General features: G+C 46.5%; 3 protein-coding genes and 1 pseudogene across 5 annotated transcripts; 1 reads left to right on the top strand and 3 right to left on the bottom strand.

Annotated features, from left to right (window-relative positions):
• Nucleotides 1-922: 922 nt before the first annotated feature.
• Nucleotides 923-65,329, bottom strand: CCNJL (cyclin J like). Of its 3 annotated transcripts, none has more exons than XM_012461065.2 (6): nucleotides 65,223-65,329; nucleotides 31,361-31,574; nucleotides 27,301-27,423; nucleotides 7,043-7,345; nucleotides 4,503-4,662; nucleotides 923-3,075 (listed from the first exon to the last, which is right to left on the bottom strand). In XM_012461065.2, the coding sequence occupies exons 1-6, from the start codon at nucleotides 65,286-65,288 to the stop codon at nucleotides 2,655-2,657; spliced, it is 1,287 nt and encodes a 428-aa protein (XP_012316488.2). In that variant the 5' UTR covers nucleotides 65,289-65,329; the 3' UTR covers nucleotides 923-2,654. The 3 variants fall into 3 exon arrangements, with proteins under 3 accessions (XP_012316488.2, XP_064232571.1, XP_012316484.2); XM_064376501.1 differs by lacking the exon at nucleotides 27,301-27,423 and adding an exon at nucleotides 37,459-37,578 and having other exon boundaries at nucleotides 65,223-65,311; XM_012461061.2 differs by lacking the exon at nucleotides 27,301-27,423.
• Nucleotides 65,330-68,601: 3,272 nt separating this feature from the next.
• LOC105723192 (developmentally-regulated GTP-binding protein 1-like) lies at nucleotides 68,602-69,949 on the bottom strand. Its single transcript, XM_012461066.2, has one exon. It carries the CDS (start codon nucleotides 69,912-69,914, stop codon nucleotides 68,811-68,813), a length of 1,104 nt encoding a protein of 367 aa, XP_012316489.2. The 5' UTR covers nucleotides 69,915-69,949; the 3' UTR covers nucleotides 68,602-68,810.
• Nucleotides 69,950-82,065: 12,116 nt separating this feature from the next.
• LOC110568575 (small nuclear ribonucleoprotein E-like) lies at nucleotides 82,066-82,305 on the top strand (annotated as a pseudogene).
• Nucleotides 82,306-101,210: 18,905 nt separating this feature from the next.
• C1QTNF2 (C1q and TNF related 2) lies at nucleotides 101,211-125,606 on the bottom strand. The gene is made up of 3 exons (XM_012461067.2): nucleotides 125,492-125,606; nucleotides 108,489-108,741; nucleotides 101,211-103,226 (listed from the first exon to the last, which is right to left on the bottom strand). Exons 2-3 carry the CDS (start codon nucleotides 108,730-108,732, stop codon nucleotides 102,613-102,615), a joined length of 858 nt encoding a protein of 285 aa, XP_012316490.2. The 5' UTR covers nucleotides 108,733-108,741; nucleotides 125,492-125,606; the 3' UTR covers nucleotides 101,211-102,612.
• Nucleotides 125,607-137,003: the final 11,397 nt, after the last annotated feature.

Consider the following 137,003-nt stretch of genomic DNA (forward strand, 5'->3'; position numbering starts at 1 on the left):
CCTCATGATTTAGTTTTTTTAAAAAAGTCTTAGTACATAAAATAATAGTGCATCTTACAAAAGGTTGATCTTATGCTTGAAGAAATATAATAATTATCTCTTTTTTGGGGGGTACTGGTCTTGATGTATATTATGTTATTTAATCCTCTTGAGAACCCTATGAGGAAAGGTCTGTTATCACCCCCATTTTAACAAGTGAGAAGACCAAGGCTGAGAGAGAGGTTGGGCCAACTGCCTTCTAACATCTGGTAAGTGATGCGATCATTAACTTTATATGGCAGCTTGGCTAGGCTGTGGTGCCCATTATCTGGTCAAGTACTAGTCTAGATGTTGCTGTGAAGGTATTTTTTAGATGTGATTAACATTTACAATCAGTTGACTTTAACAAGAGCCTCCATGCTGTGGATGGGCCCCATCCAATCGGTAAAAGGTCGTTAAGAGCAAAGATTGAGGTTACCTGGAGAATTTGCCTCAAGACTGTAACGCAGACATCACGCCTGGGTGCCCAGCCTGCAGGCCTGCCCTACAGATTTTTGAACTCTACTGCAACATCAACTTTTACTTGAATTTCCAGCCTGCTGGCATGCCCTGCAAATTTTAGACATGTCAGCCTCCACGACCATGTAAGCCAATTCCTTAAAATAAATCTCTCTCCACGTATATCCTATTGGTTTATTTCTTTGGAAAAACCCAGAGATGGTGGTGGAGCTGGGGTGTCAAAAGCCTTACACGCCCCCACCTCTGCTGGCCTCAATGTGCCCAGGGAGGTCCTGCTCCCACTCACAGGGCAGGGCTCAGCTCCCACTGACCCAGTCTTGCTGCTCCCCACAACATTCCATCCTCTATCATGGGGAGATGCCCACCAGGGCTGATTTGAGAGAGGGAAGGAGGGGATGGCTAGGACAAGAGGCGAGAGACCAAGAGCAGGTGACGTGTTTATTGTGAGATGCCTTTTCCTGGGGGCCGTCTTGGCTGTGAGGGAACCCTCACGATTCCTGAGCCCCAGAACAGACAGATACAAGAACCTGAATCCAAACTGGTTGCACATAAATAGAGGGGAGGTTGGCAAAGGAAAAAAAGAAAAACAACAAACGAACGTGCAGTCTCCTATGCTAGTGTGACACGGTGGCAGAGTCTTATCCACACTCCGTCTCTTCTCTTTACTATTTCCACGCTGAGATTTTCATCTGCTCTGGAAAGATTCACCACCTTCGGGTCTGACTCAGCAGCATGCAGCTGCCTTCCTGGCGGCCCCCGCCACAGTCTCCAGGACTGGCAAGAGGCTAAGAAAACCAAGACAGGTTTTCCTCAAACAAACAAACAAACAAAAATTGCTTCCATGGTCCTTTGCATCTCCCATTTCTGATGGGTGAACGATGTGTTCCCCGACTCCAAATCAAACAAAAGAACATGCTGAGCACAAGCTGCAAGTCAAATAAAAACATATTGCACATGGTTACAGGAGTCTTCCTGAGAGCCCTCTCGCTGTAGATCCCTAAATACTGGCTTTTGATCCAGCCAGCCGCTTGCCTATCAGTGGTGGTATCATATGCCCATGTACATCCCACTCCCCAAATCCAGATGACACTAAGCAAATTTTCCACATCGCCATCCTTTGCTGTCAGCCATACTCAAAGTCGAGACTGGGTTTTACCTCGTGCACTGTAAGAATGTGGTGGAGAGAGGTGGGGATTCTTTAAATCTTTGTCTTCCTTTCAACAAGCTTCTCCCTCCCTGGGTAGTTATTAAAGTTCTAGAGGTGAACATAGCCTCCAAGACGTGGAATATTCTGGAACCGAGAGCTGGGAAAGTGGTTCTCTCCGACCATATGCTTTCGAAAAAGAAGCTTTGTTGTTACCTGCGGGGCCATCAGAAGTTGGGTTCGAACTTGGGTTGGAACTTAACAGCCCTCATGTGGGACAGGCAGTGTGGCAATTACATTTGTTTTTTTCTCCAAGGAATTTTCAAGTATTACCAAATCCCTGATACAGTGTGTAAACAAGACAAATCTTACGGAACAGAATGCGAGACCACTTCGGGAAGCAGCAGCACGTGAAATATCTAAAAAGGCTGAAAATGGTTTTAGGTTTGAAAACAAAGGCAAGACAGTCACCCACTGTGCCTTGGAAGGCGAACGCTCAGGCATAAACACAAACTCAGGCCCCTCTGCATGGAGCCAGGGAAAGAAAAGCACCCCATCCGGCATCTTCCGGGGGTCCTGAGAACATGTCAGGCTGCCCCTTCTTTTTCAGTGGTGTAGCTGCCACCAGCAAAGAGTAGAGAAGTCTTCAATGCTAAAAACTGGACATGCTTGAGATCAGTGGTCTGTGTCCAGTTCCCAGCCTCCTGGCCTCTTACCAAGTCTTTCTCGATTCATTGGGCCCCTGCTTGGGAGGACAGCCACCAGGCCATCCTTTTGTACCCCAGCCACATGTGGCAGACGTTTCTCAGAGGAATGTTCTCGGGTGAGGTATGTTACTGAATGTTTTGCTCTGGGTCAGTTTTACTTAAAAGGAGCACAGACCCTCCACGTTCAAAGGCAATGAGGCTCTTCGGGGATGGCCTCTGCTGCCTCACTTGCCTGAGCTCTCCTGTTTGGTGTCCTCTTCCTCTGCCCAGGTCTCCAAGGCTTCCTCGTGAGGAACAGAGGTGGCCTACCTGTCAAAGCAGCCAGTGGGGAACATGTGGCTCCCACTGAAGTAGCTGCTTCCGTAGGTGGCGGTGAGGCAGTGCCTGGGCTCAGCTGCAATGGCCATCTGCATGCTAAGGGATGCAGGGACGGGCATGGGACACATATCCAGGGGCTGGAGGGTAGGGTATGGGGTATGGAGGGATGAGCCTGTGCTCCCCGAGAGCAGGCTTCCTGAATGGTGAGTCTGCAGAGAGTCCCGATAGGCCAAGCATAGGTCCTGCACGGGGGTCTGGAACTGTGCCAGGGTGGTTGCTGGCTGGCCAAGGGCTGGGTAGGCTGGTGGCTGGAACAGCACTTGGGTGGGGGTGGGGGGTGTGCCGGGCACCAACGCCAAGGCCTGGCTCTTGACCGCTACGGCATCCTTGAGGACGCTGTCATACGCTCTGAAACAAGAAAACCTGGGTGAGAACTGGAGGCCACAAGCTGCCAGATGCTTGTGTGCGCCTCTACCTGCCTTGCTAAGTGGGACTGGAAGAGATGCCTTTGCTGTGTCCACCAGGCCTCACCTGGCTGTGCTCGCCGTGTGTGGCATGGCTCCAGCTGTTCACCAACTTGATTCAGGCCTTGGCTCTCAGCTTGGATATGCTTCCTACAGAAAACTTCTTCTGGTCCCTCCAGACTAGGCTGGCTGTCCCTGCAGCCCCACACTGCCCCATCTCCACAGTCCACAACCCAGAGGGTAACCTGCTCCAGCAGGTAACTTCTAGTCACCTGGCTGCTGGGAGGATTGTACCTGCTTGTGCTCACCAATGCATTCCTTGCCCCTGGCACTGGAGTGTTCCTGGGGCCCAAATGAGCCCGATCTCTGCCTTCCAGGCAATTCTGGGCCAGTTCCATGTCCCCAGCAGGGTCACTCCTTAGCTAGCTGACACAAACCAAGTTGACCCCTGGAGCCTAGGATTTTTCATCTGAAAAGGGGGCAAGAACAGAGATTTTTGCCATCTCAAAACAGCCTCCCATATAGCTTTTTGGGAAAACAAAACAATTAGCAGCTTCTATGTAAGGCACGTGCCGACACTCAGATCAGGCTTTGGGGACCTTCTCATAAACACAAATTTTAAAACAAGGCCTGGGGAGCAGGACTGACTTTTCAGAGGAATGAGATACAGGCAGCTGCCAGCAAAGCTTCCCACATTGGGGAAGGTTCTCTTCAGGGGTAAGGGCTTCTGCTTTGCCCACACAGCCCACCAGTCAGTTAGGCCAACACCCAGGATATGCGGTGCCTAGCAGGTGGAGGAGGAACTGGACTGTGTGTGGCTACTGGGAACAGCTCCCGGTAGTAACTATGGGGCATGTTTGCCTTCAACGTCAGTTTCGGGGTGTTGGGCCCCTGATGCCTTTAAGTATCTTCCCTGACACACTGAACATTGCCTCCCCAAGATTCCCAAGGACGCTTGCAGAGGCTGTGGCACTTATGTGAAGTCACTCAGAGCTCAGCTGCCTAAGAGGTAAGCTTTGTGACCACGTCTGAGAAAAGTAGCTTATAATAAAAGTCCCTCAATGTGATTACCTGTAAGATTACACTGGGACTTAGATCAAATAGCCCAGACATTTAAAGGTGCAAACAGCCCTCTTCTTCCTTGCTGCCTGACTTTAAAAATGCAAACCCGAAGCTATCCAAAATAGGAAGAACTGGTTCTGAAACCCCACTTCTTTCAGGAGTCACCATGGCCCACTTTCCCTGAGACCTCGTAGCTGGAAGAACCACCACAAGCTCCAGACTCAGGAAACTGCCCGTGGCCTGAGGCAGGCCTCAAGGCAAGAGGAACCTCACTATTTCAGAAACACAGGATTCAGGGGAGAAACTTACACCAGCAGGATTTCAATACACGTGCTGAGGTGTTCCAGGGAGTAGCTCGAGATCCTCTGCAGGTCTCTGGTCCAGTAGGGAGAAAGCTGCAGGCAAATCCTGGAGGCCCCAACACAGGCTGCAGCGACCACAGAAGGCTGGAATTTGTAGAATATGTGATCTGAAAGAAAGCCACGGAGGGAGTGAGCATCCAAAGCCTCCCCTTGCAATCCCAGGCCCACCCTGAGAATGGTGGATAAATGAATCATTTGCAAGGCTGTTAATCGCTGCCCTACAAATAGGATGGAAAATTAGAAACTGTGAAGTTCCATCTTTGAATCTTAACCTTGGCTCTCAATCTGGGATTTCTTTTTTGTTGTGACAGGGTCTCTCACTCTGTCGCCCAGGCTGGAGTGCAGTGGTGCAATCGTGGCTCACTGCAGTCTCAACTTCCCAGGACCAAGAGATCCTACTACTTCGGCCTCTCGAATAGCTGGGACTACAGGCGTGCACAACCAAACCTGGCCAATTTTTGTACTTTTTTTGAAAGATAGAGTTTCAGCATGTAGCCCAGGCTGGTCTTGAAGTCCTGAGATCAAGCAATCCTCCCGCCTCAGCCTCCCAAAGTGCTGGGATTATAGGTGTGAGCCACCATGCTCAGACCAGTCTGGGATTTCTGATAGCAGCCTAGAATAGTGTTTTCAAAATACTGTCCATGGCTCCCAGGGGGCAGCAAGGAGCTCGCTGATCTTCTACAAACAGAACTGCAAGACATTTGGCCTTTCTTTGGTTATGTGAGTGAATGACATACTATTTCAAAGGCTTCCGTTTTGGGGCATGACTAGAGGAAGCTATTTATTAGTTGTAACAATGTCTGGCCCACAGTACTCAGTGAAAATTTACTGAATGAATGGCTGTAAGAGTTTGATATTTCTAACTAAAACTGGCACTTAGGTTGACTGAGGAATCTTAATGTCCAACTAAGATATCTGGCCACACGGCAAAGCTGGTATTTTTATGTGCAAAGGCAAACAGTTGAAATTTCTGCAGTTTTCCTGAATGCCACTGGGTTTTCAGTTTATTACTATGTTGTCTTAAATTGTTCATGATTTTCACTGGGCGTGGTGGCTGACGCCTGTGAGCACTTTGGGAGGTCAAGGTGGGCAGAACATGAGGTCAGGAGTTTGAGGCCAGCCCCGCCAACATGGCGAAACCCCATCTCTACTAAGATACAAAAAATTAGCCAGGCATTGTGGCATGCGCCTGTAATCTTAGCTACTTCGGAGGCTGAGGCAGAAGAATCACTTGAACCCGGGAGGCAGAGGTTGCAGTGAGCCAAGATCGTGCTATTGCACTCCAGCCTGGGTGATAGGGCAAGACTCCATCTTAAAAAAAAAAAAAAAAGAACCATGATCCCAAGCATTAACTGAGCATTTACTGCATGCCAGGTATCTTGCTTCAGTGATTTGCATACATTATCTCATTTGAACCTCACAGCAACCCCACACCAACATCACCTCTATTAATCAGATTTTACAAAAGAGGAAGCTGATGCTATAACTTACCCAAGGTCATTGCTAGGATTAAAAAAAATTTTTTTTTTGAGACGGGATCTCACCGTGTTGCTCAGGCTGGTCTCAAACTCCTGGGATTAAGGCGAGAGCTACCATGCCCTACTCATTGGTAGGATTTGAAGCTGCAGAGTCTGACCAATCATTGATCTTGATACTCATGCCCAAACATTTTAGTTTGTGGTAGGTTATGGGATGGTTGTTATGAGTAGTATTTTTTTTTTTTTTTGAAACAGAGCGTTGCTCTGACGCCAGGCTGGAGTGCAGTGGTACAATCTTGGCTCACTGCAATCTCAGCGTCCCTGGTTCAAGCGATTCCCCTGCCTCAGCCTCCCGAGTAGTTGGGACTACAGGCACGCACCATCACGCCCAGCTAGTTTTTTGTATTTTAGTAGAGACAGGGTTTCACCATGTTGGCCAAGATGGTCTCAATCTCCTGACCTCATGATCCGCCCACCTTGGCCTCCCAAAGTGTTGGGATTATAGGCGTGAGCCACACGTCCAGCCATATCAGCAGTATTTTTGACCCAGTTAACATCTAGATTTTAAAACACTTGGAAGAGTGAGTTTCAAGTAAGAATCTTCAAACAGGGTAACTTTTATTGCTAAAGCAGATGGAAACCTAATTCCCTCTCCCCATACTATCTGTATGATGGCAGCTGTTTGAGAATAACCGACCTGCAAATCTGTGCTATTTAAATCATTTGCAATGTTCTAGGTTACTATAATTACCAGGTGATCTGTAAGTTTCTAGGTTTCTGGCTGCCTGTATATAAGCAGCTATTTCTCTTTTATATATTACTGGTAACACACTGGGCAAAATTTTGCCCTTTCTTTGCTTATTCCCTGCAAAGTAAGACTGATCTGGGTGCACAGGCCCCAGTGAGAAGGCCTGATCTGGGTGGACATGCCTTTGAGAGCCACCTGACCCTGACCCCTCGGTGGGTGGGGAGGGGGTAGGAGGTCCTGCTATTGGGCCCCAGCCGTCACCTTGCAGGGTGACCTCTAGGAAGTAATGGGCATACTCCTTGAGGCACTCTTTGGTCTTGCGGGGGCAGGTGGTGGGCCAGGTGTGGCAGTGGTGGTCCTTCTGGCTGACGGAGGCCAAGAGGTAGTAGTCCAGGAAGTGGGCAGGTGTGGGCAGGCAAAGGTTCCAGCTGAAGGCCTCCAGGAGCAGCAGCTCTGTGCTCAGCAGCTCCTTCTTGGTGAGGGTGAAGTTCTGGCTGCTCAGGATCCTTGTGCTGTTTATCTGCTCCAACTTGGGGACGTGGTCTTCCCGATCCTCAAACTTACCTGTGGGGAAGCAGAGGTTACTGGAAGACATTTACCTGCATCCAGGAAGCTAACAGCCCACCTTACAGTGCCTGGACAGTGCTGGCAGAGAAGAGAGAAAGCAGACAGACTGGACTGCGGAGGGATAAGAGCACCCATTCCAGATCTGTCAGACCTAGGCTTGAATCTCCAAGCCATCACTTCCCACTGTGGGATCATGACTAGGTGTCTCAACCTCTCTGTGACTCAGCTTCCTCACCTGTAAGAAGGAACCTATACTTCATAAGGCTTTTGTTAAGATTCAGTGGGAAAATGCACACCAAATGCTCAAACCAACCGCTGGAACAGAGAAGGCAGGAGATAGTGGTCAGGAGCAGCAGCCAGGGGCTGGGGAATATAGTGCCCTCCCTACTCTCCATCCGGCCCTCACTAATCCAACCTCCTGACTAGAGTTAGCATGACTGCGCAAACCTGGCTCTGTCCCTCCACATGTAGAAAAAGCCCTTCTACGGCTTCCCACTATCCTTGGTATTGAGTTCAAACTGTGTAAATGGGGTCTTAGTTTGGGTTTCCTCTGATTTCCAGGGCTTGGAAGGTAAGCCCAGGGAAGATCGGTAGGTGAGGGAAGAGAACAGGAAAGGGAAGAAAACCCAAAAGGACACATAAGCCAGTCAGCACCGTGGACAATCAGAGCTTAATCCTACTGAGGATTTCTGAGAAATAGTCTAAGACAGGCCTCAGGTTATCCCACCCAGGGGTCAAAGAACAGAGACATTTGCATAGCAACCCCTGTAGTCATCAGTGTGGATGCTCCCAGGGGACAAAGGGAGCTCATTGTGCACTGAGAGTCGAGAGTCAGGGGCTGGTGGGGGCATGACAGCTTCCACCGTGTGAGGTGCTGCAGAGTGTGGGCCTCTCCGGCCTCAATGCTCCTCACTCTTGGGCCCAGCATGGTGGCTTAGGTCTGTAATCCCAGCACTTTGGGAGGCTGAGGTGGGCGGATCACACAAGGTCAAGAGATAGAGACCATCCTGGCCAACATAGTAAAACCCTGTCTCTATTAAAAATACAAAAAATTAGCTGGGCATGGTGGCACACGCCTGTAGTCCCAGCTACTTGGGAGGCTGAGGCAGGAGAATCACTTGAACCCGGGAGACGGAGGTTGCAGTGAGCCAAGATCATGCCACTGCACTCCAGCCTGGCAACAGAGCAAGACTCCGTCTCAAAAAAAAAAAAAGTTACTCACTCTGGGGAAACCATCTCACAGGTGGCGGTGGACCCCATCCCTGGCAGTTCTTGCCTATAAGCCTTTATTTACGCAGCAACCCCTGCCCCTGCCTGGAGCACACTTCCTCATCCCCTCCTCACTCAGCCAACCCTGACATGTCCTTCACCTCGAGTCCCCACCTCTCAGAAGCCATCCTCCATACCAGCCTCCTGTACTGTACGACTCCCACATCAGGTGATGAGGCCTTCAAGGGCCTGGCCTCAGTCTGATCACCTGTGACCCCACACCAGCCTCATAGGGTGTGGAGCTGCCACTGAGTAAATGCCAAAAGAGGCAGTGAGGCGGCCCAAACCCCAAAGCACACATCGGTGCTCATGAAGGGAAGGGCAAATAACACATGCACACACCTGCTCCCAGCTACAAGTGCCTCTGACCCAGTCCCCATCAGCCTCTCATGCTGCTTAGGGGAGATAAGGAAGTAACCACCACAGCCTGCTCCACAGTAGATACAACACATTCCTGAGGATGGCTCAAAAGACGTCACTGCAGAATCAATCTCCGCGTCTCAGCAGGCCAGGGTCGTTCCCTTCGCCACAAGATTTTTGGCAGCCCACTCAGTGGGTAATGATGACCTGACACAAAGCTCTGGTCTTTGATGTGGAGGAGTGGAGTGAGTGGAAATGTGCAAGACAGTGAAGGGCAGACATACCACGAGCCTCGCACCATGCGCCATGCAGCAAGCCCACATGCCATCCCGTTCCTGAGCCTAGTGGCTCAGCCTACAATGGCGTTGTCTCCGAAGTACACACCTTGTCTTGAACACAAGGCAGACCAATGAGAGGTCAGAGCTGCCAAAACAGGAAGAGCCTCCTGCATGGCTGGAAATCCCAGGGTTGAGGCTCTGGCCGACTGGCTCGGTTGGCTTCTGCAGCCCCCCGGCACAGCACTCCCTCTCCAAGCCCAGAATCCAGCCACGTGGCACTCTGACCCTTCCTCAGGCTGGGAGTGCTCGCCCCCTCATCCCCGCTACTTATCTGTGTCCTCCAGAGCTCAGTTTAGAGACCCCCGGACATCAAAGGGACTTCCCACTCTCAGATTACTTGCTTAACATCAGGTATTAATATTAATGGCTGGCATCTGACTCTAAGCCTCGTAAAAATAGGAACCGAGAATGATGGTTTCCAGGTTCATCCATGTCCCTACAAAGGACGCGAACTCCTCGTTTTTAATGGCTGCATAATATTCCATGGTGTATATGTGCCACATTTTTCCTGTCCAGTCTATCATCGATGGCATTTGGGTTGGTTCCAGGTCTTTGCTATTGTAAACTGTGCTGCAATGAACATTCGTGTGCATGTGTTCTTATAGTAGAACGATTCATCATTCTCAGCAAACTGACACAAGAACACAAAACCAAACACCACATGTTCTCACTCATAGGAGGGTGTTGAACAAGGAGAACACATGGACACAGGGAGGGGAGCACTATACACGGGGGTCTGTTGGGGGGGAGTGGGGGGGACAGCAGGGGGTGGGGAGTTGGGGAGGGATAGCATGGGGAGAAATGCCAGCTATGGGTGAGGGGGAGGGAGGCAGCAAATCACACTGCCATGAATGCACCTATGCAACAACCTTGCATGTTTTTCACATGTACCCCAAAACCTAAAATGCAATAAAAAAAAAAAAAAAAAAGGAACCGAGTCCGACCCATTTGCTGCTGTGCCGCCAGTTCCCAACACATGCTTGGCACATAAGTGGTGCCCAATAAATATTTGTTAAAATGAATGAACAGTCCTCTCAGGAAAGAGAAATTTTAGGCCGTTTGAATTTTTGTCTGACGACCTTGTATTCCTCAGTTTTTTTCTCCAATGATCATGTATTCTTTGAACAGTTTTAAAAAGGAAAAATATTTATTTATTTTTTATTTTTTGCAAAGTTGCCCTGGTTTCCATGAATCTTGTGCTGAGCCAGGCTTGGTCGCATGCACTCAATAGATACGAGCTCTTTCCCACCAAGAGCAGGAGGTGGTGAGGTAAGGGTACGCTGTATTGGGGTGGCACTAAGACCCTTCGCACGGCACTGCTGCCAGCCAGCAATCTCTTACAACTGGCAGATGTGCTCAATCAGATTAGTTTTCTCCTTCCCTCCCTGCTTTTCAAACCTTTCAGAGCTCTGCTACCAGGCCCAAGAGGATTATCCTCCATTGGAAGGCGCCGAGGATTACTGCGGAATCTGACTTCACCTGCTCCCTCTGCCTCCTGGGGACCCACCACACACCAGGCCAGAGCCAGGCAGAGCTGGGTCTGAATACTCAGGAGTTTGCTCTGGACCTAAGAGCACTAAACTCCACAGGCTGTTTGTTTGTGATGTAGGACCATGTCCTACGTGAAGATAAAATGGTGCTGCAGAATGGAAAGTGCTTCATACGCCCCCAGCACACACGCACTGGCTCCTCACAGGAACCTTCTAGGTAGGTTCTTTTTTTTTCTTCTTTTCTAATTTATTTTTTATTTTATTTTATTATTATTTTTAAAGACAGGGTTTCAAAGACAGGGTTTCACTATGTTGGTGAGGCTGGTCTTGAACTCCCGACCTCAGGTGATCCGCCCACCTTGGCCTCCAAAGTGTTTGGATTACAGGCGTGAGCCACCGCGCCCAGCCCTAGGTAGGTTCTTTACAGTCCTCAGAGGTTCAGAGAAAAAGCTGATGGGAGAACTCAGCTTCTACACCCAGAAGCTGACTTCAGAGCCCCTGCTTTAATTGCTGGCCAGGCCAAGCCCAGCTTAGCGACTGTTCTCCAGCACAATACCTTTCGCAGCCAGAAAAGATTTTATGAGTTTCCTGATGCTGCACGTGCCTGGCAGACATGTCTTCCCCTCCTCCCAGGACTGTCAGTGGGGCTGACCCCTGACCCCCAGTGCTGCCAACACCAAGCACCGTTACTCAGCTACTTCCTTCTTATTGACAAACTGCACAGGCAACAGATGCCTAGAAGACTTCGGGCGGGTCCCCTGGGAGAGGCTGGGAACAGAAGTCTGAGTCTTTTTTCCAAGCCAGACAATAGCCACAGATTCTCCGACTCCTTTGATGCATTTTTGATTTTGGAAATTTTCAAATCCAGAGAAAAGATGAAAGAGAACGATGAACACATATGACCCTTCACCAGATTCTGCCCGTGCTGACCCGGATCCGTGTGTGCTCTGGCTGGGTGTATTCTGCCTATAAATACTGGTTTTGTTGGATCATTTCTAGCGAAGTAGCAGACGTGACATGCTACCCCGGAACACTTCAGCATCCGTTCCTCAGGTCATTTTCCTACAAATCGTAATGCTATTTGCATTTCTAAGACATCAACATTAATGCAATGACATTTTCTTTTTATTTTATTTTACTTTTTTTTTTTAAGCCCTGGAAAATTAAAGCAATTGCAATGACATTTTCTAATACTCAGGCCACATCTGATTTTCTCCAGGCGTCCTAAAAATGCCTTTTTAACCTTTGCTTTGTGTTTTTGGATGCAGGATACAAACCAGGTTTACATACAAAGTCTATTACTGCTGAGGTCCCCGTGTTTTGTTTGTTTTTCATGACACTGATTGGGAGAATCTAGGCCAGTTGTCTTGTAAAATCCTTCACATTCTGGATCCGCCTGATTGTTTCCTTGCAATTAGATGCAGGTCAAATAATACAGGCAAGAAACTACAGAGGCTGTTCTGTCCTTCTCACCCACTGGACCACAGCAGGAGTCCTTGGCAACTTCACTGTGTCCCAGCCTACGTTAGATCACTTGATTGAGGTGGTGACACGAGGCGGCTCCAGTTCAAGGTACCAGCCTCCCTGTAAGATTAACAAGTAATCTGTGAGGGGGCACTTGGTGAATATCCTATTTCTCAACAACCTTTAGCTCAATGGCTTTGCATCCATGGATGATCCTTTCCTGAATAAACTATTATAATGGGGGTTGAAAAGGAAGTTTTAAAAATCCTATCATTCCATCTACATTTTTCTTTTTTAATGTTCATATTGTCCTAAATTGGAATAGCAGGAGCCCTATCAACCTCCTTTTTTTTTTTTATTTTTTAAATTTTTTTCTTTTTCTTTCTTTTTTTTAAAGACAGGGTTTCACCATGTTGGCCAGGCTGGTCTTGAACGCCTGACCTCAGGTGATCCGCCTGCCTGGGCCTCCCAAAGTGCTGAGATTACAGGCGTGACCCACCATGCCCAGCGTTTTTTTTTTTTTTTTTTTGAGACAGGGTCTCTCTCCTGTGGCACAGGCTGGAGTGCAGTGGCTCAATCTCGGCTCACAGCATCTTCAACTTCCTGGCCTCAGGTGACTTTCCTACCTCAGCCTCCTGAGTAACCAGGAATATAGGTGCACACCACCATGCCTGGCTAGTTTCTGTATTTTTATTAGAGCCCAGGCTGGTTGAACTACTGGGCTCAGGTGATCTGCCGGCCTCGGCCTCCCAAAGTGTTGGGATTATAGGTGTTAGCTACTGCACCTGGCCACTATCAACATACTTCTAAGATTAAAAAAACATTCTAGGCTGGGCATGGTGGCTCACACCTGTAATCTCAGCACTTTGGGAGGCCAAGGTGGGTGGATCACGAAGTCAGGAGTTCGAGACCAGCTTGACCAACATGGTGAAACCCCATCTCTACTAAAAATACAAAAATTAGCCAAGCGTGGTGGTGCATGCCTGTAATCCCAACTACTCAGGAGGCTGAGGCAGGAGAATTGCTTGAACCCAGGAGACGGAGGTTGCAGTGAGCTGAGATTGCGCCACTGGACTCCAGCCTGGCCACAGAGTGAGACTGTCTCAAAACAACAACAACAAAACACTCGAAACCTACTGAAGCATTTCCTCTGGCTCTCAGAGGCCAGGCAGACGCACATGTATCTTTAGTGTTGGTGGTGACGGTGGCGCCTGTAAGTGATGCCTCTTATGTGCCCTTTATGCACCTGGCTGACTGATACCGAATACCACTTCCTGACGCTGGTGCACAGAGCTCCTAGGCAATTTGTGGTAGGTTAGGATGACCATGTGTCCATCCATGTGGCCTACACGGTTAACCACAGATGAGGCCATGGTGGCAAGATGCTGTGGATCCAGCTTACAGACTGGCTTTTTTTTTTTTTGAATTAGAAATAATTCGTGGTAAAGAACACATAATATAAAATTTACCATTTTTCACTGCACAGTTAAGTGGCATTATATGGACATTCACATTGATGGGCAGCCATTACCATCATCCATCTCCAGAACTCTTTTCATTTTTTTTTTTTTTGAGGCAAAGTTTCATTCTTGTTGCCCAGGCTGGAGTGCAATGGTGCGATCTTGGCTCACCGCAACCTCTACCTCCCAGGTTCAAGAGATTCTCCTGCCTCAGCCTCCCAAGTAACTGGGACTACAGGCATGCACCACCACTCCTGGCTTTTTGTATTTTTACTACAGATGGAGTTTCACTGTGTTGGTCAAGTTGGTCTTGAACTCCCAACCTCAGGTGATCTGCCTGCCTTGGCCTCCCAGAGTGCTGGGATTACAGACATGAGCCACTGTGCCAGCCTCCGGACCTCTTTTCATCTCACCGATACTCTGTCCCATTAAACAGTAATTCCCAGTCCTCCCCTCTCCCGAGTCCTTGGCAACCACCATTCTACTTTCTTTCTCTATGAAGGTGACCACTCTGAAGACTGGCTTATCTTCTACCTACTGTCCTGGCAATCAAGCCTCAAGGTAGACCAAACAGAATTCCTGACTTTTCCGAATTAGGGCCAAGAAAAGCAGTATTTTTAATTGCTTAAAAAGCCATTTTATTTTAGACAATTTTTTTTTTTTTGGGGGACGGAGTCTCGCTCTGTCACCAGGCTGGAGTGCAGTGGTGCAATCTCAGCTCACTGGACTTCTGCCTCCCGGGTTCACGTGATTTTCCTGCCTCAGCCTCCTGAGTAGCTGGGACTACAGGAACGCACCACCACGCCCAGCTAATTTTTGTATTTTTTAGTAGAGACAGGTTTTCAGCATGTTGGCCAGGATGGTATCGATCTTATGATCTGCCCACGTCGGCCTCTCAAAGTGCTGGGATTACAGGCATGAGCCACCGTGCCTGGCCTATTTTAGAAAATTTTAAATACACACAAAAAAGAGAGAAATCTTATTATAATGAGTTCCCTTGAATGTTATTATCCAGTTCCAACAATCATCAACATTTACACTGACTTTAAAAAAAAACCAATAACCTAAACAAAAAGGGAACGAGATTCTGTAAAAATTCAACATTGCCTCATTCCTGTTGCTCAGGCCTGAGCGCGGCCTACCCCCAACTAGACACGCTATGTTCTGCACAGTGCCCCACGAATTCCCCCAAAAGTCCTTTATGCCTGGGAAGATGCCCACTGATGGACCCATTCAGGGCTACCTGCTGCCCATTCAGGTGCTAAAGCCAGGCTCAGAGGCCAAAGTTTCCTGGCTAAAGACAAACAGGTTTTAAGCCGGCTACTTTTCTTCCCTAAAGAAATGCAATGCAGGCTGGGTGCGGAGGCTCACGTCTTCAATCCAGCAATTTGGGAGGCCGAGGTGGGCGGATCATGAGATCAGGAGTTCGAGACCAGCCTGTCCAATACAGTGAAACCCTGTTTCTACTAAAAACTACGAAAATTAGCCAGGCGTGGTGGTGAGTACCTGTAGTCCCAGCTACTTGGGAGGCTGAGGCAGAAGAACTGCTTGAACCCAGGAGGTGGAGGTTGCAGTGAGCCGAGATTGCATCACTGCACTCCAGCCTGGGTGACAGAGTGAGACTCCATCTTAAAAAACAAACAAAAAAAGAAATGCAATGCCCCAGTCTGGCCAGCATGGTGAAACCTGTCTCTACTAAATACAAAAATTAGCTGGGCATGGTGGTACGTGCCTGTAATCCCAGCTACTCAGGAGGCTGAGTTAGAATTACTTGAACCCCAGAGGCAGAGGCTGCAGTGAGTCGAGATCACACCACTGCACTCCAGCCTGGGCGACAGAGCGAAACTCCGTCTTGGGGAAAAAAAAGAAAAAAAAGAAATGCAATGCCTTTAAAAACAGGCAAAGCTACTTTTCCCCAAGAATGGCCACTCTCCTATTTAAAAATCTCTTCTTCATTTTATCTAAGAATGAGAACCAGAATTTTACCGGAAGTTGAGACCCCGTGGCTATCCCATTCCGCTCCAGCAGCAGCCGGCTTACCCTGCAGGTGCTGATGATAAAGGAAAGATGGGGCTGGTGGGTCAGAGGGATCAAGAGCTGCCCAATGCTGTCCAGGCCTTCCCTTGTCCCAGGTGGGGCCTGACATGTATCTTCCCAGGCACACGTGGGTAGTGCTAGGCTGTCAGGTGGCAGGGAGAGAAGAGGCAAGAGAAAGCTCAGGCTGAAAGGGCTTTTCCCCAGCTTTGCAACCTTTGCTGGCAAGGCAGGTCAGTGTCCCAGGGGTGGAAGCCCAGGCAGGGCCAGGCTCAATAGAGACCTTTCTGATGCTAATGCTTTTTTTGCTCAGATTCGTCCTTCCTGGAGCAGGGAAACGTTGCCCTAGAAAAGGCAGAATTCCTACCAGCTTTATTTATGGCCTTGGAGCCAGTGTGACCAGAGATAGCCAGGATTCTGGGGGAGGTCCCCACCAGAAACAGGCAGGAATGTCCTGGGGCAAGGGCAGGGTAGGGGGCTCAAGTGCCAGTTTCCCTGGTATCATTTGTGTGATCTTGGGCAGTCACCTGGAAACCCACACCTCACAGGGCAGTAGGGAAGGTGCAAGGGGCGTCCCAGGTAACGTGACAGGTACGTGGGAGGCTCTCTATAAATGGTAGCAGCTGCTGTATTATTTATTGAACATGGTAATCTTTGCACTCCAGACACGGGATCTTCTCAAGCCCTGTTAGCTAGAAATATTTTCTTAAAGGTTCTGAAACAGGGGCAGAAACAAGTCCAACAAAAGGCTTCCTTGCCCCTACCCGACTCCATAGCCCAGTATGTGCTGGATGCATGGAGTGGACTAGAGTCGTTGCAGCTTCCTTTTTCCAGGACTGTGACCTTGAACTCTGACCTCCTGCTGGTGATTTCAAGGCTTACAGTCAGGGAGGAAGAAAGGGAGTGAGTGTTGCTCCCAAGGCCTTTCCCAGATGTCCCCCTCCCCCAGGGTAAGACTTTTCCCAGGTAACCCAGCTGGTTAGCAAGAGGCAGAGAATCCACACGCCAGGATGTGAGCTCTGGGAGGCCGGGGAGCTTCAGCATCCGGTTCTCTGCTGCATCCCAGGCCCAACGCACAGCAGGCTTCAAATGTGCTGGCAGCCCCTGGACCACACCTCGATTTACTGCTACTGCAGGGTGGGGTGGGCTGGGTGTGGGTCCATGAACTGTGCTTGCTGTGCCCTTGACAGATGCTCTCTCAGTTAATTCTGGCAACAATCCTGGGAGGTTGGGGGCGTTTCCCACATGGAAACAGAAGCTCAGAAAGGTTGAGTTGCCCCAATCTCCCAACTGATAAGGGACAAAGCAACATTTAAAGGTCTGTCTGTCTGCTCCATGAGGATAGGGACCAAATCTGTCTTGTAAAATGTCACAGATCCTGTTCACCTAGCACAGCCTTTAGCATAAAGTTACTAACAAACAGCTTTTATGTTTTTTAAAAAATGAATGAATAAATGATTCCAAAGTCCCAAGCTTTCTACACCATAAGCAGGAAATCTTACATTCAGTCACAAGCCCTCTGCAATGCTACAAGCTCCATAATGAGTGTATCTATCTGGGTAGAGGAACAATGCTACAAGCTCCATAATGAGTGTATCTATCTGGGTAGAGGAACTCCTTTGGATGTGGGTGTCAAACTAGTTTCAGCTTCACCCCATGTAGTCACCCTGTTCTTTTAAAATTTTTTACTTGTAGGCCGGGCGCGGTGGCTCAAGCCTGTAATCCCAGCACTTTGGGAGGCCGAGGCGGGTGGATCACGAGGTCAAGAGATCGAGACCATCCTGGTCAACATGGTGAAACCCCGTCTCTACTAAAAATACAAAAAATTAGCTGGGCATAGTGGTGCGTGCCTGTAATCCCAGCTACTCAGGAGGCTGAGGCAGGAGAATTGCCTGAACCCAGGAGGCGGAGGTTGCGGTGAGCCGAGATCGCGCCATTGCACTCCAGCCTGGGTAACAAGAGCGAAACTCTGTCTCGGAAAAAAAAAAAAAAAAAATTTTTTTACTTGTCGAAGAGATGGAGTCTCACCATGTTGCCCAGGCTGGTCTCAATCTCCTGAGTTCAAGTGATCCTCCTGCTTCGGCCTCCCAAAGTTTTCGTATTACAGGTATGCACCACCATGCTTGGCCCTTCCACGAATCCTCCTGACTTCAGTCTCCCCTTTGCTTATGCTACTTAGCAATTTAATTCCAGAGCCTTTTCTCTAAAGAGCTATATGATCAACAGGACTTAGTTTTTTCTTCCAACGACAGCCTATAAGTTAAAGGAGCAGCTCTCTGTCAGGAAACTTTTTGTACTGGAAGTGTTCCCCTGCCTGACTTAAAAAAAAAACAACAAAAAAACCCTCTTTGACTTCTTGCAGTTATTGAAGGCAAGAAAGGTGCTTCCTACTCTTTGCAAAAAAAGGCACTATTCGTACGTCCAGCAGCTAAGTGTCTTTCCGAGGAACCAGGGGAGATAGAATTTGAGCAATGGATGGAGAGGCTGTGGAACTACTCTGAGGATGCCATGCTCTGGCAAGCTGTTTTTACTGTGTAAGGTAGTGCAGGGGCAGGTTACACACTCTGATGATGACTGTCCTGGATTCTACAGAGTGGCAGCCACTTACTAGCCATGTGGTCTAGGGTAAGTCACAACTTCTTGGACCTCTGCTTCCTCATCTGTGAAATGGGAGTAAGAGAAGTAGATAGAATTGTGGTGAGGGTGACATGATGGCTTAGTGTGCTTGGAAGAGTCCCCTTTAGGCCAGGCACTGTGGCTCACACCTATAATCCCAGCACTTTGGGAGGCCGAGGCGGGCGGATCATGAGGTCAAGAGATCAAGACTATCCTGGCCAACATAGTGAAACTCCGTCTCTAATAAAATACAAAAATTAGCTGGGCATGGTGGCACATGCCTGTAGTCCCAGCTACTTGGGAGGCTGAGGAAGGAGAATTGCTTGAACCCGGGAGACAGAGGTTGCAGTGAGCAGAGACTGCACCACTACACTACAGTCTGATGCCTGGTGACAGAGCGAGACTGTTTAAAAAAAATAGTGTTTTTTTTTTTTTTTTTATTTAGAGACGGAGTCTCGCTCTGTCGTCAGGCTGGAGTACAGTGGCTCGATCCCAGCTCACTGCAACCTCCGTCTCCCGGGTTCAAGCAATTCCCCTGCCTCAGCCTCCTGAGTAGCTGGGACTACAGGTGCCCACCACCACGCCCGGCTAATTTTTAAATTTTGGTAGAGACGGGGTTTCACCATGACGAGGATGGTCTCGATCTCCTAACCTCATGATCTGCCCACCTCAGCCTCCCAAAGTGCTGGGATTACAGGCGTGAGCCACTGTGCCTGGCCAGAACAGTGCCCTTTATAAACCTGTGCTCAATTCGGACCCAGCCCTGTAGTGACAGTCACAGATACAATGAGAGTTTGGTTTCTGGATGCAATTTGATGTGGGGGAGAAAGAAAGCCAGGGACAAAGCAAGAAAATCCTTCATCTGTAAGAGGGTGCTTCAGTGGTCTTCAAGGAAGGGAGAAAGCTGTGAGGATCACAGGGGTTAGAGGCCAGGTAGCCTCCCCTTCCCACTCTGCTCTTACGGACCTGCTGTAGCTACGTCCAAGGTCTCTGGTCTCTCTCTGATCCTGTGGTTAGGAAATGTCCTGGAGAAACAAGCCTCCAATGCTAGCCATTCCTGGGCTTCCGAGGTCTGCTCGGTGGACCTGGTGTGAAGGTGGGCCTGGGTATCCTGCCTGGCTGAGCTCCCTTTCATGCTCAGGAAATAAAGAAAAAGCTCTCTTCCTCTTTTTCCTCTCTCAAAATCACTGCTGATCTGTTCATGGCTGCGTCTCCAGTCTCTGGCACAGAATAGGCCTTGATACATAATGAATGAATGGATGGAAGGATGGATGTATGAAAGAATGAAAGCAAGCCTGTTTCTGACAGGCTAAATCAATTCCTGGGCCCAATTTTTAAAACACAGACCAGAGGTGAGGTTGTGGGTGGTTGTTTTCCTTAGAAAGAAATTGTGAAAATGCCTCTCGGGTCAGAGGTGGCATTCGGCCAGCTGGGTCACCCACAGGCTTCCCTTCTTGCTGGGAGGACTTCCCTGTGTCAGGATGGAGAAACTGCTGTGATGACATCACACTGTGGCCTCAGGCAATCCCTGGGTCCTTTGTGCTCCACTTTACACTGGACCCAAATAAGTATCACTGACTGAAAGCAGGGCCTGTGGGGCAGGGGCCATTTGTCACGAGTATAGCTGGCATCTGTGGCATCAGGGTCCCACAAGTGCTTGTGTCCTCGTACGGAGGATAGGAGTTATCTCCTGTCACGAAGTTTGGTGTCACTGCTTTAAAGAAAGCTCACTCCTAACTAACCAGGGGCTGCCTCTGGCCCAGGTCTGATGGGGCTGCTGCGCTGAATGTGTGGGCACTGGGGACTCTGATCCTTTGTTCCAACCTCTGCAGAGAGCAGGGAGAAGGAAGAGGAGAGGCCACCTTGGGTAACTTGAGGTTCAGAGGGGAGATGCTTCCAGACACAAGAGCTGGTCCTGAGGGCTGATGTTTTCATCCAGATCAGCACAAATGCTGCTCTGCTGGCTCCGGAGGCAGTGGGCCTAGGAGTCTCCCAGCAATCTCTCCGTTTTCTGACCCAAGCCTTCCTGGCACAGCCAAGGAAGGACGTGGTCTGGCTGTACAACTAGGGCCATAGCCACATCCCTAGCCACATCCTAGCTATGTACTTTTAGGCAAGTGTCCTAACTTATTGGGCCTCAGATTCTTCCTCTGATACTTGGGGAAAATACAACTACAGTCTACCCTGTAGAATTGTTTTCAGGATTAAATGAGTAAATCTGTGTTAAAAACTCAGAACACTGTGTGACATATAAACACTCAATAGGCCAAGCACAGTGGCTCATGCCTGTAATCCCAGTATTTTGGGAGGCCCAGGCGGGTGAACTGCTTGAGTGCACAAGTTAGAGACCAGCCTGGGCAAGATGGCAAAACCCTGTCTCTACAAAAAAAAAACAAAAGGCTGGGCACAGTGGCTCACGCCTGTAAACCCAGCACTTTGGGAGGCTGAGGCAGGTGAATCACTTGAAGCCAGGAGTTCAAGACCAGCTTGACCAATATGATGAAACCCTATCTCTACTAAAAATACAAAAATTAGCTGGGTGTGGTAGTGCACATCTGTAATCCCAGCTACTCAGGAGGATTGTTTGAACCTGGAGAAACGTTTGAACTCGGGAGGCAGAGGTTGCTGTGAGCCGAGATTGCACCACTGCACTCCAGCCTGGGCAACAGAGTGAGACTCCATCAGGGCCTGGTGGTGTGTGTGCACCTGTGGTCCCAGATACTCAGAGGCTGAGGTGAAGGATCACCTGAGCCCAGGGAGGGTGAGGCTTTAGTAAGCTGTGACCATGCTACTGTATTCTAGCCTGAGTGACAGAGTGAGATCCTGTCTCAAGAAGATAAATACATAAAAATAAATAAACGCTCAATAAACGTTAGCTATCCCATCACCACTGAGGCTAGGATTTACCCTCCACTCCCAGGTTCCGATTATAAAAAAAAAGAAAAGTAGTGAGATTACAAGTGATTTTTATTTTGTTCTTTTTATTTTTTTTCCCAACTTCTGGTTTTCTGCAGGAACAAATATTACTCTCCTGCTGATAAAAAACATTTTAAACTCTTCAGAAGGTAAGACCCTGCTGCTGGAAATCTAGAAGCTAGAGCTAGCAGAATAACTGCCAGAGAAGGTTCCAGAACATAGCTCTGTTCCAGTCCAAGAATATCTCCACATGAACCTGGTTTACAAGTGCCCACAAGTCAGGAGGCGTCAGACTTTCCTAGAAAAGTCCCAGAAACCCCACTGTGTCAGTGACAAAGAAGAGACTTTTCCTGTCTAGACACCACAATGCTTGTAATTAAAATTAAGATTTAGGAGGTCGGGGAAGACAACATACATTTCTTGAAGACAATTTCAAAAATCCAGGCAAATGGTCCACACATAAAAATAATCTCTAATCTGAGCATCAAGGGATAGAACAGGCTGACATATCTCCTTTGAGTCTGAAACTGATTTCAAAACCAACCAAAGCTGCCCTGCAGTGCTGGCTATCACAACTGACAATACTGATAGGTGAGTGCCTGGGTGGTAAGGGGTGGGCTGCCGTGATCAGGGGCTTCTGAACACTGCATGTTCAATTAACTCATGCAGCTTGAAACCCAAACCCCACTCCCAGAAAACAAAATAAAATAAAATAAAATGGCTTTTATTTTATTGGGCAGAGCCCAGAAACTTAGGCTCTGGACAAACAGGTCTGGGTGTTAGACTTGCTAAGGCAAATTGAACAATTTTAGAGTTTCCGGCCCAGCCAGCTGTCTGACAGGCAGTTTACACAAAATCCCTCCTCTGAAATAGCTCTAAGCCTGCCAGTCTGCAGAGATGGGAACAGGAAATGGAAAATCACCATGTCCTCCGCTCACTGTGCTGTGACATTCGAGCCCCGTGCCTGGATTTGCTCAGCACGGCCCTCACTAATGTGACGGACCACCCTTTCTAGTTGCCCCGTGCCGCATGGCCACCACCCAAACAGCACTGATTAGAGATGCACCATTGACGTCACAGCACTCTTTTGGAAGAAAGATAGCCAACAGTCACTTTAACTGCACACATCAAATGTAAGACCTATTCTGATTCCTGAAATTTTCAAACACTGAAAGGCTCAAGCACTTCCAATGCTCTCCGCGACAGGGAGGAAATGGAGTTTCCTCCTGGCCACTCTTGCATGAGATGCAGGGAGCTATTAAATTATCTCCTGCAAGGGGGCTGCCACGTTTCCTTGCAGATTTAGGTTTAATTCTATCAATAAATCTCATGCTTTGTCAGAAATACAGCCCTGAAAAAGACCACCTGGAAATACTGTCCCATTTGCAGCCATTGCCTACAATTAGAGCCGTGGAGGCATCTCAAGCATTCCCAGCTTTGGGGAGAGCTGATGTGCTTAACTTCTCCAGGCAGGAAGCAGCGTATTCATTCATCCTTGTCGACCAGAAAAGATTAAGACTACTTTCAAGTTTCTGAAATCTCTAATGGGGAGACCCCATCCCATCCCCTACCTAGTTGTCAAAGAAGTTGCTTTTCAGAAGCAACAGCTGCCAAATAATCAAAGCAGGTGTAAGTGGGGGATGGAGAACGCAGTGGGAGTGATGCTGGTTTACTGGTAGGAAGATAGGCCTCTCCTAGAATCTCCTAAAGCACCAATGCAAGTACCTGGCAGGCAATAGCTTTTAGTGGTAGCTGCCCAAGCACTAAAAGCAATCGGTCTGGGAAGGATTCATTGTGCTTCCTGGACAGGGCAAGGCAGAAACGCAGGGCAAAGGCACTTGTGGCTGGGAGCATAGAAGGGAAGCCCCAAGTGGACACGGGTGAGGGGCCGGGATGCAGAAGAGACACTACTTGTTCTTTATGTTTATTGATTAGGTAGAGAATAAGTCAAATAGATGTTTTTCTGGAAGGCAGCTGTGCTCACTACCATACCACCAATGCTAACAGTTCCAAAGGCTCCCAAAAATAAAGTTAAATTTAGGGAAAAACGGATCTCATCAGCTGTTGGTTGAGTTAAAACTTCCGTAAGGCAATTCGGCACTACTTACCAAATCTTCAGCGCACCTATCCTTTGACCAAAACAATTCTACCTCTGGGAATTTATCTTACAGACTCACGTAAGCGTGCAAAGATATAGGGAAAAAGCCAGTCATTGTCATATTCTTCTGCCTGAAAAAATGACTTTTTTCTTTTTTTTTTTAATAGGACCTTTCTAAGTAAAAAATGTTTTGCTAGCAGCGAAAAAAAACAGATGGCAACCTAAATGTCCAAAAATAAAGAAATAATTACATAAATGGCAGTGTTTATAAAACGGAGGACTTTGCAGTCAATAAAAAGAGTGAAGTAAATCCACAGGAGCTGATAGAAAAGAGGTTCCCTAACATACTATGAAGAAAGCACCTTTCGTAGCAACGCACCTGTGTAAATATATCTGGCCAATTCTCGCTATTCATGTCAGTTTTGCTTTATAAAGCCATTGTGAACATTGAATTAGTGAATACTGAACCACTGCTCCTAGGGGAAGGTACCAGGTTAGGTTCCTGCAAGCCTCTGATCACAACATTTCACCGATTGATCAGCATATAACCTTGTGTTGTGTATTTGTTTAATACATTAATTAACTAATACTGAACTCCTGGTCAACAGTATTATAACTTCTGCCTGAACAAAGCTTCTCTAACACAGACATTTTTTCTGTAAGGCACATCACAGCCTTCTTCACCTTGGGAGCTCTAGACGGCACTTCAGCCCTGTTCTCAGAGACTTGTTTACACCAAAATCACCAACAAAAAGCACAAAAATATGAAAAATGTGGCACTAAGTCCACCAAAAAGACACTTGTTTACAGCATGATTGCTGCAGGAAGAAGGCAGAGAGCTTTTTGCTGGGTCTCAACTCGGAATATGAGTATGGGTCAACCCATATGGGACACACAGCTGTGTGTGTGTTCGTGAAGCACCGCAAAAGTGCTGCCACTGGTTCCGGGTTTACAAAAGTGTTTTTTTTTAGACAGTCTCGCTCTGTCACCCAGGCTGGAGTGCAGTGGCGCGATCTCGGCTCACTGCAACCTCTGCCTCCCAGGTTCAAGTAATTCTCCTGCCTTGGCCTACTGAGTAGCTGGCACTACAGGCACACGCCACCACACCCGGCTAATTTTTTGTATTTTTAGTAGAGACGGGTTTCCCCATGTTGGCAAGGCTGGTCTTGAACCCCTGACCTCAGGTGATCCCAAACACCTGCCTCGGCCTCCCAAAGTGCTAGGATCACAGGCATGAGCCGCTGTGCCCGGCCTGCAAAAGAGTTTATGCGAGTAGGCAAATTCACAAGAACAAAATCCGTGAATAATGAGGATCAACTGTGTGTCTGTATATGCACAGAATAATTCCAGAAAAATACACCAGATCAAATTCGGAAGAAGACACAAGAAACTGTGTGTTACCTCTGGAGAGTGGGATGGGAAAAGGATGTCTATTTTATTCTTTGGATCTCACTTTGCAAGTGAGTATAATATTTGTAATTTTAAAAATCTATAGTAAGGGCCAGGCTCAGTGGCTCATGCCTGTAATCCCTGCACTTTGGGAGACCGAGGTGGGCAGATCACATGAGGTCAGACATTTGAGACCAGCCTGGCCAACATAGTGAAACCCCATCTCTACTAAAAATACAAAAAATGAGCCAGGCATGGTGGCACTCATCTGTAATCCCAGCTACTTGGGAGGCTGAAGCATGAGAATCACTTGAACCCAGGAGGTGGAGGTTGCAGTGAACCGAGATCGCACCACTGCACTCTAGCCTCGGTGACAGAGTGAGAACTTGTCTCAAAAAAAAAAAAAAAATCTATAGTAAAGGGATGGGCCTTTACATAGGTAAGCTCAGCACGGCATGATACACTCAGAGCTAAGGAACCCTGCTCTGCAGGAGGACCAGGACCAGAGGGGGGGTTTTCCCCTCCCCTGAAAGAAAGGCCCTGCGACCACCTCCTGCCAGACACTTTTCACTTCTTTCTCCTAGGGAAGAGGATGGGGTCAGCACTACGGTCAGCACAGGATGAGGCCCCACCTACAGAAACCAGAAGTCATAACTTTAAGAGTCAGATCTATCAGCCTCACCATCCACTGCTTTTCACAGATGACAGGCAATTGGCCAGGGGCAGGAGGGGCTGAGAGGACAGAGGAAAACCACTCAGCAGTGAGAAATCTTGTTTTCTCAGGGACAGGCTCAGGGCCCGGAAGTGACAGTGAAAGAAAACAGAAGTTTGCAAAGAAGAAGTACAATGGAATTGCAATTAGATAGGGAAGAAAAAGGAAGAATGGAAAAGGAAGAAAGAGAGGGAATCTGGCAATTTTGTTCACTGGGTAGTGTATAGAGGTGGATTCTATGATTCATTTTCCCCCACAAATGAAAATAAGTTTATTTTCCCAATTGTGAAAACACATCTAGGTTTGGAAGGATTTGTGCCGTTTTCTGTTTTTTGAGACAGAGTCTTGCCCTGTCACCCAGGCTGGAGTGCAGTGGTGCAATCTTGGCTCACTGCAACCTCTGCCTCTCGGGTTCACAAGCAATTCTTCCACCTCAGCCTCCTGAGTAGCTGGGATGACAAGTGTGTGCCACTGCACCTGGCTAATTTTCAGAATTTTTAGTAGAGATGGGGTTTCACTATGTTGGCCAGGCTGGTCTCGAACTCTGATCTCAAGTGATCCACCCGCCTCGGCCTCCCAAAGTGCTGGGATTATAAGCATGAGCCACCGCACCCAGCCCAGGTCTGGAAGGATTCACACAAAACTGTGGGAGTGGGACTGTGAGCAAAGAGAAGAAACCAACTTTTCATGCTAGGTACTTCTGTACCTTTCAGTTTTTTTGTGTTTGTTTGTTTTGAGATAGGGTCTGGCTCTGTTGCCCAGGCTGGAGTGCAATGTCAAGATCTCAGCTCACTTCAGCCTCTACCCTCCGGGCTCAAGAGTTCCTCCCACCTCAGCCTCCCAAGTAGCTGGGACTACAGGCACGTGCTACCAGGCCTGGCTAAATTCTTTCAAGTTTTGAAAAGTAAAAATGTATCTCACACTTCTAGTACAAAATAATAAGGTCTTACAGTTAAGGCCTAGCTACCCTAGCAAAAGGTCACCTCTTGCCCTCCTGGCTTTCTCCCCCACCCTCCCTCCCTCCTCAGGCTGGTCCACGTCCTGGGGCCAAAGACTCAACACTGCAGTCATCTGGCAGCAACCACCATGCAAAAGCAAAACTCCAAGGTGTCTCAAAAAGTCCAACACAAAATTACCACATGACCCATAATCCAACCCCTAGGCATATACCCAAAAGAATTAGAAACCAGTGTTCAAGGCCAGGCTCGGTGGCTCACACCTGTAATCCCAGCACTTTGGGAGGCCAAGGCGAGGAGATCACAAGGTCAGGAGTTTGAGACCAGCCTGGCCAAGATGGTGAAACCCTGTCTCTACTAAAAATATAAAAATTAGCCAGGTGTGGTGGCAGGTGCCTGTAATCTCACCTATTCGGGAGGCTGAGGCAGGAGAATCACTTGAACCTGGGAGACAGAGGTTGCAGTGAGCTGAGATCACACCACTACCCTCTAGCCTGGGCAACAGAACAAGGCTCCATCTCAAAAAAAGAAAAAAGAAACCAACGCTCAAATAAAACTGGTACCTGAATGTTTACTGCAGCACTGTTCACAATACTAAAAGGCAAAAATAACCTAAACATCCATCAACAGATGACAGGATAAACACACTCTGGGATATACAATGGAATATTATTCAGTCATAAAAAGAAATGAAGGCTAGGTGCAGTGACTCACACCTGTAATTCCAGCACTTTGCAGGGCCAAGTCGGGTGGATCACCTGAGGTCAGGAGTTCGAGGCTAACCTGGCCAACATGGTGAAACCCCATCTCTACTAAGGATACAAAATTAGCTGGGCATAGTGGCGCATACCTGTAATCTCAGCTACTTGGGAGGCTGAAGCAGGAGAATTGCTTGAACCCGGGAGGCAGAGGTTGCAGTGAGCAGAGATCATGCCATTGCACTGTAGCCTCGGTGATAAGAGTGAAACTCCATCTAGGCCAGGCGCAGTGGCTCACGCCTGTAATTCCAGCACTTTGAGAGGCCAAGGTGGGCAGATTAAGAGGTCAGGAGATAGAAACCATCCTGGCCTAGGTGAAACGTTGTCTCTATTAAAAAAAAAAAAAAAAAAAGAGCAAAACTCCATCTCAAAGAAAAAAAAAAGGAAGAAAAAGAAATGAAGTACTGATAATGTGCTGCAACATGGATGAGGCTTCAAAATTTTGTATGAAGCGAACGATGCTAGACACAAATGGTCACATATTGTATGATCCCTTTTATATAAAAGAGCCAGAATAGACACATCCATACAGACAGTAAGCAGATTCACGGCTGCCAGAGCTGAGGGTAGGAAGAAAAGGGAAGTGACTGCTTAATGGGTACAAAGGTTCCTTTTAAGGTGATAAAAATGTCCTGCAAGTAGATAGAGTGTGCAGGTACTAAATACCAGTCGACTGTATACTTTAAAATGGTTAAAATATTGAATTTTATGTTGTGGCATGAATTTTATCTCTTTTTTTATCCTTTTGTGAGATAGGGCTTTCCTCTGTCACCCAGGCTGGAGTGCAGTGGCATGAGTGATTTCGGCTCACTGCAACCTCCACTTCCTGGGCTCAAGCAGTTCTCCAGCCTCAGCCTCCCATGTAGCTGGGACTACAGGCACAAGCCACCAACACCCAGCTAATTTTTGTATTTTTTTTTTTTAGTAGAGACGGGGTTTCTCCATATTGGCCAGGCTGGTCTCAAACTCCTGGCCTCAAGGATCTGTCCACCTCAGCCTCCCAAAGTGCTGGGATTACAGACGTGAGACACTGCATCTGGTTGTATTTTATCTCAATTAAAAAAAACCACACAACCCCATACTAGAAGTTGGGTGAGTTACGTGGCCTCTCTGAACCTATAAAAGGGGCAGTGACTGCAAAGGCTGGTTGTGAGGATCCATGTGATGTGTATAAAGTGCCTGGCATGGGGTCCAGCATGTAGAAAGAGAACAGCAAGGAAGGAAGCCACAGTTGCTGCGATGCTGATGATCCGGGGACATTGCCAAGGCCAACTCACCTGGAAGTCGTGGGGTTTCCATGTTGTCAGATTATTCTTTTAATTAAACAATAGGAACAACAAAAAGACATTGCGGGAGGGGTGCTGTATATATGAAAGATTAAAGAAGAAGGTGGCTCAACTACGTTTACAGCAGAGTGATCTCTATACTGTATTTATAGTACAGTTCTATCCTGTGTTAAGGTGGTAGACGCAAACAATGAACTCTGAGGGAGAGAAGGTGTCTTTGCCAAGAGTCCGCTGTGGAATGACGGAAAGCTCTCGCTTGTTCTGCCTCCTCCTGCGGCCTGCAGACATGGGCTCTTCGCTGAGCCCTGTTTTATGGAGCGGAAAGGGCTGTGGGTAGATGAGAAGATCCCATCCCTGCTTCCTATCTTTTTTTTTTTGAGACAAAGTTTTGCTCTTGTCGCCCAGTCTGGAGTGCAGTGGCACCATCTCAGCACACTGCAGCCTCTGCCTCCTGGGTTCAAGCAATTCTCCTGCCTCCGCCTCCCAAGTACCTGGGATTACAGCACCCACCACCAGGCCCGGTTAATTTTTGTATTTTTATAGAGATGGGGTTTCATCATCTTGGCCAGGCTGATCTTGAACTCCTACCTCAGGTGATCCACCTGCCTCCACCTCCCAAAGTGTTGGGATAACAAGCATGAGCCACAGTGCCTATCTGAAAGCAGATTTAAAAACCTAAGATTGACAAGTCGGGGGGAGGCAAGGACCCCAGCTCTTCTTATCTCAGAATAATTTGGTGACAAATTAGCAGATCTCCAAACTTCCTGAGGCAAGGTGACCCCCCTCACTGTGGCCCACAATGGCCTGGGGAGAGGGGAGGAGGGAAGAATAGGATTTCAGGCTGTCATGGAAACTTTTCTTCCCTCTGGTCTCTGGAGCATATGGCAGGTGTCCTGAAAAATCCGTTCCTGCTGCCCTGGGGCTGTGCTGCCCTCAGACATGTGGGTGGGGGCGTCTGCCTCTCAGTCTGAAATGCCCCCTTTGCGCAGCAGCACAAAGGAGTCTCCAGTGTGTGCCTCACGTCCCAGCTCCCCAGACAGACAATCGGGGAGGGCTTCCAAGGCCCCATGGAAATATAAGTCCCCTGCCCCCAGCAGCCCTCGATGCAGCCCACAGGTCATAGACAGCAGCAGCAGCCAAAGGCCATGGTATGGATTTCTTCTGTGCTGCTTGAAATACAAGGCCCAGCATGCCTTCCACTGATGGAGATGTCTCCCAAGCCCCACAGATGAAAGGGAGCTGCATGTTGATTTGGGATGCTGAGACAGACTGGACACCCGGCAAGACTGGCTCCCATGTGTAACAAGGGAATCCAGTCAGCCCAAGGTAGAGAAAAATCACCAAATGTGGGTCTGTGAGCCCAAAGCAGCCACTGGGATCACAAACATGCGGGTAGAAGGTGCCAGCGTGGAAAATGAGATGGAATTCTGAAAACTCTAAATCTGTGCTTCTGGAACTGGGTGACTGTGCCCACGGGGTTTATGGGAGCCTGCCAAAAGCAGACAACGCCACAGAAGAAAGTGGGTGCCACAGTCCTGCAGCACCAAGCAGGATGAAGGATGGCAGGGTTGGGAGGGGAAATGCATAATGAAATAGGACAGAAACAGGTCTCAGAGGTGGATGTAAAATCTGACTGTCAAGAATACAATACCATGTCAAAGAAATGTTCTAATTGAACCTGGCCACTTTGGGCCTGAGGCCTCTGGGGCAATCCATTCCTCTGCATTAAGGGAAACCTAGAGAAGTGTAGAGGCCTGGCTCTCAAGAAACCCTTAGCTCCATTAGTTTCATTGATTCCACAAATTGTTTTTGAGGTCTTATTATGTGCCAAGCTCATTTCCATCCCTGTAACTTGCTATCCATGGGGGGCGGTGGTTGTTAATTCAAAGCACACCACACTGAGGGTGTGTATACTCGGGAGACCTCACCTGCTGAGGGCAGTGAGGGAAGGTTTTCACAGGGATGTAGAGCCCGAGTGATGTTTAACCAGAACCAGGTGGGCAGCAGGAGGGAGCGAGAAGTGATTCAGGTAGAGGAAACAGCAGGTGCAAGGCTCTATGACAAGAGGGGGCCTGGCCAGTGTGGCTGGAACCCAGGAAGTGATGAGGAGAAAGGCACAGGTCAAAGAGGCAGGAACTCGAGGGTTGGTGTTTATCCTAAGACTGCCGGTAAACCATGGGGTGATGTTAAGTGGCAGGGTGGCATGGCAGAACTATGTTTTAAGATCATCCAAGTAGCAGTGAATTAATACAGTAATCCCTATCAAGGCAGACAGACAGATGGTCAAAGCTATGCTGTGTTTTAAGTGAGGCCTCTTTGGAAGGTGCAAACCCCAAGAGGGCTGTGCCCAGGCCTGGTGACCACACAATAGGTCCTGCTTAGGTCCAAATCAAGCTGTCACATTTCAAAACACCTCTAAGAACAGTGGTTGCTAGGGTTCCCCTCCCAGTCCATTCAGATCACCCATACTGAAAGCAGGAGACAGGAGGTTAAGGGCACAGACTCTGGCATCACACAGTTCTGGGCTCAAATCTTGTCTGCCATATACTATCTCGGCAGCCCCAAACCAGCTTCTTCACCTCTCTGTGCCTCTGTAAAGTGAGGTATACTAAGAGTATCTGTCTCCTAGGGCCACTGTGTGGATTAATTGAGACAAGCTGCTAACATCCTTATTACTTGGTCTGGTACATTACAGATGCTAAAAAAATGTTGCATCTAAAAATGCTGATGCTAAAAAGTGTTTGGTGAAGGATAAACACAGAAGATGTGCAAAGGTTGTTGAGATGTAAAGTGATTTGGAATCAGCCAGGCGCACTGACGTGAGGAGACCGCACAAGTGCGGAGGAAGATATAGGGTTTCGCTTACTTGCAAGTAGGAGGCAGGAGATGGCCACGGTGTAGAGCTGCTTGGAGGTGGTGACATTGTAGCGATCCATGAAGTGGTCCAGCAGGTAGACGGCCAGGTGCCGGGCTGCAGGGCAGAGCTGGCAGTGGCTGCTCAGTAGGGTCAGGATGTCCACGAAGAACCGGCGGCTCTTCAGGAGTGGGGAGTGGGCTCGGAAGGAGGGCAGCTTCAGTTCCTGGAGGACAGGCGGAGCGGAAGGGTGACGGTCAGGGCTGCCTCCCCAGAGTCTCGGTGGTTCCAGGAAATGGGACCTCAAGGCCTGCCTGCTGACTGAATGGGAGGCAATGATTCCCTCCATACCCTGATTAGTGTTCCTGCTAGTCCCAGGATGGCAGCCCCTCCTGGGCTATCTCCCATCTGCTTTCACTAAGCTCAGGCCCAAAAAATATCAGGGGCTTAGAGGATGAGAGAGGAAGCCAGTCATTCCTTTCCAGGGGAAAGGTTTGCTATTTGAGATACACAAGACCATAAAGGAATAAAGGCCTTGAGGTCAGAGGTCTAAGTCCAAATGCTCCCCTGTGTCCACCCAGGGTCTGATCTGAAGTAACACTTCGAAATTCTGGTTCCACTACACAGCCAACTTGTGTGACCCTGCTCACCTGCCATCACCTTTGTTTCCTCCTCAATAGCTGAAAACTATGTTTAAAATGTATGCAAATGCCTACCACACCTGTGACCACTCAGGGTCCACATCTAATTCTTTCTGAGAGCAGGATTACGAGGGATGGGTTTTTGAAAAAAATTAACCTAAAAATGTTGTTGAAATAATAGTACAAGGAACTCCCAAACACCCTTTACCTCAATTCCCTAATTTTTGACATTTGTCTTCTTTCTTTCTACATGCATATGCATTTCTTTCTAATAGTAAGTTCAGACATCATGATACTCCCCACGCCCCCGGGAGGCGGCTAGATGAGTTTTACTTCTACTTTGCAATTTATATACTGCCACATTACCTTAATTGATTTGCTGAACTCAAGAAAAACTAATAAAAGAAATATCAAACCAACAAAGATTTTTACAACATAAAAATGATCTTATATGCAGTATCTATCGTATTTACCATTAATCAAAGTAGATTAGACACTATTTGGGTTTTTTTTAGATTTTTTTTTTTTTTTTAGAGAGGGGTCTCCCCGTTACCCAGGCTGGAGTGCGGCGGTGCAATCGGAGCTCACAGAAGCCTTGAACTTCTGGGCTCAAGCAATCCTCCCACCTTGGCTTTCCAAGTAGCTAGTCTTACTGGCGTGCATCATAGCACCCAGCTAGTTGTTTTTGTATTTTTTTGTAGAGTCAGGGGTCTCATCGTGTTGCCTGGGCTGGTCTCGAACCCCTGGCCTCAAGCGATCCCTCCCACCTTGGCCTCCTAAAGGGCTGGGATTACAGGCCTGAGCCACCACTTCCAGCCTAGACATTACTTGTTTAGGAAATGTCTTTGTAACATTTTGCCAAAGAAGGAAACTAAAAAGAGTTAAAATTGAAGGAAAACAGGAAATAAGTTAACAGAAAAGGAATGTGAATACTCACTAATGGCAGGCTCACAGGGGGATGAGACTGAAACAAATTGGTGCCCTTCTTCTATACAACGCCTCCTGGGTTCAAGCAATTCTCTGCCTCAGCCTCTTGAGCAGCTGGGATTACAGGCATCCACCACCACACCTTGTTAATTTTTGTATTTTTAGTAGAGATGGGGTTTCACCATCTTGGCCAGGCTGGTCTTGAACTCCTGACCTCTTGATCCACCCACCTCGGTCTCCCAAAGTTCTGGGGTTACAGGCATGAGCCACTGCCCCTGGCCCTAATGCCTCTCTCTTAACCCTGGGCTTATTTAACCAGCAGCAGATCCAGGACTAGAAAGAGATATCCGCTCAATCATTCATTCCTTCAAGAGCTATTCATTCATTTATTCATTTCACTCAATAAGTACAGATACCTTCTCTACACTAGCCATTATTCTAGGCACTGGGGATACAATCTGGAATAAGTTAGATACAGACCTAAATATAAGACTTACAATTATAAAACTCTTTTTTTTTTCTGAGACGGAGTCTTGCTCTGTCACCCAAGCTGGAGTGCAATAGCATGATCTTGGCTCACTGCAACCTCCGCCTCCCGGGTTCAAGCAGTTCTCCTGCCTCAGGCTTACGAGTAGCTAGGACTACTGGCGCATGCCACAATGCCCAGCTAACTTTTGTATTTTTAGTGGAGACGGGGTTTCACCATGTTGCCCAAGATGGTTTCAATCTCTTGACCTTCTGATCTACCCGCCTTGGCCTCCCAAAGTGCTGAGATTACAGGTGTGAGCCACCACGCCTGCCTTCAATTATAAAACTCTTAGAAGAAAACAGGAGGACATCTTCATGACCTTAGATTAGGCAATGGTTTCTTAGATATGACACTAAAAGAAGAAGCAATCGAGGGAAAAATACATAAGTTGAATTTCAAAACTTAAAACATTTGCGATTCTAATTACACCATCTAGAAAATAAAAAGACAACCTGCAAAATGAAGGAAAATATTTGAAAATCATTATGTTAATAAAAGACTGTATCCAGAACATATAAAGAACTCTTATAGCTCAGCAATAAAAAGACAAACAATCCAATTTAAAAATGAGCAATGAACTGACCAACAAACATATGAAAAGTGTCCAACATTACTAATCATTAAGGAAATGCAAATTAAAACCTCGAAAAGATATTAACTCACACTCATTAGAATGGTTGTTGTAAAAAAAATCAATACAAAACTGAGCCGGGTGAGGTGGCTCACACATGTAATCCCAGCACTTTGGGAGGCTGAAGCGGGCAGATCACGAGGTCAGGAGATGGAGACCATCCTGGCCAACATGGTGAAACCCCATCTCTACTAAAAATACAAAAATTAGCCAGGTGTGGTGGCAGGTGCCTGTAGTCCCAGCTAATCAGGAGGCTGAGGCAGGAGAATCGCTTGAACCCAGGAGGTAGAGGTTGCAGTGAGCTGAGATTGTGCCACTGCACTCCAGCCTGGCGACAGAGCAAGCCTCCATCTCAAAAACAAAACAAAACAAAAACCAAAACTGAAAATATACAAGTGCTGGATAGGGCCAATTTGGGACCCTCATATACCACTGGTGGGAAAGTAAAATGGTGCAGACACTGTGGGAAACAGTGTGGCAACTCCTCAAAATTTTAGGGTTCTCACATGACCCAGCCAATCCAGTCTTTGGTATATACCTAAGAGAAATGAAAACATACGGCTGCACAAAAACTTGTATGTGAATACTCACATCAGCATTATTCATAACAGTTCTCAAGCAGAAACAACTCAAACGCTTATCAACTGATGAATGGATAAACAAAATGTAGTATATCCATACAACAGAATATTTTTTTTTAGATTTTTTTTTTTTTTTTTGAGACGGAGTTTCGCTCTTGTTACCCAGGCTGGAGTGCAATGGCGCGATCTCGGCTCACCGCAACCTCTGCCTCCTGGGTTCAGGCAATTCTCCTGCCTCAGCCTCCTGAGTAGCTGGGATTACAGGCACGCGCCACCATGCCCAGCTAATTTTTTGTATTAGTAGAGACGGGGTTTCACCATGTTGACCAGGATGGTCTCGATCTCTTGACCTCGTGATCCACCCGCCTCGGCCTCCCAAAGTGCTGGGATTACAGGCTTGAGCCACCGCACCCGGCCTAGATTTTTTTTTTTGAGATGGAATCTAGCTCTGTTGCCCAGGCTGGAGTGCAGTGGCACCATCTCGGTTCACTGTAACCTCCGCCTCCTGGGTTCAAGCAATTCCCCTGCCTCAGCCTCCCGAGTAGCTGGGATTATAGGTGCCCAGCACCACATCTGGCTAATTTTTGTATTTTTAGTAGAGATGGGGTTTCACTGTGTTGGCCAGACTGGTCTCGAACTCCTGACCTCATGATCCGCCTGCCTCGGCCTCCCAAAGTGTTGGGATTACAGGAGTGAGCCACCGCGCCCAGCCTCATACAACAGAATATTATACATGTTACAATAGGGATGAATCTTGAAAACATTATGTTAAGTGAAAAAAGCCGGTCATAAAAGGCCATGTATTACATAATTCCATTTATATGAAATGTCCAGAATAGGTAAATCCATACAAACAGAAAGCAGATGAGTGGTTGGCAGAGGTTAGGGGTAACAGTTAAAGAGAAGTAACTGCTAATAGGTATGGGGATTCTGTTTGGAGTTATAAAGCTGTTCTGTCTTTAGATAGCAGTGACGGTTGTACAGCTCTGTGAATACACAAACAACTAAACTGCACATTTTTATTAATTTGTGGGTGCATAGCAGGAGTATAGATCTGTGGGGTACATGAGACATTTTGATACAGGCATGTAATGTGAAATAATCACATCATGGAGAATGGGGTATCCATTCCCGCAAGCATTTATCATTTGTGTTACAAATAATCCAATTACACTCTTTTAGTTGTTTTGAAATGTACAATTAAGTTATTATTGATTATAGTCACCCTGTGTGTGATAAAATAATATGTCTTATTCATTCTTTCTATTTTTTTTTTTTTTGTTCCATTAACCATCCCCACCTCCTCGACAACCCCCACTACCTTTCCCAGCCTCTGGGAACCATCCTTCTACTCTCTATGTCCATGAGTTCAACTGTTTTGATTTTCAGATTCCACAAATAAGTGAGAACAAGCTGAGTTTGTCTTTCTATGCCTGGCTTATTTCACTTAACATAACGATCTCCAGTTCCATCCATGTTGCAAATGACAGGATCTCACTCTTTTTTATGGCTGAATAATACTCCACTGTGTATATGTACCACATTTTCTTTATCCATTCATCTGTTCACGGACACTTAGATTGCTTAATTGCATGTTAAAAAAGCTAAATTTTGGCTGGGTGCAGTGGCTCACATCTGTAATCCCAGCACTTTGGGAGGCTGAGGTGGGTGGATTGCTTGAGTTCAGGAGTTTGAGACTAGCCTGGACAACATGGCAAAACCCCATTTCTACAAAAAATTGAAAAATTAGCCTGGTGTGGTAGTGCATGCTTGTAGTCCCAGCTACTTGGGAGGCTGAGGTGCGAGGATCACTTGAGCTCAGGAGGCAGAGGTTGCAGTGACTTGAGATTGTGTCGCTGCACTCCAGTCTGGACGACAGAGCCAGACCCTGTCTAAAAAAAAAGGTGAATTTTATGATATATGAATTATTATATCTCAATAAAGCTGCTATAGAAAAAGTAAGACAGCCATATCACCCACAGTCATGGAGTCCACGGTCCAACAAGGGAGAGATGTGGTAATTCAGCAACAAGACAGTTGCAGAATTCCAAATTGTGATGTACGAACACTACAAAGGAAAGCCACAGATGCTCTGGGAGGCTCCACAGTCTCTGTAGGGAGGGAGGCCTGCCTCCTGCAAATGAGGCTTGAGCTGAGATTTCACACTGATTCCTTCTCCTCTGGCTTGATCCTCCGGAGAGCCCAGAGGTCAGGACTTAGCTATTTTCGCAGTCCTGGAGCTTTGCTCATGGAAGGTGCTCAAAGCTAATAAATTATTTCTTCTCCCTTATGTTTATATATGAAGAAATTCCATTTCAAAACATCCCCGAGTCCCTGAGCTTTATCTAACTAGCAAAGATCTGAATTAGAACACTTTCAAAGTATCCCTTTATTCAATTTTTTAAAAAATTGCTTGGGTTTACCAGAATTTTTTTTTTTTTTAAGTCATGGAGCTTGGCTGGGCATGGTGACTCACATCTGTAATCCCAGTACTTTGGGAAGCCGAGGCACGTGGATCACCTGAGGTCAGGAGTTCAAGACCAGCCTGGGCAACATGGTGAAACCCCCATATCTACTAAAAATATAAAAATTAGCTGGGCGTGATGGCATGCGTCTGTAATCTGAGCTATTCAGAAGGCTGAGGCAGGAGAATCACTTGAACCTGGTAGGTGGAGGTTGCAGTGAGCTAAGATTGCACCACTGCACTCCAGCTTGGATGACAGAGCACGACTCTGTCTCTAAATAAATAAATAAGTCATGGAGCTCTTTTAGCCCCAGCTTAACTTCTTTAAGGAAAAGACCTGATGTGCCTGTGTATTCTTCATCTTCATGGTTCGATGAATTTATGTGGCCACTGTAGAGTTCAAACTCCTTGAGGGCAGGTCTGGGTCTCCTTTACACATCACTGTTTCCTCAGCACCCTAGTGTGATGAAAGCAGGATTAGGTGCCCAGTAACTAACTGTTGAAGGAAAGAAGGGGTGGGAGGGAGGGAGAGGCAGTAAAGAAAGAAAGGAAAGAATTGCAGTGGTGGATACAGAAGGTCCTGGCCTACAGAGGGAAGTCATGACCAACTCTACAGAGAAGCAAGTCTGTGGGAACTTCAAAGAAGACTGAAGTTGAAGATTGAGCCAAGTTTTAAAATTTACCTGTTGAAGATGCAGGAAAGGTAAGAATCTCACTAGGAGAAACAGCAGCTGCAAAACCACGTAAGTGTCCTATCTGGGTAACAGCCAGCCAGGCAGGGTGTGCCTAGACACAGGCTGGAAATGTGAACAGGGGCCCGGTTTTTGTGCTCTGTTAAGAAAACTGCCTTGCCCTTCCCTGAGGGCAATACTAACTGAAGGGATTAGAGCAGGGCATTCACCCGATCTTAGCAGCCTTGCATAGAGATCTTTTGGACAGCTTCTTCCCAAGGTAAGGCTAAACGGTTGGTAGCGGCAGCCAGTGTGGGGCTCTGCAGCTTCCCTCAACAGTGCTCCCACCTTCCATCAGCCCTCACAAGCTTGCAGGCTACGTGGGTATTTCCTCTAAGCACAGGGCTCTAAGTTCAGGGTCATGACAAGAAGCAGCCACAGCCACAGATCCTTGATGTCTGGTAGGCTGCAGCTGCCGGAAATTAGCCTTAGCCAAGTGACCTTTGGCCAGGCCACGCTGCCTTCATCAGTGCAGTCCAAAGCCCCAAAACACAAGTCAGATAGGCAACGTCTTAACTTCCCTCCCCATTCAACTCGCCAAGCTCAAAGCCTTCTAGATTTTCCCTTGAGCCAAGCGAGAAGAGAGCTCAACGCAACATACAGAACGTCTTTCCTGTACATGTTCCTGGGAAAGGGTCCTTTACCTTGAACAGATTCTCAAAGAAAGACATTGGTGCATAAAAGAAAAAGTTATGGACCAGGTGCAGTGGCTCATGCCTGTAATTCCAGCACTGTGGGAGGCCAAGGCGGGCAGATCACTTGAGGCCAGGAGTTCAAGAGCAGCCTGGCCATCATGGCAAAACCCTGTCTCTACTAAAAATACAAAATTAGCTGGGTGTGGGGGTGCATACCTGTGGCATCAGTTACTTGGGAGGCTGAGGCATGAGAAGAGCTTGAACCCAGGAGGCAGAGATTGCAGTGGGCTGAAACTGTATCACTGCACTCCAGTCTGGGTGACAAGAGTCAGACGCAAAGAAAGAAAAAAAGAAAAGAGAGGAAAGGGAAAGGGAAGGAAAGGAAAGGAAAGAAAGAGAAAGAAAGTAAGTAGAGGAAGGAAGGAAGGAAGGCCGGTCACACTGTAATCCCAGCACTTTGGGAGGCTGAGATGGATGGATCACGAGGTCAGGAGTTCAAGACCAGCCTGGCTAAGATGGCGAAATCCCATCTCTATATGAAAAAAAAAGAAAGAAAAAAGAGAGAAAGAAGGGAAGGAAGGAAGGAAAAGTTATGGAAATTGGAATGTGCAGCAGTACATGTCAAGAAGGGGTTAGTAGGTACAGCATGCTGGAAGGGGCTAGTCTCAAGAGGACAGGATTTTGAAGCTAGAACGCCGGCTTCCTGGGATGCTCTCTCTCCCCAGTTCCTCAAATATTGATTTAAATGTCACTTCCTAAGAGGCCTTCTCCAACCTCTCTATCATTCCAAATCAGGTTCACCTTATTCTCTCTTTTAGTAATCTCCTGTTTGTGGCCAAAAATTTACTTGTTTATGTAGCTGGCACAGATGCAGGTGTTCAATAAATTTGTATTGAATAAAAAAGAATAAATACAGAGTCACTTCCTGTAACAACCACCTCACCTCCCGCCCCTGCACACTGGGGATTAGCTTGATACATACAGAGTGTGAAGTCAGGCGGTTCTGGGTTGGAATCTCAGTTCCACTCTTTATTAACCTTGGGCAAGTGAACTGACCCTCAGTGACCTTATCTGAGAAATGGGGGTCACACTGCTATAAATGTAGCATGTTTGGTGATAACAGCAGCTCAGCAAGCATAGTGGCCCTTCCCCTTCCCTCAAGCTGCGGAATCAAGTCTCAGGGTTGAGTTGATCTACCTCTGTCAAAGGCTTTTTGGGCTTTCAAAGACACCTGCTTCAAGAAACGTGCAATGAGGCTTTCTACCTTAGAGCTGAGGCGCCTCTGAGTGGAAGGACACCTGTCTATCAGTGTGTTCTCTGCAGAGCCCCCAAACTAAGTAGAAACAGCAGCTGTGAACCTCAGCTTGTTCCCCTCACTGGGGAAAGGGAGATTCTTTGGCATATAAATAACAACGTAGGGCTGGAGCATGCTTTTCCTGTGTCGTTTCAGAGTCCAGCTGATCACTTCGCTAACCCAATTAGGGGGTGCGGGGAAGGCATTCATAACAAGGGCTTTGCTCTAAGGGTCTGCATTCCTCCCCAGGCACTCTTGACCTAAGTCCACTCGCTCGCTTGCTTGCTCAAAGGCAGACTGCAGCAGCGCAGTGCAGGAAGCCAGCCCCTCTGCTGAGTGGCCTGGATTCCAGAAACAAAAGAGCAGCCCGCCCTAGGGCGGCTTCTAAAGCTGTCCTCAGATTAGGCTGGCACTTGGCAGACACTCAGCAATCAGGCAGACGCTGGGCGGACAGGAACTCAGCCAGGCAGGGTGACCTTCCTCTCGGCATGCCTGGCAGGGCCACAGGCAGCATGAGTGTGGGGAGCAGCAAGGCTGTGGGGAGGCTGGAGAAGAAGGGGGCTGAAGTGGGAGAGAAGGGAAGGGCAGAGGCTTCTTGATTACTCTCCCTTCCCAGATGTTGGTCCTTGATCACCTGAGTCAGGGAAGCCCATCTGCTGCAGGAGTATCTAGGGGTGAACAGGTGGAGGCGTGGACAGATGGCCATGGGGGAATTACGGGAACAAGAAATCCACCTTACAAAAACCCCTGCTTTTGTTATCACAGTTCTTCATTATTATCATTATTATTATTATTTGTAATATAATAGCTAGGGGCTAGAAAAAAACCTAGAAGATATACATCAATTTTTTTTTTTTTTTTGAGACGGAGTCTCGCTCTGTTGCCCAGGCTGGAGGGCAGTGTCACGATCACTGTAACCTCCACCTCCTCGGTTCAAGCAATTCTCCTGCCTTAGCCTCCTGGGTAGCAGGGATCACAGGTGTGCACCACCATGCCTGGCTAATTTTTGTATTTTTGGTACAGACAAGGTTTCACTATATTGGTCAGGCTGGTCTCAAACTCCTGACCTCAGGTGATCCACCCGCAATGGCCTCTCAAAGTGCTGGGATTACAGGTGTGAGCCACCGTGCCCAGCCTACATCAAAATACTAACAGTGGCTACGGAGGGGAGGTTGGGGTGGGCACTGAGATCTCGCATGATTTTCACAATCATGCTTTTCAACAGCCTGAATTTTTCAAAAATGTTCAATGCATAGCCATTTATTACTTCAGTTACTATGCTTTCAGTTTGGAAACAAACAAACAAAAAGACTAGATACCCACTGTATTAAGGCCCAGCTCAAAATTTATCCCCAAGGACTTCCTGGCCACCCCACATCATCCCTTCAACAAAATCAGCCCTGTCATAGTAACACCCCATGCCCTGTAAATATGTCACTTCATCTTCCTACAATGCAAAGCCCCTTCCAGAAGGAATTTTCCTTTTCACTAATTATACATTGTATGTTCACTGATGAATCTGAAGAAGTAGAAAAGAATAACCAACATCACTCATAATCCCTCACTTAGAGGGATTCAGAGAGAAGTACTATTAGGTTCTACCTGGATTCTTCAGAGGTTTCTCTCTGCAAATTCTCATAAAATGTCATCGCGTTCTACAACTGCTTCCCACTTCCCCCTCAGAGAGCATGGAAAACAATGTTTGCAATGGCTGCCTAGTTTTTCACAGTAAGGCTGAGCCACGATGTCATCAAAACTAGATTTTGAGCATGTGGCCTGTTTCTCTTCCTTCAGGTCCCTGTTCGGGCCGTTCCTCAGAGGCCATCCCTGACCTCCCTGCTACCCAGCAGCCACTGGACATTGAAGCATGTTTAGGAACCGTCCTCCCACCCCCTAGAGAAGGGGGTCTCCGTGAGGGAGGGAGCTACTTTTCTCTCCTGCTCTTGGTCGTACCCTCCGTCCCTGGCACACAGTAAGGGCTAACGAGTGGCTGCTGGCTGAGTGAACGGACGTCTGAATAAATGAAGTGTTTTGAGGAACCTTCCCTCTGCCTGTGACCCTCTACGCCCTCCCTTTCCCTCAGGGCTCCCTCACCTACCCTGGCTTCCTTCCCTAGGGTAACCCATGGTGGGGGTCACTGCCCCTCTCCAGTGGGAAATCCCCACTGTGACGTGTGAGCCAGCATTTCTGAGACCAGAGGAGCCATTCTGGGGGAAGGAGAGGTGGATGCCCCCCCACTTTTTTTTTTTTTTTTGAGACGGAGTTTCGCTCTTGTTACCCAGGCTGGAGTGCAATGGCGCGATCTCGGCTCACCGCAACCTCCGTCTACTGGGTTCAGGCAATTCTTCTGCCTCAGCCTCCTGAGTAGCTGGGATTACAGGCACGTGCCACCGTGCCCAGCTAATTTTGTTTGTATTTTTAGTAGAGACGGGGTTTCACCATGTTGACCAGGATGGTCTCGATCTCTTGACCTCGTGATCCACCCGCCTTGGCCTCCCAAAGTGCTGGGATTACAGGCATGAGCCACCGCGCCCGGCCCGGATGCCCCTTTAGAAACCACTCTCCTTGCTGCCCAAGAGTTTTGCCTTGGAGTTCTCAAGCAGAAAGAGGATTATCAGAGAGGGAACGTGCCCTGGGAAAGGCCAAGGACTCATGAATCACAGCCCACCTAAAACCCCAAACCAAGCTACACAGAGAGACAGAGAGGCAGCAGGGCTGCCTGGACAGGTCTGTGAAGATTCCAGGCATGTGCCTGGTCCTTGGCTACTCTTCCCAACCTGCCTCCCCAGGTGCTGACCTTGGCGGAGTGGCAAACACTTCCCATACCTGTGCTGGGCTTAGATGTGCCCAGGAGTGCAGGTGAGGCCAAGTGCAATGCAGTCACTCTAGACCCTGGGCCCACAGCCAGATGTGCAGGGCAGAGACTGCCCCCAAGAGACCCATACTGTCACCACTGCAGGAAAGGGGGGAGTGCGGGTGGAAAATTCAGCACGTGCTCTTCACACGCAGGCTCTGAAGGCATTTTGAGGCTAACCTCAGAGGGGTCAGAAGGTGACATGTACCGTGAAAGTTCCGCCAGGCACCTTGGTTTCTTACATTATGGGTGGAAGTCCTCAGTTTAACCTTTAGTGTCCTGCACTGTATTATTTTCTTCTAATTGCCTTGAGGTTTTACTTCTGATTATTAATCCACTCTTCCTTCAGATCTCAGCTTGAAAGTCACTTCTTCTTCTTCTTCTTTTTTTTTTTTGAGATGGAGTCTCACTCTGTCACCCAAGCTGGAGAGCAGTGGCACGATCTCAGCTCGCTGTAACCTCCACTTCCTGGGTTCAAGTGATCCTCCTGCCTCAGCCTCCTGAGTAGCTGGGATTACAGGCGCATGCCACCATACCTAGCTAATTTTTGTAATTTTTAGTAGAGATGGGGTTTCACCATGTTGGCCAGGCTGGTCTTGAACTCCCGAACTCAAGTGATCCGCCCACCTTGGCCTCCCAAGTGTTGGGATTACAGGCATGAGTCACCGCGCCCAGCCTAAAAGGTCACTTCTGAAAAAGATGTTTCAGGCTTACGCTTCTGTGAGATCCTCCCCAGGCACCTAGGACTTTTTATCTACTAATTCATTTGCTCTTACTGTCCTCCTGCCTGCTAGACTGTAACCACCATGAGGGCAGGGACTGGGCTTGTCTTGTTCAGCTCTGTGACCCCAATATCTGATACAAAAGGAAAACTTGAAAATTACCAAAACCTCCAAATTTCAGGAATGGCAAATACTTGAACAGGAGGGAAAACAAAATGATTTGTTCCTGATCTTAGGTTGTATAAAACTATTTAATCATAATGAGCAATTCCCAGTACTCATGAAGACCAGCGAGGAGGCACAAGAAACAGGGCAGGGGCCAGGTAAGATGACTCACACCAGTAATCCCAACACTGGGAGACTGAGACAGGAGGATCGCTTGATGAGAACAGCCTGGGCAACACAGAAACACCCCTTCAAAAGAAAGGAAGGAAGCAAGGAAGGAAGGAAGGAAGGAAGGAGGGAAGGAGGGAAGGAAGGAAGGAGGGAGGGAGGGAGGGAGGGAGGGAGGGAGGGAGGGAAGGAAGGAAGGAAGGAAACCGAAGGAGTTGGATTCCAGCAGAAGAAAGAGAAAGCTTTGTCCTTGCCTTAGGGTGACATGTGCCTCGGTCTACCCAAGAGCAACAGTGGGTTTCCATGGAGGAAACGGGTCAGTGTTTATGGAGAAATGGAAGCTTCAGAAATTATAAACTGTGCACCTAGCAGTCATTTTCAAAGGCAATGTTTCCCAGTGTGTGTTCTGTGACACACCAGTTCCAAGATATGCTCCCTGAAACAAGGGGTTCTGTGGGCCACAGTTTGGCGAAACATCGCATACTAAATTGCCCCTTCCTAAAAGGAAGCCTATATTAGCCCAGTAGAGGTCCTGAAACATTGGTTCAGCAAAAAACTAATATAACTTTGGGGAACTGTAGGTTGAATTTATCCACAGGACACTACTCCTGCCCTTCTCCCTGGCAGCGATGAGGGATGCAGAGTAACAACATCCCAGAAAGCTGACTCTGGGGAAACGTGCTTGAGGGTGCTGGCAGCGGGGCACTGGTATGGTGGTGAAAATTGAACTCCAGTGCATCTGCAAGGCAAGACTCGCAAAAACCCCTGGCGTGGTACCTAATAATTTGATGATTCTAAGCCTAGAGATTTACTGAAAAGCTTGCTGAGATTAAGGACCACAGCTTTCACCTGTGGAAATGCCCTGGTAAGAATGTCCACATGGCCATGGCATCAGGAGCCTAGGAAATGCTGACAAAAAGCACATGCCAGCTCACAGAAGCCCCAGGCAGCCAAGTGCTGGATGCCCTGCCTTGGGAGGTCCAGGGGCCCATCTCTTATATTTTATGTATATAATACAGTGACTTCTCAGGGGCGGGGAACCACCAGGTTGTCTAAGGAGGGGTGAACTGGCCCAGGTGGGAAATGGAACAGATCAAAACTCCCATGCTGATCAGCACTGGAATCGCACCTGTGAATAGCCACTGCACTCCAGCCTGGGCATCACAGTAAGACCCTGTATCTTTAAACAACAAAACAAAACAAAAACACTGAACCGCTTCCTCCTTGGAAATCCTCTGTTGCTACTTGGTAGACTGAGGCATGTACCATCCTAGGGCAAGGAAGGACACAGCCTTCTCTTTCCCCTAAAATTTAGCAACTCCAGCTTCTTATACCTCCCTGCAAGTCTTTGTGAGTATTTGGAATTGCTCATTATGATGAATAGTTTTATACAGCCTTATGAGATGTATAGATATAGTCTATATATAGATAGATATACATTAAAAATATGTAACTTGAGGCCAAGGATGGTGGCTCATGCCTGTAATCCCAGCACTTTGGGAGATTGAGGTGGGAGGATTACTTGAGGCCAGGAGTTCAAGACCAGCCTGGGCAACTTAGGGAGACCTCATCTCTATGAAAGATAAAAAATTAGCTGGGCATGGTGATGAGCACCTGTAGTTATAATTACTTGAGAAGTGGAGGTGAAAGGATCACTTAAGCCCAGAAGTTTGAGGCTGCAGTGAGCTATAATTATGCCCTTGCACTCCAGCCTGGGTGACAGAGCGAGACCCTGTCTCTAACATGTATATATATACATATAACTTGAAAATCTATATGTATATATATTCATAACTTAATATATATGTTTTTTCCATAATTTGGCAGACATTGCATTCCATGCATCTTGTCCTTTAATTCTCCAACAGACCCATAAAGATGGAAAGCTTCAAGAATTATAAACTATGCACCCAGCAGTCATTTCAAAGGCAATGTTTCTCAATATGTGTTCTGTGTCACACAATGTCAAAATATGCTTCCTAAAGAAGAGGGTTCTGAGATTACCAGCATCCCTATATCACAGACAAGGATGGCTCAGAGAGATTAAGTCACTTGCTTAAGATCACCCAGTTAGTAAATGGTGAATCTGAACCTGGGTCTTCTGACTCTGCTGTTCTCTAGACACTGTGCTCTCAAAACACTGTGTTTTAACCCTCCATGTGATCGTTTAGGTTTGTTTGTATTTTCCTTTCAAAATAATGTTTTAGGCCAGGCGGGGTGGCTCATGCCTGTAATCCCAGCACTCTGGGAGGCCGAGGTGGGTGGATCACCTGAGGTCAGGAGTTCAAGACCAGCCTGGCCAACATGGTGAAACCCAGTCTCTACTAAAAATACAAAAAAAATTAGCCGGGTGTGGTGGCACACGGCCTGTAATCCCAGCTACTCAGGAGGCTGAAATAAGAGAATTGCTTGAACCTGAGAGCCAGAGGTTGCAGTGAGCTGCACTCCAGCCTGGGCAACATAGCAAGATTCCATCTCAGAAATAATAATAATAATGTTTTATTTATCTGATCATAAAATACTTAATCACTATATGAATTTTAGAAAACACAGAGGAGCACAAAGAGAATTAAAGTCACCAGCAATTCCACCAGCAGGAAAATACTGGGTGTATGCACACATGTTGGCATACACCGGTCCAATCCTGTTTCTCTGTGCGCACACATGCCCACTTCTCTCTCTCTTATGGGACCATCTCCTCCCTTACAACTAGAACTAATGCAGGTGCTACATGCATTTGCTATGTCCCCACACCCACCCTCCTGAGGTGGGCCCAGCACTAGCCCAAGTACCCAGGAAACTGAGGCACAGAAGTATAACTGCCAATGCCACACTGCAGGTGAGTGGTGAATCCTGGGCTTGGGTATCAGAGGAGCTGGCCAGGGCTTGGGGGATAACACAACTTGGAAGGTGACAACCATTTCGTAAACAGCTCAAGGTACAGTAAAGCAGGGCTGACCTGCTCTCAAACACCAGCCACCAAGAAAAACCACTGTGCTCTCCTCTCATCTCCCTACCACGCTTATCCCCACTACTATCAACAACACAAGAGCCGGGGAATCCAGGCCCTGGGCTGAGACAGCAGCTAGAGGGGTCTTGTCTAAGAACAAAGAGCGCAGAGAGGTGAAGAAACACCATGTGTAACCAAGGTGACCAACAGGAAGTGGAGACTTGCAAATGTAAAGGGACAAAGGAAGAGGGAAGAAAGGCTGGTTCTTCAGAGGCCTCAGGATTACACAGCACGACCTGGGAGGCCCAGCAAGGCGGGAGGCTCATCCTCCTTCTTCTCTCTGCTCTGATTGCTTCATAAGGCCCAAGAAGGCATTTTCCGTAAAGCATCAACACCTCTGTGGGAACACTATTTCAACATTCTTGAGAGGGTGGCCTGCGGCACGTGAAGTCAACAATGCCTCAAATGTCCCTTCCTGCTGAAGTCCAGCCTGTGGCTTCCTTCCAGCAGAGTGAAAGGTAACCCCAGCACCACATCTGCAGCCGGCCCCTGTACTACTCCTGGGCAGATGGCAGGCAGGCCAGCTCCAAGCACACCTCCTCATTCCAGGAACCAGAGCCACTGCCCTTCCGGGCAAAGTCTGTACCAAGTCCAGCCACAGCTGCCAGGGCATCCACAGCGACCACACACATGCCTGCATGGCCCTCACTGCCCACCCGCATCCAACCCATGGCTCTGGGACCTCCAAACACCTCCACAGACAACATTCGTGGCCTTTTTTTTCACTCTGTCACCCAGGCTGGACTGCAGTGGTGCGATCTCAGGTTCAAGCGATTCTCCTGCCTCAGCCTCCCAAGTAGCTGGGACTATAGTGGTGTGTCACCACACCTGGCTAAATTTTGTATCTTTTTTTTTTTTTTTTAAAGATGGGGTTTCACCATCATGGCCAGGCTGGTCTTGAACTCCTGACCTCAGGTGATCCACCCACCTTGGCCTCCCAAAGTGCTAGGATTATAGGCGTGAGCCACCGCGCCCGGCCAATTTTGTATCTTTTTAGTAGAGATGGGATTTCACTATATTGTCCAGACTGGTCTCAAACTCCTAACCTCGTGATCCACTTGTCTCGGCCTCCTAAAGTGCTGGGATTACAGGCCTGAGCCACAGCACCTGGTTGGTATTTTCCATTTTTACTAAAAAAAAAAAAAAAAAATCCAAAATAAAAATGTATTGCGATGACATGCACAGAAATGGCCGCTTATGGCCTTTTTAAGACACTGCACTCCCCCACAACTGAATTCTTTACTTCTGCCGGCTTCCTACAGGACCGCATCCCCCATACCTTCTGGAGTGGAGGACTGGAATGCCCCTCATCCTCCCACGCCCTCTGTTATCCAGGGGAAGAGGTCCCAATGTGCCCTCCATGCTGGTTCTCTGTCACAGGTCCAAAAGTCCAATTCCTGGATCTCTCCGCTTTCCTCCTGGATCACTCCGTAGAGTGGCTCCAAAGCTCTTCCCTCCACACCTCCAGCTCCCGGCCCTGATTTCCAGATTCCTTTTGTGGATTCTCCTGGGAGCTTCAACCCTAATGAGAAGCCCAAAATGGGGCAGCAGTGACTGCACCACTATCCCCTTGCTGTGGCTCTACCTCCCTACTCATCTACAATCCAAGATTTCTCAAATGGGTTGTCAGTTGATCACATGCATCCGAATCCCTGGGGACCTATTTAAAGAGGGGGTTTCTCCCCTGTACTGGGATAAATAGTGTTTCCCCGACAGCTCCTGCCTACTCAAAACCTCAGAACGTAACCTTCTTGAAAATAGAGTCTTTACAGATGCAATCAAGTTAAAATGAGGTCATACTGGATTAGGATGGGCGCTAATCCAGTGTCCTATGTTCTTAAGGGAAGAGCAAACAGAGACAGAGACATACAGAGGGAAGACGAGATGAAGACAGACACGGAGGAGAAGGCCTTGTGAAGATGGAGGCAGAAATCGGAGTGATGCGGCTACAAGCCAAGGAAGAACACGGATGAAATGGCAGCTGCCGCCAAATGCTGGAAGAGCAGGGAAGGATCTTCTCCTAGAGCCTTCAGAGGGAGCGTGGCCTGCCAACACCCTGATGTCAGATTTCTGGTCTCCACAACTGTGAGAGAGCCCAAGTCTGTGACGCCTTGTCACGGCAGCCCTAGGAACCTAATACACCCTCTATTTCCTGTCTTACCGAATCAGAATTCCTGGGGATGGAGCTTTACGAGTTCTCCACTTGAGCCTGATGCTCAACTATAAGTTCTATGACACAATTTTTGTTCATCCCTTACGTGATGGCTAGCACAGTGTGTAGCACGCAGTTGGCTGCTAAAAACAGTATGTTAAATGCAGGAGTAAACATGCACAGATATTCAAGAACTATCAGTGCCTTGGTCAGTACATTTAACTCATCCTTTTTTTTTCTGAAGCAACTTTAATTATCAAACCAGGTAACACACACAAGGCATTTAATAGTCACTGGCACTCAGCAGGTGCCCAATGAACATCAATTCCCTCAATTTACTGGGCAGTGGGAGTTCTTCAACTGACAGCTTCCAGAAGCGGCCCTCCAAGAACAATGTTCACTATGAAAAATGCTGAACAAGCTCAGCTAAGGAAAGCTACTTTATTCCAACTAGCAAGAAACTTGAAACCTTCCACTCTCTGCTGGCTGGTCCTTTTGACCCTATTGTCTAAAACCTGACAAGCCTCCTCACTTCCTCCCCTAGTTCAGATGCCATCACTTTGGGGCAGCTGCAATACCTGTAATAACTAGTCTCTGAGGCCAGGGTGCACTTCCAGGGAGCTGGCACTCCCCTCCCCACATCCTTCTTATTGCTCTCCATGGGTTCTCAGGATAAGGTGCAAACATCTAGGGAGACCCACATCCTCAAAGCCAATGTTCCTGGAGCATCTCCCAGTCCTCCCCATAATTGACCAGGCCACGCCTCGCAGGCCACTGATGCATGACTCTGCTGAGCTTCCCTGGACCCCGCAGATAGATGAACATTACACTTTTCTCTGCCTGGCAAACTTCTACTCATCCTTCAAACTCAACTCAAACAGCACCTCCTCCTTGAAGCTTTTTAAGACTTCCCTGGGCAATTGGACCCATCTTTGGTACAGTGAGGGTGTGAGCTTTGGAGCCGGGTTGCCTGCTAGCTGTGTGGGCTTGAGGAAGGTATGTAACTCTCTAAACTTTGCGTGTCACATCTGTAAAATGGGGATAATTAGAGGACCTACCAGAAGGAGTTGCCTGAAGACTTAGCTAATGGAGGGAAGCTCAAGCTCTCAGCACAGATAAGCACCCATTAAAAGTGGACTATCACTACTAACATTAAATGGCTATAATGGCCATTAACATATGGCTGTAGGTGGTTTTATATAACTATATCTTCAGCTATGCTAAGGGCCCCAGGGCAGGTTTTGGGTCATGGTTTCTCCTGGCAGAGCCTCCCACAGGTCTTGCAGGTTACACATGGGGCTCACTAAATGATCGCTGGATACAGCTGCTGCTTCCTGGGCCCTGTGTGACAACCAAGCCAAGGAGATGGCCCCAGGAAATTAGTCAGAGTTCTACCTTCCCCACGGTTGAGGCCAGCAAAGCCCATCAGCGGCTGCTTGGCTTCTTCCTTCCTAACCAGAATGCTGAATCCCCTTCTCCTAAAACAACGCTCCGGGAGGTCCTGGATACCTGGGAAGATGTCCCTAGTGATCTGACAAAAATTCCCACAGAAGCCACTTCATAGCCAATTTTTTTTTTTTTTTTTTGAGACGGAGTTTCGCTCGTTACCCAGGTTGGAGTGCAATGGCGCGATCTCGGCTCACCGCAACCTCCGTCTCCTGGGTTCAGGCAATTCTCCTGCCTCAGCCTCCTGAGTAGCTGGGATTACAGGCACGCACCACCACGCCCAGCTAATTTTTTTTGTATCTTTAGTAGAGACAGGGTTTCACCATGTTGACCAGGATGGTCTCGATCTCTTGACCTCGTGATCCACCCGCCTTGGCCTCCCAAAGTGCTGGGATTACAGGCGTGAGCCACCGCGCCCGGCCATAGCCAATTTTAAAAGTAACCATGGCTGGGTGCAGTGGCTCACACCTGTAATCCCAACACTTTGGGAGGCCAAGGTGGGAGGATCTCTTGAACCTAAGAGACAGCCTGGGCAACATAATGAGATCTTGTCTCTGTTTAAAAAAAAAAAAAAACAAGACAGGAAAAATAAACCCTGAAGTATTAAGGGATAATGGGGCATTATTTCTGCAACTTAGTTGAGGAAAAGACAGACACATAGAGAAAAAGAATGCCAGGGCAAAGGTGTTTAAGTGTTCACAGAACTGCGTATTATGCTTGCAACTCTTCTCCAACTTTGAAATGATTTCAAAACCAAAAGTTAGCACAAAAGGAGAGGCCAAAGAGAAATTTCAAAGCTGAGTCAACGGCTTTGCTCCACTCAGCCCCACCTTCTCACCTAGTTTGGTGGTTGCCCAGGGTGTCAGCTCTGCTCGAGGGGAAGTCCATGTTACACCATCACCAACTTGGAGGGTGCATTGCAAATACCTGCTTCATGTGTGCCTTGTCGAAGGCTGGGGGGCAGGGGGATGACAACAGATCCGCAAAATATTAAGGCCTTAACTACCTTGCTTAAAAGGGGGACTCTGGTCAAATGCTTAACCCCTCAGATGCCATTTTTCTACCAGCATATGGTGGAGTTACTGGTGGCCACGCTACCCACCCCACAAGACTATGCTGAGGCCGACCGTGGTGGTGCACTGTAATCCCAGCTACTCAGAAGGCTGAGGCACAAGGATCGCTTGGATCCAGGAGGTGGAGGTTGCAGTCAGTGAGACTGCTCCACTGCACTCCAGCCTGGGCAACAGAGAGAGACTCTGTTTAAAAAAAAAAAAAAAAAAAAAAAAAACTGTTTCAACAGTGAAGTCCAGGAAGGCAATTTGTGGGCTGCACAGCACAGACTTTAGTCAGATAAGGTGTCAGTGATGGGCACATTCTGATGGAGGGACTCTTAGGCAACAGACACTCTGCTGAGAGATGGGGAGACCCAATGCCTGCTCCCCTGGGCCTACTCTCTGGAGAGGGAGCTAGCTCGGCATCAAATAATCACAGAAACAGGTGTATAATTACAAATTGTGCTAAGTGCTGAAGGAATCGCCAAGGGTGCTCTGAGAACATACAAAGGGTGAACCTGTCCTTGTCTGGGAGTCAGGGACAGCCTCTCTGAGGAAGTGGTGTTGAGTCTATGGCTAGAAAACAGGTATGTTAAAACATATTATAATCCCACAAGAGTAGGGAAGTGTATAAACCAATCTGCCAACAATGAATTCAAGTTAAAGGACAGCATGAGGCGGTAATAGGTCAAATCCAGAATAGAGGACATTTATAAGGACAAATATCAGGACTGTTTTCTCTGAAAATCAATGGTATGAAAAAAACATTTTCAGGCAAGGGAGGGGACCATTAGAGAATAAAAGACTTGAGAACATTTATGTATTTTATATTTATTTCCTTTTTGAGACAGAGTCTTGTTCTGTTGCCCAGGATAGAGTGCAGTGGCATGTACAATACTCACCGCAGCCCAGACCTCCATGCTCCAGCAATCCTCCCACCACAGCCTTCCAAGTACTTGGGATTACAGGTGTGTGCCACCATGCCTAGCTAATATTTAATTTTTTTGTAGAGACAGGGGCTTGCCATTTTGCTCAGGCTGGTCTCAAACTCTTCAGCTCAATGGATCCCCCTGCCTTGGCCTCCCAAAATGCCGGGATTATAGGAATGATCTGTCACGCCCAGCTTAAGAGAAATTTTTTAAAAATGTAATGCATGGACCTATCTGGATTATGATGTGAACAAACCAACTATAAAAAACATGTCTGAGACTACAGAGGAATGGACAACAGAAGATATTAATGAATTATTGGTAATTTTTTAGGTGTGAAAATGACATAGTTGTTAAAAAAAAAAAAGCCCTTATCAGGTAGTTGTATTTATGGGTAAAATGACACACTGTCTGGGGAACAGATGAAACAGGTGATGAAGTTGGGTGGAGGGTATGTGGGGACTCATTCTTCTGTTCCCTCCACATTTGCGTATTTATTAAAAATTTCCATAACAAAAAGGTAACGAAAAAACAATGGTTCACTCTAAGGAGTCAGAAGTGCTCTGAATTGCCTGGATTTTTTACAATAATCAGAAAAGTCCATTGCACACCATGGCTTTCCACCACATCACATCTAAAGACTACACCGTATTTTCATGCACGGATGGACTATCGTATGGCCAATTTCCTTCCGACATGCGTTGAAGTTCTTTCCAACTTTCCTTTGCAATAACTGAATCTATCCAATTCCTGATGCTTCTGTTCTGAATGACATCTTCTCCTTCCTCCTCGTGTCCCCTCATCCCTCCCAAATAAATCACTGGACGTCCACTTCCAGACTTAGCAGCTGGTGTCATGGCGTGGGTATTCTCATCACAAGAACGCCCAGGCCCTGGAACCATCTGCTCCAGGGACCTACAAGACATTCAGTGTCTCAGGATGATTCAAATTCTGCCTCTGAAGGATCCAGTTACCAGGGACAGCACACACTGCAATGTGGGGGCTAACAGGGAGCTGGAGGAGTTTTCCAGACAGGTCGTCTTAACAGCCCTCACCCAGCCCGATGTAGGTCTCAGGCCAGTTCCGTGCTGCAGATGGGACTTCGTGCAATCTAAAGGATTCAGAGTTCCCTTTCGCCTTGCCATCCTCTAGTAAAAACTTGTCCAACCCATGGGCCATGGGCCACATGCTGCCCAGGACAGCTTTGAATGTGGCCAACACAAATTCATCAACTTTCTTAAAATATTATGAGATGTTTTTGTGATTTTTTTTTTTTTTTCTCATCAGTTACTATTAGTGTTAGTGTAATCTAGGCAATTCTTCTTCCAGTGTGGCCCAGGAAAGCCAAAATATTGGATACCCCTGCTTTAGTCATTTTTCCACTTTGGGTTCTCACTCTTTTTATTTACTTATTTAGGTTTTCTTAAATTATTATACTTTAAGTTCTGGGGTACATGTGCAGAAAGTGCAGGTTTCTTACATAGGTATACACATGCCATGATGGTTTGATGCACCCATCAACTTGTCATCTACATTAGGTATTTCTCCTAATGCTATCCCTCCCCTAGCTCCCCGCCCGACAGGCCCTAATATGTGATGTTCCCCTCCGTGTTCACGTGTTCTCATTGTTCAACACCCATTTGTGAGTGAGAACATGCAGTGTTTGGTTTTCTGTTCTTGTGTTACTTTGCTGAGAATGATGGTTTCCAGCTTCATCCATGTCCCTGCAAAGGACATGAACTCATCATTTTTTATGGCTGCATAGTATTCCATGGTGTATATTTGCCACATTTTCTTTATCTAGTCTATCATTGATGGGCATTTGGGTTGGTTCTAAGTCTTTGCTATTGTGAACAGTGCCACAATAGGCATCCGTGTGCATGTGTCTTCATAGTAGAACGATTTATAATCCTATGGCTATATACCCAGTAATGGGATTGCTGGGTCAAATGGTATTTCTATTTCTGGATCCTTGAGGAATTACCACACTGTCTTCCACAATGGTTGAACTAATTTACACTCCCACCAACAGCGTAAAAGAGTTCCTATTTCTCCACATCATCTCCAGCATCTGTTGTTTCCTGACTTTTTAATGATCGCCATTCTAACTGGCGTGAGATGGTATCTCAATGTGGTTTTGATTTGCATTTTTCTAATGACCAGTGAAGATGAGCATTTTTTTCATATGTTTGAAGTCAGGTAGCGTGATGCCTCCAGCTTTGTTCTTTTTGCTTAGGATTGGCTTGGCTATGCAGGCTCTTTCTTGGTTACATATGAAATTTAAAGTAGTTTTTTCCAATTCTGTGAAGAAAGTCAATGGTAACTTGATAGGATAGCACTGAATCTATAAATTACTTTGGGCAGTATGGCCATTTTCACGATACTGATTCTTCCTAACCAAGAGCATGGAATGTTTCCCCACTTGTTTGTGTCCTCTCTTATTTCCTTGAGTAGTGGTTCGTAGTTCTCCTTGAAGAGGTCCTTTACGTTCCTTGTTAGTTGCATTCCTAGGTATTTTATTCTCTTTGTAGCAATTGTGAATGGGAGTTCACTCATGATTTGGCTCTCTGTTTGTCTGTTATAGGAATGCTTGTGATTTTTGCACATTGATTTTGTATCCTGAGACTTTGCTGAGGTTGCTTATCAGCTTAAGGAGATTTTGGGCTGAGATGATGGGGTTTTCTAAATATACAATCATGTCAGCTGCAATAGAGACAATTTGACTTTCTCCTTTCCTAACAGAATGCCCTTTATTTCTTTCTCTTGCATGACTGCCCTGGCCAGAACTTCCAATCCTATGTTGAATAGGAGTGGTGAGAGAGGCATCTCTGTCTTGTGCCGGTTTTCAAAGGGAATGCTTACTTTCAGTTTTTGCCCATTCAGTATGACATTGGCTGTGGGTTTCTCAGTTTGTCATAAATAGCTCTTATTATTTTGAGATATGTTTCATCAATACCTAGTTTATTGAGAGTTTTTAGCATGAAGGGCTGTTGAATTTTGTCCAAGTCCTTTCCGTTTTATTTATTTATTTATTTTGAGATGGAGTCTCACTCTGTTGTCTAGGCTAGAGTGCAATGGCACGATCTCGGCTCATTGCAACCTCTGCCTCTGGAGTTCAAGCGATTCTCCTGCCTCAGCCTCCTGAGTAGCTGGGATTACAGGCTCACGCCAGCACGCCCAGCTAATTTTTGTATTTTTATTAGAGACGGGGTTTCTCCATGTTGGTCAGGCTGGTTTCAAACTCCGGACCTCGTGATCCGTCCACCTCGGCCTCCCAAAGTGCTGAGATTACAGGTGTGAGCCACCACGCCCAGCCTGTCAAAGGCCTTTTCTACATCTATTGAGATAATCATATGTTTTCTGTCATTGGTTCTGTTTATGTGATGGATTACGTTTAGTGATTTGCTTACGTTGAACCAGCCTTGCATCCCAGGGATGAAGCTGACTTGATCGTGGTGAATAAGCTTTTTGATGTGCTGCTGGATTCACCCACTCTTTAAAAAAAAAAAAAAAAAAAAAAGAGATAGGGGTCTCATTCTGGCATGATCATAGCACACTGCAACCTCGAACTCCTGGTCCCAAGTGATCCTCCTACTTCAACTTCTCTAGTAGATGGGACTATAAGTGCATGCCACCATGTCTAGCTCCTGCTCCTTTTAAACACAGCCATTTAGAGACCATTTAAATCTATCCAAATTGTACTAATTTTTTTTAAGGGGAATATACAGGGTTAGCAGAGTTGCTGGGAAGCAGGCATTCTTTCATACCACCAGTGGAAGTATACTGGTGCAATCTTGTGGAAATTTATTACGTGGTGAGATGCAAGGTTCTTAAAATCATACCCTGTGAGCACAGCTTCCATTTTAGGAACTTATTCCTGAGCATACTTACAGATATAAATCAAGGATCACCACGGCAGTGCTATATAAAATCAAATGGTACACTAGAAAGAACCCGAAGAGGCATTCAGGGGGGAAATGGATGAACAAATTGTTATAGACATAAAATGGAATAGTAATCAGCAAGAAAAAGAAATAAACTTCTGATAGACACAATGACATGGATGAATCTCAAAAGCATTACATTACATAAAAAAAGGCAGGCAGAAAGGAGTACATATATAAACTCCATTTACATGAAACACTAGAAATGACCAATTAATTTACAAGGACAAAAAGCAGATCAGTGATTGCCTGAGGCTGGGGGCAGGATGGGACTGATGAGGAACTTTCTAGGTTGATGGCAATGTCCTATGCCTTTTTTTTTTTGAGACAGAGTCTCTCTCCGTCACCCAGGCTGGAGTGCAGTGGCACGATCTTGGCTCACTGCAGCCTCTGCCTCCCAGGTTCAAGTGATTCTCCTGCCTCAGCCTCCCAAGTAGCTGTGATCACAGGCATGCGCCACCATGCCCAGCTAATTTTTCTATTTTTAGTAGAGACACGGTTTCACCATGCTGGCCAGGCTGGTCTCAAACTCCTGACCTCAAGTGATCCTCCCGCCTCAGACTCCCACAGTGCTGGGATTACAGGCATGAGCCACTGCACCCAGCCAGTATTTTCTATTTTTACTTAAAAAGCAAAAAAAAATTTCAAAATAAAAATGGATTGCGATGACATGCACAGAAAAAAACACACATCAAAATGTCAACAGAGTTTGTTTCCGAGTGGTAGGATTGAGGGGAATTTCACTTTCTTTTGTTTGCTTGCATTCATTTTTGCTATTTCCTAAACAAATGCTGTGTGTGTGTGTGTGTGTGTGTATAATATCTCAAAAAAAAAAAAAAGAATAAGAGAAAGAGAACAGCAGTCACAGTGTCACCTCTTTCTGCCAGGTGCTCAGACACACTAAAGAATTGTTGGCTGCACTCCCTTTACCCGAGGGACTGTGTGATTTGGGAAGACAAAGAAGTCGTCAAGGGCAAGGGCACAGGGCCAACTCTAAGCCTTAAATGTCCTCCCCTCCCTTAGACAGCACAGGCTTCCCCAGCCAACCAGGGTGCCCAGCCAAGTCCCTTGCCCATCCCACAATCTGGAGGCCCCGGAGATTGATGGGGTACACCCGCATCCATTTTCTCCCTGGGATACCTGGGTGGCAGGTGGGGCAGGGATTGCTGTCCTCGTTTTGCAGAGGAAAGGAAGCCTTCGAAGGTAATTTGCTTCTGTCACAAGAAGGTGCCCTGAGACCAGGTCCTGACTGGGTATTGTGCACACTGAGCATTGTGGTATTCTAAGGCCTCAAGTGACAATGCCAAGTTCTGGTTCACTTTTGTCACCAGCTTCCTCCAGAATACGGGTGAAGCACTGCAGTCAGTCTCAAAGCTAGACACTATCTTTAATGGCAGCCCATCTTGTCCCCCAACCTCATTTGTGGTTTTCAATTCTTCACAATCCATCTTCCATCCTCTGTATACACACCTTCTAAGGCAGCCTGAATCACCTCTGCAGGTTCTTGAATCACCTCTCCTTATTCTATGAGCCCCCATACCTTCATCTCCCGGAAGGGGTCACGAGGGCAGACTGCTTAGGGTCTTACCTGAAGACCACAACCATAAGACAGTCCTATCATTAGAGAAGGAAAGAGCTTGTCAATGCCAGCGTTTGAGTTTGAAAGAATTGAATGACGCATTCCTGAAACTAAGACGGGCAGACACATCCCACCGCCAGAGTCTGGAACACTTTCTTATTGGTAGATCTGGGAGCATCTTGTGATTTGGGGAGAAATTCCCTTCGGGGGATGCAGAAACCCAAAAGGAGGGGAAGGGAATGGGACAACCAAGTGGAGGATGACCTACCCAAATCCTGGAGCTCTTTGTTGAGTATGGACCTTGGTCACTACTTTCTATAAGGAGATAGATGTTCAGCCCTGAAGTGGGGAAATTTGAGGAATTTAGGGGAAGGAGTGAGAAAAAAATACTGATGTTGAAAGAAAAAGGTGTGTAAGCTTTAGGGGTCACTAAAAAACGATGCAGTTTTGATGCAGGGGCTGAGGACGAAGCTAGAATGAAATTCTACCACTATCCAGTTGTCAGAGTTCAGCAAGAGAGGGGGGCCCTCAGGTGTCCTTTTCCCTGGCAAGTTAGGGACAGGCAATGGCAGACGCCAAATCACGTTGAGGGGAGAGGCACCACACACAGGTGAGGCCCAGGGATGGCCACCTGCCAGGACCAAATAAAGGCAATCTTCACCTAATCATCACCCCTTTCCAATGCCCAGAGCAAGACCCGTGCCCAGAGCAAAACCCTCGCCCATAGAGGCTAGCTTTTCAGGGTAGTTTAGCGAGAGCACATCCCTTGGAGACTACCAAAAAAACAAACTAAAACACGAGAGCCTATAGCGTCATGGATGACAGAACCTCGATTTTCTCCTGCTTTGTATTTCCATTTTTTGTTAAAATGAATATTTTAAAAATGAATTTATGTTTAAGCCTTGATACAATCCATGGTTTCATCTCAGACACTTACTGCTCTAAGCCTTGCAGTTTCTCATCTGTAAACTGGGGCTAATCCCAGCACTAGGGCCAAAGTGAGGAGTAAATGAGATAATATATGGGACATGCTGGCATACTGCCTGAAATCTAGAACATGCTCAATAAACAGTAGCTACTAACATTATCATCCCTAAACAAAATGTTTGCTGTTCATGTTTTGGAAGATCTTTGCATAGATTCAGTCGCAAATCAAACATCTTTTAGCTGTCCACTAGTTTAAGAAATGTGGCTGGCAGTGGTGGCTCATACCTGTAATCCAGCACTCTAAGAGGCTGAGGTGGGCAGATCACCTGAAGTCAGGAGTTCGAGGCCAGCCCGGCTAACATGGCAAAACCCCGTTTCTACTAAAAATACAAAAATTAGGTGGGTGTGGCAGGCGCCTGTAATCCTAGCTACTAGGGAGGCTGAGGCAGGGGAATCGCTTGAACCCGGGAGGTGGAGGTTGCACTGAGTCAAAATCATGCCACTGCTCTCCAGCCTGGGTGACAGAGCAAGATTCTGTCTCAAAAATAAATAAATAAACAAATGTGGTCTCACAGAGCTGATGAGTGTGCAATGAAGTAACCTTCAGGAAATGGGAAAAACGCATTAGGTGGCTGGTTGCTCTGCAAATTTCAAGTCTGCGCAGGATGAGCGAAGACCCCTAAGGTATCACATGACTCCCATCCTGGGAGAAGGTAAACACCCAGTGGAGGAGGAGGGGCCTCTAGCCCCCGACTCCCCGGGCCCAGGAAGCTAAAGCTACCAGGTCGTGTCAAGCAGAGCTTATCAACATGGCTTTGGGAGGGAGACTTTTTTTCCCCCAAGAACTCCAGAAATCCCTATATTCAGAAAGTCTTCTACATACTCCAGAAGCCTTGAGTGACCGTGGTGTGTGTCTTTGCTTACTAACATAACTACTTCCTTCTCACTGGAAAGTGAAGATTATGTGTAAAATGGGCATAAATCAAAAGGAGACAAGTGTGAGTTCTATCGACTTTGCTGCTCAGAAAATTCAGGAAGAAAAACGGGACCTCCTGTTAGAAGTCTGGGAGGAATTATCTAGATTTTTGTTATCTGGGCTCAACCTGCAGTTAGTTATTTTTCTAAGATCCTTAAGCTGTATTTTGGTCCAGGCCAGTAAATCTGCTCTTGTGAGTAATCGCTTTTCTTTCTTTCTTTTTTTTTTTTTTTTTTTGAGACAGAGTCTTGCTCTGTCACCCAGGTTTAGGCTGGAGTGCAGTGGCGCGATCTTGGCTCACTGAAACCTCTGCTTCCCAGGTTCAAGTGATTCTCCTGCCACAGCCTCCTGAGTAGCTGGGACTACAGGCGTGCGCCACCACACCCAGCTAATTTTTGCATTTTTAGTAAAGATGGGTTTTCACCATGTTGGCCCAGCTGGTCTCGAACTCCTGACCTCATGATCCACCCTCCTCGGCCTCCCATAGTGCTGGGATTATAGGCGTGAGTCACCGTGCCCGGCCTAGATAACTATTTTTCTAACTTCCTGCCCCATTTTATCTGACAGGAGAACATGCAGGTCTGTAGGAAGCTGGGACAGCATCCCCCAGCAACCAGATCCTGTGCTGGGCACCACAGCCAATGCTGTGGCCACACATGCAAAGACTGTCCCGGGCGGGCCAGGGGCATCTCCTGGCAGATGCCAAAGACATGATGAAGGATTCCCAGGAAGCATCCCTGCACAAGCATTCATTCAACATTTTCCAGAAGAGTCCATTTGGGGCTGTCTCACTCTTTTGTGCACTCACAATGCCTGTGCTGGCATCAGGTGAGGTGGGGACACCCCGAGGTCCCCCTCTGACTCAGACACTGGTCTGGGAATGCCAAGGTAACAAGGTACACCTCATACCTGCAAGGAGCTCACAGTCTAGTGGGTAGGACAAGTCACTACACAGGGTGACAAAGATGGTGAAAGAATCAAGGATGAGGTTGGGGTCAGGACACATGGCAAAGGAAAGGCCTGAGGGACAAGGAACGTGCCCTTCAAGCTGCGTACCATCCAATACCCTCATTCCGTCATGTATAACCAGAATTCACCAAAATCTATTAGTTCTTGGATTCAATACCTTATTAATTTTAAACTTAGGTGGATGCATCTTTCAAGAAAAAAACAAGTGGCCCCGAGTTTTAGTTTGGACAGATCTGGCACAGACTTGGTCACCAGAAAAACATCACTAACAGCCTCCTCACTGGTGATGTCAGCCTGGTGACAATCTGCTCCTCCTTTTGGTTCAGAGAAGACGGTCAAGGGGTACCCAGGTAGCAGGTAAGAAACCCCACATTCCTGTACTGCCTGGCACCCCCAACCCCAGCAGAAAGGTCAGAGGAGAGGAGCTGAAGGGAGCGGGTTCTAGGTGGGCTTCTGCAGACTCAACAGGGACAGGAAGGAGGATTCAAGGGGTAATTGAAGGGCTGAGCATGGGATAAAGGTGGCTACAGAAAGGAGAGGGAGAGATTTCTCCAGAGCAATTTGGGCAGGAGGAGGGTTCAACTCCCCACACTCACCCATCGGAATGCCAGGTTGGTTAGAGGGCCTTGCCAATGGGGTCTCACTCCTGGGTCTCAGCCCTCAACAGACACGTCATGTTTGGCAAACTCCTCTCTCTCCTAACTTCAATCCCATCACGGGACCAATGGTCCAATGGACTAACAGTGTCTATCTTACAAGGATTACCTATAACATCTGTGGACCCTCTGGAGGGTGGTCACAAACTCTAAGCCTTACTCTGAGCAGCACTTTGTGAACGGGCTATGAGTGTCTTGCAGCAACCCCAAGTGGAGAGGCACAATGCCTGCCAAGTACCCACCACGCATCTCACACTGTTCCTTTTTTTTTTTTTTTGAGATGGAATCTTGCTCTGTCACCAGGCTGGAGGGCAGTGGCACAATCTCAGCTCACTGCAACCTCCAACTCCCTGGTTCAAGCCATTCTCCTACCTTAGCCTCCAGAGTAGCTGGGATTACAGGTACACGCCACCATGCCCAACTAATCTTTACATTTTTAGTAGAGATGGGGTTTCACCATGTTAACCAGGATGGTCTTGATCTCCCAACCTCGTGATCCACCCGCGTCGGCCTCCCAAATTGCTGGGATTACAGATGTGAGTCACAGTGCCCAGCCTCACACTGTTCTTAAATTCTCTCACTTAATCCCAACATTGCCGTAAAACATTTCTCCCAGCCTACAGAACAGAAAAGCAAAGACTGACTTATTCATTCTCCTTGCCATTCCATACACATTGGGAGGCTGTGTTCAAGGCACTGAGACCCCAGCACAGAACAAGGCAGACACAGGCCTCTTCTCATGCAGCATGTATTAAGGGAGGCAAGCAACCATGTGGCAGTCTGAGAAACACAGAATCCAAATAGAGGAAACAGCCAGTGCAAAGGCCCTGAGACGTGAACAAGCTTGACTTATTCCAGGAACAGAAAAGAGGTCAGTGTGGCTCAAGAGCAATGGAATGGAGGGTGGAGGCCAGGAGGGGGTAGGAGACAAGGTCAGAGAGCAGACCAGAGTCAGACTGCACTGGGTATTCCAAGCAGTGGTAAGGACTGCGAATTTTATTGTAAGTGCAGTGGGATGACATTGGAGGTCTTTAAGCAGAAAATGATACAATCTAAATTCTGGCTATTCTGGGAAGAATGGACGGTAGGGGCCAGATTTAGAGAAGCTGAATGAGCAGCTCAGGGTTTCACTTCCATCATTAGCGTGCAGGCAATACCAAGACTTGTTTCCATGGTGTCAAGTTTTTGATATCCTGTAGTATGATGCTCGACTGGAATCTCATATCTGACAAAGTGGGGCTCCCACTGTCTCAGTGATCTCAGCTTCACCTCCTGTGTCGGTCAAGTGAGGATTACTGCTTGTGGTTCTATGGTAACAGTTACACGGCATATATGTAAACATGCTTTGTATTCACCTGGCAACATGCAACCAAGAGTGTCTACTGTGTGCCAGGCACTTGTAAAGTTGTTCTATAGTGTTAGAAACACATTATAAGAGTAGATACTTGATTTTTAAAAAAATTTACCCTGTCTGGGTAAAACAAAAGGACAGCCCTCATTCCTCAAGAAAGGCGAGGCTAGAATGGCTACTAAGTTCCCCTAGTCTTTGCTCTTCTTGCCAAACTCCATGAAGCCAAATTTTTGAAGAAGCATTTTCTTCTTTGAAGAGGGAGAGGAAACAAAGAAGAGCAATTAGCAGTATTTTGAGGAGATGGGACATTATAAGCAAAGGAACATGGGATTTGCCCTAATAAGGCCAGCTTTAAGTCAAGGTTGACCTCGGACATCAGTCCTTGGGTGAGCTTTCTATTTCTAACCTGCAAAACTGGGACATACTCATCTTGTCTTCCAGGTGGGCAGCCCAGTAGTAAACTCATATGACACTATGACATGGCTAAAGCAGTTAACGGAGAACTGCCTTTCCCGCTTCTTTGAGCAGCTGAAGGAACACTTAGGACATCCTCCCTTATATATAAAAGGTTGGACATTCTCAGGTAACTAAACAAATGGCATTTATTGCTCTCAGAAATCCTTCCTTCTAGAAAGGGGCAAACCAGGTCGAAGTCTTTCCTCCTAAGCTATGAGCAGAAATGACAACACTTGAGCCTACGATTAACAAGGAAGCCCAATTTCCACGTCAGTCCTCACTAACTCCATTCAGCCATTACCTCCAGAAAACGACCAGAACCATACTGCCTGGTCCACATCCCCCTACCACTTCCCTTCTATTTCAACTGAACCAACAAGACTTGTCCAGATGCCTAGATGTACTACACCTTGGTCACTCTGTTCTGGGAAGAGCAAGGGAACAGAGAAAAGCTTCTTGTCCAGATGCGTAGACTGTATTACAAGATTTCCTCTTGTCCAGATGCCTAGAATGTACTACACCTTGGCCACTCTGTTCTGGGAAGAAGACCAAGGGAACAGAGAAAAGCTACGGCCTTGCTGAGCAATGCAGGACGGAAACAGGTCAGCAGGTACAGAAAGAAAAGAAAACAGCATTAATCTGACTGGAAGACAGCTACTCAACGAGGAGAAAACACTAAGGAGCCGGTGACCTTTTGTTTAAACAGGGCTCCTCCAGACACTCGGTACAAATGCACTGACTGTGAAACCTGCGTAGGGACTCGACTACCGCACTAGGAAGACCTTTTCCTCGCTGTCTCGGGCTCAGTAGTGTCCCCCCAAATCTGAAATCTGTCAATCCGAAACTTCAGAATGTGACCTTACTTGGAAATGGAGTTTTTTCAGATGTAATTAAATTATGACGACATCACATTGGATTAGGGTGGGTTCTACTCCAATGATTGGGTATCCTTGTAAGAAGAGAAAACAGACAGTCACACAGATAGAACCATATGACAGTGGAGGCAGAGACTGGAATGATGTACCTACAAGCCAAGGAATGCAAAGGATGACCAAGCACCAAAAAACCTAAGAAGGAAGAAGCAAAGATCCTCCTCTAGAGCCTTTTGAGAGTCCTGGCCCTGCTAACACCTTGATCTGGGATCTTCAGCTTCCAGAGCGGAAATAAATTTCTGCTGTTTTAAGCCCTCCAGTTTGTGGTCCTTCGCAATGGCAGCCCTAGGAAACCAATCCACTCCCTACTTCACACCTGTTCCCCAAACCACCCCTTGCCAGGCTCAGCCGGAGGGCTGGAGGCGAGACACACAGGCCATGCCTCCAGCCCACCTGGACTCCTCCACCTTCCCAATGTCCCTCAGCTCTTCTCTCTTCGAGGGGAGGGGTGTGCAGGGATCACATTTCAGTTGCTGCCGCCCACCTTCTGCCACAGGAGGCAAACCCGCAGGGGAGTTTTTGTTTTCATCCCTCAGCCTCCCAGTTTTGTAGCCTCTTTCAATTACACTGGTGTTCCTTACATTTCATTCGGTCCCATTCCAGATATATACATAGATACATGTATTTGGCCATAACCATGTATTCCCTGTACTACCACTTATCTTTGTACAAAGATATATAAAAAGTCACTACTTTTACTCAAAATAAATTTGTTTTAAGAGAAACTGCTATATAATTATTACAATAAATGGAAAATCGCAAACGCAGAGCTTGTTAGATATATACACATTCTTAAATTACACATGAGAATAAATGCACAATATTTTTAAAAGACCCATTCATGTATGGTTTAAAATAACCTAGGGTGGCAATACTATAGGAAATACTGCCTTAGAGGTACAGTGGCCATCTCTGACTAGTTGGCTCAGAGTTCTGAGCTCCTAATCAGAAAAATCAACTTAAATCTCTCCAATCTCTCGTCTCTAATCCCCGCTCCCCAATTCCACCCAGACACTCGGGAGAAGGTAAAGGGTAGGAGGAAAGAAAGGCACCCGGGAGTTCTGAGTTCCCACGCGGGCGACCTGAGAACACGAAGTCGAGACTGAAGGAGACTACCCAATCCTGCGAGTGACAAGGGCAGGGAGGGACTGACCTTCTCGCGCAGGGTGCAGTGGACGTCCAAGGCGACGCGCCCTTCCCACCACGGCTCATCCATCATCGCGTACGCAGCGCCGCGATCCGAGGCTACCCGGCTCTCAGGGCGCACCCTGCGTGGACACGGGCAACTTCAGCGGCCGGAGCGTGACCCCGGCTTCGACCCCCGGTGTCCCTATCTTCACTCGCCCCTGGCCCCGTGCCCGGGTGGGCGCCCCCTCCTGCGCCGCTCTGAGGAGCGGGGTGCGGTGCCCCCTCCCCTCAGCTCGCCGGACACGGGCGATATGGAGCTGTGCAACAACTTGCAGAATTTTTATCTTCCCTTTTCCAAAAGTTGCAGAGAAAGTTGCCGACTCTGCTAGCTCGCTCAAGGCTGGGGCTCTGGCGGCGGCCACCGGCTCGCCGTCCCCAACTCCTCCCCCGCCGCCCAGCCTTTGTCCTGCTCCCACATCCTGCCCTCGAGCCGGGGCGAAACTCACGCATCCTCTCTGGCCGTGGGGGGCTGCGGGCGCCGGGCCCCTCCCAGGACCGACGCAGCTGTGCCTTCTGGTGCCTGCCGGCGGCTGGACCCTCGTTCGTGGAGCCCCGCACTCCCGACGGCCGCCTCCTCAGCCCGACTAGTCCCGGCCGCCGCCGCCGCGCCCCTGCGTGCGCTCGGGTCCCGCCGCGGCTCGCAGGCTCCCGGCCGCCGGGGGCCTCCCTCCCTCGCTGGGGGATTGGGGGCCGGGCCTCGCGCATGCGCTGCCGGCGCCCAGCGCCCCGCGGGGCGGGGGGCTGGGAATTGGAGCCTTTCTTTGCCAGCTCTGGCTCCGCTTCCTGCCCTCCCTCCTCCCTCGCATCGGCAGAAAGCTTCCCTCTCACCTTCGTTGAGACTAGCAGTGGCCTTCTGGGCACTCCACCAGCTTGCGCGGGAGCAAAGGGACCGCGGCGCCACCTGCGCGCACCATGCGTGAAACGCGCGGGCTGGACGCTCCCAGAAAGTTCTGCCTTCCGCGCGCACTGCTCTAGCCATCCTTACGTCGGTTCCACCTGTTTTTCTTTTCCTCTCTTTTTTCTGTTTTTTTTTTTTGTTGTTGTTGTTGTTGTTTGTTTGTTTGTTTTTCTCTCCTTTTAAACCTGTCCTGACATGAGGAGGTAGATTTCCAAACGGACAATTCTTGCGAAAGCTGCGGAAAAACCACGCTTGTTCATCCACGAGTCCCTAATTCTAAAGGAGCCTAAGTCGCTGATACTTGCTGTGCTCCTACCGAATACTTCTCCACGCCTCACATTGAAGGAAAACTAGTTTTTGTTTTTTTTGTTTTGGTTTTGGTTTGATTTGGTGTTTTTGCCGGGTCGTCCGGTAGATGGAAAACATTGTCGTTTTAATTCAGTTGATTGTTTTTGGAAGGTCATTCTTTTAAGTCAGCCCATCTGATGGCATAGTATTGGGCTGTCCTCTTGACGGATTGATTTTTGTGATAGTTTTAGAGATTCACAAATTTGGAATCAAATCCACCTACCAACTGGGTGATTTTTGTCACGTTCCTCAAACTTGGAGCTTGGAATCCGTCGTGTAAAATGGGAATAAAAGTTGCACGAACCTGCTGGAAATTAAATGAGATAATGCGTGTAAAAGGATAATCACTATACCAGGTATAAAGTGAACACTCAATAAATAACTGCTACTGAAGAGCCTTTAGTTTCTAAGTGCTTTCCTGCACATAAAGACCTATCTGGAGGCCGGGCGTGGTGGCTCACGCCTGTAATACAAGCACTTTGGAGGCCAAGGCGGGCGGATCACTTGAGGTCGGGAGTTCAAGACCAGCCTGACCAACATGGTGAAACCCCGTCTTTAAAAAAAATAATAATAATAATAAATAAAAAAAAAGACCTATCTGGGAAAAAAAAGTTAAATCAGCGTTGATAAGCTTCAACTGAACCTTGAAGAGCAGTTTTAATGTAAAGCAAAAACAAACAAACACAAAAACACTATTTGAAAAGTGTAAAATACCTAAAAAATAAACTGAATAAATGTGCAGGCTCTTAGTGAAGACATTACAAAGGTCGAAACATAATAAGGAAGGCTTGAAGGAATAGAAGCACAAAGACCAACTTAACCCAAATTGCTCTATTTAATAAAATTTTAATGGTTGTGGGTAGATTGGGGAAGGGGGCACTTAACATTTTTTTCTAACATTCAAACGGGAGAATATTTGTGAGAAAAGCTAAGAAATTTATCTTTTAATAGTGGGGGGGATGGCCAGGCTTGGTGGCTCACGCCTGTAATCCCAGCACCTTGGGAGGCCAAGGCGGGCAGATCACCTGAGGTCAGGAGTTTGAGATCAGTCTGGCTAACATGGTGAAACCCCATTTCTACTAAAAATAAAAAACATTAGTCGGGCATGGGGGCGCTTGCCTGTAATCCCAGCTACTTGGGAGGCTGAGGCAGGAGAATCTCTTGAACCTGGAGGTGTAGGTTGCAGTAAGCCGAGATCGCACCATTGCACTCCAGCTTGGGCAACAAGAGCAAAACTCCATCTCAAAAAGACAAAAACCAAAGCAAACCAAAACCAACACAGACGGGGGGGGGGGGGGATAGACCTAGGTTAGCAAATCTTCAGGCATATTGCAACACTGTAGTTCAAACTGTGTAGTGTTGACACGAGAATGGATGGATTAAGCATCAGTGGAATAACTGAAAGTCTAGGAACATTTAATATACTTAAAAATTCACTGTATGATGAAGGTGGCATTTCACTTTTGTGGGGAAAAGGACAAATGGCTAAATTATTTAATAAATTAGGTTGGGGAAATTAGTTTGAAAAAAAGTAAAACTAATGACTTGTTTAAATATCACCAAAATAAATATAAGAACTCAGAGAACTACAAACAAACAAATCACAAGAGAATTAGATGGAAACATACACGAATTACACAGTGGGGAAGGCCTAGGTGTTCAGGCATGCGGGGAAACCAAAGTCAAGGGTGAGTAGACATACTGGAATAAATATGCAAGATCTAGATACATCAAATATCATTACCAAAAAGGCAAATGACAAATTTGAGAAAATGTCTTTTAACAAATGTGATAAAAGGTTGATGTTACTGTCTAGACCTCTGATAAACCAATATACAAAACATTAACACCCTACATGCAGAAATGGGTGCAGGACATGAATAGGTATGCCATCAAAGAGGGAATATGGGTAGATGTTATTTTTAAAATGCTCATACTCCCCAGCACACAAAATTAAAAGCTTTTTTAAAAAAACAGTGGGATACTTTTTGTTAAAGATTTTTGGTAAATACACAGTATTTTTGGGAATATAAATTAATACCATCTTTCTGAAAGACAACATGAATCAAAACTTTTTTTTTTTTTTTTTTTTTGCATGTAGCTGACCAGCCTACCAGGTCTTTTATGTAGTTCAACATACAGAGTGACACCAAGGTAAGACAAATGAAGTTCCAGTTTGGGTGCCTCCATCTCCCTCCCCTGGATCCTGATCCAGTGACTGTCAAAGCCAGAAAGAACTGGGGTAGGGTGCTTGATCATGGGGAAGGCTGTTGTGGTTCACCCGGCAGATGGGAAAGGGGGAAGGTTTCACTTCTTCACAATTTGAATGACATCCTCATCCTCCAACGTATGGTCTTTACCCACTTTCTGAGGATTGTGTTTCACAGAGAGACCCCAGACCAGAGCATATTTAAATTCTTTGATAAGATTTTTGTGAATCTTCATGCAGAAATCCTCCACTGTGGTCCTGGAATAAGGAAGCACCACCGGGGATGTGTAATCTGGTAACTGGCCTTTGGGTTTGGTGTAAATTCTCACTAGTTTCAGATAGTCCCAGATCTTTTCCAATAGGTCATCAAAATTCCAACGGTGATGGGCAGAGATGGGTACACAGTGAGGCACCTTATAGATGATATCCAATTCCTCAATGGAGATTTGGTCAATCTTATTTAACACATAGATACAGGGGATATAAACTCTGTTTCCTTCCACCACATCAATGAGGTCATCAGCTGTAGCATCACTACGTAGAGTCACGTCAGCATTATGAATCTTGTATTCGGCCAGAATGCTTTTCACAGTTTCAGCATCCAGCTCACTCTGGGGGCAAGTGGCTGTGAGATTAATGCCTCCCTTGTCCTTCTTCTTAAAGCCAATGTTGGGGGGTTTGCTGTTCAAGCAAATGCCAAAGCCTTCCAGTTCATTTTCAATTATCTTCTTATGTCCCAAGGGTTTCAGGACATCCAAAACAATCAGGATCAAGTTACAGGTTCGGGCCACTGCAATGACTTGACGACCTCTACCTTTCCCATCCTTGGCACCTTCAATGATACCTGGGAGATCCAGGAACTGGATCTTGGCACCTTTGTATCTGATGACACCAGGCACGGTGGTCAGAGTAGTGAATTCATAGGCTGCTACCTCAGAATACACCCCTGCCAGGTTACTAAGCAGTGTTGACTTCCCCACAGATGGAAAACCAACAAATCCAATTCGAGCATCACCTGTCTTGGCCACATCAAAACCTTCTCCTGGACCTCCACCACCACCACCCTTTGGAGTAATGAGTTCTCGACGAAGCTTAGCAAGACGAGCCTTAAGCAGCCCTAGGTGGTGTGCTGTGGCCTTGTTCTTTTGAGTCCGAGCCATCTCAGCTTCTATCTCAGCGATCTTAGCTAAGGTGCCGCTCATCCTGCCGAGTCCCCTGTGGCCTCCACGCTGACCGCTTCTCGTCCGAATCAAAACATTTTAAACTGTGTTATTTGATCCAACTTTTCCACCTATAGAAATTTATTCTTTAAAAAAAAGCAGATTTATTTCAAAGGGGTTTTAATCAAAAATGCTTGTTCATTATGGTGAAACATTAGAACAGGGAGCTGGTTTAATAATTATTTGTCTCTTAAAACATTTTTAAAAGGAGGCATAGTGAATTGGAGAAAATGTTTATAATATGTTAAATAAAAAGAATAAACTGGGCTGGGCATGGTGGCTTACGCCTGTAATTTCAGGACATTGGGAGGCTGAGGCAGGAGAATTGCATGAGGCCAGGAGTTCAAGACCAGCTTGGGCAACATAGACCCCCCTACTCTACACACACACACACGCACACACACACACACACACCAGGTGTGGTGGTATATACCTGTAGTCTTAGCTGCTCTGAAAGTTAAAATCAAATCACTTGAGCACCAAAGGTCAAGGCAGCAGTGAGCCATGATTGTGCCACTGCACTCCAGCCTTGCCAACAGAGCGAGACTCTGTCTCTGAAAACAAAACAAGAGAAAGAATAAGCTATCTTTAAGAGGATAAAAAAGAAAAAAAAAAGATTACAGTATGATCCCAGTTAAACTATATTCATGCACACACACATATGCAAAAATATTAACTGTAGAATCAGAGTGGTAGGATTATGGTAAATTTTAATTCACCTTTTTTCCTAATATTTCTGTATTTTCTAAATTTTCTTCAAGAAATCTGCATTATTTCATAACAGAAAAAAAGAGTGAATGTTACTTTAAAGTAATTACCTGACATTTCAATATGTACTAGAGGGTTCTTCCATTCAACAACAATGCACAGCGTTGTTTTGTTTTGTTTTTCATAGCAGTATTATTTCTTTCTCAGTCTTTCTATGCTGGGTACATTGAAAGAAGATAGGACTTTATTATCCACTAGTTTGTTTTTTTTAAATTTTGTATTTCTTTCTTTTCTTTTATAGAGACGGGGTTTCACTATGTTGGCGAGACTGGTCTCGAACTCCTGACCTCATGATCCCGCCTCGGCCTCCCAAAGTGCTGGGATTACAGGCATGAGCCACTGTGCCCAGCCATCCACTAGTTTGTACTGCCGTTTTCCTAAACTTCAGCTATCAATTATCAGGAGTTTGGATAACTGAGAAGGGAAGCAGAAACTTTGGGCTTTTCTCCAGAGGCTATTTCAGTAGGATACTAAGCATACTTATTCCACACCCCTTTGTGTATAATTCTCCAGAGTCTCTCATTTTCTCAGTATTTCTGAAGAGTAAATATACATTGCACCAATAAACTGATGATTTTGTGGTGAGTCACTGTCCACAGGTGCTCTTAGCAGAGAAGGCTTCCCGTGCTGGGCAGCAGGAAGTATCAATGCAACTGGAATCACTTCTCCCATCCACCCCAACCAAGCCAAGAAGTATTCATTAAGTCATTCAAAAACTAAACTTTTATTAATTGCTTACCATGAGTCAGTTACCATCCCTCCACTCTCAACCTCTGAAGCTCACAGGTTGGGAACAACAGATTTAGAGCAAGTACATTCTACCTATCTTCAGCTTTCTTTTCTTTTTTTATTTTTGTTTTTGAGACGCAGTCTTGCGCTTGTTGCCCAGGCTGTAGTGCAGTGGCACAATCTCAGCTCACTGCAACCTCCACCTCCTGGGTCCAAGCGATTTTCCTGCCTCAGCTTCCTGAGTAGTTGGGATTACAGGTATGTGCCACCATTCTTGGTTAATGTTGTATTTTTAATGGAGACGGGGTTTCTCCATGTTGGTCAGGCTGGTCTCCAACTCCCAACCTCAGGTGATCCCCCTGCCTCCACCTCCCAAAGTGCTGGGATTACAGGTGTGAGCCACCGCACCCGGCCCTCCCTTCAGCTTTCATATGTATCCATGAAAAAAAATCTGCCCTTCCTTAGAGGACAAATCGGTGTAATATTTTCACTGTAATATTATCAACTGCTCAGTTTGCACTGAATTTTTGTTTTGCTTTTCATGTGATACAAACTCTCGAGCATAGCGAAATATACATGTTCTCCCCCTGGTTCCAGGCCTTGTTCTCCTCCTCCCGAGCGATAACCAGTCTGATGTTTCCTTTGGAAGTGATTTATGCATTCACCAACATAGACATTCATGCCTTTTTCTCCTTTTACATGACTGGTAGCATACTCTACACGTCCGCCTGTGCCTTACTGTTTTCTGTTTTGTTGTTTCATGACAGTGCCCAAAGAGCTGCATGGCATCCCGTTGTCCCATAGTATCATGATGTATGGACATTTGGCCTGGGAATGTCCGTACATTTCTAGCCTTTTGCTTCTACGTAACCACATTGCAGTGAATATTTACTTCCATGTAACCACACCGCAGTGAATATCCTGCAAAGGGTCAAGCATATAAATTCCTCAAATACTCGGCTGTTCAGGGGAAGTTGAGGCATATACTTTGAACAGTGTTTCCTCATGGTGTTAATGGTTTGCACTGCTCCATTCAGGACCAAAAGCATGAAGCCTGGCTCAGTTTATAGAGACAGACGGAAGACATCTGCCTTATTACCACTTTGATCTTTAACCAAAAACCATTCCAGTGCCTTTAAACGATTTTTTGTCGTGTGCTCTACTTAGTCAAGAGAACATTTGCTAAATCCTTTGTGATCCTTGACTACAAGTTCTTGAGATACGAGTTGGCAGATTAGGTCTGAGAACCAGGCAGGAAGAATAAAAAAGCAGTATTTTGCAAACAGAACTCAAACCTAGGACATTTATAAAGCTGGTCCACATTACTTTTTTAAATTTAAAAAAGTACAGAAGGAATAAGCGAAAAATAAATCTCCCTTTCACCCAGGGCAGCTCCATGCATATAGAAAATTTTATTGTTGAACCTATGATTTGTAAATGAAGTCTTTCAGGACAGTGGAGCATGCAGGGAGCAGAGGAGACACATGATAAGTGTCTGCTGTTCCGTTCGCTCTGTTTGCATGTGCTATTCCCCATGCCTCATGTGCACAGAATTCCAGTGGACCTGTGATACGTGGAGTTTGCTGAGATTCAAAGGGAGTAGAAGGTCAGTAGATCATGCGTACAAGTGGGCATGGGGTGGGGTGTGGGGAATACCTGAGAGGACATGTTTTCTATTTGAACTAGAACTTGCTTTGGAACACACAAAGAAGGTGTTAACAGTTTCTGCGGCTTCCATAACAAAGTACAACAATGGGATGGCTTGAAACAACAGAACTTTCTTCTCTCACAATTCTGGATACTAGAAGTTCCAAATCAGAGTGTCAGCAGGCCACAATCCTTCTGAAAACTCTAAGGAAAAATTCTTTTTTCCTCTTCCTGGTTTTTGGGGTTGGCCAGGGATTGCACCTGGAGTCAGTTGTTCTTCCTTGGCTTGTAGCTACAGCACTCCAAACTCTGCCTCTGTCTTCACATGGCCTTCTTTTCTGTCTTTTCACATAGTCACCTCCTCTTCCTCCTCCTCCTTCTTTCTTCTTCGACAGAGTCTCGCTGTATGGTCCAGGCTAGAGCTGGAGTGTAGTGGCGTGATCTCAGCTCACTGCAACTTCCACCTCCCGGGTTCAAGCAATTCTCCTGCCTCAGCCTCCCCAGGAGCTGGGATTACAGGTACACAACACCACACCGACTAATTTTTATATTTTTAGTAGACACAGGGTTTCACCATGTTGACCAGGCTGGTCTCGAACTTTTGACCTCAGGTGATCTGCCTTCCTAGGCCTCACAAAGTGCTGGGATTACAAGCGTGAGCCACCAGGCCCAACTATGTCTTCTTATAAGGACACTGGTCATATTGGACGAAGGGCCCACCATACTCCAATATGGCCTCATCTTAAATAATGACATCTGCAGTAAACCTATTTCCTTAAAAGGTCACATTCTGAAGTATTAAGGGTTAAGACTTCAACATATCTTTTGTGGAGGTACTCCATTCAACTCCTAACAGAAGGCAGTAGTATTCTAGGAACCATGAATGACCAGGGAACCCTATCATATGCTTTCTTAGGGGTGTTACTTCCCTGTGTTAGGCAACCATGTATTATGACATAGAAAGAAAGGGGAAAATGGGGCAACGCATAGTTCCTCCTCCTTCAGCTCTTTCTTACTTATTGGTATTATGCCTAAGGTAGAGAGTATTGATTGGATGTGCACGTATCAAGAGTGAAATAAAAATAGTTAATTTTGTGCAGTGTTTTCACCATTATTGAAAGAATGAAATACATATGCATGTTCGAGCAACAAAATACAAATCATATAATTTCAGTGATTTTGCCTGTAAGTTAAATGTTCTTATTTTTGCATTTAAAACTGGCATGGCAGACCGGGCTCCGTGGCGCACACCTGTAATCCCAGCATTTTGGGAGGCCGAGGCGGGTGGATCATGAGGTCAAGAGATCGAGACCATCCTGGTCAACATGGTGAAACCCCGTCTCTACTAAAAATACAAAAAAATTAGCCAGGCATGGTGGCAAGCACCTGTAATCTCAGCTACTCGGGAGGCTGAGGCAGGAGAATTGCCTGAACCTGGGAGGTGGAGGTTGCAGTGAGCCGAGATCGCGTCACTGTACCCCAGAGTGAGACTCTGTCTCAAAAAAAAAAAAAAGGCATTGCATAATATAAAGATAAATGATAAAAACTCATGCAAATACTTTAAATTTTGAACTTTACTGAAAGTGACACTAAATAGTATATTTTTAAAATATGTCAATAAAAAACGTTTAAAAAATAATTCACAGCAAGTTGAGAGAGGGCTCCATCAGCTGTCCACACACTATCCCACACTGCTCCCACCCTGTCCCACCTGACTGCCATCCCAGAAGAAATTCATTTATGTTTCCTTTCAAAGAGATTCTCTCTCTTGCTTTAAGAGATAGAGTCTTGCTCTGTCACCCAGGCTGGAGTGCAGTGGTATGATCATAGCTCACTGCAGCCTGGAACTCCTGGGCTCAAGGGATACTCCTGCCTCAGCCTCCTGAGCAGCTGAGACTATAGGCAAGGATCACCTCGCCCAGCCCATATTGTTTTGAACCGGAAGTCACCCATTCTCTCTGAGCAATCCTTGTGGCAAAGTTTTCCCCCTTGCTAGCAATATATTTTTGTTGATAAAAGTGAGAAAATTTACCATTTGTGGCATGCTTAGCCTATGCCAGGCACTGTGCCATATGCCCAAGCAATCACTGAGAGCAGGCTTGCCTACTTCCCAAATAATTATCCATTGCCTTTCTTCCTGTTCTCCCACACCTACGTCTATTTACCTCACACAGTTCAGGCTCCTTGAAGACAAGACCTGTTTCTTTTCCGTATTTGTATCCCCAACAGCTAGCCCAGTGCTTGCAGTAAAGGACATGGTCGATATAGGTTTACTGAAATAATAAATAATTTGTCAGGCAAGGTGACTCACCCCTGGAATCCCAGTTTGTTGGGAGGCTGAGGTGGGAGGATCACTTGAGTCCGGGCGCTTAAGATGAGCCTAGGCAACATAGTGAGACCCTGTTTCTACATTAAAAAAAAAAAATTTAGCCAAGTGGCTAAGGTGGGGAGGTTAAGGTGGGGAGGTCGCTGAGCCCAGGAGATCAAGGCTGCAGTGAGCCCTGATTGCACCACTGCACTCCAGCCTGAGCAACAGAGCAAGACTCTGTCTCAATAAACAAATAAACAAACACGCAAACAAACAATGGACACATGGTTAGTGGAATTAATGGGGGCCTATGGGAATCACCTGGCGCAGACTTCAAACTGGTCAGGAGTTACTGTCCTCATTTTTCAAATGGGATCTAGAGAGTGTGTGACTCTCTATGGGCCACTTGTGCTCTTTGAACCTCCTTATTCATTCTGGTAAAATGAGAAAACTACTCTTTCCTTAAAGGACCGTTGTATGACATGAAGAAGCATGAAGTATAAATTGTCCTCTAATATTATTTTGTCATCCATAATAACAGAACAGGCTAGAACCTTCTGATGACATTGCTCTTTGGAGGCTGAAGCAAGCTGTGTGAACCCATGGTGAGGCTTCAGTGAGTAGCCTTCCTTCCATGGGTCTCAGTTTCTCCTTCTGTGAAAGGAGGGGGTGGGATTCGATCCCAGAGGACGGAAACCCAGGGGGATAAGAGGGTCAGGAAAGCAACATGAACAAGAAGTCTTACAGCCCTCCTGGTCTAACTTCCCCCGCTCCCCAACCTTTGGAAGAAACTCAGAGGGAAATATTCCTCTTTGTGTGGAAAAAACACCCTGCGTTTGACAGTCAATATCCACACCAGCCACAGTGCCAGGAAGCAGTGCGGAGCAGTGAGGACTGCAGTCGGCCAGTGGGCCAGTGGGCCAGTGGGCACGTGCTGCACCCCCTCAGATTGTTATAGCTTGGGAATTAGTGCCCACCATTGCCAGACTGTTTGACTTCAAAAGAAAGAGGAAATTGAGATATCTCCTGATTTTAAAATACTGGCTTTTCTTTTAACACCGTGTGGGCCACACACCGCCCTGGCTTGGGAACCCTGGAGTAGGTGTGTGATAGGAGCCCACCAGCCTGACGGGGATTCTGCAGGGAACAATGGGATAAGAGCTCCGCAGACTCCAGGAGGAGGAAATAAAAGGCACCATTAACTTCAAAGGCCCTGAGCCTGCCAGCCCCCCTCCTCCAACAGACAATAAACAGGAAGGAGACTGAGACTGGACAGGGAAAGGTGACCAGACAAGCCTGCCGGGGGGACTCTCACGCCTAGAAGTTCCTCACTCCCAGCATCAGGGCGCTGCTTTCCTGGGGCCACCTGGATGCCACAAAGCCACCTTCTCCGAGGAGCTGCCATAGCTTCCAGGGCTGCAAAGACCCAAAGTCAAAGAACCAAGGATCATGGTGCCAGCCGCTCAGCTGAGGGGACTCAGGCTAGGGGTGAGAAGCCCGTGGGAAATCTATGAAAAAATTTCTTGATTACGCAAGTATCATTCTCCTTGTACCATTATTAAAGCATGCTTAAACTATTATTAAGAGCCTGGCCGGGTAAGGTGGCTCTTGCCTATAATCCCAGCACTTTGGGAGGCCGAGGTGGGTGGATCACCTGAGGTCAGGAGTTCGACACCAGCCTTGCCAACAAGGCGAAACACCATCTCTACTAAAAAAATACGAAAAAAATCAGTTGGGTGTGGAGCCGAGATGGCGCCACTGCACTCCAGCCTGGGTGACAGAGTGAGACTCAGTCTCAAAAAATATACATATTATTAAGATCCTGAACAACGCCTCTCCCCCAGCCCGCCCCCTACCAGCAGGTAACCTCTGTGATATCCTTGGAATGGTCTTTGGCAGGGCACATAGGCAACTGGGGGGGACCAGATCAGAGTCTACTGTAATAATCCAGCTGAGAGATGGGTGTGTCTTGGGCAGGGGGAAGAGGTGGAGGAAGTGAGGAGAGGCTAGATCCTGAGCATAGTTAGAAATAAGAGCCAATAGGATCTGCTGATGGTATAAGAGAAAGAAATCAGGATGACCCCAGGTGTTAGCTCTGTGCACCTAAAGAGTGAAGTTCCCATTTACTGAGATGTGGAACTTAATCACATCTCCCAGGACATTGTTGATGTGTTACCCACTTCCCTCTTTTCCTAGCCCAGCCTGCCTCCACCTGCTCGGTGGTTACAGCTAAGAGTCTAAGACTGCCCCAGATTTCAATGTTGGCCTTGATTTTTTCTAGTTGATAATCTCGAGCATTAGTTAACCCCAGATTCCTTCTTTCCTATATGGGGATAATAATAGTACTGCCTTTATGGGGTTATATGGAGGTCAAATGGTACAATGCCTGGTACGTAAAGGGTGTGGAATAAGTGAGCCAAAATTACTGTGTAATCGTTAAGTTGTTATTGTATGCATACATAGTTTTCTAGCCTGCTACGTCTAAACCCAGAATGATCTCATGAGCATTTTCCATGAGATACCTTTAAAAATGTCACTCAAGGCCGAGTGCAGTGGCTCACGCCTGTAATCCCAGCACTTTGGGAGTCCAAGATGGGTGGATCACAAGGTCAGGAGTTCAAGACCAGCCTGGCCAATATCGTGAAACCCCATCTCTACTAAAAAAATACAAAAATTAGCCAGATATGGTGGCGGGCGCCTGTAGTCCCAGCTACTTGGAAAGTTGAGGCAGGAGAATCACTTGAACCCTGGAGACGGAGGTTGCAGTGAGCTGAGATCTCACCATTGCACTCCAGCCTGGGCGACAGACCAAGACTCCATCTCAAAAAAAAAAAAAAATTCGAGGCCGGGTGTGGTGGCTCATGCCTATAATTCAAGCACTTTGGAGTCCAAGGTGGGCGGATCACCTGAGGTCGGGAGTTCAAGACCAGCCTGACCAACATGGTGAAACCCCGTCTTTAAAAAAAAAAAAGAAAAAAAAGTCCCTCAAAAGTTTGTTTATTTAGAAGCAGGATCTCACTGTGTTGCCCAGGCTTGTCTCAAATTCCTGACCTCTAGCAAACCTCCCACCTCAGCCTCTCAAGTAACTGGAATTATGGGTGTGAGCCACCATGCCTGACTCAAAAAGTATTTTTACAAGCTACATAATATTTTGTCATATAGACAATTCATTTATTTAACCAGTCTTTTATTGTTAGGTATTTAAAATATGACTGAGAGCTATTGGCAACTCTTACATTGCTTTTGGCTTTTCTCTGTACATTGTAAACAACACTGAGGTGAAAATCCTAAAAACATACTTTCTTTATGCTTCTCCAGTAACCTGAGGATATGCTCCTGGAAGTGAACTTGTTGCGACGAAGGGTATGACAGTTAATTTTGTATGTCCAGCCCACATATTTAGTTAAACACTGATCTGCGTATGTTGGTGGAGGTGTTTCTAGAGTCGTATTTGAATTGATGGATGGAGTGAAGTTGACGGGCCTCATCCTGTCAGGTGAAGACCTGGATAAAACAAAAAGGCTGAGTAAAAGAGAATTCATTTTTCTAACTGTCTTTGGGTTGGGACATTGGTTTTTCCTACTTTTGGACTCAGTTATCGAAACCTTGGCTCTTCTTGGGTTTCAAGCGCCCGGCATTCTGACTGGAACTATCCCCAAGGCTTTCCTCGTTCTCAGGCCTGTGGGCTTGGGCTGGAGCTACACCCTCAGAACTCATGGGTCTCTAGATTGCCAACTACAGATCTTGAGACTTGTCAGCCTCCAGGAACATGTGAATCAACTCCATATAATCAATCAATTCATTCTTCTTCTACTGGTTCTGGTTCTCTAGAGAACCTTGACTTAGACAAAGGGTATGAACAATTTTAAGACTTCTGAAATAGATATTATGAATTGACCTCCAGGAAGGCTATACTAAAACACAGCCCCATCAACAATGTTAAAAAGTGGACTCCCACCGAGACTAAGTCATTGTTAAATCTATCTATCTGGGCCGGGCGCGGTGGCTCACACCTGTAATCCCAGCACTTTGGGAGGCTGAGGCGGGTGGATCACGAGGTCAAGAGATCAAGACCATCCTGGTCAACATGGTGAAACCCCATGTTGAAATACAGAAAATACAGAAAATTAGCTGGGCATAGTGGCGCGTGCCTGTAATCCCAGCTGCTCAGGAGGCTGAGGCAGGAGAATTGCCTGAACCCAGGAGGCAGAGGTTGCGGTGAGCCGAGATCGCGCCATTGCACTCCAGCCTGGGTAACAAGAACAAAACTCCGTCTCAAAAAAAAAAAAAAAAAAAATCTATCTATCTGGCTGGGCGTGGCGGCTCACGCCTGTAATCCCAGAACTTTGGGAGGCTGAGGCAGGCAGATAACCTGAGGTCAGGAATTCTAGACCAGTCTGGCCAACATGGTGAAACCCTGTCTTTACTAAAAATGCAAAAATTAGCCAGGCATGGTGGCGGGAGCCTGTAATTGTAGCTACTCAGGAGGCTGAGGCAGGTGAATTGCTTGAACTTAGGAGGCAGAAGTTGCAGTGGGCCGAGATTATGCTGTTGCACTCCAGCCTGGCATCAAGAGCGAAATTTGGTCTCAAAAAAAAAAAAAAAAAAAACTATCTATCTATCTATCATAAATATATATTTAGAATCAGTGTTTCCTCAAATTGATTATGAAATTGAATATATGATTTTAGTTCACATTTCTTTGCTCTCCAGCAAGACTGTTTCTTTGAATGTGAAACTGTCATATGCATTTCTTCTATAAACTGTCCTTTATCAATCTTTATGTTGGTGTCTTAGAGTTTTGCTAAAGGAAGAATTAGTTATGCATTAAAACTAACAAGGCTTGGTCTGTTGATTTGTTATACACGTTTTTCCTGCTGTCTTTAAATTTTGTGTTGGGGTTTTGTGACCTACACTATAGAATACGAGCAGCCAAACCTTTTCTCCTTTGTGAGAGTATATGTTTCCAAGGCACTTGGTGTGTGTGCTCATGGGAACCGGGTTCCAGGCCTGCCTCTGCCCTAGCTTTCTCTGTGGCTGTGGGCAAGCAACATCTCTCAGATCACAGCTTCCCCATCTGTAAATGGGGCAGAGGTGGTTAGACCTCTGAGCTTCCTCCTAGCTCTGGCATCCTATGATTTTAGTTCTTGAGCTAGAAATTGGGCATGTTGGCTATGGGTTGAGAGCTCATTTCAAGAAACAGTTACTACTTAGCACAGCAGTCTGTTAACTGGTCCCCCAGTTTTTGATTGCTCCATGTCCCAGTTGTTAACGGGCATTGCTAACGCCAGCTTCCCTAGAAGTGCCGTTTGGAACAGTCCATAAACCAGACTCCAGCCCCTCAGCAGTCACTGGTCTCCCTTCCCGTGTGTCCAAACTTATCGTCTGCTGCTCCCTGTCAAAATGAATATTTGTGGTTCCTCAGATATTTTTGCTCATACTATTGATTTTGCTGGGAATGTTCCCACACCTTAAATTTTATATGGGTAAACTTTATCTAACTTTTAAATCCCAGCTAAGCACCATCTCCTGAATTAAGCCATTAGTGATTATTGCCTGTTCCAGGGGAATTTGTCACTCTTTTGAACTACAGTATTTTTCACATGCCATAGGTATTATGGTTGTTGATATTTATATCCTAGTTACTGAACAGAAGTATACACATATTTGAGGTGATACAGCAAGCAAACTGGGAGCCCATACTGTATTTTCAGAATTGGGAAATTTTTTACATAAAATTCCTGATTTTCATCTTCTCTTGAAAGGTCAGAAGCTCTAGCTTACATCCTCAAAGATGGGTCAGAGAGCCACAGCCCGACCTGGCCTCTGCTTGGTTGGAACACAGCCCCGCCCACTTGTTCATATATTCACAGTGGATGTTTTCCTTCTACTGCGGCAGAGGTGAGCAGCTGCCACAGAGACTCTATGGCCTAGAAAGCCTGTTTACTATCCAGCCCTTTACAAAAAAGGCTTGCCGACTCCCGCTACCAGGCACCAACTGTGGAGCACGCACGTGCCCCAGGACCTCTTCCTACTGCCTATCAGACCAGGCCAGTTGCAAGTATTTATCCTGTCTTCCAAGGCCTTTGAAACATTGGGGTTTTTCATTCTTTTTAGTACTCTTGCTCACACTCTAACACAATATGAAAGCCATTATGCCAGGAGGGGTGTGGTGGCCCGTGCCTGTAATCCCAACACTTTGGGAGGCTGAGACAGGCAGATCACCTGTGGTCAGGAGTTTTGAGACCAGCCTGACCAACATGGTGAAACCCCGCCTCTACTAAAAATACAAAAATTAGCCAGGCGTGGTGGCATGCACCTGTAATCCCAGCTACTTGGGTGGCTGAGGCAGGAGGATAGCTTGAACCCAGGAGGCAAAGGTTGCAGTGAGCCTAGATTGCACCACTGCATTCCAGCCTGGGTGACAGAGCAAGACTCTGTCTCAAAAAGGAAAAAAAAAGCCATTTTGCCATATAGGCAAGGCAATCTCTAAAATAAATATCCCAAACCATTACACTGCCAATATAAATTAAATGATCAACGTTAATAATAGTCCTCAGTAACTATGGCTACTGATGAAGTAGGGTTTTAGAGTTAAAAGCTTGAAGTCCGTGTGCAGGTGTGCTCTTCGTGAAATTCCACAGTGGCATTCCGTGGCCAGGCCAGAAAGTGCAGAAGATTATGGTGCAGCCCATCAGCCTCATCTTCAGGTACTCACAAAATAGATCCCAGATTCAGGTGTGGCTCTATGAGCGAGTGAATACGTGAATAGAAGGCTGTATCATTAGTTTTGATGAGTATATGAACCTTGTATAAGATGATGCAGAAGAGATTCACTCTAAAACAAAGTTAAGAAAACAACTGGGTCGGATCATCCTAAAAGGAGATAATAGTACTTGGCTACAGCGTGTCTCCAACTAGAAATGATCAATGAAGTGAGAAATTATCGAGAAGGATACAGTTGGTTTTTAGATGTCCTTTGTCCAATATGAACATTTATTCATATTGTTCTGATTACCCTTATGTTATTACAAGATGGCAATAAATGCTATGGGATTGTTTGTATTTTTGTTTGTTTGTTTTTTAAAAAGCTTGAAGTCTAAAGTCAGATTGCTTGGACTCATATTCCAGCTGTGCCGCTATGTGAGCTGGATGAGTCTCTGTTTCCTCGTCTGAAAATGAGGATAACAGCAGTGCCTACCCTTGCATTGATGAAGGAGTCCATTCAACCAATATTCAGTGATAGCAACTTTGTGTCAGGCACTGTGCTAGGCTCTTGGGATTTATCAGTGAGCAGAAAGGGCCACATTTCCACTTAGGAAGAGCTTACACTCTGTGGGGGAAATGGAGCAGGCAGCAGACACCACTGGTGCCTGTTCCAGCCACTTGGGCCACCGCTGAGTTCAGCCACAGCTGTGGGGGCAAGTTCTGACTCTTCTCTGGCTGCCAGAGCCTTCTCCAATGCTATGACGTAGCTGGAACCAGTTTGGCTCTCAGGCAAGCATGACCTGGAAGGGAGAAATTACTGCCCCAGAGGCAGCCCTCAACAGTGTAGGTGAGGAGTGGGAGAGAGAGGCTGAGGCCCCCGTCCTTCAGAAGAACAACTCTGGGAGGCATTCTGTATGACCCGCCTCAGAGGTTCTGGCAGGATAAGGCTCCAGAGTAAGGAGAGAGGCTGGTAACACCCTCACATTGACTTCGCACTTCTCCTGTCTCACCTTCCCTGCTTTCTGGCAACATTCTCCAAATAAGCTATCTGTATCCAAACCTTTGTTTCAGTCTCTCCTTCAGAAGAAATCCAAAGTAGAACAAATCGTAAACAAACAAAAGCAAGAAAATATGAAAGAGTAGTAAGTGCCACGCAGAGAATGAAAATAGGTGTGAACAAAGTGAGTGATCGGAGACCCCCGACACTGGGCCACGGAAGGCCTCCATTGAGACCTGAGTGACAGGAGGAACCCAGCCATGCACCGGCTGGAGGATGAGTACCCTGCAGAGGGAGCAGCTGGTGCCAAGGCTCACAGCAGGAGTGTGCGTGGCATGTTGAAGAAGAGAAAGGGCAGCGAACCTGGAATTTAGTGGGTGAGGAAATGAGGTGAAGAGGAAGGCCAGATTGTGAGCGACTTTGCTGTAACCTGGGTATACTGATTTGGGACTTTATTCTAAATGCTATGGATGAGAAGTCATGGGAAGATTTTAAGCATAGGAGGAACAGGGATTGATCTTCAGTTTCAAACCAGTTTCAAATCGCCCTGGCTTAGTGGGTTAGAATAGACATGGAGTAGGAACAGGAGACCCGTTAAGGAGGCTACTGCAGGACTCCTGGCAAGTGATGACGGTGGATTGGATTGGTGTTGGAATAATGAGGATGAAGAGAAATAGATGATTTGGGAGATGTTTTGTAAAGAATAATGGTAGCTGGGCATGGTGACTCAAGCCTATAATCCCAGCACTTTGGGAGGTCAAGGCGGGAAGATAATTTGAGCTCAGGTGTTCAAGACCAGCCTGGGCAACATAGCAAGATCTTGTCTCTTAAAAAAAGAAAAGAAAAAAAAAAAGAATAATGGCAAACACACTAGGCCCTACTATATGTCATGCATTCTTCTAGCAAGGAGATAAAATAAATCACTTCATGCTCACAAAATCCCTCAGAGGTGGTACTGTTATAAGCCCCATTCTACAGATGGGGAAACTGAGGCACAGAACAATTGAGTAACTTATCTAAGGTTGCCCGGAGCAGAGATTTGAACCAAGACCATCTGGTTCAACAGTCTGTACTCTAACCACTGCAGACTCCCCTGCCCCTCTAGAACCCACCCCCTGGCTGAGGGATCTGACATGGAGGTAAGGGGAAGAGGAAGCTAGGAGCCAAGCCGCAGCCCCGGAAGCCCAGGTGTTAAATACAATTTATGAGACAAAAAACCATTGTTTTGGACTGAGCCCCTATACTAGACCCCAGCAGAACAGATCAAACCGGAATGGAGTCCCTCATGCTAGGTGCCATGTAGTCAAACTAAACTTGGAAACAGGGCAGTTTCTTGAAAAACAAGAGATTCACAGCTACCAGCCCAAAGGGGCTCATCAACCAGAGCCAGCATGATAAGGAAGTCTTCTCTGCTTTAACCCTCTAAGGAAAGTAACCTGGAAATGACCCCTCTGCTTCTTGATCCTCATTTCTGCTTTCTTCAGCCTTTTTCTGCCTATAAAGCCTACCACCTCTGCTCAGCTCATTGAAGCACCCCTCTAGTTTGCCGAGGGGATCTGCCCAATTCATGAATTGCTAATAAAAGCCAGTTAAATCTTTGAAACTCAATTTGTTGACATTTTGTTCTTTGAGACAGCTGTTGTTAGGACACCCCTTCCCTGTCCACATCAACACTGTGGTTATTATGGAGCGAGACCACCACCCTCTCTGTGCTCCTGGCAAGACCCCCACCCACCCCTGTCTCTTTCCAACACAGCTTCAGCACCATGATCTGCCTTGAGACCACAGCGAGGCATCTGAGCCCTCTTCATGTCTGTTACTATAGAAGCTCAGGTCTCCCAGGTCTCCCCTTGCTCCTCCAGACTTGAATCCTCATGCCCGCCTTGCCATTGTCCCCAGTTCTGACCCTGTCTCCCGAAACCTGCCACTCTGTGTTCTGGACTCCTGTGCAAATCTCTAAGGGTCCCCTTGATCTTCTTACTCTGATTCCTGGGGTGCACATTCATATCACTTCGAGGGCTTAAAAACATCCTGAAGTCCAGGCTCCTCACTAGACCAGTTAAATAAGATTTCAGATTGTGGCATTCAGGTATTGGCATGTTCTCAAAATTCCCTGGGTGTTTCTAATTTGTGGCTGGGTCGAGGACCACAGATGGAACAGTCCCTGGCTCTTCCTCAGAGCGCAGCTGCCTCAAGTGGCTGTGTTCACTCCCTGCTGCCTCCGAACCCTGGGCCTGAAGGTGCAGTGGGCTCCTCTCTCCTCTCTGCTCCCGCTCGTCACTGCCACTCTCTTCTCTATCGTTGTTTCTGTAAAACCTTCAGGCTTTGAACCTCATGTCATCAAAGCGCACCTCCTGGCCACCAGGTCACCCCTGATTGCTTGAGGATTTTAGCTCCTGGCTCACTGCCACTCTAACACTGCTCTTGTCTTGCTCTGTCCCCAGGCTGGCGTGCAGTGGCACGGTCTTGGCTCACTGCAATGTCCGCCTCCCAGACTCAAGCAATTCTCCTGCCTCAACCTCCTCAGTAGCTAAGATTACAGGCATGTGCCACCACACCTGGCTACTTTTTGTATTTTTAGCAGAGATGGGGTTTCACCATGTTGACCAGGTTGGTCTTGAAGCCCTGATCTAAAGTGATCCACCTGCCTTGACCTCCCAAAGTGCTGAGATTATAGGCATGAGTCACTGAGCCCGGCCCATTGCTCCTGTCTTAATTCTCAGTGTTTTCAATATCCACCTCTGCTGTTCCTCGTGACGGTCTCGCACCATCCGTGGTCTCAGTCTCCAGTAACTCCTTGGCCACTCACCACTTACACTTCCCATCTTTCCAGCTCACCCTCCCCAGGACCCAGACTCCAATTATCCTTGAAGCTCTGACTCTTGTCACCTCTCTGCTGTCTCACATCCTCTCTTGTCACCTTGTCCAGATTCAATTCCAAAGTCAATCAGCTGAATCAATCGTTTATATCTCCCCTTAACCCTCTAGACTTTCTCATAACCTGTAGCACCCACTCGGCCAACCTTCAACCCAGGTTCAATCCAGCTGCCTGTTCTGCATCAGGTCCTGTGCCTTGAGCGTGGGACAGAAACACGGCCATGCTGATGGCCTTCCAGTGAATTCACCATCATTAAGCACAAATGGGTTTTCCATTTGGCCAAGCAAGCCTATTATATTTCTCTTGTCTGGTGGTTCTCAAAGAAGGTCCCTGAACCAGCAGCATCAGCATCATCTGGGAACTTGGTAGAAAAGCAAATTCTCAGACCCCATGTCAGACCTACTCAATCAAATACTCTAGAGGTGGGCCCAGCCCTCTGCTTTAACCAGGCCTCCAGGGGAGCCTGATGCATGGACCGCAGTTTAAACCATTGCTAGAGTCTGTTCCCCCTCCCTTCCTCCAAGATGAATATTTCATGCCATCTCCTTTCCCTGCTGACATCTAATACTTCCTCACCCCTCCTCACAATCAGCTGGCTTCCTTATACATTAAGAAAACAGGAGACGTCGGAGGAACTTCCCAAGCTCCCATACCATGCCTCTGCCTCCTCTGACTGCACCTGTGCCTACACATGCTGCCTGCTCTCTTTTACTGAGGACCCACCGACCATCTCGTCTTAAAACCGGGTCCTATGACTTCCCTGGTCCAAGCTGCCACCAACTAGTCACTGGATAGTGGCAAAAAGCTCCTAAACCAGTCTCCTTACATCTGCCCTTGCCCCCGACTTTGCCCAGGCAGAACAATTCCATCAAAATGCAATTCACATCCTTCCATTGCCCAAAACTCCTCTATGATTCTCCATCTCACTCAGAGTAAAGGCCTATCCCTACAGGGCCCTATATGAGTTACCTACACTTCTGTTCCCGTCTGACCTTATCTTCTCCCACGCTCCCCGCCCTGTCCACCTGCTCCCACCACACTGGCCTCTTGCTCGTCCTCAGACATTCTGGGCATGGTCCCACCTCAGGGCCTCTGCACTCGCCGTTCCTCCCAGCCCCACATATCTGTACAGCCAGCTCTCCAGTATCCTTCAAGTTTACTCCATGCCATCTTATCAGGGGGGCTTTTCCCAGTCACCTATTATAGTTTCAACTACTGACACTTCCATCTGTCTTCTCTGCTTTCTTTTTCTCTCCTAGTCCTTAGCACTAATAGACTACATGTTTGGCTTTTAAAATCTTGTTTACTCTCGTATCCTGAGGAGCATGAAGTCCATGACAGCAGGAATACCTTACTCTTTTCTTCTCCGTCTCAGTGGCCGGCTGAGTGCCAGGCATAGAAGTGGATCAGTGAATTAAGACCATCAACCTCATCAGTGATTCTCTTCCTCAGCTGGGTGTGGTGGCTCACTCCTATAATCCCAGCATGCTGGGAGGCCAAAGCGGGGGCACTGCTTGAGCTCAGGAGTTCGAGACCCCAGCAGAACTTATTCATATGTTGGCTGGCCAACATATGAATACCCTGTTTCTACAAAAAAATTTTTAAAAATTAGTCAGGCATGGCAGTGTGTACCTGTCGTCCTAGCTACTCAGAAGGCTGAGGTAGGAGGATTGCTTGAGCCTAGGAGGTCAAGGCTGCAGTCAGCCATGATTGTGCCACTGCACTCCAGCCTGGGTGACAGAGTGAGACCCTGTCTCAAAAAACAAACAAACAAAAAATCCCTTCCTATTCTCCATCTAACTAAAACTCAGCTCTCTTCTGAGAACAAGCTTCCACTGTAGCCCTCTTAGGTGGAGTTGTTTTCTGTCCCTCTCCCCTTGTGCCAAGGGGCCTGAGCGGAAGATAGTGACCCCTGCTCCCCATCACCATAGCCAAGCCACCCTCCTTCCCTTCTCTACCCCCCCAACCCAGCTTAGAAATTCACATAATCAGACTAAGCCATCTTGCCCCTGTCTCCTGTGGACCCCCCAGGTATTCCCCCCACTCCTGGAAGATTTGCTGTTGCAATTCCAACATTGCCTCATCAGAATTCTTGGTGATTTTGCTGTCTTGGTAGATGATTCATCCAAGACCCAGGGTTTTTCGGTTCCTTGAAGTTTTCTCCAGCAATCTTGTTCTCTACCCTAGCTCAGCCACGCACTCTGTGGCCAACACCCAGACTCTGTTGCTCCTAATAATTGCAAACGGTCCATTTCAGGAATCGCATGCTATGAGCACCAACCCCGTCTTGCCAGCTCACCCTTCAGGCACTCCATCTTTAGCAACCACCCTGCTCCAAGTGTTCCCCATCCATTGGTCCCTCCACCTTTTCACTGCCCTGCCCATGCTTGCTGCTTTACACAGTACAGATTCCATGGTTCAAAATTAAATCCTTTGGTTGCACACATGCTCCACTAGGCTGCCTACTCTCGATTCATGATTTTCACCTGGCAAAACCCCAGCCCTTATCAAAGACAGCACTCCACCTACTCAGCACCTGCACAACCAGATGGCACAATAAAATGATACAAATCCATGCCGATGGCCTCACTTTAAATCAATCATAGTAGCTATTATCACAGTGCTCTCCATGGGCAATGTACTATTATAGGTGCTTGACATATAGTAAGTAACTTATGAGATACTACTATCATCATCCCCATTTCAAGATGAGAAAACTGAGGCACAGAAAGGTTAAGAGCCTTGCCCAAGATCACGGAGGTGGGTGGAGGAATTAGAACAGAACCAGCAATTCAGCCCCAGAATTGATACTCAGGACCACTACACTGGTCTCTCAGGATTCATGAACTTCACACACCCTCAGTGTCGTCCAGCATTTCTCCCACATTTCCTTTAGCTAGACTTCTCACACGACACCCAGCCTCAGATCCACCCGGAGGGTTTGTTAAGCACAGATGGCTGGACCTCACTGCCTGGGCTTCCAAATCCATGACAAGAAGGGGTGGACTGATGATCAGCTTTTCCAACAACTGCCCAGGCGATGCTACTGTACCGTTCAGTGGCATGAATTACATTCACACTGCTGTGCAACCATCACCACTACTTCTAAATATTTTATATATAGAACATACGTTTTAGCCAGGCACAGGTGGCTCACGCCTGTAATCCCAGCACTTTGGGAGGTTCAGGGGGGTGGATCACTTGAGGTCAGAAGTTTGAGACCAGCCTGGCCAACATGGTGAAACTCCATCTCTACTAAAAATGCAAAAATTAGCGGGGCATGGTGGCACCTGCCTGTAATCCCGCTACTTGGGAGGCTGAGGCAGAAGAATCACTAGAACCCAGCAGGTGGAAGGTGCAGTGAGCCGAGATCGTGCCACTGTACTCCAGCCTGGGCAACAGAGCAAGACTCCATCTAAAAAAAAAAGAATATACATTTTAATATGCCTGTGTATATATAATATAGACCATATAATTTATATATTTTTTTATATATTTATATTTTATATGCCTAGACATATAGAATTTATATATTTTTACATATAGAAAATCCCAAAGAATCCACAAGAAAGTTACTGGAGTATAGCTCCCTATTGTCTCTTGACCCTTCCCTGGGCATGTTTTGCCTCAATTCCTTCACCCAAAATGCTCTTTCAAACTTTCCTCCGATCTGCACCTTGCTAAAGCCAATGGTCAACACTCAGTCTGCCTCATCTGATACAGTTGATCATTCCTTCCTCTTTTTTTTTTGAATAGGGTCTCTGTTGCCCAGTTTCGACTGCAGTGGCATGATCATAGCTCACTGCAGCCTTTGAACTCCTGGGCTCAAGGGATCCTCCTGCCTCAGCCTCCCAGGTAGCTGGGACTATGAGCAAATGACAACATGCCTATCTCTCTCTCTCTTTTTTTTTTTTCTGAAGTCTTTTTGTAGAAATGAGGTTTTGCTTTGTTGTCCAAGCCAGTCTCAAATTCCTGGCTTCAAGTGATCCTCCCGCTTCAGCCTCCCAAAGTGCTGGAATTACAGGCATGGGCCACTGCATCCAGCCCCTTCCTCTTTTTAACAGTATCTTTGGCTTCAAGCATCACAGTCTCTAGATTCTCTTCCAGCTCTGTAGCAACCACTTATTTCTCAGTTTCCCGTGCCAGTTCCTCCTCATCGTCCGCACTCCAGATCCCAGAGTGCCCCGGGACTCTGTCTTCAGGCTCTCCTCTTCTTCATTTGCGTTCTTTCCCTTCGTGGTCTCTCCAGAACCATGGCTTAAAAGCTGAGAACTTCTAAATTTATATTGTCAGTCCAGACCTCTTCTCTGAACTCCAGACTCATACACTCAACTACCCATTTGCCATCTCAACTTAGATGTTGATGATGGTCCTCAAAAGAATATGTCTACATCGAATACCTGGAACCTGTGAATGTGGCCTTGTTCGGAAAAAGGGTCTTTGCAGGTCTAATTATAAATTTTTTTTCTCATCATGTTGCCCAAACTGGCCTTGAACTCCTGGGCTCAAAAGATCCTTTTGCCTCACCTCGCCTCCCAAAGTGCTGGGATTACAGGTGTGAGCCACCGCACCTGGCTGCTGGGATTATTAAACTAATATCCTGTCTCCCTCCTTTGTCCTTGCCCCTCACAGTCTATTCTCAAATAGTAGCTGGAGCAATGCTGTTATAATTTAAATCAGACTTTATCATGCATCTGCTCAGGGCCCTCCAATTATTTCACGTCTCACTTAGAATAAAAGTCAAGTGTTCACCATGGCCTGCAGGGCCCCATGTAATCTGGGTGCCTGCAACCTTTCTGAGGTTATCACCCGCCAGTGTCTTCCTCTGTGATTCTGCTCCTTGAGCCAACCATGCTGGCTCCCACCTCAGGGACATTTCATTGAGAATGTTGGGGATTGGGAGGGAGCTGGTAGAGTTACCAGGGTACATTTTACACCATTTGAGATTTGTGGGCATGATTTGAAAGTCAGACCAATCAGCATGGTTGTGTGCTCTTGTTAACATTTAGTCAGAAATGACTGAATTGTGAACAAATGTGAAGCTGAAAGAACCAATCCTTCAAGATAGATCTTGAGTGGCTAACTGAGCCTAAATTTAAAATAGAGCCAAATGGCCATTTGCTGACTACAGGTCACAGACATACTCTGAGTTCCCCAAACGCACCTTACCTCTGTTTAACTTTGGGACTTTCAGAACTCACTGCAACCAATCAGAGCTCACCCACCTCAGCCAATCAGGGCTCACCTACCTCAGCCAATCAGGGCTCAGCTGTATCAACCAAGCAGAACTAACCAAGTTTGAATCCTTCATTTGCATAAACAGATCTGATTGGGAACCTGTGTAGGGACTTTTTCTATAAAAGCCAAACCCCGCTGGGCACCGTGGCTCACTCCTGTAGTCCCAGCATGTCGGGAGGCCAAGGCAGGTGGGTCACTTGAACCCAGAAGTTGGAGGCCACCCTGGGTACCATGGCGAAACCCCATCGCCACAAAAAATACAAAAAAAGCTAGCCGAGTGTGGTGGTGTGGACCTGTAGTCTCAGCTATTTGGGAGGCTGAGGTTGGAGAATCTTGAGCCCAGAGGAGGTTGCAGTGAGCTGAGATCCGGCCACTGCACTCCAGCCTGGGTGACAGAGTGAGACCCTGCCCACCCACCACCCCCCAAAAAAAACAACAAAAAAAGCCAAGCCCTCTCTTTGTTTTCGGAACATATCTCCATTTTACACTAAAGGGGGTGTCTCCTTGTTCTGTAAACCGTTCACTGAAATAAAGCCTCTTTCCTCCAAATTCCTTTTTAGAAAACTTTTATTCACATAATGAAGAGAGAGGAGGATTGGGTTTGGCTGGATTAAGGTTTTGCTAGGAAAGAATGATGAGAGAACAGGGCAAAGACACAAGGGCACTTGTATAAGGGAATGATTATAGTCTTGGCCCATGAAATCTCAGCTACGTAAGGACTTAAATTAGGTAATGCATATAAAGCGCTTACCATAGGGCCTGGCACATTGTAAAAGCTCAGTAACTGCATTCATCCTGAGTATACCAAAACTACTCTTTTTTTTTTTTTTTTTTTGAGATGAAGTCTCGCTCTGTCACCCATGCTGGAGTGCAGTGGCGCGATCTCAGCTCACTGCAACCTCCACCTCCAGGTTCAAGTGATTCTCCTACCTCTGCCTCCCGTGTAGCTAGGATTACAGGTATGTGCCACCACGCCCAGCTATTTTTTGTATTTTTAGTAGAGATGGGGTTTTACTATGTTGTCCAGGCTGGTCTTGAACTCCTGACCTCAAGTGATCCATCTGCCTCGGCCTCCCAAAGTGCCGGGATTACAGGTGTGAACCCCCACACCTGGCCTAAAACTACTCTTAGACCTAAAAAAGATCTGGCAAAATTAACCACAGTGCCATAATCTAGCCTAGCACTTGTAATTAAACCTCAATTCCTATAAACAAGCGATGACTTTGAAGATAGAGCAGTAAAATCCAGGACATGGGTAATACTTAAGAAATGTATATATATATATATGTATATATAATATGAATAAATCAAAAGTATAATTGCCAGAGTGAAAGTGATTATCACTTTTTAACTTTAAGAATTTGTAATAAGCAACACGCAAAAAAAAAAAAAAAAACCCAAAACCCCAAAATACATCCAAACATGTGCTTCAATTTAAATACATTAAGATTTACTTACTCCTCCCAGTGTTTGTGGTAGTTCAGCCTGATAATATTGTGGTTTTCTTTTAGATGTATGCTTCATTCTACAAATCTTCACTGACTTGCTTTCAGTTATCCATGAGTGCTGACACAGAGAATGTTTTTTCATCTGTTACTCATATCTGCCAAGTTGCAAGCTGTGGTTGGCTAATTGGAAACATACAACCAAATGGATCCATTTTATCAGCGTGTTCCAGGTACCCAAGGCCGTGGCCCATTTTCCTCAAGTTTCAATATTATTCAAAGATTTGGCTAAGAAAAATATTTTATTTTTATGTTCATACAAATAGAGATGTTAGTAAGGAGAATGTCAAAATCACATATATTTGAAAGATTAAAATACATTAGCAAAATTCACGAGCTGAGCCATGGATCAAGAAATCAACAGATGGGAGTTATGGTAGGAGGCGCCATCTGCCAATTCAAGGTCCCGCTAATTCAGGACTGACACAAACCCTCTGTGACAACACTGTGGTAGAGGGAATTATTTCTACATTTTTGAGCCGAGCACCTGGGTGGATGGAGTTGCCAGTTATTAAAATGAGGGAGTTGGGGCTGGAAGAAACAGTTTCAGGTTCAAGCCCCTGACGGTTTACTTCCAACTGCAGGAGCCTCAATTTCATTATCTATGAAATAGATGTCCATTCCACATTTCCTCAATCGTATTATTGATTTTTTTGGCATTTCTGCTACTGAGAATGTGTCTTAATAATTAATTAATCAATTAATTTGAAGGGGTAGTGCTTGTCTTTTAACAGACAAGTTTTAAAATTGAAAGCATTTCTTTTACATGGCGTTGATTTAAAACATAACAAAGACGATAGGACCCTGTTCGTGAGGTTGCTGTGAGGATTACATTCCTTAAAGTGTGATGTTGTTTGTAAAGCATTTAGGAGTGTCTGGACCCCTGTGCAGATGAGGGGAGGTGAGAAGGGCTGCAGCCAAGTGAGGACATCCCAGTTCCCAGTGCTGTGTGCCGCTAAGATCTCCACCATCACCTCGCCGCAGAAAAAGGCGAGGAAAAGCATCCCTGCCCTACTCCGGGGGATTATTTCTTATCTATAATTTGTTCAGGGTTATGCATTTTTCTCTTGAGCTGTTTCCTACCCTGCTCCCCTTTTCTTGTTACTCACTATGAAACCTACATCAGGACAATGTCAGATCCTGGCCCACACAATCAGCATCTCTGCAGGGGGATCTTGAGTTCACATGTATTTCCTGTTTACCTATGAGTCCTTTATTGTTCAAAATGCCCAGAGGACTGGGCGAGGTGGCTCATGCCCTGTAATCCCAGCACTTTGGGAGGCTGAGGTGGATGGATCACTTGAGGTCAGGTGTTCAAGACCAGCCTGGGCAATTTGGCAAAACCCCATCTCTACCAAAAAGACAAAAATTATCTGGGTATGGTGGTGGGCACCTGTAATCCCAGCTACAGAGGCAGGAGAATTGCTTGAACCCGGGAGGCGGAGGTTCCAGTGAGCCGAGATCACTGCACTGCAGCCTGGGTGACAGAGCGGGACTCCATCTAAGAACAACGACAACAACAAAACTTCAGGCGCCACCGTCATAAATGCCATCCATGATCTCTCTGACCAAAAACTCTAGCCAAGGTGGCCTCTTGGCTATTCCTTCAACCCACCAGGCTTATTCTTGTTTCAGGTTCTAGCCTGAAATGCTCCCTGCTACCCTCCACCCCTACCCTCAGATATTCTCATCTCACTCTCTAAAAGGTCTGTACTCAAACGTCACCTTTGCAGTAACAGCTTCCCTGACCACCCCCATAAAGCTGTAATCCACCCTTAACCAGCACCCCACTTTTCTCCCCTACTTTATTTTCTCTCCATAGCACTTCGACCACCTAACCCCATTTTATGTTTACTTGGTTTACTTGGTTTAATACAGGCTCTGTATTAAAATGTAAGTTCCACGAAGGCAGGAATCTTTCTCTTTCTTGTTCACTGCTTTACCCACAGTTCCCAGAACAGAGCCTGGCATATAAAGGTCCTCAGTAAGTGCTGTTAAACAAAACATGTAGGAGGCCATTGGTTTAGACTGAGCTTCTGTGCTAGGCCCCACGGAATAAACGAAAATGGGGTCAGGCATGCTAAAGTTCCATGTCACTCAGCCAAAACTAAGTTGTTTATCTGACCTTCCCAGAAACCAGGAGCAACAATAGCCAAATTTCTAGACGAGCTAGTTTTAGCTGGTATGAGAAGGAAGTCCTCTCTTCCTTTAACCTTCACAAAGAAAGTGAGTTTGAAGCAACTCATCCGCTTTTTGCCTTCTGTTTCTGCTTTCCTCAGCCCTTCTCGGTCTGTAAAACCAACCTTCTCTGCTCCGATTACAGGAACACCCATTCTGTTTTGTAGAATGCGAGGTATTGCCTGATTCTAGAATTGCAAACAAAAGCCAGTTAAGATCTTTAAATTTGTTGCAATTTTGTCCTTTGACAGCATTTATTTAAATAGCTAGTCTTTTATGTATTTAGCATTTCCCTTCTTCAAGTTGGGATTTGGGGCCAAAAGGGATGAATGCTTTTTACAGTTTTCCATCTAGGTTGTTTGAGTGTATCAATAGTTTGTTCCTTTTTATTGCTGAGTAGTAGTTCATAGTATGGATGTATCACAGTTTGTTCAACCAGCAAGTGCGAAGGCCTGGAGTGGGTAATAAGCTTGTCACTCTTTCAAGTGACAAGAGACCAGGTGGCTAGAGAAAGAGGTTATGTATCACACTAGGCTCTGAGCAGCAGAGCCTCAAGAAGCCAGGGAGCCATAGAGGGCAGGTGAAGAATGTTCCTTCAGGTTTTTTTCACCACTCAACTCTCAAGCTCAGTCTCATCTGATCTCTATGGGAACTTGGCTTTGGGAGGAATCCGCCCCCGTCCACCTTTCACAGCTTCTGACACGCTCAAAGGAGTGGATCGGATTCTGGCCAACAGCCAGCAGCATCCAGTCCTCGCAATGCTGACTGTGGGTCAGCTGACTTCATTTCTTCTTCTCCTCTCACTGGTCTGCAGGCTTGGTCTGGGTCAGAGGGAAGGTGGTTGGCAGGGCACGGAGATGCAGCCTTGAGGACTCTGCTCTCCCTGATCGGCCATTAGAGCTGATACACTATTACCAAGGTCCCTCAGCCTCCATCTGTCAGTTCTAGAAACTCAGTCACCTTGGGGGAAAGGCTTCTGGCAGCAGAACTGGTGAATCATAAAATCAAGAAAATATCCAAGCTAGAAGGGAACTCAGAGATCACTGTGTCCAGCCAGAGAGATGGCTCTTTACTGCAACATCTCTCTTAAGTGTTTTATGAGCTGTAGGCTTATGGGTCTCAACCTGGCTGCATCACAGACTCAGCTGGGGAGCTTCCAAAAATTCCAGTGTCCAGGCTGTACTCCAGACTAATTGCATCAGAGTCACTTAGCAGGTGGGAGACAGGATTAGAAGTTTTAACTCTCCACCCAGGTGCAATCAAGGTTAGAACCAGAGCTGTGGTCCCTTGCAGCCTGGCTGTCACGGTGCTGCAGTCATTATGAGCTTGACTTCTGAGGTCTGATGGACTTGGATTTGAGCTCCTGCTCGGCAGCTTCTCCAACTGGGTAACCTCAGTCAACTTTCTGAACTTCTTGTAGCCTCTATTTCTTCATCTGTGAAAAGTGGATCATCGTAATACACCTACGTTACATGTTGTTCTTAAGGCCAAATGTATTAATCCATGAAAAGCACACAGTGTTTCATTCCTAGTAAGAACCCACTAAATGGTAGCTTTTATTGTTATTACTTTTCTGAGGTCTAGCATCCTATTAGAAAGCTCTTCTGGGCCTGGTGCAGTGGCTCGTCCCAGCCCTGTGGGAGGCTCAGGTGGGTGGAGCACATGAGGTCAGGAGTTTGAGACCAGCCTGGCCAACATAGCGAAACTCTGTCTCTGCTATAAATACAAAAATTTGCCAGGCGCGGTGGTGGGTGCCTGTAATCCCAGCTACTTGGGAGGCTGAGACAGGAGAATCGCTTGAACCCGGGAGGCAGAGGTTGCAGTGAGCTGAGATGGCACCACTGCACTCCAGCCTGGGTGACAGAGCAAGACTCCATCTCAAAAACAAACAAACAAACAAAAAACAATGAGAGCTCTTCTATAGGGTAAGTTGAAATGTTTCTCCTATAGCTGCAAGAATGGTCTTCTCAAAACCTAAGTGTACTTATGTCACTTGCCCACTTAAAATCATTCTGTGGTTTCCTGTTATTTTCATGGTCAAGATAGACGTCTTTAGTTTGACCTATCAGCCTTCAAGGTCTGGGCTCTGCCCCCTCATCTTCTCCCCTTGCACCCTTTGCCCTCATGACTGGGAAGGGGCTTCTTTGATTCCCTCCTCGGCCATGCTCTGCCCTACTATGGGGCCTTTGCCTGCCACGCCCCTCCTGGAAAGCCTTCTCCGCCCAGCTTCCCTTGCCAACTCCCACTTGCCCTTCAGCTCTGCTGTTAGTCTACCAGTGCTCCTCCCTGACATTCTCACCAGGACAAATCCTCACCTTGCCATTCTCATGGCATCATGCCATAGCTGACATCTTACATTTATTAGTGTGGTCATTTTTGCAATGTCTGTCACCTGTGTTAGACTCTAAGCTCCAGGAGAACAGAGATCCTATCTGTTTTGCTGATCCCATGATCCCTCTGTATCTAACTCACTGCTTGGCACATAGCTGAGGTTCAATAAATATGTGTTGCATAAACAAACTGGCCCCAATTGGCGTCTTGATAAAGTCCACCAGTAGTTTAAGTTCTGCCCTCCGTAGCTCTTCAAAGCAGTCAGTGTCTTCTACCACAAAACCGCCTTTCAGGGGTGGGCGGGAGCCTTCAGGACTCCCAGTCTTCTCAAGACTGAACAGCCACCACTCCTCACGGCAGGTGGCACTTGTAGACCCTCTGCACCTTTCTCGGGTTCGGTTGTAGGATGCCTAGAACCAGGTTCAACACTAGGGAATAAGGAGATTTTCCAAGTGATTTGCCCATACAGTTCTGCCAAGTGACCGGGAGCTGTGATGTGGTTCAGAATTAATGCCCTGTTAGCCTTCCACTTCTGAGGCCCTTGATCTCCATGTCATGAAGGTCACACATTAAATGTGTTTTATGGGATAAGTGAGCCCCAAGTAGAATATGGACATTTCACACGAGATAGTCATTTCGGATGGCTGTCAGCATCAGCTTGAAAACCACTTGGGGTGGAGATAAATGAGTGCTGGAAGTTTGCAAGGGCATCAGCAAAAATAAACACCAGTGACGAAGTTGAACCCTTCATTCTTGTTTTTAACTCAGGGCCAATCTGAAGCAAAAATATAAAGTAGATGGAGAATGTCTAAAAACAACAACAAAAGCCACCATTTTCTGGAGCCATCTTTGGGCTCTTTCTGAGAATTTTTTTTTTTTTGAAACAGAGTCTCACTCTGTTGCCCAGGCTGGAGGGCAGTGGCAAGATCTCGGCTCACCTTAAACTCTGCTGCCCAGGTTCAAGGGATTCTCATGTCTTAGCCTCTTGAGTAGCTGGGATTACAGGAAGCTGCCATCACGACTGGCTAATTTTTTCTTTTTTGTATTTTTAGTAGAGACGGGGTTTCATCATGTTAGCAAGGCTGGTCTTGAACTCCTGACCTCAAGTGATCCGCCTGCCTTGGCCTCCCAAAGTACTGGGATTACAGGCATGAGCCACCACGCCCAGCCTCTTTCTGAGAAATTCTTTTTGGGTCTCTGTCTCTGGAGCAGGGAGAGAGGAGTGTTGGAGAAGCCACAGAGGTGGTTGGGAGCACCCTCAGACGCTGTGGTTGAGGAGCTGGGCCTGTGAGGTGACCTTCAAACCCACACTCAGCTCCATGCTCAATGCCACCCTGGCCTGAGGACAGCCGTGGAAGTGACACCAGGACAGGAGAGGCACACACAATGTCCTCCTTTGAAGGGCAGAACTGGAGTCTTTCCTGTGTTAGTTTTCTCCTCAGCCCGGCGCAGGGCTTGGCAAAGCTGGCCATGGGTTAGAATCAGCTGAGGAGCTTTCATGAAAGCGCACGGCAGCTGTCCCCACAGGAGGTTCTGCTGCTGCATGAGGTTGTGGTGCCAAACAGATCTAACTCCCCACCTGGCTTGGCGACCCCAGGTGCATTCCCCAGCCTTGCCTCAGTGAATACTCAGATCATGTCTGCTGAATTGAAATAGACCAGTGGACTGGACAAGAACCTGCCTTGTGGGAGGGAATCTAGAAAACAGCCTAAGAAGCCAGGGTGGATCTCCCAGCCCCCACGCCGCAGGCCTGGAGGTTTGTGTAGTAGACGTTCTCCCTCTAGTGGCAAAAGTGAAGATGACAGGCAGGAGGGAAAAAAAGCTTTTCCACCTTCAAGGCCTGGCTGCCAAGGGCTCCCGAGCTGCTCTTGCATGACTCGCCCTCCCTCACCTCACCCTGATCCCAGCCCTGTCAGATCTCATCTTCACTTAACATTTTGATATTTTGTTTATCATAGAGTTTTTTGGGTTAATTCTGATTTATTAAAATATCGTATTAAAATATTATTTCTGGCTGGGGGCAGTGGTTCATGCCTATAATCCCAAAATTTTGGGAGGTCAGGCAGGCGGATCGTTTGAGGTCAGGAGTTCGAGACCAGCATGGCCAACATGGTGAAAATCCGTCTCTACTAAATATACAAAAAAAAAAAAAAAATTAGCCAGATGTGGTAGTGGATGCCTGTAATCCCAGCCACACGGGAGGCTGAGCACAAGAATCGTTTGAACCAGGGAGGCGGAGGTTGCAGTTAATTGAGATTGTGCCACTGCACTTCAGCCTGGGTGACAGAGCAAGACTCCGTCTAAAAAAAATGGTTTCTGCCAGGTGCGCTAGCTCATACCTATAATCCCAGCACTTTGGGAGGCTGAGGTGGGAGGATCACTTTGAGGCCAGGAGTTAGAGACCAGTCTTGGCAACATAACAAGACTCCCGTTTCTACAAATAATTTAAAAATTAGTCACGTGTGGTGGCACAGGCCTGTAATTCCAGCTTCTCAGGTGGCTGAGATAGAGAATTGCTTGAGCCCAGGAGGTGGAGGCTGCAGTGAGCCGTGATCGTGCCACTGCACTTCAGCCTCAGTGACAGAACAAGACCTTGTCTCAAAAAAATATATATATTGATTACTGAGGTTTCTGTCACCCTCTTACATTTTGTGCATGAGGTGAGTGCCTCAGTTGCCCTCCCCAATCCTCATCATAGTCCTGATGCAGAAGTCAGCCCACGAAGCCCCCCTAGATATATGGAGTGCAACCCCCATCATTTGTCAGGTGAACCCTGAGGCTCCAACCCAGGGTGGGGCTGGCCTGGTGGGCCTTGTGGGTCTGGTGCTCTTTGCACTGTAATAATGGGAGCTGCAGATTTCTCCAGAAGGGGAATGGCTGCCTTCAAAGTGTGTCCTGAATAAGAAAAGACCTCTGAATCAAGGGCGATTTGTGTGCATGAAGATGCACTGGGTTCTGTGGTGCTTACAAACATGGAGACCTACAGGTAGGCCCTAGTTGCTGAAGCCCATGAATCAGCCATAGCGAGGAAGAAGGGCTGGGGCCCAATGCATCCGGGAAGGCCACTGCCTTGGAGCCCCTTCCTCAACCAGGCCGCCATCCTGCATCGTCAGCCTGAGACCTCCAAGTGGCTTACCAAGGAGGCAGCCATCTTTCAAGTGTCAGGGGATAAAGGAGCACTCATCCTTGACATCACTAGTTACCAGAGACCCCCCTCAACTGCATCGTCCGCTTCGGCCCCACCCGCCACAAACCCACCATCTGCAGCAACCCTAGACCACATCCAAGGAAGACAAGACCCCAGCCCTGAGCCCTGGAAGGTCTCTGCCATCATCTGCCCCACCCTCTCTCTACAAGAGTACCGAGTTTTCCCCCACCATTCCCACACTCTCCCTGAAGAGTCTCTGGTATATGCCAAGGGGACATTGGTTCAATATGGGCCAAAAAGTGGCAACCACAGAGCTCTGGGGTCCAGCCCATCTTGCTGAGTTTGAGTTTATTACCTGGGCTACAAAGGGTTAAGTCAAATGCCTTCAAATGCCTATATCCTTGGGGGAAGGGAGACGAAGTAGCTAAAGGCACTCCTAAAATTTATTTTTGTTAAAAAAAAAAAAAACCAAAAGAAAAAAAAATTGTTCACTGACCAAAGCTGACCCCTTTCCACAGGGGTACTGCAGGGGACCCTAACCCAAACATCAATCTGATTGGGCCACAAAGCCCTTCCTGAATTTTTCAGACCCACCCCAATCCCAAACCATTTATGGCCCAGAGAGAGTGCAGTTATTTTAAATAAATCCCATTTTATTTCTGGAGATGACCACTCCTTCCGGAACCATCCCGTGCAACATTACCTGTCCCTGGGGATCTCACTAGAGGAGTAGCCAGAGAAAGCTGCTAGGAAGCTGCAGCTCCAACCGAAAATTCTCTCCAGCAATCTTTCCGTGGGGCTCTCTGAGAAACTGCCTTTTTTATTTTTTATTTTTTTTCTTCAGACAGAGTCTTACTCTGTCATCCAGGCTGGAGTGCAGTGGCATGATCTCAGCTAACTGCAACCTCCGCCTCCTGCGTTCAAGCGATTCTCCCGCCTCAGCCTCTCCAGTAGCTGGGATTACAGGTCATGTGCCACCACGCTTGGCTAATTTTTGTATTTTTTTTAGTAGAGATGAGGTTTTGTCACGTTGGCCAGGCTGGTCTCGAATTCCTGACCTCAAATGATTGGCCCGCCTCAGCCTCCCAAGGTGCTAGGATTACAGGTGTGAGCCACTACGCCTGGCCAGCACCTGCCACTTTTACTGTGGCTTCTTAAGCCCTCAGATCCCTGCATACTGGAAACACCTGGGCTTGGGGTGCGATTCATTTGGGTGGAATCCATTCCTGCCATCTTAGAGCAGCGGTTCTCAGGCACATGTGCATATCCTGGTGTATCTCATTCATTGAGAAGTGGGCCTGCAAAAGATTAACTAATAATAAAGTGCTCAAATCCGCGACTTGACTCAAGCGTTGAGCAGATTCAAGATGATCTGCTTATCAGGGTTACGCTCACTTTGCATTCTGATAAGCCTTTGTAAGTGGAGCGAGCTCTGCCAAGGTCTGGGAGGTTCTGTATTACCTTCCAGCCTCACGCCTCATTCCTCCCTTCTCAGTTCTGACCTTGGCCTCTCCCTCTTTCCTGTCGAGGTCTTTGCACTTACAGAGCCTTTTACTGGGAGACCTCTTTTCCAACACCTTTGCATGCTCTATCTTCTTCTTTCAAACTCAGCTCAAAAACGGAACTTCTCCAGGTACTGACTTAGAGGGGTCTTAAGAGAGTCTTCGGGGAAGGGAGGTGAGAGGCTGGAAATAGTTTGTTACTTGATCTACATGGAGGTTCAAAGGTGTGCACATAAGTACAAATTATTCACTGAGCTGTCAACTTAAAATTTGGAGAGTCACCGTATGTAAATAAACCTAAAAAGTCAAAATCTAAAAAAACCAAAAAAACACAAATGTCCACCTCTTCCCTGTCTCCTGTTATTCCTGTTACTCTCACCCGTGGCATGTTCATGTCTGCGCTGGCATCATACTATTTGCTCGTTTATTTGTAAATTGTGTTTCCTGCTAGAATGTAAGCCCAGTGAGGACAGATACTCTTGTCTTGTCCACTGCTATGTCTTTCAGAGAATAACATAGTGCCTGTTATGCAGTAGATACTTTAAAAAGAAGTGAATAAGTAGATGGTTGGATGAATAAAAAGGTTTGGTTTTAATGATGGGGAATAAAAGAGGGAGAGGAGGTCAGCTTGAGGCTAGAACCGCTCACTCGACACCCCACCCCCAGCGTACAGTTGAGGGGTCTTGCTCTGTAAGTCCAAGTCCAGAAGCTTGTTCCCTGCCTGGAGGGCGGCCCTGGTGTGTCTATACCTCATTGGGGTCATCCCGGTCGGCATAGATGAGGAAGCCTGTGAAGAGGCTGTCTGTCCAGTAAGGGTCGTAGAAGAGCCCATTCTGCTCTGAGTAGAAGATCTGTAGCCAGACTTCGTCACCCTGCTTGAGAGCCAGGATGGTGGAGCCCGAGGCCACATCGTGGTTGCCGGTGTTGGCATCAAAGGTCCGGATGCGGTACTGGCCGTTGTGCACCAGGCCGATGGCCAGGTGCTTGTTGGCCAGCGTGATGTCGTAGGTGAAGTAGTAGATCCCAGGCACGCCGCAGACGAACTTGCCACTGGAAGCATTGTAGTGGCCACCCTCATTCATCAGAATCTTGTCAAACTTGATGGGCAGCCGCTCCCGTGGGTAGCTCTTGGTCACCGCCACCGAGAAAGCCGACTTGGTGTGGCCACTGCTGCAGCTGCAGGGGCCTGGGAGGCCTGGCTCTCCCTTCTTGCCCTTGGGCCCCTTCTTGCCTGGCGTGCCATGCTTCCCGGGGGTACCACTGACCCCCTTGGGGCCACGAGGGCCAGCCCGCCCAATGGCCCCAGCTTTGCCCTTTGGTCCCGGCTTTCCCCGGTTACCTGTCCGGCCAGGAGGACCTGGAAGACAGAGCAGCTGGTGTTATGGAGGATCGTCACAGACCTAGGCAGAGGTGTGAGCCTTGACTTTCCATCCTTGGAGAAGGAGTGCTTGTGTAATGGAAATAACAAGACAGCTTCGGAGACACATAGATGTGGGTATAAATCCTAATGCTAGCTATGAGGAAAATGGAAATCATGATACTGACCTTCAAGAATCACCATGTATCAGGGCAAAAAGAATAACTTATAACAGTTTACACCCTTTCCTTCTCCTGTTTTCTAAGGGTCTGGTCTGTCTGCCACATCGATCCTTCCATGGGCTGTGCCGGTAATGGGTTGAGAACTGGAAAAAGCCTCTTGACTTCAACACGCTGACCTTAGTAAAATCCCTGCCTAGTGCATGCGAGCCCTGCCCGGGAGTACAAGGATTTTATTGTGGCATTGCTTATAATAGCAAAAAATAGGAACAACTAAATGCCTATCGAAAGGGAAATAATAAAAAAAAATTATGGTTCATCCATACTGTGGATTTCTATGCAGGACTTAAAAAAAAAGGAGAGTTACGTGTGCTCTATGAAACCTTCTCTAACATACACTAAGAGGAAAGAGCAGGTGGCCAAACCTTTTACGTTAAAAGGCAGCCAGGCTGGGCATGGTGCCTCATGTCTGTAAGTCCAGCATTTTGGGAAGCTGGGGCGGGAGGATCGCTTGAGGCCAGGAGTTTGAGACTGGGAAATGTGGTGTGACACTGTCTCTACAAAAAATACCAAAATTAGTCAGGCATGGTGGTGTGTGCCTGTAGCCCTCTCTACCTGGGAGGCTGAGGTGAGAGGCTCCCTTGAGCCCACGAGTTCTGGGTTACAGTGAGCTATGATTGCGTCACTGTATTCCAGCTTGGGTAACAGAGTGAGAGCTTGTCTCTAAAAAATAAGAATTAGAAAAACAAAAGGAATCCACAATGCTAAATATTTCTACACCCATTTAAATGTCTGGCCTATAGCAAACATTCCCTAAATTCTAGCTGGCATTCCCTGCAGAACAATTCCCCCGGTTGTATTTTCCTTTAGAAGACTTTTTGGTGTTTCACACTCATATTTCGTAAAATATACATTTCTTTCAAAACAACATTTTTGGCTATTGATTGTATAAAATCAATTTAATTTATGTCCCCTTAACTCAATACAACATTTTAAACAAAACCTACATGGATAACAATTTGAGTTCACTTGACACAAGGTTGTTACAAGCATATGAACTGGGTGATCAAGGAAGAATGTTTTAGGCATTTTATATCCTAACAAGGTACTTTGTTTCTTATATGTATGTATGTAGGCATTTCACTGTGTTTTAGAGTTTTGAGTTAATCTGTAATGCATCTAAATTTTTCCTATTTTACATAATTCAGAAATGGGTTTCCAAATTGCATTTTTCTTTTTTTTTTTTGAGACGGAATTTCGTTCTTGTTACCCAGGCTGGAGTGCAATGGCGTGATCTCGGCTCACCGCAACCTCTGCCTCCTGGGTTCAGTCTCCCGAGTAGCTGGGATTACAGGCATGCGCCACCATGCCCAGCTAATTTTTGTATTTTTAGTAGAGATGGGGTTTCACCATGTTGACCAGGATGGTCTCGATCTCTTGACCTCGTGATCCACCCGCCTCAGCCTCCCAAAGTGCTGGGATTACAGGCTTGAGCCACTGCACCCGGCTCCAAATTGCATTTTCTTACGGAACACTTATTTTCAGGAACAGATTGCTTATGTTAGGCACCTGACAATGCCTGGTATTATTAAACATACATAAAAACGCCAGGAAAGATACACACCTAACCAATTAATAGTGGTTACATCTGGACGGTGAGGGGAGGAGAAGAAGGGGTAGTAATTAAGGAGGACTTTTGTTTTATGTGTATCGTTTGAATATATTACAATGAGACTGTATTTGTATATTACTCATATAATTAAAAATAAATAAAAAGAATGGGAAAAAATAAAACTAGGAAAAGTCACAAAGCTATTCCTTGAAAAAATGAAAATAAACAAAAGATGGGAAAAACGGCCAAGAGAAGAGGAGAGACAGAATTTTTTTTTTTTTTTAGAGACAGAGTCTCACCGTCTCACCTTCTTGCCCAGGCTGGAGTGCAGTGGCCCGGTCATAGCTCACTGTAACCTCAAACTCTTGGGCTCGAGTAATCCTCCTGCCTCAGCCTCCTGAGTAGCTGAGACTGCAGGTACACCTCACCACGCTTGGTTAATTTTAAAAGTTTTGTAGAGGCACGGATCTCCCTATGTGGCCCAGGCTAGTTTCGAACTCCTGGCCTCCCAAAGTGCTGAAATTACAGGCGTGAGCCACCACACAGCCCCCAAGTCATTCTGAATTGGGGTTATTGGTGAGAGACAAATAGATAAGAAAACTTACCAGGAAGTTCTACCATGTATTATATAATGTGGTTCCCTCTTCATTTTCTTTTTTTGAGAAGCTTCAGGAAAAGCTGACTTTACTCTTGAAGACCTTTCTGGAGGTGGATTTGTGTGTGTGGTGATGTGTGGGTGGTTGGATGTTATCCTGAATTGGCTCCAGGGTGACAAACTTTGTCTGGGTTATATGTGCAGGACTCTCCCAACACTGCCTTCCTTGGTGTGGCAGTTTCCTTCTCTGCAGAGACTCAACACATAGCAGAAGGGATGACCAAAGGCAGCCCCAAAACACAGCAGAACTTCCTGGTAAGCTTTATCTATTTGGGGAAAAGTCAACAGCAGAGACTCTGTCCCTCAGGATCCATAGGCGAATTTCAGGGAAAACTCTAGCTGGCCTGCTTGGAGCACAGGTCCGGAACTGAGTCTACTGTTGTGGTCAGGAAATTGGATACTGTTACACTAGTGCCCAGCAAGCTGGATGACCTCCTCCAGTCAAAGGTATGATTGTTATTTTTTTTTTTTTTGAGACAGTGTGTCACTCTGTTGCCCAGGCTGGAGTACAGTGGTACAATCTCAGCTCACTGCAATCTCCACCTCCTGGGTTCAAGCAATTCTCCTGCCTCAGCCTCCCGAGCCTCTGGGACTATAGGCGCGTGCCACCACGCTCAGCTAATTTTTATAATTTTAGTAAAGATGGGGTTTCACCATATTGGCCAGGCTAGTCTGGAACTCCTGACCTCGTGATCCACCTGCCTCAGCCTCCCAAAGCGCTGGGATTACAGACGTACGCCACTGTGCCTGGCATGATCGTTACTTTTATACTAATCTCCTGGGAAGGAGGCACTTTTGAAGGAATTAGTTTGGTGTGGTAGGAAAAGGCCTGGATTTGGAGTCTGCTATCTGCCGGTTATGGGAGCTCAACAAGTCAATTACAGGGTGACTAACATTTATTGTATGTCTGCACTGAGACTGGTGCTTCACACATTGTTTTATTTCATCTTTACAACCCTGTGAGACGGGTGCTATTACTATTCATATTTTAGAGATAAGGAAACTATGGGTTGGAGAAAGTTTAAGTAGTTTGCCAAGATGAGTGTCCAGGTTTGTTTCCAAAGTTGATGTTCTTGCAGCAATGGCATTTTGCTCTCAACTGAGTCACTCTGACTCTCAGTATCCTCATCTGTAACAAGGGGAATATAAGAATCCCTCTGGCACAAAATATGGATGGTTAGATGGGCAACATACTCAAAAGTACTTTATCAATATTAAAATGCCATACAAATAAAAATTATTAAATTTCTCTACTGCTTAAAATGTAGACTTAGGGATGCTGCTGACACTGAAAAGTGCTTGGTTGCTGGGTTGAAAGTTTGGAGGCATAAGGAATGTCACAACAGAAAGGTCTGTAGAGTATATCCATTCTGTTTGCCATCTGCCTGGCATCCCTTCCTTTGGGGAGCTGCCCTTCACCATTTCATTTCATATGGTCCTAGTGGGGCTGTCAGTCACAATGACTGACTGCCCTCACCACCCACTCACACACATGCAGGGGTGGGCACATGAGCCTGTCCTGCAGATGGCAGCACCTCACCTCCTTGGTCAAGGGAGTTGGTCCAGGATACACATGTGGCCAAGAAGAATTGGCTGTTCTGAGATTTGCTCTGTGGATGAAGCCAGGAAGATGTGGGCCTGTACCCAGCAGTTGCTATTTCAGAACTTCCAGCCTTTGTGAGGATGCAACAATCACGGAGAGAAGCAGAGCTCTGACAATGATATTTGAGCTCCTAGACTCAGCTATTCCTGGAGCTCTGCTCTTGGACATCTCAGTTTTGTTTTTTGAGTTTTTTTTTGAGAGAGGGTCCTGCTCTGTTGCCCAGGCTGGAGTGCAGCAGCGTGATCTCAGCTTACTCCAACTTCTGTCTCTCGGGTTCAAGCTATTTTCCTGCCTCAGCCTCCACAGTAGCTGGTATTACAGGCACGCACCAGCACACTGGGCTAATTTTTTGTATTTTTAGTAGAGATAGAGTTTTGCCACGTTGGCCAGGTTAGTCTTGAATGCCTGGCCTCAAGTGATCTACCCACCTTGGCCTCCCAAAGTGCTGGGATTATAGGTGTGAGACACCAAGCCTGGCCTGACATCTCAGTTTTATGAGCTAATACATTCCATTTGGGACTATAAATTGGGTTTCTGTCACTTGCAATCATCAAGAGTTCTAAGTAATATTTTGGGAGACTTTTCCAAAGTCACTTAGCAACCCAAAGGTGCACCAGGGGCAGGAGCACAAGATTTAATACCCATTGTTCCTTTCAGAATATACTGCTCTGAGGCCAGGTGCTGTGGCCATGCCTGTAATCCCAGCACTATGGAAGGCCAAGGCAAAAACAAAAAACAAAACTGAGGCATCCAATAGCCGAGCTCCAGGAATAGCTGAGTACAGGAGCTAAATATTGTCAGGGCTTTGCTTCTCCTGAGGTCAGGAGTTTGAGACCAGCCTGGCTGACGTGGTGAAACCCCATCTCTACTAAAAAAAAATACAAAAATTAGCCAGGTGTGGTGGGGTGCACCTGTAGTCCCCAGTACTCAGGAGAATTGCTTGAACCTGGGGTTGGGGAGGAGAAATGTTGCAGTGAGCTGAGATCACACAACTGCATTCCAACATGGGTGACAGAGTGAGCCTCTGTCTCAAGGAAGAAAAAAAAAAAAAATATATATATATATATATATATACTGCTCTTTTTATAAGGAAATAGTAGTTTGATTTATAATGAAGAGGATTAATACTAGTTTTACTAACCTTACCACCCCGCCACCAACGCCAGATGCTGTCAGCCAGGTGGGAACAAGGGGGCAGGTACAGGCCTCTTACCTTCCTCTCCGCCGTCCCCCCGGTCACCATCTTGGCCATCTTGGCCATCTTTTCCAGGAAAGCCCATTCGTCCCATCATTCCTGAGGGCCCTGGGGCTCCAGGGGGGCCAGGTGGGCCCTGGGGGCCAGGCAGGCTGCACACCAGTTGAGGGGAGCCTTTCCGGAAGTCCCTGCGAGCAAAGGCGCCAAGCAGTGGGTCAGCAGCACAGGGGAGGGCACAGGCCAAGAGCACCCAGGGGATCATGGTGGTCACCTGTGGGAGGCAAGAGAGCTGTGACAGGTGAGTGTGGCCACCAAGCTGACCGGGGGCTGGTCAGAGGGGATGCAGAGGAGGAGGCATGTGGGATACACTCAATTGGATTTCTGTCTCTTGCTCTTTCCTGCATCACATACAAGTAGATGTGATGTGGACGGAGTCGTCATATCTTGAGGACATATTTGGGTGAGTGGAGTCATTACCCAGAATATACTTTGAAGGGGTCATGGGGGTGAGGCACTCATCATCAGACCATCATCCTCCAGAGTGGCTGAAATGGATGCAGGATTATGACCCAGCGACTGATGACTGGGAGGAGCTGTGAATGGAGAGAAATGATCCATGGTTTCATCCAAATATATATATGGCATGAATAGAAAGTCAGAGTTTTACAAGGGTAGAAATGCTTGAATTGTAGGTGACTTTGCAACTAATCTGCTTCTCGCGGGAGACTCGGGGTTGCACATGAGGAGAGCTGGAGGATTCAGTTACTGAGTGGAGGTCAACCATCACCTGAGCAACCCTGGCAGGCCATGGTAGCAGCTCCTCCCCCAAGCAATTCCTGTGTGCCAGGCATGTGCTAAGCATTTTCCATTCATTACTTGATCTGCACAATGCCCTTACAGAATAGATATAGGGGAGGAAATGGAGGCTCAGAGAAGTTGAGCAATGTGTCTACATCACGCTTGTCCAACCCAGGGCCTGTGGGCCACATACGCCCCAGAAAGGCTTTGAATGCAGCCCAACACAAATTTTGTAAACTTTCTTAAAACTCTCTTAAAAAAAAAGGAGATTTTTTTTTTGCAATTTTTTTTTTAGCTCATTACCAATCGCTAGTGTTACTGTATTTTATGTGTGGCCCAAGACAATTCTTCTTCCAGTGTGGCACAAGGAAGCCAAAAGACTGGACACTCCTGGACAATATCATGTGATTAATAGATGGCAGGGTTAAGGTTTGAACCAGGCCATCCAGATCCAGGGTCTGTGCCCTCCTGTCCCAGGCTAGACCGTGTCCTTAAGGCTGATGGCAGCAATGGCAAAATCCTACTGGAGAACAGTTTGCTGTGCACCCGGAGGTACCTACTTACTCCCTGCCCTCACTGTGCATATGCAGAGACTAAGACCCAGAGCAGAAATAAGCAACTTGCCCAAGACCTCTCAACAAATCAGTTCCGTTGCTTGGTAATCAACAGGAGGGGAAACATTCCAGGCATGACTTCCTGCCACGGCGATGAACTATGAAATGGTAACCTGCTTTGTGACCTTAGGCAAATCCTTTTCCCTCTCTGGGCCTCAGTGTCTCACCTGAACAACAGGGGCTGGACTGGAGCAGTGGTTCCTAAACTTCAGTGTGCATCGCACTCACCCTGAGGGGTTGTTAACACACAGGTTGTTGGGCCTTACCCCCAGAGTTTCTGATTTATTAGTTCTGGGGTGAAGCTGGGCAATTTGCATTTCTTTTTTTTTTTTTTTTTTGAGATGGAGTCTCACTCTTGTTGCCCAGGCTGGAGTGCAGTGGCACGATCTGGGCTCACTGCAACCTTCGCCTTCTGGGTTCAAGAGATTCTCCTGCCTCAGCCTGCCAAGTAGCTGGGATTATAGGCATGTGCCACTAGGCCCAGCTAATATTTTTGTATTTTTAGAGATGAGGTTTCACCATGCCCAGCAAATATTTTTGTATTTTAGAGATGGGGTTTCACCATGTTGGCCATGCTGGTCTGGAACTCCCAACTTCAGGTGATCCGCCCGCCTCAGCCTCCCAAAGTTCTGGGATTACAGGCATGAGCCACCGTGCCTGGCTGGCAATTTGTATTTTGAATAAGTTTCCCAGTGATGCTGCTGACGGTGGTCCAGAGACCTTGTTTTGGGAAACACTAGAATGGAGTCCCTTCCAGCTCTGATGCTGAGCCTTTCAGACTTCAATCTGTTCTCTTTCCAGATACAAAGCACTGTTGGCTTTATAGTTCTCACTCAGCCTGTGTCTAGCCAGTCAGAGCCTTTGAGCATTACGGGATCCTTGGCAGCTGTGGTCCCAGTTGCACGGCAGGGGCATTGCTCAGGCATTGACCTCTGGAACTCATTTTTCCTTCAGGCCTTCGATCTCCTTTCCCTTCAGACCCTGCTTGGCCCCTGGCTCTTAGAGCCTGTCCAGGCTTTTGGGCTGCCTCTGGCTGCTCTTCTCAGAAACAGGCTAACCATATCTCTCCTCCTGCCCTCTCCAGGATCTTTAACCCTGGAAACAGATGCTGAAGGGAAGGCCTGGACTTGCAGAGAAAGGAAAATGTTCATTGCCCACATCGCAGCAGTGTTACAATCACAGGGCCCAATATGGTCACTCCCAAAGAGCCTGCAAAGGCCCCCGTGGAAAAGACAGCTTTAAATGTCTGCCAGGCACAGAGATGCTGAGCAGTCTAGCCCCTCCCCAGTCATGAAACATATAGAAATCCTCCCGTCCCTGTACCTCCCCTACCTTCAACCTGGAAAGAGGTGAGCTGACAAGGGGAGCAGATGGCCTTGCCTGTCTCACACCTTCACTGAGGCAGCAGGAAGAAACCTCACTTTCTAATGGAAATTGAGGTGTGGGTTGCCTGGGAGTGGAGACTGCAACCAGCGGGAGGGGGAGCTCCCCTCACTGACTAAATTATAAGTCAGGAGGGATAGGTAAAAACAAGGATGCAGTTTGATTGTATTTCTGATGTCACACTTGCTCAACTTAGGTTGTGTAAATAATAGTAGAGATGGTAGATACGGCAAACATCACGGAAATGTTGCCTGAATGACAGGTGCTTTTGGAAAACCATGGCCTAGACACTCCGCAGGCCCTGTGAATCGCCATCTCTTTCCCTTGTCTACTTGATGAGAGTCTTGGAACACTGGTTGGCCCTATTTGTGAGCTGCAGCACATCTGGGACCCCCAGAATAGAAACTGAATTTTTAAAGCAAGTTCGAAATGATTTGGAAAGTTTCAGTCTACAAACATTTTGCAGTAGGGAGAGAGGGAGGAAGGAAGTAGAAGTGAGTCTTTGAGGCAGATGAGAATCCTGCAAACAGCCAGCTGAAGACAGGCAGAAAACAGAGCCAGACGAGAGAGAGGGAGAGAAAGGGAACCATCTGTCACAGTTGACAACTCCCCTCTCTCTTCTGACCTCTGTGCCCAGCCACACAGGCTCTGAAGGGGGATTTGCTCTCTTGCCCACAAAGGTCTTGCACCAGTTTCTCTGGACGAAGAGGGAATTCCTCTCTGTGAAAGCTGGTTCAAGGCAGTCCCCAGTGTCTGGGTGGAGGGTGTGTGTCTGGGAGGAAGGATTTTCTGAGCTGGAGCCTAAAGGCTCCTGCAACCCCAGAGGAGTCCTGGCAGCTACAGCCAGGAACTGTTTTGGAAATAAAGGCGGGGAGACTAGATTCTAGTTCCAAACCTAGAGGGAGGGAGAGAGAGGAGACTCTCCTTGCCTCCACAGCATCTCCAAGAAAAACAAGTCTCTAAATAGCTCTGGTCCCAGTCTGTGCCTTGCCCCACCGTCACCTCAGTCTCTACACCACGGTGTTGAGAAAACCTGCGGGCAGGGTGCTTAGAGGGGCATTAAGGCCCCAAGGAATCCAGGCAGGTTAACTCTTCCCGGGCCTTTCTTTAAATTAAATTCTTTTCTTTTTAGGGATGGGGGTCTTGCTCTGTTGCCCAGGCTGGAGTGCAATGGTGCAAGAGCTCACTGTAGCCTTGAACTCCTGGGCCCGAGTGATCCTCTTGCCTCAACCTCCTGTCCCAAGTAGCCGGACCTACAGGAGTGTGCCACCACTCTCAGCCAGGACCTTTTAAATCCGTTTAGCATCACGAACTTGGGGAGGGCCTCAGGGAACCATCTAATCCAACCTCTTCAGTTGCAGGTGGGGAAACCAAGGCAGAAGCAAACTGACCTTATTACACACCTACGATGTTTCAGGTACCATGTGAGGCCCTATATCTGCATTACCTTCTCACTTTGTTGCCCAGGCTGGAGTGCAGCGGTGTGATCTCGGCTTACTGCAACCTCCACCTCCAGGGCTCAAGTGTTCCTCCCTCCTCAGCCTCCCGAGTAGCTGGGACTACAGGAGCGTGCCACCATGCCCAGCTAACTTTTGTATTTTTTGTAGAGATGGGATCTAGCCATGTCACCTGTTCGTCTTGAATTCCTGGACTCCAGTGATCCACCCATCTTGGCCTCCCAAAGTGCTGGGATTATAGGCATGAGCCACCGCATCCAGCCTGCTGCATGGTTTTATTTGAAGCTTACCTAAGCCCTATGAATGCAATACACTTATGGTCCCATTTGTTTCAGAGGAAGAAACAGATACTCCAAGAAGTGAAGTTATTTACCCAGAGTCACACAATCAGGGATTAATAGAGGTGGTGTCCAAACCCATGTCCGCATGTCTCTGAAGACTATGCTTAATCCACGCCACCTTGCTTCCTGCCCCTGCCATTTTCCCCCATTTTATAGAAGACACTGAAACTCAGAGATGCTAATTTACTTATGTTTACACTCAACTAGTTAGTGGCAGAAGTTATGTTTGAACTTGGGTTTGGCTGACCCTAGTACCCAAATGCTTTCCACTATGTCAGCATTTCTTAGATTTTTCCTCTTAAATATCCCAAATTACAGAAAAGACCTTGAAGCATATGCCAAAACCACACACAGCAGTAGAGAATTCTCTTTGATGCTCTGTGTTCTATTTTACAATTTGTACACACACACACTACATGACTTCGAAAAAGTACAAGTAGCTGGGTGCTGTGGCTCATACCTGTAATCCCAGCACTTTGGGAGGCTGAGTTGGGCAGATCACCTGAGGTCAGGAGTTCGAGACCAGCCTGACCAACATGGAGAAACCCCATCTCTACTAAAAATACAAAGTTAGCCGGGTGTGGTGAGGCATGCCTGTAATCCCAGCTACTCGGGAGGCTGAGGCAAGAATCGCTTGAACCTGAGAGGTTGTGGTGAGCCGAGGTTGTGGTGAGCCGAGATCACGCCACTGCACCCCAGCCCGGGCAACAAGAGCAAAACTCCTCAAAAAAGAAAGGAAGGAAGGAAGGAAGAAAGAAAGAAAGAAAGAGAAAGAAAACGTACAAGTGATGCTTTTTCTCTCTCCGGGTGCTGGAGTAAATCAATGTTTGAGGAAAACCTCCTGTCCTTTGAGAGGCCCACACTTGCATTAGACAAGGTGATGAAAGGCATGGAGGGGACAGCCTCCTGGGCCCTGGGTCCCCACCATAAGCCCCTTTGGTGTGTTAATGGTGGGTGTTTCCAAGGCCTGTGCCAAAAGATCAGGGTGTATTCCCCAAGACCCTCCAGTAGATGCTGGCTTAAACAGCAAACATCAGAACCCCTGCCATGACTTACAAGGCCCCAGATGACCTGGCTCCAGCCTCTGCCCCAGCTTCAGCTCCTCCCTGGCTCCCTCGGCTCCTCTGGCCCAGCATCCCCCACTCTCACCCTGCCTGCCTTTTCCAGGCCAAGCTCCATTCAGCCCCAAGGCGCCAGCCACTCTGCCGGTAACCTCACGGCTCCACCCTCTTGGTTTGCTGGCTCTCCATCTGCTGAATTTCAGTTTAAATGTACTTCCTCCAGGCATTCCCTGGCATGCCCTCTCAGTGAGCATCCACTTGCTGCAAGCTCCCTTTTCCCAACTCTTCATTTCTTTTCCAGCACTGGAAACCACTCACTCATATTCACATCATTTGGTTGCCTCCCCCATGTGTCTCCACTAAAATGTAAGCTCCATGAGAACAGGGACCCCAGCTGGAACCTGGCTTCAAACTTCCTCACACACAATGGGTGTTCAAGAAATACTTGCTTAATTAGTAAGTGTTGGAGACTCAGACTCTGCCCTCAAGAAAATTCACAGCGAATAGAAAACCAGTGGCTGAAATCCAGAAGAGAGAGCAGTGACACCCCTTGATACAAATCAGTTCTTTTCCCCCCTCCTTTTCTTACCCAGATCAGATCAAATCCCTCCTTCCTTTTGACCTGTTGCAGTACAGGGGCTAAGTCCTTCTCTCTCTGGCCCCTAGGGTGGGCTGGCCTTGCAGAATGCCTTACCTATGGCAGGTGCTCCATAGAGAGCTGTCCAACTAACCAGAGGAGAGGTATTAGTCCTTTCTCACCTTTAAAAAAACAGTCTCAGTTCCTAAGTTGTCCTTTCTGGGGGTGGGAAGGTGCTTTTTGAATATGGAAGCCTTCATTACAGCCTTTCTGCTGAAAGGATAAAAAATATTAGTTGGGCCGGGCGCGGTGGCTCAAGCCTGTAATCCCAGCACTTTGGGAGGCCGAGGCGGGTGGATCACGAGGTCAAGAGATCGAGACCGTCCTGGTCAACATGGTGAAACCCCGTCTCTACTAATACAAAAAATTAGCTGGGCATGGTGACGCGTGCCTGTAATCCCAGCTACTCAGGAGGCTGAGGCAGGAGAATTGCCTGAACCCAGGAGGCGGAGGTTGCGGTGAGCCGAGATCGCGCCATTGCACTCCAGCCTGGGTAACGAGCGAAACTCCGCCTCAAAAAAAAAAAAAAAAAAAAAAAAAAAAAAAATATTAGTTGGTTAAACCCCAGAAAAGGAATCATGGCGTACTGAACTTGCATAAGCTTTTTTCTTTTCTGTTTTAGATGGAGTCTTGCTCTGTCACCCAGGCTGGAGTGCAGTGGCATGATCTCGGCTCACTGCAACCTCTGCATCCCGGGTTCAAGCAATTCTCCTGCCTCAGCCTCCCCAGTAGCTGGGACTACAGGCACCCACCACCATGCCCAGCTAATGTTTTGTATTTTTAGTAGAGACGGAGTTTCACCATGCTGGCCAGGCTGGTCTTGAACTCCTGACCTCATGATCCGCCCACCTCTGCCTCCCAAAGTGCTGGGATTACAGGTGAGAGCCACTGCACCCGACTGAATTTGGATGAGTTCTTAAGTCTGGTTTTCATCTGCCCAGCCCCTGGGCTTCTCACCTCTCTTTTAAGTAGCTAATGATTCATCAACACATGTTATAGAAAAGCTCTAGGAGCTAAAGTGCCACAGCCTGGCTGTACAGTCAGGAAAGTCTTCCTCCTGGCCCCCCCAGCATGGCCCCTGGTTTATTCCCAAGGGCCCTCTGCCCAGACTGTGATGTGAGAAGGGCCAGAAGTAGGGACATGGGCTTCTCACTGATCCTTCTTGAATATGTCTGCCAGTAGAAGCTCCAGGAATACTTGTCTGGGCCTTAAGCAAGCTTGTTAGGCCTGGGGGCCGAACAGTCCCCCCTTGCAGATTGGAAGATGTAGATCATGCTCAAATAAATCTGACCCGTTGGTTATCAGGTTTTGACACACTGACAAGTAGTAGTGGCATTTAACGCCGTGGTTAAGAGCCACGGAACACCCAGCCACTTGCTTCCCTCAACTATGCAATGAAAATAATAGTATACCTGCCTCAGGGAGTTAGTGTGAGAAATGAGTGAAGGAATGCATTCAAAGATTCTATCTAGCCCAGTGTTTGACCCTTTGGAGGACAAAGCGGCTGGCTGAAGCTCCGCAGTTGGGAAGAACTGTGCCTAAAATGCCTCCAGTCATTAACCTCCTCCAGGAAGCCCTCAGGTAGCTGCCAGTCTCGTCCTTCAAGTCTCAGGTCTCCTATCATCTCTGCAGAGGGGCTTGCCCTGACCATGTGATCCAAAGCATTCCACTCACCCCGCATGTGCTCTTATACCATCCTGTTCTTTCAAGGCCTTGGCCCAATTTGTGATTATGTATTTGTTTGCTTCTTGTTAACTCTCTGGCTCTTTCCCCGGAATGGAAGGTCTAGGAAAGTACGGGCCCTGCATGTTGCTCTCTGTTGTGCTGCCAGAGCCTAGCGCAGCGCGTGCATAGAGTAAGTGCTCGACACACAGCTGTCGAACAACCTGGAATGAACTGGCCACTCTTACTGAGACAGGAATAATCCAGGGTGATCATAGGAGAATAAAAATCCCAGGCAGAAGTTTGACATGATTAGAGGCTATAGGCCGATAAGACCCTGAAAAATAGCGTGTGGACCAAGCTGGCAAAGACCCACTGGACCCAACATGGTGATGTATTTGACCTAGGTTTCACCTAGGACCTCTTTATACCCTCATCAGTGTATTCAATCACACATTCACCAGTGCCACAGCAGCTCCGAGAACACCCATATTTGGTGTAGAAATGGGTAGCACTACTGTTCTGGGAAATCTCCACCTTTTTCTAGGAATTTTCATGACTATTCCACCCCTTGGTTAAAGAAACCCATAAAGATAGAAAGCCCAAACCCCTCTGCCCAACTGTCTCTTGATATGCTCACACCTCCCTTTCCTGAGTGTGTACTTTTTTCCCTCGCACTAAATCTCCATTCTTTCACAACTTTCTGACTCATCTGTGAATTCCTTCCTGAGATGGGGTCAAGAGCCTACACACTGGCTGGGGTGGAGGTCCCACTGGCATTTGAGGACCTCCCCCACCCACCAGTATTATTATAATTTATAAAACAAGGGGATCACAAGGGGATCACAAGGGTCTCAATAAACATGTGGATGACAAAGCCTCACTTGGCTACTGAGGAAAACCCAGTGCAACGATTGGGCTTGGATTCTAAAGACTGGGGTCCCAGTCCTAGTTTTGCAACTTACTAACCGTGTGACTAAAAAAGTCATTTAATCTTATCTCGGCCTTCATTTCCTCACCTGTAAAATGGAGAAATTAGCGTTTGTCCAATCTGCCTTACAGGGTTATTCAGAGAATCAAATAGGATAGTGGATTTGAAAACGAGACATGATACAAAAGTTAGAGCTGTATTTAAAATTGTAATTGCCACCAATTGCAACTAAACTAAGGGATCACAGTCCTGAACTCCCAGTGGGAGCCCCCAGAGTGTTTCAGGGGAGGCCTCATCCTGGGCGGAGGAGGACACCCAAATCTCACCCAGCAGGGCAATTCTCCCTGTGTTTGGCGTTAAAAGGGACAGGCTTGCTTGCAGATGAAGCTCACTGAAAGTTTGGTTTGATGGGAAAATAGAATACTATAATAAAAAATACTCCATGCCCTCTCTGAATTCCAGGAAGTAAATTGGAAACAGTCCTCTCCAGCTTCTCTGAAAAGCTAAAGAGACCCTTTGGAGGAGAGAGCAGCTGGCTGCCGCTCCTCACACAGCGCTCACGAAATGTCCCCTCTCTCCAGATCTCAACATCAGCGCCCATTTGGAAATTGTCCAGAATCCAGAGTCTAAATACAGAGGCTTAAATGTCGTGGGGCCCACTTGCCAGGATGCCTCAGAAAATATTTGATCTCTTTTCTCTCTTTCTCTCTCCCCATTTCTGGCTTAGTCTAGAAACAGAGATCCAAGGACACACCACGATCTAAAAAGGTCTTGGAAGCCAGGGCTTTGTCTGAGTGAGAATTCCTGAAAGCACACAGGAAATCAGCCTGTGTGTTAAAGCTGAAGAATTGTATCTTCCAATATATACATGCCCAGCCTTTACAAAATGACAAACGTGGTATATAACGTGGTGGGCAGTGGAGCCCGCCCCTCTGGGCCCTGGCCTGCTGCACCTCTGAGCCTCAGCTGCCTCCCCTGCACAATGAGGGCAAGAGTCAGGCTCGGGGGTGGCTGAAGACAAAGCCATCAAGCTCTGGCACTGTCTGCAGCTGTTTTCTGCCACGTGGAGACCAAGGACTGCTGTGGGAGAGAAGAATGCAGCAGCTGTGCGAGATGTGAGGGGGAGAGACGCAGCTGACGGTGTTCACATCCCTGTATGGCATCCCCAGGGCCGGTCTCCACGTGCCTGACCACAGCGGTGGGGGAGTGGGTGTGAGCAGCGTGGCCCAGTAGGAAAATGACGCAAGTCAGACGTGTCAGTTTAAGTTGTCTGGTAGTCATATTAAAAAAGTAAAAAAGAAGCAGGTGAAATTAATTTCAATGCTATTTAGCCCATGATTTCCCAAATACCACTATTTCAGCAAGTAATCACCATAAAAATTATTAATGAGACATTTTGCATTCTGAAGTTAGTACTAAGTCTTTGAAGCCCGGTGATGTATTTCACACTTGCAGCCTATCTCTATTCAGACTGGTGCATTTCAAGTGTTCAGTAGTTGCATGGTGGCTTCTATAATAGCCCCAGCATAGCTGCGTGAGTTCAGATGCCATGAACTAGCTACAGCACCTTCACACATTATTTAATCTCTCCTCTTCAGTCTCCTCCTCTCCAGCATGAACACGATCATAATAGAACCTATCTTAGACAGTTGTTATGAGGATTTAATGTTTCCAGAATAAGGCCTGACATATGGCAAGAGGCATAAAAACATTAGCTTCTATTATTTTATTATTTCTCTCCCTTCCGAAAATCAAACAAGATAATGGATGTTGAATGTAATGATACAAGTTTTAAGACCTTGTTTAGAATTGTAATTGCCACTAACTGCAGATGAACTAACAAACCAGTCCTGATCTCCCACCCTGAGTCCTGCAGCATTTCAGGTAGGGACTCCTATATCTTCTCATAAATTCCCATTCTCATTTAAGTTAGCTTGAGCTATGGTTCTGTCAGGTATTACAAAAACAAAACAAAACAAAACAAAACCCTAGAGAGGCTGGGCCTTTGTTCCTGCCCTGCTGTTTCTGCTCTGAGGGAAGGATGGTGTGTCCACGACTTTAAGCCACCTGGTGTGTCCATGCTCCATAATACAAAGACCAGGGAATAAGTGGGATGGTGCTTATCTCACCAAGTGACAGGGCCAAATGGGGTATCGGGTGTGCATATGTGCATATGTGCATGATACTGTGGCTTGGCACATGGATACCCAATAAATAGTATGGTTTATTATTATTACCTTTGGGGCCAGACACTGGAGATTTGGAGGTGAAAAGATGTAGATGCCGTTCCTGTAGGGCCCCTGTGAGCCTCAGAACTACTGGGCAGATTTTAACTATCTGCTTATCCTGAGCATCCAGCAGCACACCTGTGCGACCAGGAAAGAAAACCAAGCCTCACTCTGCTTTTCCTTTGTAATGGTGCTCCAACAGCATCTAGATGTAACAGCATCCAAGACCAGGCAGGTGGCAGGGAAAGAAATTTTGGGGTTAGACAATGATCCCTGGGAATGACATAGAAGGGACCATACTTGAAGATCTAAGAACTGAAGGGAGGGAAATGAATTCTGAACTTTGAAGCGGTCAGGGAGAAAAAGCTAAGTTTTCCTTGACTTTTCTGGGTGAACCCAAGAACTTCCATGGAGTCATTTCTGGTCAGGCCTTGATTGTCGTCCAGAGTAACCCTAAATATCTGATATAGGGCCAGGCACGATGGCTCACATCTATAATCCCAGCACTTTGGGAGGTTTAGGTGGGGAGATCACTTGAAGACAGGAGTTCGAGACCAGCCTGGGCAACAAAGTGAGACCCCTCCCACCCCCGCCCCGCCATCTCTACAAAGAAAAAAAAAACTCAGTTACAGGCCCTTAATGAAGCACAGAGCTGGTCTGCTGGTTAATTCATTTTCTAGCTGTTTGATCTTGGGCATGTTATTTAATCTCTCTAGGTTTCAGTTTCTTTGTCTGTAAAATGAGAAAAATAATACTGTATGGTCTTATTTTAATTTGAATATTTATTGTTTCATTTTATGTGTGAAATCGGAAATAACCCCAACTTCCCAAATTAAAGGTTGTCAAGAATCTTGCAAGGTTGTGGATTCTCATGCCTGTAATCCTAGCACTTTGGGAGGCTGAGGTGGGTGGATCACCTGAGGTCAGGAGTTCAAGACCAGCTTGGTCATCATGGTGAAACCCCATCTTTTTTTTTTTGAGACGGAGTTTCGCTCTTGTTACCCAGGCTGGAGTACAATGGCGTGATCTCGGCTCACCGCAACCTCCGCCTCCCGGGTTCAGGCAATTCTCCTGCCTCAGCCTCCTTAGTGGCTGGGATTACAGGCACACACCACCATGCCCAGCTAATTTTTTGTATTTTTAGTAGAGACAGGGTTTCACCATGTTGACCAGGATGGTCTCGATCTCTTGACCTCGTGATCCACCCGCCTCGGCCTCCCAAAGTGCTGGGATTACAGGCTTGAGCCACCGCGCCCGGCCAAAACCCCATCTTTTTAAAAAAAAATTGTAAACTGTGTTTATGCTATAGCCACATGATAGCACTGTCCTAACAGGTAATCAGAAATATCTACCATTCTCCAGCAGGTGAGGTATTTTTCAAAAAAAAAAAATTATTTGCATAGGTTATTGGGGAACAGGTGGTGTTTGGTTACATGAGTAAGTTCTTTAGTGGTGATTTGAGAGATTGTGGTGCAACCATCACCTGAGCAGTATACACTGCACCCTATTTGTAGTTTTTTATCCCTCACCCCCTTTTCACCCTTTCCCCGAGTCCCCAAAGTCCATTGTGTCATTCTTATGCCTTTGCATCCTCATAGCTTAGCTCCCACTTACGAGTGAGAACATACAATGTTTCATTTCCATTCAGCAGGTGAGCTTTTAATGACACCAGTTTTGAATTATTTGAGGTCTTTAGGAATGCCTCCCTTGAGTAATTTGACTGTTCACACCTCCCTTACAGCGTAGTTGTGAATATTTAATGAAATAATGCAGCAACCGGCCCACAGTAAGCACTCAGTAACAGTGGTGTTTTTTTGATACAATAATCCTTCCTGAGAACAAAGAGAGAGATGATGCAATGGGAGAAGGTTATTATACTCATGAGAATAAACAAGCAGACCTGGGTCTGCTGTTTCCTCGTCTGTAAATTGGCCGTACCAGTGACCCTGTGAGGAGTTGAACATTTGCAAACTTTGGCATCAATGGCAAAGTTGAAGATGAAAGCAGTTATAATGGCTGATGCAATTTTATAGCTCGGCATGAATGCTATAAATGCCTGTTTTTCTACGGGTGTGCCCTACTTTAAACAAGATTGGAAAATTCAGATTTAATCATTCAATGATTAGCTTTTAACTTTTTGTTAATATTACAATGTGCAGGCTGAGTATGGCGGCTCACACCTGTAATCCCAGCACTTTGGGAGGCCAAAGCAGGTGGATCATTGAGCCCAGGAGTTCGAGACCAGCCTGGACAACCTGGCAAAATCTCATCTCTACAGAAACTATGAAAATTAGCTGGACGTGGTGATGCATGCCTGTAGTTCCAGTAACTTGGGAGGCTGAGGAGGGAGAATCACTTGAGCCCAGGAGGCAGAGGCTGCAGTGAGCAGAGATAGTGCCACTACACTCCAACCTGGGCGACAGAGCAAGACATTGTCAAACAAACAAACAAAAAAAGAATAAAAAATGTGTGAAGACTGTCTGAGAAGGATTAAAAAGCTATGAAACATGCCCTTGCCACTGAGGAAATTATAGCCCAGACAAGCAGGGATCAGTCTGGCTTATCGGTGGCCTCATGTGGATCACAGACTACTCTGTACTCCGTACTCCATACTTTCGGTTTTGGGTTTTGAATTTTAAATTGTTGCCAATGTAAAACTTGAGAGATTTTATGTTTAACATCGGCGTTTGCTGCTTTTCTTGAGCAGCAGAAGGCTCTGGCAGCACTGAGCCTGCATTTGGGCAGGTCACCAGGTGGCTGCCCCTTGAGACAATATATTACAAGCTGACACGTGTCTCCTCAGAATTCACACATTGAAGTCCTAACTCTCAGATTCTCAGAATGGGACTGTATTTAGAGATAGGACCATAAAAAGGGTAATCAAGGTAAAATGAGTCATATGGGTGGGCCCTAACCCAGTATGACTGGTGTCATTATAAGAAGAGATCAGGACACAGACACACACAGAGTGACAACCATGTGAAGACACAGCAGACGGCGACCTGCAAGTCACAGAGAGAGGTCTCAGAAGAAACCAACACTGTGGACACCTCGATGATGGGCTTCCAGCCTCTAGGATCGTGAGAAATACATGTCTCTTGCTGTAGATCCCCAGTCTGTGTATTGTTACGGTGCCGCATGCTGACTAGGAAAAAGAGCCTGAGTTCTTTAGTGTCCACAGTCCTCACCACTCCCAAATGTCATGCATCCCACTCCTGTACACATTGTTCACAGCCTCTGTCAGTGTCTGAGTTTGCAACCCCTAATCCAGAGGAAAAGAGTAATGATGCTCCATGTATGTTGTGTGTTCTTATTTCAAAGTTCTGATGTTCATATCTTCTTTAATTCCCCCCACACTTCTAAGAGACTGATACTGTCATCTCCACTTGGCAGAAGAGAAAACAGAGCTTGGAAAAGGGAAAAATGATTTTTCCTAGGTCAGAGCTGGGGTGGAACTCAGGCCTGCTGGCTCGGGGCCCAGAGCTCATGTTCCTTTACCATGGCCCCTCAGCTAACAGACGAGTTACTAACAAGGCAGTGATGTGTATGTGCATGTGTATGTGTGTTATAGAAGTAAGCTATTTATAGAAGTGAACAAATCCAGGGGAAGGTTATTTGCTGGAAAAAATATTTGGCACAGAATTCCTTTCAAAAGAAAAAGCTAGAATGGAATATAATTAATGGAAGTTTGATTTATGCAAGAGTTCAGCTCATGGAGGCAAAGTAAGGTGGGCAGGCCTTTGACCTGGAAGAAGGAGTGGATGTGAAGCTGTGGGTGTGGAGAGGGACTCTCTTACCCCACAAAGAACATTCAGGAGTAGGAAGCATCAGTGATTGAGACTGCAGGAGAGACTCTCCGATCAGCAGGGTCAGGATAAGAAAAGGAATAGCGAGACAGGGGAGAAGAACAGGGAGATTGCAGAGAAAAAAGTGACATCTTGGATGAATATTCAATAGAGACAGAGTGGCTTCAAAGATGACTCCAGCCTTGTGAAAAGTAGTCTCAGTTCATCCATACAATGACACAGTATGACATCATTAGAAGAACAAAGTAGGCCTGTATATGCAGATATGAACAAGGAGAAGACACACTATTAAGTGAAAAAAGCAAGTTGTACCATGGAACGTAAGTATGATTCTCTCTGAGTTAAAGAAAAAAATGGCCAGGTGAGGTGGCTCATGCCTGTAATCCCAGCACTTTGGGAGGCTAAGATGGGTGGATCACGAGGTCAGCAGATCGAGACCATCCTAGCTAACATGGTGAAACCCCGTCTCTACTAAACATACAAAAAACACAAAAAATTAGCTGGGTGTGGTGGCACACACCTGTAGACCCAGCTACTTGGGAGGCTGAGGCAGGAGAATCGCTTGCACCTGGGAGGCGGAGGTTGCAGTGAGCCAAGATCTCGCCATTGCACTCCAGCCTAGGTGACAGAGCAAAACTCTGTCTCAAAAACAAAACAAAACAAAACAAACAAAACCCAGCACAAATATATATATATATATATATATATATATATATATATATATATATATATATATGTACAGAGGGGTTGGAGAAATAATTTTTGAAAAGACACAAAATCTTCTTAAAGGGGTTACACCTTTCAGGAGGGAGAGTGTGGGTTTTAACTTTTCACTATCTTTTTGAACTGTCCTTATTTCTTACGATAAGTATTGTTACTTTTATAACATTTAAAACCAAAGGTAACCCTAAGGTTTCAGGATTAGAAGACAGGTAAGTGTGGTATCCCTCCTAGGAGATGAGGAGAAGTCAGACATTTGGCAGGAAACAAATTCTGCAGTGAATCTGATGTGTTAGAATGAAGGGCTCTAGTGATGTTGGAAACGTGTGGAGAGTCTGAGGAGTGGGCAGTTGAGAGCAGGAGTAATTGATATAATTACTCCAGATGACAGAATAAATAGAGATTGGTGCAGAGGGAGGGCAAAAATCAGGATGTGAGAGGACAGATTTTTAACAATGCTAACTGAGCACCAGCCCTGGGGTGACCTATGCAGGACATTGGCTATTATTATTACTAGTTCAGCATGGTGGAAACACAGGGTCTCTGAGGAAGGGACCCCTGAAGGGTTCCAAGCACGGCAGTTTTGTGGTCCAGGAGCAGCGAAGGATCACAGTGAGGTTGTGCAAGGGACTCATGGTGTCAGAGGAGAGACCTGGGCTGGGAGACTATTAGGGGCCATTGCAACTGTTTAGCTGAAAAGTGAGGTCCTAGAAGCGGGCAGCAGCAGTGGGGATGGAGAAATAAGAACAAAGCATATTCAGACAAGTAGTTTAGGGGAGGAAGGAGAGTGAAGAGAGTCATGAAGCACTGGGTACAAATCTCTGCCTGACGTTCAATACCTTTTGAGCTCAGTTTGACAGTCTGTATCATGTATTTAAATAAATGTGAAGATTAAATGAAACAATGCATTCAGTAAATGTTAACTGTGATTGTTAGCTCGGGTATTGGACTCAAACGTACCAGACTTCAAGTCCCTTTTTCATCAGTTACTAGCTGTGCAACCCTGTTGAAGTCATTAATGTCTCTGAGCCCAGTTCCTCTTTTGTAGACAGGGATAATCTGTTGTCATGAAAATGAAAGAGCGCAAGGAAAGTGCGGGCAGGACTTGGCACAAAATAGGCGCTCAATACGGGTATTACTACTGTAACCGGTAAACCACTGGGCACGGAGCCTGGCATAGAGTAAGGACTCCAAACATGTTAATTTGTGTTATAACACAGAGAAGGCAGAAGTGACAGGCAGAAATGCGGGAGCTGCCCAGCCCGCAATGAGGGCGCGCTCGCAGCTCTCCCGCCTTCGCATCCCGCCCCGCCCGCAGCAGTGCGATCCTCCTCCTCCCGCGCGACTTGCCGCCCGCTCCCGACCGCGGTGCGGGACACTCACCCTCGCGGCTGCCCGCCACGTCCAGGGGCGTCCGGAGCAAAGAGGCTCTCGGCGGTGCTCCACGTCCCTGCTTTCCGCCGCGGCAGCAGCCGGGCCGAGCGCTGGCCCCAGGCATAGTTTTCCCATCCCGTCATGGGCGGGAGAGCCTTCCTCCCGGTCACGTGGGCTGGCCCGCAGCGCAGCACTCTTTTTAGCAGCTGTTTGGAAAAAAACTTGCAGCGCTGATGACAACTCGGGTGTGTCGATGCATCTCTGCGTGTGTAGAGCTTGTTAGTGTATTTGGAGGTTTTGTGGGCCAGAGTGATCAGACTGATTCCCACGTGTTTATAAAGGTGTGCATGTACTTGAGTGTGATGATAAATCACATATATGTGTTTCGTTGTGTGTGTGCATACGTGCATTTATCAACATTTTCATCAGGGCTGTTCGGTGTACCCACACATGCATACGCATGTCGAAGATGGCAGCTTGGTGTGTAACTGGAGTGCTCCTCAGCGGCTGGATGTACACCGCAGTGGCTAGACATCTGTATGTGGGGCGCATGTTTAAATGTGTGTATGACTGTGCAGTGGCTCATTCTGTGTGTTGATTTGTATGCATGCCTTTGTGTGGATTTTGTCTGGAGAGTGCACATACGCAATAATGTGAGTGAGTGCCCCTGTGTCCCAGCCCTCATTTCTCCCCTCCCCAGCAAGTCAGGCTTCACTGGTCTCACTCACAATCTGGCCCAGCCTCAAGTCATTGAGAGATATATGGAGGGTCTCAGCTCCCAGGACAGGCAAAGCAATCTTGTTAAGGAAGCAAGCAGGCACTGGAGGAAAGGAAATCCCTCCAAGGCCTGGCTTTTGCTTCTCCCTGTTCCTTCCACTGCTCTCTTCCACTAGCTACCCATACTTCACTCCACGGCCAGAGCATCTGGTTAACAGCTGGTAAATGACACAAAATTTACAGTCAGAAATTTAATACAGATATGCATTCAAATTCTAATGTTGGATCTACTGCCTTAGTCAAGTCAGATAACCTCATAGATGGTGATTTATTTTCTGAAAAACTGGGAGAATATTACCTGCACTGTCTTTACCCCAAAGTTGGGACACTCACTCATAAAGATGTTTGGCAAGCCATTGAACTATGTAGGGAATTATTATTAATATTACATAAATACTGTTTAAGAATGTAAGTTTGTAGGCTCAACAAACATTCATTCAACAAATATTTAATAAGCATCCATTATGGGTCAGTCCCCAAGCAAGGTGCTGGGGATATAGAGGGAAACAAATAGGCTTGATGCCTGCCCTCATGAAACTTAGAGCCCTCCAGCTGGGGGTGATACAAGTGGTTACAAGTGAAATGAGTGTTACAGAAAAGAAAAACGTAAAGTATAAACTGGGCGGTCAGGGGATGAAACAAGTGATGTTTCAGGTGAACCCTGAGAGACGACTGAGACTTGTCTGAATGTAGGCGAACTGTGAGCTCTAAACATGAATGAGTGATAACATGTGAAGCAGAGTTTAGGGTGTTGATACACAGACGTTGGAAAGGAAACTTTCATCCACTGCCCCTTGTGTCAGATGTGTCAGAAATCTGAAAGGTGAGGAAACTGCTTAGGATGTCTGGAGGCCATTCAGAATCTAAAGGGTTCAGGAAAGCCCCTCTCCTAGGGTACAGTGGGAATATCTGTGTGATACCCATGTGGCTTCATTATGACAGAGATTGAAATCACTGGCTTGCTCTTGTTGGTTTTTAAAAAAACGGCTAATGAAAAGTATAAGAAAGGAAGTGATGCTTACTTGGCAATGTGAAACATTTACTGACTGAACCAATGGGGACAAATGTTTTCTCAACTTTTGAAGATACCTGGAACCTAGGTTTCCTGAAGCCTAGCAGAGTTCCTGGGTGCTTGTCTTATGGGTCCTTGCAGTGGTGATGGCTTCATGTAACAGGCAATCCAAAATACTTAAGCGGCAGTTCCACGAGCTACAAGAACTGTGTCAAGCTAGACTGGGGCTTAGGACTTCCTCTCCCTAGTTTCTCTTTGTCTTGAACTCAGTCTATGAACATTTGTTTGCTTGAGACAGAGTCTCATTCTGTTGTCTGGGCTGGAGTGTAGTGGTGCAATCTCAGCTCACTGCAATCTCTGCCTCCCAGGTTCAAATGATTCTCCTGTTGCAGCCTCCCAACCACAGGCGCGCACCACCACACCCAGCTACTTTTTGTATTTTTAGTAGAGATGGGGTTTCACCGTGTTGCCCAGGCTGGTCTTGAACTCCTGGCATCAGGTCATCCACCCACCTTGGCCTCCCAAAGTGCTGGGATTACAGGTGTGAGCCACCACACTTGGCCACAGTCTATAAATGTTTATCAACTATTTTGAGTATGGGGACAAAGAGGTGAATTTCTGAATGAGAACACAAATTACACTAGGAGGCAAAATAGAGTAAGTGCCGTAGGAAAGGTGCAAAGCGTGAACATGAAAGAGGAGGATTTTCCCCTTCCATTCAATTCATTTCACATCCATTCATGTTTAAAGAACATGCTAGTATCCATCTAGAGAAGATGAATGACATTATGACATTGATGGCTACAGAGCGGGGCAGCTATGAGCCAGATGTGGCAGACCGGTTTGTTCCACAATTGTCCAACCTTTTCTTGTGTGCCTTCCTATACAACAGAGACTAGAAAGCTAAAAATCAATTTCCTAGACTCCTTGCTGTTGGGGCTCCCATTATAATTTAGGTTTAGATAGTCCTGTGCAACTGGGCAAGACCTGAATTCAAAATTGTGTTCAGAAAAAAACCCAAAAAACAAAAACTGAGTTTTGTGAAGGGGAGGCAGCAGCCTGGGAGGAATCTACTTTGCTGTTGCTGACTTGGAAGGTGCAATGTGACTCTGGAGTTCTGCCAGTTCCTGATCCCCAGATTACACCTAAGATGTTGTGTTCCTGTAGTCAACTGGACCAGTCACTGGCCTCCTGATTGTGGCAGAAGTAACTGTTCCCTTGGGGTGGTGGGGTTAGTACAGTGACAGGTTTTGAGACTCATTCCTGCAAGCCCAAGTCAGAACTTGTTCTGCAATGGTTCTGAGTTTGATTCTTTTTATTAAATTCATGTCTGCTTAAAATCCTAACTGACATATCATGTTATGAACTATAGGTGCTGTGAAAGTCAGGGAAGGGAGATGAGTGTGGATCAGAACAAGCAGGGAAGAAAGGACTGCCTTCTTTCCTCTTTCTATCCACCTCCTATGCTCAACCCCATTTCAAACCTACCATCAACCTTCAGATTAATCAGCTGATTAAATATAAGCAACACAAATAAGGAAGGTCTCCGCTTCCACAGGGCTTATGAGGAGACAGATGCGAAACCAGCAACCAAATAAATATATGATTCAAAACTGTGGTAGGTTATGAAGGAAAATAAGAGGGAAACATGGGCAAGAATACTGATATGAAGTCTGTGAGATAACCTATTTTGAGAAGTCTAGATGATCTCTTCAGTAGGTGATATTTAAGCTGAGCCCCAAAGGATAAAAAAGGGCTAGTCATACAAAGGTGGCCAAGGTGAGGGGAGGTGCCAGGCAGGAGTAGAGTATGTACAAGCTACCTTACTCTTTCTAATGCTTCCCTGTGTAACACTAGCCTAAACACAGCCTTTTTTTGTTGAGGGGGCTGTCCTGTGTGTTGTAGGATTAGCAGGATCTCTGGCCTCTACCCACTAGATACTACCTAATAGTAGCAGCCCCCCTCAACCACAGCTGGGACAACCAAAAATGTCTTCAGACATTGCCAAATGTTTCTAGAGGGGCAAAATTGTCCTCTGTTGCAAACCACTGTCTTATGGGTAGCTCTGCTTTAGTCAGGGTGGTTTTCTCACTGACTCCCAAATGCACCATCAATGTTTACATTTCTGCACCTATATATGCTGTTCCCTCTAATTACTCTCTCTTCTTCTGCCTCTCCACAAAGCCTTACTCGTATTTCTACCACAAATTCATGGCTTTTTCCACTAGGGAGCTCTGTTTGGATGACTCTCATGTGTTTTGGGTGGTGAGGGAAGAGAGGTCCATCCTAGTGCTCTGCTGCTCTCTGGCTACGGCGGCAAGGGAGTGTGAATTACGTACCCTTTCCTTTTCTGCCCAGTTAGGAGTTGAATTGGTGGGTATGAGACCAAAGTGAGCCAGTCTTCCCATGTGATCTCCATAAGATTGCATTGCTTTTCTTTGAATTGTTGACTGCAAAGAGGTAGCCCTGGGCTGCCACTGGCTGTATTTTCCTGCCACTTGGAGAGACCCTGCTTATGGCAGGAGACAATACACAAATAGAAGCAGATTCAGGAAGAAATGAAAGGTGGAGCAAGTGCCATGACTACACTATTAAAGCCCCTTTTCGATACTTGTGCTAAAACAGTCTCATTCTTATATTTTTTCTTTCTTTAAGCTGGTTTGAATTGTTTCTGTCAGTTAGCATGGAAAGTCCTAATCAATATCCTTCAATGCCTAGTTCAAATCTTTCCTCTTTTATCAAGTCCTCTCAGCATAGAACAGTATGAAGAAAATGCCTTCTTTGCATCTTAACTGGTTTGCTGGATCCCAGCAGCCAATTCTGTGCATCTCTTCCCAACTCTGAGTTTAGTGATGTCATGCTGGTAGTGTGAAAGTAATCACAATATGGATCAACAAATTCTACAAATCAGAGCACATTTCTCTTTACCCCAGCCCCCAGCCTGTTCGCCAGCACATCACTGTCTAAATCCCTTCCCAATTGTATCACCCATTTGGATACTAATCATGTAGTGATTTGTGACCCTTCTTGCGTTTTGAAAATGGTGAGATTGGGAGGACAAGTACCCTGTATGCTGCATCTGAATCTTCAGAATCTCAAAGGAGGAAAGGTCCTGAGAAATAACTTGGTCCATGATCTTCATTCCATACACAAAGACAAAGAGGTACAAAAACCTTCAGTGACTGGATGGTTGTGTCAAGAAGAAGAAAGTCTTCTGACTTATATTCATTATTTCAATGTAGGCTTTCCTCCCCCATTTTCAGCCTTTCATTTTCTCTAATTTTGGTATAAAATAACATTTTAAAACTATTGTTGAATCATTCCTAACAGCTGATGGCCAAGACCCAAGTTCTCAGATGCTTACTTTTAATAAGGGGCTGTGAAGTTCTCCAGAATGAGATAATTCCAGATGGTGCTCACCAATGTGGCAGTACCGGGGAGACAACTGTTCATAGAGAGGACCTGCTGCCATTCCACAGACTCCTAAGCCCTCAAGCCTGGAGAACTGTAGTCACTATTGTAATGTCATATGAGGGAAAAGATTAAAATCACCCAGGTTTAAAAAAACATGATGTTGAAGTGAATGTTGGCTGCTCGTGTATTATGTCACTTAGAATGAAACAAGATCAACCCAAACAAAAGCTTGCTGATTAACAAAAAAATAAAAATACCCAATTTATTTTTTGATGTAGCCATTCTGTTTCCAGGAACTTATTCTGGAAATGTGCATATGGATATTCATTGCAACCTTCTTTAATAAAGGATTAAAAGCCATCTAAATGCCCAGTAATAGGGAGCTGATTAAATAAATCACTCTGTATCTACAGAGGCAGAATTCTGTCTTACACGGAATTATCTCTGATATATACTGTTTAGTGAGAAAAATAAGGAGCAGAACAATGTATACAGTTTGCTACTATATATGTTAATAAAGGAAAGGAAAGGAAAACACGCAAACACACATGGGAATAAAAACAATTATTTCTGGAAGGATATACAAGAAATTGTAACCCATGAAGTTGTCTCTGGAGAGGGGAACTGGAAGACAGTTATGAGAGGGAGCCTTATTACTCACTGCTTTTCTGTTGGAATGATTCGATTTTTAAAACCATGGGAATATGTTACTTATTTCCCTCACATAAAATAGAAAATAAAGTAAATGCTGTGTTGTAGTTTTTGGAAATTCTCATTTTCCTCTGTGGATAAGCTGGATCTGGGCATGTGCCAGTGAGTTTGGATAATAGTAATCCTTCTACAGTAATATGCTTTCTTAAAAGAAATTTAAAATAGCATTTTGTTCCATCTTTCAAAAAATTTGGGACAAGTATTTCCCACATTACACATCTGAAGGAACCGAGGCACAGAGGCAAGTCATCTTCCCAAGATTACACATTGAATGAGGGTCAGAGTTGGTATAACCCAAATCTTGCACCTAGCCATAAGTTCCTTCTACTAGACTATATTTAGCTGGACAGAAGGCTTCAACAAGTAGAGTAGTTTTCAAGGGAAGGAAAAGAAAAGCCATCGAGTTCTCAGAGGCTCTTCTTGCTTTAGGTTTTAAGAAAGTTAAAGCTCTGAGACAGATAGAGTCCTAGTGCAGATGAAATCAGACCAAAATAGATATCACTTACATTCAACAATAATTGACCCAGAAAAGCACCAATCGGTTTCCAGATGTAACTTGAAGGGCCTCAGCTGGAAAGACTTCATTTTGGAATCTGATGCAAAAAGCTCTTGATGAGGTTTCTCAACTCAGTGTGTGGATCAGAAATGAACTAATGTTTGATTTGAGAAAATGCCCTGCTAAGAAGTTCTAGAGGTTTCTGCTTTGCAGAATCAGGTTCTAAGGAAAGTAACCTATGAATGAGTCCAGAAACAGGCTTTGCCACATTTTGCCAGGGTGATTTTGGAAGAGAATATAAGAAATAAAGGATCTATCTTTGCCTTTTGGCTGGGAAGAAAATTAGAAATCCCACATTCATGAGACATGATTAAACGGCATAAATGAGATATTGGTAATGGCTGGAAAAGGGTATTTTATCCATTAGCTGTTCTGAAGTAGAAGGAGACTAATTTCTCTAAATCTTGTATTTCAAAAGACTTCTACAGATTTCCTTTAAATAACACTCAGAAGACCATGCTTCATCCACTTAATTTACATCCAGTAAGTTTATTTTGTTGACAGTAAATTAAAAATCTTGAAGTATTTAAGAGTGTCTAGTGTGCTACTTGTGAAGACAGACAGACACACACACACACACACACACAAGGTACCCATGCACATACTTGTTTATTCATAACCATCTCTTTAAAGACACATATCTGGTAACAGTAGCTGCCTCTGGGGAGAATTCTGGAGCTGGGGGATGGAATGGGAGTCAAAGCTTTCACTGTACTGTTGCAATTTACCATATGCCTATATTACATATTAAAAATAAAACACTAAAAAAAGTTCAAAGAGAAAAACATAGATTTGGTGGCTATTCTGTAACCAATTAAGAAAATTTAGCATTACCAAGGATGTAACAATTTGGCATTATATACCCACTAACTTGAATCAAATTATACTAACCTAAATTGAATAAAGCCTTTTGACCTAATCTCTGATTAGCAGAAAACCTAGAATAATTAGTTAAATAGCATACCAGAAGACAATCAAATCAAGTAAGTGGGATATTCTTCAAAATGTTAATGTCATGAAAAAATAAAAAGGTGGTTCAGAAATAAAAGATAATAAACTTAGAAATAAAAGATATTGGGGTATTAGGTAATATTAAAGAATTATTATGAATTTTTCTCAGGTGTGAAGAATGGTTTTGTATTTATATAGCATAACATCGGCCAGTAGCAGTGGCTCACGCCTGTAATCCTGCACTTTGGGAGACCGAGGTGGGTGGGTCACCTAAGGTCAGGACTTTGAGACCAGCCTGGCCAACATGGTGAAACCCTATCTCTACTAAAAATACAAAAATTAGCTGGGTGTGGTGGCATCTGCCTGTAATCCCAGAGATTCAGGAGGTTGAGGCATGAGAATCACTTGAACCCGGGAGGTAGAGGTTGCAGTGAGCTGAGATCGTGCCATTGCACTCCAGCCTGTGCAGAAAGAGTGAAACTCTGTCTCAAAAAAAAAAAAAAAAAAGAATAATGTCCTTATTTTTAGGATGACACATGATGAACTCACTTTAAAATGGTTCAGAATGTATGCATGCACATACAGACACACACTATTGGTTATTAAGCTATAGTCTCTTAGTTCCAAACTCAGCTACGTGATGCCAGGGCTGGGACTTTGCAAATCACATTTCTTTGCCAGCCAGCCTTCTGTCAGCCTGCAAATAGGGAACACTAGAAGAAGATCATGAGTCTAGAAGTGTGGCAAGGAACTTGGTCTTTTCTGTTTTGTTCCTGTTACTGTCATTGTCACTAAGCAACAGTTCCTTACCCTGGCAATGACTGTTATTTCCCATAGGAGCAGCTGGTTCAAGTTTGCATTTTTCCCCCCACCATCTCAGTCCATTATGCTTCTTCAGACAACGAGTATCAGATGGTAGATGCTTTCTCAGTCCCAGCTCTATGGGGCCCTCCATTAAAGCTTCTCCATTTTCATAATCCCAAATTATTCTCCATATCCTCCCACTGGTAGGGCTGGTAGCTGCTTTGTGCATTTACTGTAGTATTCCTTTTGCCCTTTCAGTTATTCAACATCTGGTTAACACTTCTTTATGTTAAATTCTTCCTGTGAAAATAACTGGTATAGGCTGGGCACTGTGGCTCACGCCTGTAATCCCAGCACTTTGGGAGGCCAAGGTGGGCAGATCACGAGGTCAAGAGATAGAGACCATCCTGGCCAACATGGTGAAACCCCATCTCTACCAAAAGTACAGAAATTAGCCAGGCTGGTGGCATGCGCCTGTGGTCCCAGCTACTCAGGAGGCTGAGGTGGAAGAATCACTTGAACCCAGGAGGTGGAGGTTGCAGTGAGCCGAGATTGCGTCACTGTACTCCAGCCTGGTGACAGAGCAAGATTCTGTCTCAAAAAAAAAAAAAAAAAAAAAAGAAAGTAACAGGTATAGTTTGTGTATCCTGACTGAATCCTGATTGATTCAGAAGTTGATATCAGGAGTCTCAGGAAACAGACTCTCAAAGGTGGAATTTTTGAAGTGTTTGGGTTTGTCTTTAGACCTGAATGAAATGTTGAACTCTTTTTCATGAAATGGAATGCTGGTAATCCATGACATGGAGTGGCACTGATATTCAAATTACTTACTGTAATAAAGAACCCCCTGAAGCAGGTGCCTTGGGGGCCACGTGGAATGAAGATGACTATAAATAATGTGAGGTGGGATGCCTGCTGCTGAGTGCATGGAGTGCTTACAGGAAGAAAATGTGACACTTAACACTTTCAAATCTTAGCTCAAGTCTTTGTCAGAGAACTAGAGATCATCTGTGGCAGTCCTAAACGTATCTAAATGAGATTTAGATACATCTCATAACCTACATTTCAACATGAATTTGGCGGTGGGGTGGGGGGGAACATTCAGTCCGTAACAGAGTGTGGCAATAGACTGATGTCCATGGAATTTATTGGTTTTGTCTGGGTGATGTACTTCATCACCCAGAAGCATCTGGTTTGTTTGAATGATGGAATGACTTACTTAAGACTCAGTTACTTGCAACTGAGAGGAAAATAACCTAAAAGGATTATGTTCTATTTCACAGGATGCATTTTGTGCTTTGAATTGATAACCAAAGATATATAACCCTGACTTCCAAGGTCAAAATATGAGTCCAGAAATCAAGAAGTAAAAGTGGGAGTGGCTCACTTTACTATTGCACCTATTAACCCACTCAAAGAATGTGTGCTTCCCACTGCTGCATCTGTGAACTCTCTTATTTTGGCAGTCTTGTTTCCCGAGAGAGGAATGCTTCCACTAGGTGACATAACAGTGGTTCCACTGAATTGTAAGTTGAGATTGCCACTGATCATTTTGGCTTGTGTTATGAGGATGAATTCCAGTGGGCCTGAAATTGGTCTCAGTTGTCTGCACAGCACCAAATCCTGGTCAAGGCATAATATATCCTGATTAATAACATTGTTTTGTAACCTTATGTATGAGGAGTTTCAGGGTAGTTTGTACCAGTTTGTCAACACTGTTTACTGTAATAGTGAGATGAATGATTTATACCTAGGGACTTCTGCCCCTCCCCCTGTTCTCCTTCCTCTAGGGACACAAAAACTTGGTTGTTGGAGCTGCTCGTTATGTGGCAAAAATATGCCTGTGTGAACAACAGAGTATAAACTCCAGCTGAGACTCCATTTTGAGCCCTCTGGTTCTGAGGTGTTTCATGCTCATACTGTTCATGCCTGATCCAAGACAGTGTGTCCCTACTGCCCTGTATTAGTTTCCTATTGCTGCTCTAACACTTTACCACAAATCAGTAGCTTAAACAACATAAATTTATTATCTTACATTCCATAGGTCATAAGTCCAAAATCAGTCTTATAAACTAAGTCTTATAAACAGTTGTCAGTCAACAGGCTTATTCCTTCTGGAAATTCAAGTGGACAATCTGTCTTTACCTTTTCCAAATTCTAGAGGCTGCCTGAATTCCTTGGCTGGTGGCCCCTTCCTCCATCTTCAAAGCTGGCAGAGTAGCATCTTCAAAACTCTGACTCCCTGACCTTTGCTTTTATCTTCACATCTCCTCTGACTCTTCTGTCTCCTTATGAGAGGGACCCTTGTGACTACAATGGGCCCATTGTATAATCCAGGATAATCTTCCTATCTCAAGATATTTCACTTAATCAAATTTGCGAAGTCCTTTTTTGCCATATAAAGTAACACACGCACAGGTTTCAGGGATAAGTATGCTGACATCTTTGAAGGACCATTTTTCTGCCTACCACAGGCCCTGACACTTAGTGCTCAAAACTGTCCTCTCTAGACTTCTTTGTATGAGGCAGCCTTTAGCTATGACGCATATCTGTATTTCAATGCTGATGCTATATACTATGTCCTTTTCCTGTAATAAATTATAGATCTGTCATTTTGGGTCCTATTATCTGGCAATTGAATTCTGTCCAGCACCATTAGTGCTGGGCTCATGTCAATGAACCAATAGGTAGAGAATGGAAACACTTTACTGGCTAGGGCAATCAATTATGATTACCAAGGAGAAACTGGGTTGCTGCTACACAATGGCAGCAAGAAAGACTATGTCTGGGACACCAGTGGGTGCTCCGAGTACACCTCTTAGAGGTTTTATGTCCAATAACAAATGGTAATAAAAAGTAATTCTTCTTTTTCTTGCCTAATTGCCCTGCATAGGGTTAAATACAAGTGGTGGCTGGGAGCAGTGGCTCACACTTGTAATACTAGCATTCTGGGAGGCTGAGGCAGGCAGAATGCTTGAGCTCAGGAGTTTGAGACTAGCCTGGGCAACATGGGAAAATCCTACCTCTACTAACAATACAAAAAATTAACCTACCATGGTGGTGTGTGCCTGTGGTTGCAGCTACTCAGAAGGCTGAAGGATCATTTTAGCCTGGGAGGTGGAGGCTGCAGTGAGACATGATTGTGCCACTGCACTCCAGGCTGAGCGAGACCTTGGCTCAAAAAAACAAACAAGTGGTGAGAGTAGACAGTACTATCTTTTCCTGATCTTGTGGGAAAGGCTTTTTTTCACCACTAAGTATGTTAGCTGTGGGTTTTTTATAAAGGCTTAATAAGT

Source organism: Aotus nancymaae, unplaced genomic scaffold (assembly GCF_030222135.1).
Source record: "Aotus nancymaae isolate 86718 unplaced genomic scaffold, 86718_ANA_hifiasm-v0.15.2.pri h1tg000015l_0, whole genome shotgun sequence".
Taxonomy (NCBI): domain Eukaryota; kingdom Metazoa; phylum Chordata; class Mammalia; order Primates; family Aotidae; genus Aotus; species Aotus nancymaae.

What these genes read in the sequence shown, in the direction of transcription:
- CCNJL (XM_012461065.2), bottom strand. Translation starts at nt 65,288, where the DNA reads ATGATGGATGAGCCGTGGTGGGAAGGGCGCGTCGCCTTGGACGTCCAC. An exon ending in CCTAGAGGTCACCCTGCAAG is followed by an intron (nt 4,663 to 7,042) that starts GTGACGGCTGGG and finishes GCTTTCTTTCAG; the next exon opens with ATCACATATTCTACAAATTC. An exon ending in TGTATTGAAATCCTGCTGGT is followed by an intron (nt 3,076 to 4,502) that starts GTAAGTTTCTCC and finishes TTCTTGTTTCAG; the next exon opens with AGCGTATGACAGCGTCCTCA.
- LOC105723192 (XM_012461066.2), bottom strand. Translation starts at nt 69,914, where the DNA reads ATGAGCGGCACCTTAGCTAAGATCGCTGAGATAGAAGCTGAGATGGCT.
- C1QTNF2 (XM_012461067.2), bottom strand. Translation starts at nt 108,732, where the DNA reads ATGATCCCCTGGGTGCTCTTGGCCTGTGCCCTCCCCTGTGCTGCTGAC. An exon ending in GGGGGACGGCGGAGAGGAAG is followed by an intron (nt 103,227 to 108,488) that starts GTAAGAGGCCTG and finishes TCTGTCTTCCAG; the next exon opens with GTCCTCCTGGCCGGACAGGT.